Source organism: Alosa alosa, chromosome 1 (assembly GCF_017589495.1).
Source record: "Alosa alosa isolate M-15738 ecotype Scorff River chromosome 1, AALO_Geno_1.1, whole genome shotgun sequence".
Classification (NCBI taxonomy): Eukaryota; Metazoa; Chordata; class Actinopteri; order Clupeiformes; family Clupeidae; genus Alosa; species Alosa alosa.
Window position 1 is genome coordinate 19241326 of NC_063189.1, and position 143755 is coordinate 19385080.

The 143755-nt window shown below is 44.8% G+C and overlaps 6 protein-coding genes across 9 annotated transcripts in view; 2 read left to right on the forward strand and 4 right to left on the reverse strand.

Annotated features, from left to right (window-relative positions):
* Nucleotides 1-32331: 32331 nt before the first annotated feature.
* On the forward strand, nucleotides 32332-78273 carry zswim5 (zinc finger, SWIM-type containing 5). Of its 2 annotated transcripts, none has more exons than XM_048252896.1 (14): nucleotides 32332-33027; nucleotides 63136-63492; nucleotides 66053-66201; nucleotides 67030-67180; nucleotides 68515-68691; nucleotides 69139-69315; nucleotides 69897-70043; nucleotides 70680-70817; nucleotides 72904-73161; nucleotides 74308-74443; nucleotides 74807-74958; nucleotides 75155-75318; nucleotides 75495-75576; nucleotides 75988-78273. In XM_048252896.1, the coding sequence occupies exons 1-14, from the start codon at nucleotides 32529-32531 to the stop codon at nucleotides 76848-76850; spliced, it is 3450 nt and encodes a 1149-aa protein (XP_048108853.1). In that variant the 5' UTR covers nucleotides 32332-32528; the 3' UTR covers nucleotides 76851-78273. The 2 variants fall into 2 exon arrangements, with proteins under 2 accessions (XP_048108853.1, XP_048108845.1); XM_048252888.1 differs by having other exon boundaries at nucleotides 32333-33027; nucleotides 69136-69315.
* A 5129-nt stretch (nucleotides 78274-83402) lies between these two features.
* Nucleotides 83403-89205, reverse strand: urod (uroporphyrinogen decarboxylase). The gene is made up of 10 exons (XM_048247422.1): nucleotides 89038-89205; nucleotides 88032-88144; nucleotides 87772-87851; nucleotides 87521-87583; nucleotides 87030-87227; nucleotides 86367-86528; nucleotides 85443-85580; nucleotides 84760-84860; nucleotides 84479-84545; nucleotides 83403-83941 (listed from the first exon to the last, which is right to left on the reverse strand). Exons 1-10 carry the CDS (start codon nucleotides 89058-89060, stop codon nucleotides 83777-83779), a joined length of 1110 nt encoding a protein of 369 aa, XP_048103379.1. The 5' UTR covers nucleotides 89061-89205; the 3' UTR covers nucleotides 83403-83776.
* A 2081-nt stretch (nucleotides 89206-91286) lies between these two features.
* Nucleotides 91287-102283, reverse strand: lyn (LYN proto-oncogene, Src family tyrosine kinase). Of its 2 annotated transcripts, none has more exons than XM_048247410.1 (13): nucleotides 102026-102283; nucleotides 98203-98276; nucleotides 97808-97859; nucleotides 97603-97708; nucleotides 97371-97469; nucleotides 97175-97278; nucleotides 96688-96837; nucleotides 96375-96527; nucleotides 94163-94345; nucleotides 93979-94055; nucleotides 93176-93329; nucleotides 92931-93062; nucleotides 91287-92538 (listed from the first exon to the last, which is right to left on the reverse strand). In XM_048247410.1, the coding sequence occupies exons 2-13, from the start codon at nucleotides 98269-98271 to the stop codon at nucleotides 92336-92338; spliced, it is 1482 nt and encodes a 493-aa protein (XP_048103367.1). In that variant the 5' UTR covers nucleotides 98272-98276; nucleotides 102026-102283; the 3' UTR covers nucleotides 91287-92335. The 2 variants fall into 2 exon arrangements, with proteins under 2 accessions (XP_048103367.1, XP_048103357.1); XM_048247400.1 differs by having other exon boundaries at nucleotides 98143-98276.
* Nucleotides 102284-103546: 1263 nt separating this feature from the next.
* tgs1 (trimethylguanosine synthase 1) lies at nucleotides 103547-121071 on the reverse strand. Its single transcript, XM_048241784.1, is given in 14 exon segments — nucleotides 103547-103831; nucleotides 104923-105001; nucleotides 105196-105412; nucleotides 105835-105978; nucleotides 113975-114145; nucleotides 115190-115367; nucleotides 115369-115614; nucleotides 116840-117014; nucleotides 117397-117483; nucleotides 117580-117703; nucleotides 119469-120153; nucleotides 120338-120474; nucleotides 120579-120646; nucleotides 120786-121071. Coding segments are annotated over 14 exon segments (2535 nt in total). The 5' UTR covers nucleotides 120896-121071; the 3' UTR covers nucleotides 103547-103717.
* A 64-nt stretch (nucleotides 121072-121135) lies between these two features.
* Nucleotides 121136-128921, forward strand: tmem68 (transmembrane protein 68). 2 transcript variants are annotated; one of them, XR_007193406.1, is made up of 9 exons: nucleotides 121136-121252; nucleotides 121897-121961; nucleotides 124491-124891; nucleotides 125113-125280; nucleotides 125630-125823; nucleotides 125912-125972; nucleotides 126062-126198; nucleotides 126286-127493; nucleotides 128441-128921. XR_007193406.1 is itself a non-coding variant. In XM_048241776.1 (8 exons), the coding sequence occupies exons 3-8, from the start codon at nucleotides 124564-124566 to the stop codon at nucleotides 126388-126390; spliced, it is 993 nt and encodes a 330-aa protein (XP_048097733.1). In that variant the 5' UTR covers nucleotides 121136-121252; nucleotides 121897-121961; nucleotides 124491-124563; the 3' UTR covers nucleotides 126391-127802. The 2 variants fall into 2 exon arrangements, 1 of the variants encoding a protein (XP_048097733.1); XM_048241776.1 differs by lacking the exon at nucleotides 128441-128921 and having other exon boundaries at nucleotides 126286-127802.
* Nucleotides 126495-143755, reverse strand: part of xkr4 (XK related 4) — a 42385-nt gene continuing 25124 nt past the window's right edge. The window contains exons 3-4 of the mRNA XM_048244847.1: nucleotides 135515-136509; nucleotides 126495-126518 (exon numbers count right to left, since the gene is read on the reverse strand). Coding sequence (XP_048100804.1) covers nucleotides 126495-126518; nucleotides 135515-136509 — 1019 coding nt within the window. The remainder of the gene's footprint in view (nucleotides 126519-135514; nucleotides 136510-143755) is intronic.

Below are 143755 nucleotides of genomic sequence, written 5' to 3' on the forward strand. Positions count from 1 at the left end.
ACTTAAAATGTTTTAAAGGAAGCTAATGTCTCGGGTCAGTAATGGGTCAGTCCAGCCAAAGACAGATGACTTCATATTCATAGTGCATGCAGGCAACTACCTCTAGTGGAAAGTGACCCACTCAGGGTGCTGAAATGTGCATATTGTGTTTAACAGGCAGGCTAAGGCAGGCACGGAACTGAAGCGTTCCATTCTCAGAGTGTTAAAATAGGTTTTGAAGTTTTGGTTTCGTTTTTTCGAACGTATGTGCTGCTGTCATGTCCTATTAATTATAGTGGAAGCTAATTGTTGTTGTTGTAATCATACCCTCCACGAACGGAATGCTTTAATTATGTGCCTGGTGTAGCCTGCCTGCTACTTTTATCATAAGGCTACACACAGACAGGTTTTGTAGGATAGATATTGTCAACAAGGTCTTCAACAATCATTTCACTTAATTGTATTTTTCAGTTTCAATGTTTCTTTCGATGTTTCTCAGTGCCACTTTATCCCATGATGTGTTGATGACGTATTCAGTATTATAGTATTATCAGTATGCACTCTGCTCGCACCACGAGATTCATATGAGTCTGTTTTCTCCACTGCTCTTTCATCTCTGGCCCTTGGCACAGAAACTCATCAAATTTCCACCCACCACTTGACAAAACAAAAGGCTAATGTAATATATTTATTTTCCGACCCTGGCTTTATTTTCAGAGCTGTGACCAACAGGGATGAAGATCCATGTGGAGTGGCGTGTGAGTCCGGGGAGGGTCCTGCCTCAGCTCTCCTCTTTGTAATGGCCCCTCATCAGTGGACCATTTCTCTGCATTATTCAGAGCCAAACAGCCTAGGTCTCTCTCTCCCTCTCTCTTTCTTTCTTTCTTTCTCTCTCTCTCACTCTCTCTCACTCTCTCTACATGCCCACAAAAAAAAAAAACACTTCTGCACCTCGCATTGAAGCTCCACTTTGCTGAACACAAAGACAAAGGACCTGGCACACATGTGTGTCTCCCAAGTCCCTTCCAGTATTAAATATTAATCTCGGCATAATTTCTGCTGCTCCCAAAGAGGAGCGGAGAGCAGCCTCGTGGCCATCAGTGAGTTATGTGCTTGTCCCAGTGGCAAGACGTTTGTCAAAATCAATTCTTAGTCAGGCAAGAGAAACAGCCGGTGTTTAAAAGCTGCGTTTCAGCGCTGCCTGCCCCTGCTGACACACCTCTGGGCCCGAGCGCAGGCTCCAGGCTCGCTGATTCATATAGCTCCGCCTCTTCATTGTGGCCCTGGATGTGTGTGTGAGGGTGTTATTGTGTTTTATGGTCCATTGTAAGTGGAATTTTTCTTTTGAATGTTGTTTGTGTGTGTATGCCTCATCTTATCTACTGTGTTGTTGAAGGATACTCTGCAGTGATTGTGTGTTTGTTTATGTGTATGTGTGTGTGTGTGTGTGTGTGTGTGTGTGTGTGTGTGAGAGAGAGAGAGTGTGTGTTTAGATGATATCTGTTGGTCTAGTGTTGTAAATACATGATGCATATTCATGGCAGTGTTTTGATCATATGAAATGCTTTTTTTAGCGTTGTTTGTGTGTGTTTTGTGGTGTGCTGCTTGCTCAGAGGTGGTTGTTGGAGCCTGCTGCATTTACAGTCAAGCATTATTCATGTGCTGTGCAGGCCCAGGCCTGGCTGCACAAGACACAAGACATCAAAGCCCAAAGATGCACATCCAGCCCTCATCTCCCTCTCTCTCTCTCTCTCTCTCTCTCTCTCTCTCTCTCTCTCTCTCTCTCTCTCTCTCTCTCTCTCTCATAGGAGTGTGCTCCTCTCCTTTTGAATCTCTCCCCCTTTCACTTCTCATCTCTCACTTCATTGAGTGATGCCCCACCCCCTCCCTATCCAACACACACACACACACACACACACACACACACTCGGAGGGTTACCTGACACAGCAGATAAGCCTCTGAGGGCTGCAGGCCCCCACTGGGTGTGCAGTAGAAGTGAATTACAGCGGCGTTCCGCGTTATTAAACATGACACTCCGCTAAGATAATGGAGCCTTTCTTCATCCCCATTTGAAATCCTAATCTCATTTCTTTGATTAATGGGCTCTGATCTGCATATCAAGGGCCCTCACTAATTTACTCTGGCAAATCCTCTTTCATGATGCGCTTGCAAAATCATAAAGAAAAAGAAATAATGTATGGGCCTATATTTATATATCTATCCCTATGATCCTCCTTGTGCTCTTCTAACATCTTGTCAAATGATGCATTCAGAGTTAGAATGAGCCGTTGACTGTTTTGCCGATGGAGCGCATTAGAGAGGCTACTGGTCACTGTGTCGCTGATGGAGCGCATTACTGAGGCTACTGGTCACTGAGTTGCGATGGAGCGCATTACAGAGGCTACTGGTCACTGTGTCGCCGATGGAGTGCATTACGTGCCACCATGTTGTGCTCCATAGGGAGCCCAAATGTATGGTTCTGTGTGGAATTATCATATGGTTCTGTGTGGAATCGGTGTATTTCAGCAGCGTACTGTGGGGTAGTTAGCAACATATTAGTTCACTGACAGAAATTGTACAAATCATATGTTTTGTTACAGTGACAGGATTATCTGATCCGGTGTCTATTTTTCAGTAATGTTTGAAAATCGGCACTTCACCAGCAAACTTGCAAGCAGTAGTACTTTGTTTTGGGCAGTTGTGGGAAGTTTGCTTGCTAGAATAACATAAACTGGCTGGCAGACACCTTACAAATAACCTCTGATTTATTTCCTGGTTACAATAATGATATTGTTGGCATATTCTAAGCAAGAAAAGGCCAAACAAATGGCATATTTAAACACGGTAGTCCATGGCGTTCGCCACTCTAAGTAGCGCTACGGTGGTGAGCAGACACAGCATGAGACGCACAACTGACAACGGTTCGGTGTTCAGCAATGACGTTGATTCAACGCAGAACCATAAACCAGCCTTTAGCTAGACTGAGGGATTGAGAGGGTGGGGGTCGGGTCTCCACTTCCCTCCTGCCCACTCCTGTCTCTCCTGTACTCCCCTGCGGGCACACCACCCCTCCGCTCTGGTCACTCCAGCATCAGGAGCAACGTGTGACCTTTCCAGCTCAGTGGAGCCAGCCAGGCCTGGGGAGAGCTGAGGAGAGATGGAGAGAGGTGGAGAGATATGGAGAGAGGTGGAGAGAGATGGAGAGAGGTGGAGAAATATGGAGAGAGGTGGAGAGAGCCAGGGAGAGGTGGAAAAAAATGGAGAGAGATGGGGAGAGAGATAAAGAGAGGTGGAGGGAGATGGAGAGAGAGATAAAGAGAGGTGGAGAGAGATGAGGAGAGGTGGAGAGAGATGAAGAGAGGTGGAGAGAGCCAGGGAGAGGTGGAGAGAGATGGGGAGAGATGAGGAGAGAGGTGGAGAGAGATGAGGAGAGGTGGAGAGAGATGGGGAGAGGTGGAGAGAGATGGAGAGAGAGATAAAGAGAGGTGGAGAGAGAGATAAAGAGAGGTGGAGAGAGATGAGGAGAGATGAGGAGAGATGGGGAGAGATGAGGAGAGGTGGAGCGAGATGGGGAGAGGTGGAGAGAGATGGAGCTCCCCTCCATCTGATAGGCCTCCTTGCTGCAGGCCTCGTCAGTGAGATGGGGTGGGGTCGGCAGACAGGCACTATCTGGAGTTAATAAAGGTGCTCATGGATGTGTGTGTGTTTGTGTGTGTGTGTGTGTGTTTGTGTGTGTGTGTGTGTGTTTGGGTGTTTGGGTGAGAAAAGGAGACACAGACCACAGAGAGAGAGAGAGAGAGAGAGAGAGAGAGAGAGAGAGAGAGAGAGAGAGAGAGGAGGGCGGTAAGGTGGTTGTGGATGCTCTTTCTCTCCATCTTTCTCTTCCTCTCTCTCGTTAATGCGAAGGTGACTTGGAAGGAAAGTTGAAGCTGGCAGCAACATCCCACGGTGGATGCAGTGACATTAACACAGCTGCCCTGTGGAAACGCTTTAGTATTGATCAAAGGCTCTCCGAGGAGCAGCAGTGGACATCTTGTGGTTCAAGAAGAACATTTTCTAACCCTGCCAGGATTTTCCGACCCTTTTTGCCGAGGGGGAGAGAGCCCGTAAAGTAGGAGGAAACAGGGAAAGACTCATTCTTGTTTCTGTCTCTCTCTCTCGCTGCAGCTTCAGAAGTCTACCATTGATTTGTTTGGTTCTTTTTATGCAACAACAAAACAAACAAAATGGTTGACCCTCACATGGGTCCAACAGAGTGAGGCAGAGGCAAACACTTAACAATCTACACAAAGAAGACAGCAGCTGTCCAACTCTCCTCAGCATGTTACCTTGATAAGCAAGGTCTGACCTTTTCTATCTGCTGTTTAGTGTGTTGCTCTATTGTGGGGAAGAAAAGATCATCTGAAAAAGAGTTCATGGCTGCACATGATTAGTCTGCTCTCTTCTCTCTGGGATCTTCTTCTTTCAGGGAGTACTTTGTGAAACCACCGGGGAGCCAGCATGAACTGTCTTCAAATGATTGGAAAAGATATTTTGAAACAGAATTTTCCTCCCTCTTACACCGTTCCTAGTCCTCAATCTATGGCCCTTTGCCAGAGGCACAATAAGTTAATTAACCAGCTCATTTCCAGTCTACCTCAGAGGAACTTAAAAGGCAGAGATGGCTAATTTATGGGTTAATTAATAAGATGAGAGGAAGGTAAACACGCTGGGAATCAATTTTGCAACCACCGCCACAAGGTCTGCCGTTAGGAGACCTGCCACTCGAGTCCAAACAGAACATACAGTATAGACTCTCAACCCACAGCTCTGCGGATTGTTCTGGAACAAATAAAGGAGGAGGCCTAGTTGGCAGCAGCCCGAACAATGCACTTACAGCTTTGTCTGCCTGGACAATTAGGATGTGAAATGGGAGGGATCATTTGGACAGGCAAAGTAATGGTTGTCTCCATCTCTTCGCCTCCTCAGACCCAGAAATGAGCAGTTGTGTGGTTAGATGGGAAAATACTAATAGGGCTTGATGTCTCCTGCAGTCTGGACGTGCGACACGTGGCTACCTTTCTCAAAACTATTTTGTCATTAATGCTATGGTGCAGTTTCAGTTTTTGTCGTTTTCAAAATGTACACACTGTTCTGGGTTATGCAAACAATTATGGCTAAAGTGGTGAAAAAGAAGAGGGTTGAATACAAGTAGTAAGCATGTAAATGGAACATTAGCCAGCCGATCACTCTGCGGTAACTGAATGGCAAGTCGACTTTGCTTAATGCATGGCATGTGTGTCACTGAGGTGGGCATAGCAGACTGCGGCTCCTTTGTCTCCCGGCAGAGACCCTTTCCTTCGAAGAACAGCAGCCTGGCACACACACAAAAAAATTCTGATTACGATCATGCAAGCTAAATTACTTTGCAGATGGAGAAAATAACCTGGCTAAGATAATGAACGGGTGAAGCCTCAGCATGATTGGCACTCCAAGCATAAATAACCTGGAATTATCCATAATAACCATGGTAACAGCATGGTAATTGCCAGAAAGTTTTCCTGTCTTGGAAGGGGGAGAAAAGACGAAGGAGAAATTAGTCCTTGCGCAGTTAAGTCTCCATTAATTGTATGCATTGTGTGCATTTATTTATGTGACCAAAGGCCTGCAGACATTCAGTCTCAGAGGGGTCCATTCTCTTGCCCAGAATGAAAGTAATTAGCACGGGGACTTCCCCCACCCCTTAAAAGATGGAACCAGATCCTGCCATAATCCACAAAGCCACCGATAAGGCAGGATGAGGCCCAGGAAATAATGTGAAATGCCAACATTAAAAAAAATAGAAAAAACTATTCACTCCCAACAATGTGTTCTTGCTGCTGTATGGCCTCTGTGAGACTGCAGGCTCTTTTCTACTCCACAGCAGCTGTGGGAAGGATTTATGGTTCTGTTCCTCTGGTTGCTATCAGTGGAGAGGGCCAGGCGAGGGGAGTGGGTGATGATATGGGGCTAGAGAGGTGGAGCTGGTGCAATCGACTCTTTCCACACAAAGCTCCAAGATTAAATGGAAAACATTCATTCTGAAGACATTCAGTGCTGCACTATGTATTATTGGCCTTTTTTTCATTTGCTTCATGGAACACATGCATCCAAAATACATCGTACAGTAGAGGGGCTCCAGTGACTAACGCTGAGTTTTTGATCGGAACTGAACATGAGCGTTTTGGGGGGCTTTGTGCCTTCAGCGCCAGGCTCTTCTCCATGCCTGTTCTGCAGAAGGCGTAATCCTCCGATTATTAAACATATTATGCAAATGGACATTTTCAGCGGCGTCTATTCTCTCGGCAGCCTTTAGGCGACGGAGAATGTTCGGCATCCACAGAGTGGGGGCGCGCTGCAGACGGGCGGAGAGGGAAAAAGGGTGGAGTAAGGAATGAGATGAGCGTTGGGAATGGGGAAGAGGGGGTGGAGACACGGAGCGCTGGACATTAGGGGCTACGTGAGGCTCAGAATCCACAGCCATGTCCGTATGGGCAGAACTCGCTGAACAAGACAAGACCAGTCAGACTCTCCGAGAGCACTGTCAGATCAGATGAAGATTTAAGCAAAGCTTCTCATTGCTGATAGCGCTGAGATGGAAAACCAGCTCCACCCAGTAACCCCACCACCCCACCCATCCACACACACACACATCCCTGTAGGGGGACAGTGCCGGGCTTTGTTCCCCCTCTTCATTGCTCGCATTCCCAGAACAGCCAGGCCTCAGTGGCCGGCCCAATTCACAGAGGGAGGGACAGGGCCCAAATCCAGCCCCCAGGCCGCCCCTTTCACCCCCAGAGTCAGGGCCATGGCTTTGGGATTAATTTAATGAAGCAGGCTCTGGCCCAAACAATGGCAGTGGACAGAGGTGCAGCACTGCTGCGAGGTAGTACTTATCGGACTGAGTGGGCATTTGAAAGACAGGCCTCATTATATGAGAGGGTGGGCTGGGCATTATGAGAGAGGAATGCAGCATTTCTCCAACTATAGGAATATAATCAACAGTCTATAACCTAGGGTTATGGCAGCAGCAATATAGACATACAGTTAAACATCTGTATTTCTTCCCAGAGATGGTTGGAGGGACTAAAGTAGCAAAAGTAGCACACACATTATGAAAGGGTGGAGCGACCAGACCACAAAACACCTGGAAACTTTTGTGAAATCTTTTAATGCTCAAACCTTATTACTTTTGCAAACCTGATTTTAGCGATTGAATAGGATAAATGACGACAGGCTCAGTTGTACCCTAAACAGCCTATCTGCTATTTCCTGAATGAGTAGTAGGCCTAGGCTATGCCTCTGATTGGTAAGCGGCTCAGGATGCCTGAACAGTCGTCAGAGTAGGGGGGAACAGTCGTCAGAGTAGGCTACCTTCTACCACTGAAAAGGTATGGCTAATGGAGTGAAAATGAAATCTAATCGAATGAACACGTTTAAGTAGGCTACAGGTGTAGTATTTGTGGAACCAATCTGTGATTCCCTGATCACAATGATGGCAATTATATCTGATTTAGCCTAGCCTATTCACCACGAGTGAATACCAATTTCACGAATTCCAATTTTGCACAGTTGGTAGGCTAACATTATCCATAGCCTACAGTTAGCTTGCGAGTACAATGAGTTTTTAAAGTGTGCTATTAGGCCTGCTGTTACCTCCCTACCAGACACTTTCTTATGTTTAACTGCCAATGCCAATGAAAAATAAATAATTCGACCTGACGGATCATCAGACTCATTCATATCAGTGAACTGAAACACCAACAACAAACCCTGACACAGTCCCCATAGATGGATATACATTTCTTTTTTTCCTTTTAAAGAAAACAGCCAGGTTCAAGTAAGAAAGCTCAAAGGACGAGACGGACATGCTTATGCGTTAACAGTTGCCTACGGGGGTTTTCAAAGGGCAGAACTATACAGCCTATAAAAATAGTTAGCTCACCAAACTGCAACCTTCTGTGTCATCACACAATGTTACCCTTTACGAGTTGAAATGGTAACTAATTCACTGGTAGAATAAACTAGCAATAAGAGCATGCAAATAATAAGCCAATATTATACCAAATTAAATTGCTAGACTATTAGAAAGCACCTGATATGAGCTGGACATTGAGGTCAGTGATTTAATGTTAGGCCTATCTCTTGTGCATCAATACACGAATCCGGCGAAACTACTGGAAGTAAGTGGGCGCCATTACTGAGCTGTTGCTGCGTAGCATTGCGCCATTACTGAGCTGTTGCTGCGTAGCATTAACAGCCCGTGATTTACGACTGTCTCACTACTTCTTTTATAATGTCGAGTGGGAAAACATGTTCCGTTTTCAATTGTTCCAATAGCAGCAATAAAATTACCAGTTGGAACAAAAGAAAAATGTGAGATACACAAAATACCCCGGGTCGACTGCCCCTGTCTGGTAGCCTAACGTTACCATACGGTTTGCACAGATAGCAGTTAGCTGTACCTTACCCTTTCCTTTTGAAATGTGAAAATTATATAAACAATGGTCACAAATGAAAAACATGAATTAGTTTATTTAATATCCATTCATTTATTTATTGTTGCCAAATGGACAGATATTTTTATAGTTTCCTCATTAGCTAGCCTAGCTAGCATAGTTATTGCTGACGTTAGAGCTACAGTAGTTAAGTAGATATAATATCAACCTAGTCCCAATTATGTCTTTATTTCCTCATTCTCTACTCTAAGCTATTTTCATAAATAATCTGTAAGATCGCTTGTACCTTCATCTGTGACCGGAGGCCACTGTCTAACATCATCAACCCAACAAGCCATACTGCCTGGCTGTAGCTGTCATTGAGGGTGCGTTATCACATAGACAGTAAAAGGTGACAACGGAGGTTCGTTTACATGCCAGTAACAGCTCAGTAATGGCGTCGCCACAAGATGGCAGCCTCCACAGAACGCTCGTCGGATTCGTGTATTCACCTTATTCCGCGCGCAAACATGGGGGCGCTAGCTTTGCCCACATTGTCTCCGAACTTCCGATTGAGCGCTACATCCATTGCGATACATTGAGATAGCAGAGCTCTATCGAGATGATTGGCATCATATATTATGGGTCATCCTAAAGTTAGGAACGTTTATTTAGGATTTTGGTGACTTAAGACATTTCTGTTATACAGCTTTCCTATCTGAAGTTAGGAAAAACTGACTTTGGAGCGGCTGTTCTGTAAGTTAGCCTCTGTATCCTCTTCTGCCGTGTTATCCCAATGAAGCTAACTAGACGTAGCTAGCCGACCGGAAGTTGAAAGACAACATGGAATTTAAAAAAAATGGGCGGGGCTGAATAAGGTGAATAGCCTGACGTTGTCATACTCAAATTCTAGTCAGAATAGGGAGGGAAAGTAATCTCATCGCCACCTACTGGTTGCGTTCCTAGAGTTTAGCAGAGTGGATGGGATTTTGTTTTTAGAAAAAATATATCTCGGTGCACATTGGGATCTTAATTTAATGCTTTCCATATGTTAGGCACTGGGGTCAGCTCTATTGCTTCTAGTGGTCATCCCTTATTTTTAGGATCAGTTGAATTGTTGATCAACAGGGCTGAGTATTGCCACCGGCTCCGCCAGCCAGCCCCCCCCCCCACCCCCACCTAATGGTAAAAGTTATTGTGCCGTCAATATCTCCCACAACACTCGTTAGCGAAATCTAAGAGATACGTAGCAGGGTAGGCTATTAGGAAAAACTGATATTTCCCCTCCATTTTTAAAAATAATTCTGTTGAACACCGATATGCTACAAACATGTTATAAACAGCTGGGAAAGGCTGTCGCAAATCCCTCGAACAGGTGGTCAATCAGAGATTTCAAACGAACGAGGGAACAACATGTCACAATGCAACACGTTTTCCCTTGATAAAAGTGAAACCATGAGTTTTTCCACATCTCAACTTTGGCCAAAGTTTAAGAAATAATCGTTTTCAGTGATAAAACCTCGTTGAAATAATATGCATTTTTCCATATGGGGTCTTAGAAGCCATCTGTCTCCTTCTAGCCACAGCATTTTTGTTGCAAACAAAATCAACCTAAGTGTGCTCAGATGACGTGATAGACGAGGCGCTGTTGCTCACCTGCCCATCATCGTAAAGCCTGATTTGATTGCGCCGAACAGCTCTGGTTCGAGCATAGTTGTTTCACAACGGAACAATGCCAGACCGAACTTCCCGACCTCAAATGTTGTGGGCGGAGCTAAGTTCAGCTGGAACATAGGCTAGTGCATCAACCTAGCTGTTTAACTAATTTTATATAATTGCTGATGACAGTCACTCAGAGGCTATTTACTGGGGGATATGATATATTTTGGTGATAACACCTACATAACCATTTTTTAGTGTCCCTAACACCATTCAAAAATAATTAATAAAATAAATAAATGGGCTACAGTTCAAACAATCACTTTTTGTTTGACAGGAGAGTGAAGGATCACCGCACACTGGTGGGATTTCTTTGCACTAAATAAAATCAGCAAAGAAATCCCACCAGTGTACGGTGATCCTTCACTCTCCTGTCTATCAATTGATGACTGCACCTCACCAGCATCTGGAAGGCTGTGCACGGGAATTTCATCCTAATCACTTTTTGTTTGTTCGTGTAGGCCTATTCTGAAATATATTTAAACTGGGCTGAACTGCCACTTCTTGGTACGAAATCCACTGTCAGCTGCTCATTAGGGGCCAGAACCATTTTACTGGGACACGTACCCCAGTAGCCTATTGAACTGCTGTGTCCCAGACAGTCCTGAAAAAGGATTATATAGCATGTATAGATGGCCAAAATAATTAGCTTATATTATGTTAACTAGCTGAACAACACAGGTGACGACTACTGCATAATTTCATGGAGTGCTGAAATGTACTATTTGTTACCATTTCTGAACTGTGATATTCAGCAAATATGTCTTGTGGTTGTAAACTTATTGCAGAATCATCTTAACTATTCCACCTGTGTGTGCATGGTTAAAATAGTTTAGGCGATACTAGAATCACCCCTGGCTAGCTGTAGATAGCCATAGTGAACTGTTTGTGCAGTATAGTGCACAGACCCAGAGCTGCATCATGTCAGAAAACAAGGGAGTGGGCATTCCTTAAAACCATGTTTTTTGAAAGCTTTAAACCATAGCTCTCCTTGTTAAGTGCTAATGTCTCTTCTAAATATTAAAAAACTGAACTCCCAGCCTGGTCCTCTGGTTTTGGAAATTCATTCTTCCCCATGAAAATGCATCTAAACATCTCCACGTGACCTGACAATTCCATTGTCCAAGTCAGTGACAGAAAAAAGACATTCTTTCACCACAATAACCTTTGACCTCTAACAGCTACTCAACTCCAACAGTGCCAATTGACTTATTTTGCTTCAGTCTCCATGAACAGGAACTCCAAAGCAGTTCATGTTTTTATTAATACAATCTAAAGTGCTTGTGTGCTCCATAACAATAGTGCCTATATTCCTGTATGTACTGTACATGTGTGTTTACCTCTCCTCTTTGTGGGTGTGGGGGTAGACGTGTGGAGGGCCAGTCACCCCCTCCCCACACACACACACCCTGTGTTGGCCCCCAATCCAAAAGAATTGGAGCAGACATCTCAGGCGGTGCCAGCGGCCCCATGCTAATGGGCATGTGGTGGGGAGAACATCCCCCAGAGGGACACGGAGCTGCAGCAAATCACAGGGACGTGCGCACAAATATGACATCTTACCCGCTGCTGGCATCACAAATCATTCACACCAGGATGTGTGCCCATCCACACACGCACACAGATCCACACCCACACACATCCGCACCCACACAAACACACACACATACACACATGCAAACACACACAAGGACATATACACACGCGCACACACACACAAACAGCAAAACACACATGCACACACACACATGCAGACACACACAAGGATGCACACACACAATCACTCACACACACACACACACACACACACAAACACACAGATGCAGACACAAACAACAAAATCTACCCAAATGGGCTGTGACACGTAGGCCCCACCCGGCCCTTTCTCTCCTCTGCTCTCCACTGCATCCATTTTGTGCATAAAAGCAGGTGAGTCAAAATGCGTTTTGTGTGTGTGTGTGTGTGTGTGTGTGGGGGGGGGGCAGAGCTATGAGCACCATTAGGAGTGTTGCTGCTGCATGTGTGGGGTCACTAGTGGTAATACATCTTTGGGAGTGATCCTGAGCTTTCACACTGGGGTACTCAGGCCTGGTGGATGTCAGTGGCAGCCAGCTTTCATTCTGTAGGTGACTGCAGGGTGTGTGTGTGTGTGTGTGTGTGGAGGGGGGTGGGGTGCAAGGCGGCTCCCCTCCTAAGCAGAGAGGTGGGCGGGCAAACAAGTGTGATGTGGACAGGAATGAAGCGCGACAGCTCGGCTAAGGACGAAGGAAGGAGCTTATTTCATGGCTGATTTGTTTTAATATCTGGAGCAACAGCAGGAGAGTGCAGGGCAGAGAGAGAGAACACTGTGGAGAGAGAGAGAGAGAGAGAGAGAAAAGAGAGGAGGAGTTGAGGGGCTAAGAGAGGGATGAGAGCTTTGGAAAGGATGAGACTGGGGAATGGTGTGAGAATGAAGAGCTCTGGAGAGAGAGAGAGAGTTTAGAATGGATGAATGAGTGTTGGCAGGTGGTCAAGGCTGATTTGAGGAGAAAAAACAACTTGAAAACAAGGAGAGAGAAGAGATGAAAAATAGAAAAAGAAAATGAAGAGGAGGGAAGGGTAAAGCACAGTGCTCCAGGTGTCTTTGCCTTTACAAACCTTGCTTGAAAACACTGTTCTCCTTCAAACAGTTCAATATTTCAGACGTACCGGTACAGTAAAAATGGCTGCATTCAGCTCTAAAAGCACTTCTGACTGCAATTACTGTCCATTAAAATTCAAAAGTGTCCTTGTCTCTATTGGTCCCCGTTTAGCTGTGTGTGTGAGTCATCTTGCTCTTACTTTTTTTTTTTTTTTTTTTTTTTTGGGGGCTCATAGGGCCATTGAAACAGCCCTTTTTCTAAACTCCTAGTCTTTGAACAGTGTTTGGAGCAATCCGAATGAAATTCTCTTTGCCTATCCACCCTTTTTTTTTTGTTTCGCATGTAAGTGTGGCTTTTGAAAATCCATCGCAGATTCCCAAGTACCCATCCTCCTTTTTGTATGGTCGCTGGAGCGCTGAGCTTGGAGTATGTTGGGGGAGAGCCAAAGAGAGGCGTCCTTGAGCGCACTCCAACAACAAAGAGTGCTCCCGCATAATGCACTGCGTCTCTTCCCATCCAATTCGCCACTGGTGTCATTGGGCCAGCGCAGAAATTGATGGCACTATTAGCTATTTGGGCAAATGCCATACTCACCCGCGCTGCCTTCCACAGAGTGACAGCTGGTCACCATGGCACCTGCTCTGCCTCTCCAGGCCTGTCTGTCTCTGTGTGTGTGTGTGTGTGTGTGTCTGTGTGTGTTTCTGTGTTTGTATGTATATGTGTGTGTGTGTGTGTTTCTGTGTTTGTATATGTGTCTGTGTGCGTATCTGTGTCTGTGTGATGTTGCAGGCGAACCAAGCAGGCGTCAAAACCCAACTGGCGGTAAGTGTCACGGACCGGAAAGCCAAGCTCTCAATCTTTTCTGATTTCTGATGGGCCCTCAGAGTTCAGGGCCCTTGTCTCATTCCTGCGTCATCATTAGTGCCAGCCTTCCGTCACCCGTACAGATGTGCCCGTCTCTGGCTCACTGAGGGGCTTACTAGCCCCAGTTGGTGAGTCACTACAGGACAAATGGGAGGTGAAAGAGAGAGAGAGAGAGAGAGAGATAAAGAAAGAAAAGAAAGAAAGAGAGAGGGAGGGAGAGAGAGGGCGGCTTTGTGTGTGAAAGCCCCTCCCTGCCACTGACAAGCACGGAAATAATTACCTCCTTTCAATTATGGCTGAATAACTTAACTCAGGAACTTAGTGTATGATTTGTGCCGTGCTGAAAAGTCGCCTCTTCCCCTGAGGGCTGTGGAGGAGAAAATGTAATGAAAGGCATTCTGGGCGGAGGGGAAGTGTGTGTGTGTGTGTGTGTGTGTGTTGGATTTTGGAGGCACAGTGACAAGGCCCTGAGGAAGCTTGACTTATGACATCAGCATTCCTCACCCATTCAAATTGCACTTGTCAGAGTTGCTGACTGGAAGCGAGTGTCTGTGTATGTGTATGCGTGCGTGCTTGTGTGTGTGCTTGTGTGGCTGTTGGCTGTGTGTGTGTGTGTGTGTGACCATGCGTGCATGCATGCATGCAAGTGTGTGTTTATGTGTGTCGGTCTGTGTGTGTTAATATGTGTGATTGTATGCATGTCCATGTCCTCTTCTCTGAGAGGCCCTCCATTTTGTGATCCCTCTCTGTCGCTGATGCTCCAGTTAGCTAATCATCCCTGCAGCTCTCCTTTCTCACTGGTGGCATTACTCTACATTCCACATGGCTGGCACAGTCATAAACAAACTGTGAAATGCATTAGGGGCAGTCGAGATGGAGGGAGTGCCAGATTCACTTTTTGCTGTGAAGTGAATTTCTCAGATCTGGCTGCCTGGTATTATTTGGAACCGATAGCCGAGACTCTCTTAATCAACCCGAATCGAAAACTGCAGAAGAGCCATTATTCGACAATAATTCTGAGATGGGGTGTGAAAGAATGCTGAGAGGACCATGAAAATTGATGATCCCGACGTCTGAACATCCTGGTGTATGAGAGCGAGAGAGAGCGAAAGGAGGACAGGCCGGGGACTGCTAGTGGACTAGTGGACTCGATGAGGGCCCCTTGACGTGCTCATGCTGGCCTAGGGTGTTTATTGTTGAGAGAGGGGGCCATTTTTCAGTCTGGCACATGGTTTACCTCTGCACCAGGACGAGACTGGTCACTGGGGGACCCCGAGACAGAGTCGTGAGGAGGACGAGAGCCAAAGGAGCAGCTGGTTGGAGTCTGCCGGACTGACACTCAGTCTAAACCATAGCGGTGCACTTCTGACCTGCACACTGAATCATGTGCCCTGGAGATCAACAGTGTTCCCAATTACCTAAATGTCCAAACACGCTCGGAGAGACCTGGGGATGGGGCAGCAAAACAGCCATACGGAGCTGATGTGTTTTTACTGTTGCTGAGCTTTGTTTACTGTTTACTTGAGGTTGTGTGTAAACAGCAGGAGAGAGAGAGAGAGAAAGAGAGAGAGTGAGAGCGAGGCCTTATCTCTGCTAACTATAAGACCATGGTAGAGTGGCTTTAGGGGGAGACTTGCATATCATCATGAATAATCCCCTCCCCCCCCCAACCTCCCCTCCTTAATTAAGAGGGGTCAGCCTCCTCTAAACCCTCGTCCCTCCCGTGAGACTCTGGGATGTGTCAGGGTGTGTTTGTGCATGTCCCAGTTGACGTTTTCTTTTCCTTTCTGTTTTCTTAGGGAGGATCCAATCCACGGTTGCTGCCTGGTGTAGCAGACCCCCACTGCTTTCACAGGAACAGTTTGAGCAACGTCAACAGAGGATAATTATCAAAATATCAAGAGAGAGTTTAAGCTTGAGCTGATAATATTTAGGATGCTTCCGAGCAGGCAGTCTATGGCTGTGTTCCAATTCGCATACTTCTGTACTTACGATACCTAATATGAGTGCACAAGTATGCACATTGGAACACAGTCTATGTGTCACCTGGCTATTCATGTGTGAGTCCGGGCCCGTGAGAGAACAAACCAAGGTGTAGGAAGAACAACAGTGTGCTGGTCGGCGAGCTGAGCTGCGTGTGTGTACCCAGCCTCCAATTAAAATGACTGATGAGGTATGACACACCTTGCCGGCTGCGTGTTATCAGTCATTAGGGAGAGTGCAGCAGATTATGTGCACCATGACCCCATGCGGTGATGAGATGCCACTCTCCTTTCCCTCCCCTCCATTTGCTTCTCCTTCTCTTCTCTCTCCCTCTCGCTCTCCCTCTCTCCCTTCCTCTCTCTCTCTCTCTGTCTCTATTGCTCTGAAATGGTGCTCTCCTCCATCTTTACTGTTGCTGTATCTTTAGCCACTGTGCAACAAATTCCTTGCATCATTCACCAGCTGAAATGCTGTGGAAGCGACACTGCTAGCGATCACAAAAGGATATGGCCATTTCCCAGCCGTGTGTTTTTTTTTCTCTCTCTTTTCGGCTAATGGAGCTGGACTTTAGTTGCTACGTGGGCGTATGTTTCTGTAATGACCTCCCCCTGGTGTAAAACTGATACTTGGGCCGATCTGGATGCAAGCAAACCATCTGGTGGTGCTCTCAACAGACAATAGCCTCGTGTGTGTGTGTGTCTTTGCAGGCGGATGGGGGTTGACGGAGAACATTTGGCTTCTGGTGCACTGGGCCAGAACGCACACTGCTCAGTGGACAGTCCAGCCAGAGCCTAGCAACGCGCGAAAGCCTGTCCGTCCGCTTGTCCATCCGCCCGCCCGCCTGCTTGCCCACCCACCCGCGCCGCTCAGGAGAGACCAGCCCGGGCCGACTCGATTAGTGCAAGTTGGGTGATGGGAGCTGGGAGCCCTGTTAGGAGTCTCACAGCCACACCAGGACCCCGCCACTCATGAATTCTGTATGATTTACAATCATTAATTTACTGCCCCCTTTTTTTTTCCAGAGTGCTTGGGAGAGTGGAGAGGGGGCCTGTCCACTCAGGTAGAGGATAAAACCCAGATGCACTCTCCTCGGGAGCGAGCCCGCCTCAGACCGCGGGGCAGATGGAGCGGCGCCGAATAAAGGCTACAGGGAGCACGCAGATCTTCAACTGATGGAGTAGGTGGGTAAAATGTCACGGAGGGAATGAGGAGGCTTTATTTGCCACAGTGCTGTGGAGGTGTAACTCATTACGGAGGCTGGGCACAGCCTGCCATGTGTGGCACTGGAACCCCCACACGCAGTGATGCACCCTGGGACGCCGGGCTCATCAGTGTGAATGTGCCATCCTGTGGCGTGGCGCTGGTGGAGACGGCTGAAAAGCAATTAAACACGATTTCACAGTGGCACTCAGCAAGTCAGACGGGTCTTGATTTTGTTTATGGAACACTCATTAAGCTCCTCATCCAAATAAAAGGACGGACGCCACACACAATGAGAGGTGCACTCTGTCAGTCTCCTTCTGTCTCCGTCTCTCTCTCTCATGCACACACACACTTGCTTGTTTTCTCTCTCTCTCCTCATCCCTCCCTTCCTCTGGCTTTCTTCAAAAACACAACATAACAACATCAAGCACAACATAGAAAAGTAAGTGTTAAAGGTGAAAAAAAAATCTATTTAGTTAGTAAACAGTGGAAGCAGACAGGGTAAAATATATATCCCAAATATTCCTTAGGCGCAGGGCAGTGTTTTTCATTTACAAACACCTTAACAAGTTGTCAGACCCTCTAAGCAGAAGGATAAGGGTGGACTTTTTTGCTTTGAGTAAAATGTACTGGAATTGTAATTGTGTTTTCAAATTCACTGTCAGTATGGAGAAAAGCTTCCTCTTCTATCTCACAGGAGTAAAGAACTCCCGACATCTCCGCTGGTAGAAGGTCTGTACGCTGCAGTGGAGTCCAGCCTCTCTCTGCTGGTAGAGTCTGTGCGCTGCAGTGGAGTCCAGCCTCTCTCTGCTGGTAGTCTGTACGCTGCAGTGGAGTCCAGCCTCTTTGAGCTGATGTTTGAGCTCCTTGATAGTGGGAGATCAGAAAGGAAATGGGCGGAAGGGGCCATTTTAGAGTGCTGAGACGGCACCACCATTGGCATGCTCTGGTCAGGGCCATCTCCCACACCTCTACCGCCCACCTGTCAGCACCTTCATGCAAGGGCGTAGGTTTGGTCTGAGCTTTGGTGGGGCTTACTGATCCTAGCACTCACCAGCCGTCTTAAACTGACAAGTAACTGTTAAAAACAGCACTCACTGATGCACTTATTCTTACTGTACTCTAATGTTTTTAAATTGTCCTAAAATTGTTGAGAATTGCTCTAAAACTTAAACTGTTTACCATGTTGTTAGTCGCTTTGGATAAAAATGCGTCAGCCAAATGTAATGTAATGTAATGTAATGTAATGTCATCTGACAAAGTAACAAATCGATTGCCATTATGAGTGAGAAAACGATTGGAAACAATATTTTGCATTCGTGTTCTATCTCCAGCACGTCAAGCCCATAGAAATGCATTTGTTTTCACTGACTTTCACTGACTGCCATTTTCATTCATTTTAGCAAACATTTATAGCATTGCTGGTTAAAAGCATGCATTTCCTTTCCTTAGTAACCATTGTCATAGTACACAAATCTGCTAGCGACATAGCTAAACTAGCTGGTAGGTTGATTCCAACGTCCATTTAATAGTAGGCTATACACATATAGCACTGTCAACTAAAAATGTTTCTGGCATTTCTATGCCTTGAACTAGCGCATAATATTATGACTTACATGTAGGCCTACACTTAAATGTTTCTTGAAATAACTTCTGATGTCCTCCACCTTTCTTTTCTTGCCCGACATCCTCGAATCGAAAGCCAAGCAAAGATTACAGCTAAGATCTTTGCAGCCAAGTGTGCCAAAAACTTCTAATCGACAGCATAGGCTACATGGAGCTAAGCCAATCAAAAAACAGACCTGTCTCAAAGACGTAGCCTATTTTAGGTGGCGGTAGGCCTACTGAAGTGGGAAATGATTTAACCTTTTGTGTACCGCATGAGGCGCTTTTTCCCCGTTTCAACCTGAATATTGGTGGGGACATTTCAGTCATTATTTGATATTGATGTGGACACGTCCTTCGGACCCCACGCAAATCTACGCCCATGCCTTCATGGCTGGGAGCGAGACCTCAGGCCCTGGCCAGCTCAAGCTCCTCACACTAGCGCTGTGGTGACCCGTCAGACCTCCATGTCCATGCAGGGCAGCCGTGGCCTGCTGGTTAGTGCTTCAGACTTGTAACCCGAGGGTTGCCAGTTCGAACCCCGACCAGTAGAAAGCGGCTGAAGTGTCCTTGAGCAAGGCACCTAACCGCTCACTGCTCCCCGAGCGCCGCTGTTGTTGCAGGCAGCTCACTGCGCCGGGATTAGTGTGTGCTTCACCTCACTGTGTGCTGAGTGTGTTTCACTTATTCATGGTTTGGGATAGATGCAGAGACCCCTCATGGGATCAAAGGAGTATATACTTACTTATACAACTCGCGTCTCAGTCAGATTCTGTAAGCAGCAATTGGGGAGTATGTAGGGGAGGATTCGTGGACAAAGAAGATTGGGCATACACATACAATACATACATATATCCTACTTGAAGTAAACATTATGTATTGTAAATATGGGTGTATATAATACTCATTTCCCTTATAAGTAAATAGAACATATTACATGAATCAATCTTCACTACAGTCAATAACACAAAAGTGTTTATACTCCCATACTGATGTTGTGATAACAGCTATATGTAGCTGTTTAAGCACCAGACACTGAGCATGAAGACATTTACAAGTAACAACCATCTCAAATGAAATAGGAGAAATGCCAAAGCACTTGTCAGCTGTTTCTCATCTTCACACCATTATCAGGGTGGTGGAATTAGATGGTTCTCTTGGAACTTTTTTATCCCATGAGCTTAATGGATTAATAAATGCTGTTATCTATATTACTGATCTTATCACAAGCTCATCCTTTCATGGTGCTGCCCTTTTGGAACTGTCTCTATGTAATGCTCATTTCATCCTTATTTGCACATGCAAATGAGGGGAGGCTGTGGATACATCTGTCTCTGCAAATACACACGCCACAGCTATCAATGGCCCATCCACAACCCCCCCACACACACACACACACACACACAAATACACAGAGTCCTTTCAGTCCAAACCTCTAAAGGCAAATGGAGCCCAAAGGCCCTGCCTGCTGTGCGTAAAATCTCCCTCTAACTATATTAAAGGCATCCCACCAATCACACAACGTCAGGCTGAGACAGAAGAAAAAGCCATTTCCACACATGCCATTCCCAAGCCATCCAGGCTGATTACACTTCTATCTCTGTCTCTCTTGCCCTGTCTGTCTGTCCTGTCTCTTTGTATGCGTGTTCATCTGAAGTTCTTCACCTCACTCATGTTGGAAACAAAGGCCTTTTTCCTTTTTTCTGAGAAAATGTCAAGAGACACATGAAGCGTCAAAAAGGGGGGGGGGGTGGTGGAATGGCCTAAGACCCAACGTTCAAACACCACACCAAGCCAGTGTAGGGGTGAGCTCGATGAACTGACCAAGTCCCTTCATTTGCGAGGAGCAGACTGCTCTGCAGAGACAGCGCCGTGCTGTGCTGTGTGGCCATTCTGCTGCGCTGCTGTTTAAAACAGTGGGTCTTTAGCCCAGCTGCATCCTCTCGGCCCCAGAGGACACATCAGTCCCTCCAATGGTAAATACAGCATTAACACAGCCAATAAAAGCCAGTGTCCTTTAGATAACACCCATCAGTCAACTGAGATCATTCACTGGTCACTCCTCCTGTTTGTACTGCCAGCCTCTCCCGAGACCTGAGGCTCTCACCGTCAAACTGTAACAATGAACAGAGGGAGGGAATGGCTGAGAGAAAAGAGAAGGAAAGAGAGAGAGAGGGAGAGGGAAAAGAGAGAGAAGAAAAGAGAGAAGGGTAAGGGGGTTGGAGGAGGAAGGTGTGAGTGAAAAGCAGCTAAGAGCTTCTGTCACCTCTGGTGTGAACAGAAGAGAGCTGTGTGTGTGTGTGTGTGTTGGGGGTGTCTCACAGTCTGGGAATGGATTGGATGGGAGGGAGGCTCCTTCACAAATTAACCTCTCATCAAATGATCTGAGGCTGGTCTTTAGGGTTCCAAGGCGGGAAAAAGGTGAGAGAGGCGCACTTGTGAGAGAGCCGAATGTCGCATCCTCTGTGGTGCCTGAATTGTGCCAAGGCTTTAACCAATACACAAGCACCTAATTGACATCACCATCTCAATCATCACACCACCAGGCCGACAAATGTTCAGTCTGGTCTTGCCCTGGAATCCAAAACTACTTACTCAGACTTTTTCAAAAGGACCTGGTTGGAGGAAAGACAATATTTAACCACATCCCACAAACACACCCAGGAGAATTTTTTTTCTTTTTACCTCACTTTGAATGACAAAAATACACGCCCATTGTGCAAGGTGAAAGGAGTTTTTGTGGCCCAAACTGACATGCCTCCAAGGCACTGACTGTGCCAAGACATCGTAAAAACAAAAGGTTTAAGCAATTCCTTCTCTCTCTCTCTTTCTTTCTCTCTCTCTATTTTTCTCTTTCACTTGGGTGAGCTGTGCTCCTCTCTGGCACTGCCTCACTTTAATGGGTGGCTGAGCGTCGCTGATAGGCCGATGACAGGCTAGGCCCTGGGGAGAGAGAGAAAGAGAAATAGAGAGAGAGAGAAAGAGGAAGGAGAAGGTTAGAGAGAGAGAGAGACAGGGGCCTTCCTCCACTGTCTTACTGATAAGCATCGGGGCCCGCAGGTAGAGGAGCTGGCTCCTCTATCAACACAGCCATTGTTTGTCTCACCAACCGCCGCTCATAGAGAGAGCGAGAGAGAGAGAGAGAAAGAAAGAAAGACCAACTGATGCTTAAGTCAGGGGGCTCGGGCGACAAAGGCAGAGGGAGGAGGCCTCTTCACGGCCCCACATTTGGCACAGGGGGTTTCCAGCCCTATTCACTTGGCCTCCCCTGGCTTCACATGTGCCAAGGCCCCTGGAGCTTGTGTACACAGAGCAGGAGATTGACGGTGGGACTGTGATGACACAGGCTCTACCATGGAGCCTGAAGGCCTAGGCCACATTCTTAGACACTGTGTCAGGGGTGGCTTTGGATATGCAAAGCCCAAATATGGTCCGTCAGGAAGAGGTAAAGGTATGACAAATCCTAGGTGAGGTTTTGCTCAGGAGCCAAAGTGTGTGTGTGTGTGTGTGTGTGTGTATGTGGAGGGGAGGGGAGACAAACACTAACATAACCCTTATCACACACAGTACACATAGCAAAAGACAAACAGATCTGTCAGAGCAAGTGGATCAGGCTTATCTGAGACGCCGGAGTATGGAGGCACCATGGCCCGACAGCATGTGGGCTCCTGCCATCACTGGGGTGCGCTAATCCCCAGGGAGACTGCCTTGATAGGCACTTTTTCCCTTTTCTCTTGTCCCCCATCAATCTTTTTTCCAATTACCTGTCCTGTCTCCCCCAGATCCATCATAATCATTGCCATGGTAACTGGTCGAATCTACCAACAGATTCCAGATCCATTGTCTGATCCATGTTGATGGGACAATGTGGCACAAATGGGCATCCCATCAGGACAATGGCACAGATCACCAGTGCAAAACAAAGAGAGTGAGTCCTATGTATGTGTGACTCTTGCCCAAACTAATCTAATTTATTTATTTTCAATGTTTGATTAACATATGGGGCCCTAATTCCAGTGCAAAGTGTGACAACGAGCATGCTATAGCTATAGCTATTGTGTGGCGTGTGGAGGCACTGAGCTGACTCCTTAGTGTTTGTGGTAAAGGTCTTGTTAGTAAATTATATTTACAGTGTTATTTATAGTGTTAAATTGCCAATTGTGTCTTGCTTTGTTATTAAAGCAGCACTATACAACGAGCATGCTAGCAAAAAAAGATAGATACACAAAAAAAGACATATGGACAACACCGAGGGTCTTATACTGATAGAAACTTGCTAACATGCCAACTGGCATCTGTTGTCTTTTGGCAATACAGTCAGCAAGGTTGTGTGAAAGGTTTTCTTTCTTTTTTTGCTGTATCCCTCCTCAGAGCAGAAAACTGCATGGTGCAGGATGGCAGGTTGGAATGAATGACACACGTGTTTTATCTTAGGGCGGTGGTCCTCAAACGACAGCCCGCCACCTAACTTTGGGTGGCCCCCCAACACATGTCTGTGGTATAGCATCTGGCCCACACAGGAGTAAAAACTGAATGAAATAGGCCTACCTGCACACAATGTACTGTAAGATAGGACTATGCTGACTGCATCAGTACTCAAAGTATTCTAAAAGGTTATCTATTAATTGTTAATAGGCCTAACTTCTATTATATATTATATATTTCTGGGATAATTATTTCTATTTTTTATTCACTCATTCAAATGTTCATACAAAGACAGCAGAGTTTACACAGTTCTTACTAGGTGAATGAATGTTAGAATGGTGGTCATTTCAAATGTTTTTTTTCCAGCACTTCATAAAACTCTCATAGTTTGAGAACTTTAAATTTGTAGGATATTGCTCGTGCTGTGTATGCAAAGACACAGAGTTCAGAGTTCACAAATGTTGAATAAAATATACTTTTGTTAGTTAGTTAGTTTTATTAGTATTATTTCATTTGAGCTATTTCCACATTAAACTACATTTTATATTGATATGGCATGATGGCAATATAAAATAAACATAGTTAACAATGGTATTGCAATAGCCTATAATTAAATGTAATGGATTAATATTCAACTAAGGTAGACTGCTGTTGTTCACAGCACTAAGCTATCTACAGTTACTGACATACTCCGAGTCTCTGGCCCTCTCTACAACCAGGCATAGTGAGCTGGCCCTCTGCAGTGGCGCAAAAAGTGGGTATGCGCTATATGCGGCGCATAGGGTCAGATTATTATATAAATAATATATTTGATATTTTCTATATGTAGCTACTGCTGTCCGTTTCTATATCATTTCAACATTTTCTCAATGTTCTATAACATTTTAGAAGACTAACAGGCTAGAGTAGGTGCCCATCATAAGATTCCATCATAGAATTTTGACATAGAAGAGGGAGTGTGGGCGCCGTGACTGCAGGCGAGCAGATAGGCCTACGAGTAGTGAGTTGCTGTCTATGGAAAAAGATGGATACAGTAAAAAAAGAAAAAAGAAAGAGGGAAAAGGAGATGACATGTCAATGGATGCAACAGCAGTTAAACAAGTGGACGGTGAAAGGCAACAGGTAGGATTTAAAGTGATGACGTCTGTTCTTGGAGGCTTGCAAATAACAGACTAACTAGCGTTTGTTAAGCATGCCGATTGAAACATAGCCTATTCCATTCCGATAGCTGGGTGGCTACCATGCTCATACGGCACTTTTAATGGCCAACTGCAAACAGAAATGTCATGCTAGCAGCAACTCATCACATGTTTCCATATCCTAACAATGAAGGCTCCTTGTAATAACTTAATAGTGTGTTGTCAATGTGGTGCAAACATGGGCGGATTATGAACTTTCGGGCCCTTGGGCCCAGATGTATTAAGGGCCCCCCACTTATTGTCGTATATGTAGGAGGGGGGGGGTTTGGGGGTCCTCCCCCAGAAATTTTTTAATTTGTTTGATGTGATTTCCTGTATTCTGGTGCATTTTGGGGATGGTCAATACTAAATTCAATCAGATTCATAGCCTACATTGTGATTTGTTGATATTGAGGCAATGATTCCATGAAAAAGGCTTGGGCTTCAGGGCCCCCTGACCCCTTGGGCCCCTGGGCCTGGGCCCGGTAGGCCCGTGCAGTAATCCATCCCTGGGTGCAAACAAACAAGGCTAGAGTGCCTATCAGCCTTATCCATTGTGAGCAATAGCTGTCAAAAGGACGTTATGAGAACCGTTTAGACTCTCTTAAAGTGGCAATGCACCATTTATCAATATTTATCAAGTATAACATCAAGTTAAACATCAAATTGGCAGCATTTCTTTAAAAACATATTCAATAGACACTAATGCACAGTAATAGTGTAAATTATTGGCCTTTTGTTTTGCCTTTTGTTTTGTTTAGTTGTTTGTGTTTTTTTTTTTTGGGGGGGCCAATATTGTTGTTGCATACCCCTCAAAAATGGGTAGCTGCGCCCCTGGCCCTCTGAAGAAAAAATTTGGGGACCACTGTTTATCTGTCTTTCACATGACCATAAACCAGTGGTCCCCAAACTATGGCCCGCCACCTCATTTTTGATGGCCCCCCAAATCATGTCCGTGGTATATAGCATCTGGCCCGCACTGGTGTTTGTTTTGGTGCTGTTTTGCGTTTGCCATTGAAAACAGAATGAAATGTAGGCCTACCTGCAAACATGTAAGAGGCCTATGCTGACTGCATCAGTGCTTAAGGTATTCTAAAAGTTTATCAATTAATTGTTAATAACTAACTAACTTCTATTCAAGTCATATTTCTGGGACTTTCTGGGATAATTATTTCTATTTTTTATTCACTCGTTAAGTTAGAATGGTGGTCATTTCAGATGTTTTTGCCAGTACTTCATAAAACTCTCATAGTTTGAGTTATTTGAATTATTTGTAGGATATTACTTGTTCACAACATGAACTGTGTATTCAAAGACACAGAGTTCAGAGTTCACACATTTTGAATAAAATATACTTTTGGGACTCCCTGCTAATACTTTTGGGAATGCTAACGTCTTTTTATCAGTATTATTTCATTTGAGCTACATTTTACACTGATATGGCATGATGGCAACATAAACACAGCTAACAATGGTATTAAATTGCAGTAGATTAAATCGGAGCTGCCAACTCTCACACATTGAGAGTGAGATTCCTTCATTTGATTGGCTCCACACGCTCTTACACCAATCAAATGCGTGAGGGTTGTCAGCTCTGTTAAATGTAATGGAATATTCAACTAAGATAGACTGCTGTTGTTCACAGCACTAAGCTATTTATGATTACTGATATACTCCGAGTCTCTGGCCCTCTCTTAGGCCTAGTCCACACGTACCAAACCGACCTTTTTTCCCTCCGTCTTCCCTGGAATCGTATCAAGAATATTTGCGTCCAAACGGATCCATCTCAACACGACTCAACACGTTACTTCATATCCCAGGCCTATAGGTGGCACTGTTTGTTACAGAAATTGACCAAAGCTTGCGCGCTGTGTAGGCCATACAACAGACAGAGTAGGTTATGACAAAACTGGCTAGTGCAAGGAAACCAGAATTGTTTGTGTGGACTTATAGTGAACTGTCAACTGTAGTCAACTGTAAAACTAATAAACTTAATTTTTACGGTTTGTGAAGGGTGCAGTCCCGTCCTTTATTTGGCTAACGCAGGTAAAAATAATCTCCTTTACTTTCTTTGGTTGTAGGATAGTCCGCGATTCACATTCATTTTGGTTATCACCGCAAGTGCAAAGGCTAGGCGTACCCAAGTTCTAGGCTATTCCGTCGCCACATTTATAATATTGCTATAATACCTTTGTTAGTAACAGATACTTTTGCTTGCATCAAATCGCGCATTCCCATTTAGTGTGCATCTATAGGCTTAACATGAATGAACATGAATGCATTTATTTATGTTGTAAGACATGTAAAATAAATGAATGACACCGGCACTACGCACAAATTAATGTAAACTTACACCGCACTTCCCTAATAACTTAAGTTCTCTCGCGTCACTGACAGTAGCTAGAATGCATAAAAAAACACTGGGAAAAACAGTGTTCAGTCCACCAAGTCATAAGCTATCGGCGCTGCGCAGCACCAGTTGCGATATTTATCCTACGGGGTGTAATCGTAGGTAATGTCATGTATGAAAACTAGTATTGTTAGCCGTACAGGGCAGTTGAGGTGAGGCGATGACATCATTGATACGGAAGTAGGATGTGCGGTTTTGCTGTCCAAACGAATTCAAAAGGGCTATGGTTTCAGATTTTTCCACTCTGGGACCAGGTTTAAAAAAAGTGCGGTTTCGGGCAGTGCGTTTACAGGATTCGTTTGGACGCTTGGCCAAGACGAAGCAACACCTCTGTGTTTAACCCAAAAAGCGACTCCGTGTGGACGGGCCCTTGACCAGGCATAGTGAGCTGGCCCTCGGAGGAAAAAATTTGGGGACCACTGCCATAAACCATCAAAATGAATTTGAATTGGATGCCAATAGCATGATGAAAGCATAAAGTGGCTAAAATGTTGCGTAGTGTTGCTTTAAATTGGCCTTACTCAGACTTCAAACATTGCATTTTGTCCATCATTCAAATTAGGGGCGAAACTGTAAAACAGAATTACACACAATACCTTTTCAGACAGAAAATATGGTCTATTGGCAGGGTGCGATTTGTAGGGTGGGATGGTGAGGATTCCCCCCCCCCTCTGGTTTTCCTATCCCTACCTCTGCTAAATTATTTTGGAGTGTCTATTCGTACCCCTGGTACGAATAGCCCTGGCCACACAACTGGGCTATTCACACCCTGTTACATAACAACAAAAACATGTTGCTCGCGTTTCGTTTTTTCGTCAGCAGAAAGTGAAGAATTCTGAACGGTTTCAGCACTAATATCTGTTCAAATTAAACTTGAAATGGAAAAGTTGTGTTTTAATTTCATAATCTTTGTTCAGTGAACACATACAACCGTCAGTTTGTTAGCTAACAGAAATTTCGTGAATATGACGTTCAGGCCTATAAACTATAATTTTACCTGCAAACCTCAACTCCTTGTGGTAGCAGATAGTGCAAGAGCTGGCACGCGGGAGACCGGGGTTCGAATCGAAGCTGAGTGTGCATGTGTACCAACGTCTCTGGAGAAAAGGCGCGCAATTTGAAGAAGAAATCGGTTCTCAAACGGAAGTTTTGATTGCAACAATTAGCTAGTTCATGCACCAGGGTGTAAATAGCATGCAGTACTATAAACACCAGGGTACGAATAGCATCCACTTCTAACTGTACATTGATGCAAACAGCATACCTTATTCAGAGTGTCTATTACACAGCTGAGCACTCAGTTATTCACAACATGTTGCTTGTTTTTTTTTTTTTTTTAAATATATATATATTATTACATTGTGTGATCAATATGCAAGATTAAATGCACAGGGGTGCAAATAGCATACACTGATATTTGTACCAGACAAGGTACTAATAGATTGTGTGCACCGGGGTACGAATAGCATTCATTGATATTTGTACCAGACGGGGTAGGACACATTGCTGTGTGCACCGGGGTACGAATAGAATTCACTTCTTATTGCACCAGGGTACGAATAGCATACACTGCTAATTGTACCAGGGGTGCAAATAGCCATACCCTTATTTTTATCCCCGGTGGGGACAACATTTATCCCCCTCTGCCCCTCATATTGATTAATGCTACTTCATAAAAGTAAAGCGCTGCAACGTGAGAACAGTCTAGTAGGCTAGCCTACATACTAATCTGACATCAGAAACGCACTGTCACCGTCAGCACTCATGCTGCTGACACAGTGGCTGCGTGATAACTTAATTTGGCCTTGATCATGCAGGACATTTCAGAATGTCGAGTGTGTAATCCATCATAAATGGCTAGTTTCAATGGAAAAGTTAGCTGGACAAATGAAAGAAAACGAGAAGGATTCAGTGAAGCATAATAATGTTTTAGAACCTTCAAAATTAGAAAACTGATGCAACTGAGATGGAGGACAACTGCACGTAGAGTAGAACGTATGCCTATTGTCCGAAGGAACTTACATTAAATGAGGAGATATTTGCTGAATGTCACAAAAAGTGTTACAGAAATTGCTTGGCATGGCTTATTCAATGGCTCTCTACCGAAACACCTGTAGTTTGCGGAAGACGAACGAGAAAGCACTCGTTTGATAAACCAGCCAGTAGGCTAGGCCTAGTAGACAAATAACTTTTAGAAATAATCTGTACTGCAAAAACGAATGTTGGTGGGTATTTAAACTATCTAGCGGGTGTTTTAACAGCTGCAAGAAATAGAATCATGGTCTTTATGTTCTGGTTCGTAAATTATTTTCATAAAAGTTCAAGTTGCCCTATAACTTTACTCTCCAAACTCTTCACTGCACTGTAGGCAATTAACTGACAGTATGATAGACTATTTATTTTCTGTAGTCTACAATAAACACATTTATTTTTTCAACTTTTGCAATATTACGCACTTTGCTACTGAACGCAAATTGTTCAGTAGGAGAGAGAATGCACGTAGCCTACGCAGCGTGTATAGCGCAATGTGTAGGCTTTGGTTACCAACTAACACTATAGCCAATTCACTAACTTAAGACTTCAGTGCCATCATATACAACGTTTTTTTTTTACACAACAAATAGGAAAGGATGGAGACAGCAAAAGTAGTCATTTCAGATGGGGCAAGAACAAGGTGAATTTGTATGCTTGTCAAAACGTAGTCCTACCCTGCATTAGAGGAGCTGATCATCATACCAAGCACACTCGCTGTTTAAAGTCATGCACCACGGTAAACTAAAACTAAAATGTTACAAAGGTGGCAAAAATAATATAGGGTATTATTAGCCATGACATTACTAGAATCGTTCGTTCATTTTTTTTTTTTTTTTTTTTGGGGGTTACAAACTTATTCAAAATCATCCCCCCTTCTGGTTTTTACACAAATCGCACCTTGTCTATTGGTATACTATATATAACTAGTATGACTCAAGAGTCAGCTCACATTTGTTTAACAAAATGGGATAATATGACATAAACATTGAGTCAGATGAATGAAGCAAGCAACCAAGACAGAAGGATCGAAAGAAAGAAAGAGGGAGAGAAAGAGCGAGATAGAGTGCAAGATAAGGAGGTGTTTCACAGGGCACCATTAAACACCTAAAATCCTGTGTGCTGAGCTGTCAGCTTGTCATCTCTCTCTGTGCACTTGACTGGACAGCAGTACATGCTGGGTCATGACGGCTAGCAAAATGGATGCCACTCATTACTTACACTCTGCACCTGCTGTCTGCTCTTCCTGAGCAGGAAAACAAACAAACACACGCGTACATAAACACATCCTCTCTGTATTTACTTCCAAATTAATTCCATGTCAGTGTGACATTAAAAATCATGGTCAGCGGGGCGCTGTGTTGCAAGCTGCTGCAGCGGCTGTACCACATTCGGGTCCAAGCGCCCATGGGGATCTGGGTTTGAATCTGACCCACGGTCGTATCCAGATCCCACCCCTCTCTCCCACTTCAGCATGCATTGCTTTAAGTATAGTAAGTATATATATACTCTTTTGATCCCATAAGGGAAATTTGGTCTCTGCATTTATCCCAATCCGTGAATTAGTTAAACACACTCACACAGTGAACACACAGTGAGGTGAAGCACACACTAATCCCGGCGCAGTGAGCTGCCTGCAACAACAGCGGCGCTCGGGGAGCAGTGACGGGTTAAGTGCCTTGCTCAAGGGCACTTCAGCTGTGCCTACTGGTTGGGGTTCGAACCGGCAACCCTCCGGAAACAAGTCCGAAGTGCTAACCAGTAGGCCACGGCTGCCCTTAAGCCAGCGCTGTAAGCGGTTACCTAAAGATAAACACACCCTTTATCTAGTCTTGAGGTTTCAGCATTTCCCCCATTCCCAATGTTCACAGAAACACATGGCTGTTTTAGGAACTTACCACTAGGATGAGCACTGATTGAAAAACAAAATGGTCAAAATGGAGGGATCTTTAGCTCATATTTAATCAGATTGTTTAGTGTAGGCCTACCTACCAACGGTTTGCAATGGGCCTTGAGGTAGGCCTATATGTTTAGCCTACTTTTAACGTTTGGCGGGTGCGTCAGAGATTAAAAAAAAAGTGTCTGTATTATAAAGCCAGTGTGTGCAGTATGTCCACCTAAAATCTTACAGCTGAAAGGTAAGAATGAAAAGTTGCATTTTAAAAAAGAAAACATATATTTAGCCTACATACATTTCATCAGGTTCAGAGATCTTCGAAAAGAGCAAAGAATGGCCTTCTCAGCTGCGCTTGCACAGAGAACAGTCACTATGAAAAATAACTATAAAAATCTTATTTTTCCTATTTTGGTAATAATATATTGTATACTATTATAGTAATCCTATAGGAATTACTATAGTATTTTGGGACATGCTGTATTATAGTAGTTTGGGACATGCTATAGAAGTAGGCTACTATAAGACTGTACTGTAGGAAGACTGTAGAGGATGAGGGTATTAATAGACCCTTTCAACAATAAAAACAAAAACAATGCTTGAACGTTCTATTTGGTTCCCAATCTACTTCCTCTGCATTAAGATAACATTATGGCATGTTAAAACGGAAGCCTTGTGGGGCCAACTATGATGCTGATAATGGAACTCTCTTGAAAGGGTCAGTGGTTGTGACGTCATGTGCAAAGTATGAAATAGAGTTATTACAGAACATTAGGTTTACATACATGTAGAAATCTTACTAGTATCACTATAGTTCCTAATGGATTGTTCAGAGCACCACTGTTTATGTAGAAACAAATGCTTTGTCCAGGCTGAACACTATAACCCATTGTAGAAACCAATGTCCATTTGTAATTGGCCTGTACTCCATGTCCATTTCCTTTCAGCTGCAAAATAGCCCTAGCCTGACAAGCCAGACCCACATTAAAATGTAGGGTGTGGTCGGTTGTCTTTCAAATTCTCTCTGCAAATTCTCTCATTATGTTAAGCCCGCCTAACGTCTTTATACACGATTTGATTGGCCTGATAGAAGTTTAATTTTTCCAGCTCACAAGCCAACGGAGAGTTGCTAGACTAGCCCTGGCAGAAAATGTAATTCGCTGCCGCTAGGGTGCGTCTAGATTTCTAGGCTAAAATAGCCCTCCTTTTGTCTTAAAATTGTTAAATTTAAGTTCAATTTAAGATTATCTTATGTTCTTCCACTGAAGATCTTTTAGGAGAGACAGCTCACATCCTATTTCGATTTTGCTATCCTTTTGATTGTCCCCGGACTCTTTCTAAAACAATGGAAATGTTAGTCTAACTTGACGGGACTCCTAAGAGTACGGTGTGATCAAATCAGAAGTTTGTTTTGGACAACCCGAACACACTCGCCAGGCGTATGATTCCATATGCAAACCTATGCACGGTACAGTAGCTTAAATCCGTTCATGCTCCTGTTTGCTATTGTTTCTGTTTCAAAATGTGCGTTTAAACTGCAAACAATTTTCAGACAACATCATGAGAAAAATGATCCAATGCATGTTTTCAATAGAAAATAAATCTTGTAGCCTAGGCTCTACAAAATTATCTCAGGGGATGTTATAAATAACCGAAAAGTGTAGGCCTATGTAGGCCCACCACTGTTTTTGTTCCACTCCCCTATTTATCTGACCCAGTTGTCCTCATCAGCTGGTTTATAGGTTACATTACATTACATTACATTACATTTGGCTGACGCATTTTTAGCCAAAGCGACTAACAACATGGTAAGAACTAGGCCTATGTGGTAAAAAAGTTGAGTGGCAAACCTACCCACAACATTGACAGCAATAGGCTAGGTCATTGTTTTATGACGTTGAAGCCTAATTTAATATACTTGGCAATGCTTCTATTCAATCAAATTTGTCTGGGTGGAATGACACCTTTTTCTGTTGTATGGCAAACTTTTTTGTATAAGGCAGGAACGCTATCAGCGTATCCTCGTGATTGGAGAGAGCGTTTGTTATTGGCGGTGACGCAAGAAACCTACCTCCCCGCCCCTTCCCTTCTGTTGTGCGGTGCATCTGTCTGCGCGATTCTCTAGCCACCGTATCGACTTCAGTGTTTATTTGGTTGTCATGGCGGACGGACGTGGAGAATTACCGCCTCAGCCGCCGCTTCACCTATCCCTACCACCGGCCAGCAAGCGCCCTTGCTTGCGACCTGCTCCTCGTGGACCGGGTCCGGGGCCTGGGCCGGGATATTCGAACTCTCGTCTTCGCTGTCCGGAATCTCTTTTGGACTGTGCTGCTAAGGCCGTAGCGGAGAAATGGGCCTTCGAAAGGGTGGAGGAACGCTTCGAGCGGATCCCGGAGCCAGTTCAGCGCCGCATTGTATACTGGTCATTCCCGAGGAACGAAAGGGAAATTTGTATGTATTCGTCGTTTCAGTGCCGTGTTGCTGGTGAAGAGGGTCCAGCCGTGGGCTCAAACGCTTCCGTTGGGTCTGGGGCTGTCCCTGGAGGGGTTACAACCACAACAGGCAACACGGGGGCAGGGAGCACCGGAGATGGGCTCCCTTTCCGCCGGGGGATCCGGCTTTTGGAGACTGGTTGTGTGGAAAATGTCTTACAAGTCGGTAAGTGGAACGTTGGCTACAAGACTTTTATCGCACTTTTGCGGACCCCTTCTCTTTAAACTGTTCCTTCGCATGAAGTTAATACGGAGCGCTAAGGACTGAAACCCTACGCAATTGAGAAGTGAACGCATAACCCTATAAAATCTCGATTTAAACAAATGCCGTTATTATTTTCTAAGCCTACAGCATACAGCTATTAAAACCTTATTTGAATATTGACAAATAGCCTATAGGTTATTATAACGGAAGTGCTTCTAAAGCTGAATGGGGCTCCTGGATATTTTAAAATTAAAGGGCTTTCTGTGGAGTTTAGTCAATGTTTGAAGCATTGCGTCCTTTTATTTCGTGACACTTTGCCCACAGTTTACGAATAGCCTACGATTACTCTATGAGTAATTAGCCTAGGCTACACCTTAACGTTTGCTTTGCATTCCCATCGTATGAATTGATCACTCTAATCCAGCACAGGCTGCTCGCGATTGTGACATATTTCGGTGCGGAGAGAATGGGCTAATGTTAATTCCCCTGCTCGAGGGAAGAAAAAAGCAGACGTGGTGGTCAAACTAGACCGTTAATAATGCTGCATTGGTATTTTACCTCGTGTCGGTCTGAAGTTGTTTGTGAAAGCTTGAAAGTGTTTCTTGAAAAAAGGCATGCATTGGATGTCAACTGTTGGATCTCGTATTAGTTAAACCCACTGTAATCCGCTGATTCAAGTCCTATAGCTGATCTTTTGTTTATTTGCTGGTAGGATAAGACAAAGGACCCCTGTCCCCTATTTTAAATTGAATATAGAATCATGTGATGGCGCACATCATTCCGAGTTGTTTTAAGTGCACTTGTTTTGCTAGGGTTATTTTCGATTAAATTCTATTTGAGCCATCAATCTGTTTTTGGGTCGACCTCGCGGACACAATAGCTTTCCAGTTCAGATGATCCGTCTCGGTGTTCCAATTCGATCACGGTAGAATAGACTATTGGTTTTCATCAAACAAAGGAATATCCCCTATTTTATACATAATCTCTAAAACTTATACATGTTATTGTGCCTTTTTGTCCGGAAAGAGACATTTTATTTTTTTATTTTATTGATATCGAAATAGACGCAATGTGTTTCGCCGGAAGAACCCGTAGGCGACCATTCACATTGTAGCTTATTGTAAATTGCATGTTTTATGACAAACGATCTATTGTCGGATGTCTGATCTGTACATTTTGTTTTGTGAGTAACAAAACTAAAGGAAAACTAGGAAACCTAGGCTACATTCTCTGTGTATTTCTCAGCGGAAGTTGTCGCTTATCTTCCCACTGGTCTTTGGCAGCAGCATGGTCACCTAGAGGCAAGGTTGTTGTTTAAGCTCTAGTGCGATATTATTTTATCAAATATAGCTAGGATATCATTTGGACGTAGCACAGAACAACTTAATGTTTTATCCCTCCCTCCTCTCTTAAAATAACGTTCTCGGAAACCACCAAATCCCCAATAACCTGAGGTGTTAAGGGCACAGGGAAGGTAAACTCACGCCCATACAACTTATTGAGTAAGGAGGCCTTGACTCATTTGATTCTATTCCATTCCACAAAGATCCTCTGTGTTCCTTTTTTAACAGGGTCTGGGTTAGTGGAAACATGATAACTTGGCTCTAATAAAGTAACGTAGGCACTGATTTGGCAGGTTTGAAAGACCTCCTTCATGAGAGAAACCACTCCCCACTGTCCATATTAGTCAGTTCCTTTCAGTCATTTTTTACTTTAAGAAATCTGAATTGATAATTGATTGGTGAAATGTCCTCTTCAATGACCTTTAGTTGGTTACACAAGGAAAATAACTTTATTTACTTTAACCTTGCATATGTGTGTGTGTTAAAGAGAACCCAAACCCATTTATGTTGTATTATGAGAATATACAAACAGGTTTTGCTTGTTTTTAAGCTATCACACAAAGCTGAAAATCCCTAAGTAGTGGACTGGAGACTGAACGCTCCCAACACCACAGTGATAACTCGACTAGTGGTCCATCATGTAAAGCGATTGTACTAGTTGCTGGCCTCAGTGATGGTACAGAGGTCACCAGCCTCGAGCATCTCCATTTGGGTTAAATGTATTTGTCCTGGCCTGGGTAGAAATTGGTGGCTCTGGCATGAACTGCGTTGTGTCTCATTGCACTATGAAGAAGTTGGAGCTTAACTGGCCTCTCTTCGGACATTTTTCCTTCCTATCAGCAGAAACTAAAGCCTCACACTGAATCAGAGGAGACTGTTGCTTGCTCCTTCCACATGGCCTCATGTCTGGCCTCCTCTTGTTTTTGACTGCGAGTAAAGGACACCACAACAAAGGGCCAGAAACCCCTAACTCAGAATCAGCCGAGTTCACAGGGGTTCATATGCAAATCCTCAGTGGACCCAAGCTAGGGAGGTTCGTAATGTCACATTAAGACACAACAATGGATGACTTTTTAAGTGGGCCTCCATCATCATAGAAACATGTCCCCCATCCCCAGTATCTCCTGGCTCTAAATCTACTGTTTAATGTAAATCCATATGTGTGCACTGCAGGTGCTGCTGTTAGGGACTGGGTGTTGTAGTTTTTAATTAGAATGATTAATTCTGCAGTTCACTTCACCCCCCCCCCCGCTCTCCTCCTAATGCACCCCCATCCCTCAGTCTTATAAAGTCCTTGGAGAGATGGCCTGGGCTTTGAGTCAGGCTGGAGGATTATTGGGTCATGCTTTGTTAGCCAGCTGTAGAAAAAACCCCTTACTCTCAGGAAAAGGGGAGGAGAGGTGTTATATGTGTGTGTGTGTGTGTGTGTGTGTGTGTGTATATGTGTGTATTGGGGGCGGGGATTGTTAAAAGTGCAGCACCCTCCTAATAGCACAAAGCTTAAATGGCTTCCTTTTATGAAGGCTGTGCTCCTCTGTACTGGCTGGGGAGAGGAGGCAAAAGTTTCTGTGGGCTCCAGCTTTTGGGAGTCAGCCGTAAGATGATGAGAGTTGTGAGTCGCTGTCTTCAGCATGCAGTGACGTGATTCCCCCTCTCTCGGCTTGGTTTAAAACCACCATGATTCACAGAGGGTCTTTTAAAAGTTCACCACTCATCCCCAGTCAGAGACTGTTCCCATTCAGGATTGTAGATCTTGGGTTTTACATTTTTGGTGTTAAAGGGGTTGCTTTAGAGTTTACACCCTATCAAAATGTGTGTGTGGGCATGTGCTTGGGATGTGTCCCTTCTTTTTTGGCTGAAGACTATTTTTTCATTTTACAAGGTCCTTCCCACTGGATATTTTTATTCATTTATTTATTTTACTTACAAAATACTATTAACATTTTTTCCAAGTGTTCTAATTTTGGGCTGAATTACAATCTGCCCCTTAGGCGCCACTGTCTGGGGTGGTCTTGTAATTCTATACATTTGGCTGGCTGAGGGAAAATGTAGGCAGCTCTGCATTTGTGAATTACAGGCTAAGAGAATAACTTCATTTGGTAATAGCTTCTGTGACCCCTCCCCACACACCACCATCACACAATGAAGACTTATTTTTGTTGTCAACCTTGTCCTTTTCCCTCAGTGTCATACAATTCTAGATTCCCACCAGAGAGGATTCTAAGCAAAAAAAACACATATTATTGAGTAAGGAGTATTACTTGTTTAATCTGGACGTATTTAATGGCTTTGTGTCTGTGATTTTAAGCTCTTTGTGTGCTTTGAGTGGTGATGCTGTTTTGCTCTTTCTAATCGGGACATATCTCATTCAGTACCGTACAAGCACGACAAGGGACCACTAATTCTGGGCCTTCCCTCATCACCCAGACAGACAATATTTAATCAAGGTAATTAATTCTGTGCCTGCGAGTCTCAAAAGAAAATCAGTACAATTCCTTCTTCAGGATTGTTGGCGCTCTTTAGTTTTTGAAGGACACATTTGGAGTAGTATTTCAAGTCTTTATAAAAATGAATTTCAAAATGGGGGAGGGGTTATGGCTATAGTGTTAATTTCGTCAGACGAGACGAGAGGAAATATGTTCGTCAACAACCTTTTTTTTCATGACTAAGACGAGACGATGACGAGACGGCAGTAATGTCCTGAAACACTGACTAAGACTATCTTAAGATGCATTATTTTTTTGTGAAAAAAAGACGAGACTAAAATGTTTTGCATGAAATAAAAACTAAGATAAAATCTCTCTTAATTTTCATCTACAAAATGAGAAGACAGAATATCTAGCTGTTACGTTTTCAAAATATTCGAATGAGTTCATACATAACAGCTTTCCTGTAGGCTAGTCTACGTGCTGTTGCTGCAACCCTGTGGCTGCAACACGAAACTACATGGAACAAGAACACTGGAGATTTCTGCCAGAGTTAGCAAGCTAACTACCTAAACTTTATGCCACAATGCTACATACCCAGAAGTTGAAGCTTCTCTCATACAAATTAACATCCCCAGAATGTCCATACGAAAATGTTCATCATGTAATGTCAACTATTTAACTAGTTAGACTGATGATGCAAAGTTTGCTAGCAAGTAAGCTAATATGGAAAGTTAAGCTAGCAAGTTAGCTATGGCTAAGATGGAGAGTCTGTTTGGGGAATATGTTGTGTTTCTTATATATCGCCATCTAGCGAGGCGGAGTAAAACATTAATACTTTGGCCTATGACAGTGTTTCTCAAACCTTTTCAGTTTCAGGACCACTTAACTAACCCTATCTAAAAAAAAAAAAAGATACAGTTCACTTCAACTTCAACAGTAGCCTATAATTAGTCTACACAATAGGCCTACTGAACCACCTTGCTTATTGTCTTTGCACTTTGCTTATTGTGTGGATTCATACTGTATGATTTAAACTGGCATATCTTAGTTGCAGAACTGTTTTTACATACAAGTTGGTTCAATATTGCAAACAACTCATCTATATTATATTTTACCACGTCTGCTCGCGGACTACTTAGGATACCTTGCGGACCACCAGTGATCCCCGGACCACACTTTGAGAAACACTGGTCTACGAATATGACAGTGGTCCAGTCAAATCTTTTACTGTCTATGGTCAAATCCCAGCCGAGCTATAACTGTAGCTCGACTTACCTGTGCATGTAAACATACTGACTGACAAAAAATCAGAATGAGTAATTATAACAGACGAGTAGCCCTGTGGACACACAATATTGTTGGAAAATTGAGATGTGTGAAAGACTAAAATGTGTTGACTAAAACTGACTAAGACTAAGATACCTTTAGTTTTCTTTTGACTAAAACTAGACTAAAATGACGAGACTTTTAGTCAACTAAAACTTGACTAACAAAAATGATATTTGAATGACTAAATATTACAAAGACTAAAAAGGACATTTCGTCACAAGACTAAGACTAAGACTAAATTAAAATAGGTGACAAAATTAACACTATATGGCTACATAGAAAATAACTTTTAGTACATGTATGTTTTCAATATGGTGTTTTGCCTTATGGTAGACATCTTGTCTTTACTCAAAATAAAGGTGTCAAAATGATGCATAAAAATTAGATGGTACTTTTTGATAACAGTCCATTTAATTGACCACATCATGGCTCATTGTCCAGATGCTTTTGCCTCATGCCTCTCCTTTGGCTTCCATAATAGCAGTATGATTTTCCATTGTTGGGACTGGCTTGCTCCCAAACGCAGAGAAATCAATGGCAAGCTTGACCCCCCACACACACACACTCCCCCCACTCCCTCTATACTGCAGGGTGGTCTGATACCCTCTGATTGAGTTTATCAGCAATTTGCTTCTCTGAGCGGCAGCCTCAGCCTGCTTGTTTGTTTCCTTTAGTGCACCGTGGCTTTTTCAAGGCCAGCGAGTTCACTCCCCTCTCTTGTCCCTCGTCCTGGCCCGCACCCCCGCGTCACCTCTCTGAGGGCAAGGTTCCTCTCCCGGCAATGCCGGCCTCCCACGTGCTGCTCGGGCCTCTCTCCCACCGCCATGTGCGTTGCTCTCCCCTCCCACAGCCAACTCCCCAACACCTAAACATTGCAGCTGCTCGTGGCAGTGGCGTCCAGAGAGCTGACCACTCACCGAGCAGCTAAGTACACAGCTGATCTGTGGTCATACACATTGCAGGAAGAAGAGGTTGACCATGTGAGTATGTGCATGTGTGTGCGTGTGTGCATGTGTGTGTGTGTGTGTGTGAGTGAGACTTTGATGCCTTATGTAAAGTGAGAAGGTCTCTAGAGCTGTAAACCCTGAGGGACTCTGTTTGATGTGTGGAGTTGTATGTCTAGGTTTGTATATGACAAGTGAGTGTTTGTGTGTGTGTCTGTGTGTGTGTTTGTGTGTGTGTCTGTGTCTGTATGTGTTTTCTGGCTTGTGCAGGGGCCGAGGTCTGCCTCACTCCTCCTCTTTGTGTTTAGACGCTGGCTCCCCTTGCTGTGGGGTGTCATTGTCAGAGGTGCAGGGCTTGTTGAGCTGCCAGCCTTGAAAGAGCTGGCTCCCAGACATGCCTAATGGACCTCATTTGGCTGTAATTGCCTGACAAATGCAAAAGAATTCCAGAGGAAACCGAAAAGGGGAGCGAAAACGAGGCAAGGCAAATCAGCCAAGCGGGCGCACAGGAGGGGAGGGGAGGGGACACTCAGTCAGTCAGTCAGTCAGTCAGTCAGTCAGTCAGTCAGTCAGTCAGTGAGGTAAGTTTGAAATGAATAGAGTCACATAGTATATGACAAGGGTTTTGTGTCCTAGACAGTGTGAGAGAGAGAGAGAGAGTTGTGAGGGTGGGGGGAAACTAGGAAGAAAAGCATATATCCTACATGGAGCTGCAGCTTTCTGTGGGAACTAGTCATGCTGGGGACATTGCGCTTAACTGGAGGGTGTGGAGGAAACTCTGGCATCTGTATGCGGTCAGTCACCCACCCCCAGCTCCTTTCATCCAGCTGAATTTGTGCACAGGGAAGCTTTTTTGTGTGGCCATTTCGCATGGAAACTTAATTTCCCCCAGTCTGGACTACAGGGGAAGGATAATGTGTCATGGAGGTTGGGGTCAAATATCCTGCCAGAAGCCGAGAGAAAGAAGCCAGGCTCAATGGCAGTTAACGTGTTGTTAAACTCCCCCTTATGCAAATCTCACATGGGAGCTCTTCCTACTCTTTAAAGCCATTACTGTGGGTCCATGTGCCCTTTTCACTCATGCGAGACCGTTCAGTTATTGGCTGTGTATTCCCCTTTTCCCGTGCTTCATTTGTGCCCTCATCATGTTATAAGAATATCATGAAAAAAATCAAGTTATCTGATGTGATGAAAGGTTTTTATTTAATTGTGTTGACTTCAAAGCCAGTTTCACTGTTTAAATATCGAGTGTTGAATAACTACATGTGTCGTGTGCTTCTTGGTGGTTGACTTTTCCAGCCCTCCCCACATTACACTACATACGAGTTTCATTGATTAGCTACAGAAGTAGAGCTTTTAAAATCAAAATGTTATTCTCACTTTTGTCCATGCAACAACACAGGCCACACAGCGAAATAGTTATTTGGACAAACATCTAGTGTGGCTATGAAATAACAAATACACATACATGTACATCAGAGCTGTAACGTTAGTATGCTGTAGCATAACTCCTTGGCTACTTATGAAAATATTTTCCTGAGATGTGAATGATTGGCCTAGTTTTAAAGATGAGTCGGTTAGAATGAGTGAAAGAATGACCCAAGAGAGAGCGATAGGCTAACCTGTGGTGTAGAGCTGACCTTTGAACCCTTTAAATTGGATTTGCACCCAGATGGCAGTAGCTGTCTTATGAATATTTAAACAGTTGTATGTTGGTTCTAGTTGCCTTGCTAATTGACATGTAAAGGACAGGGTTCAAAGGCTTCGTCTGATTCAATTATAGGAGGTCATTAATTGGAAAGGGGGCGTCTTTCTGGGCAAAACCTGTGAGCAAGACACTTTCTCATTCAGGGAATGGTGTCAATCTAACTTGCAAGACTATTGTTTAACACAGGCACAAAGACTTGCATTACACAAAACACACACACACTGAATCACTCTCAAACATGGGGTGAGGGCTTCTGTTTTATTTCTGCTAAATTCACTCAAGAGTTGACATTTATATTTTAAAGGCTACATCTCAAACTAAAATGCCTGCATCTATTTTTTAGTCGGGAGCTTCTGAAACAATCAAACTGTCAAAACAGTCGTGTGTGTTGTTTGCCTCAAAACGGAGCCTCAGCACTGACAGCTCCGTAGTTTGTGTATTGGGCCCTCTAGACGCCATTATCACACGTATGACGGTGCTAATGCACGGTGTGTGTTTCTCATGGCTCTTGTGGAGGATATGTCCGTTTACACCTTCCTTTTCACAGCTTTCCCACTCTCACGTCCCGTGTGGGTGGAGTGAGTGGCTCTGTCATGCTTAACATGCAGCAGTCAGGCTCGGCTGCCCTGAATAAACACCCATCTCCACACGCAGTTAAATACACATCAGGAGCAACCTCAGCCAGCCTCCCTGGCCTCAGCGCCAGGGCGTCAGGGCTCTGAGAAAGGTAGCCGGAACAGGAGCTAGTGGGCTTTTAATTTAGGCCTGGAGCCCCTGAAGAACGCGCTCACGCCAGCCGGGTATGAGGTTTCAGCCGGCAGCCTCAAATTCAGAGGGGCCAAAGCTATCATTAAGACTTAAATACATTTAGTGCTGTCTGTTCAGAGCCAGTGATTTGAGCCTACTTTTTTTTTTTTTTTTTTTTTTTTTTTTTTTGAGCTCTAGTTGGAGGCTTTGAATACGCAGTTCTGTCCTTACTTTGAACACTTGTGAGACACGACCAGAGAGAATGTTTAGGAGATTAGCAATCTGCTAGCTATGCTAATGCTTTGGTCTTGCCATCAAGATCGTGTTCTCCAGAAAAGAGTGCTTATATTACCAGAAATGATCGGAGTGGTCATATAAATAAAACATTCTTGCGGGCTGTCTTTGAGTAAAGGAAAAGCCTGTGCTCGCTCAGTTTAAGAAAAGGTAACCTAATGTGGAATTTCTGTTGTTTTTCCCTGTTGTCTTGCCTGCTGTTTTACTAGTACAAAATCAGCTTTAGAAACCAGTCAGTCTCGAGTATAAAGGCACTACAAAAGAAAGGGATTTTTTAGTGTTTTTCCCTTTGATTGGCTCTGCTGGTTGTTGGCCTGGTGCAAATAGCTTTCCTTTGTAATGCAAATATACAAAAAATAATAGTGTTCATAATGTATGATTGAACATGGCCCTTACAGATGGGAACATCTCCCAATTCTGGTACATTAAGCCCCCTCTATGAAATAGCCCTCCCCACCCCCACCCTACATCGCCTCTCTATGTCAGTCATTAGTACCATGTGGAGGAAAAAAAGAGCGATTGGCACACTGAATAATGTAAGCTCACCTAATGAGCTAGCCTCCTAGAGCTAAGCTAGCATTGAAACTAGCGTAGAATGACAAGGAATGCTTCTTACTTAATGTTGGATATTTGTGGCATTAAATATTGAAAGCCCTTCCTAGTCTAGTCTTTGCTCTAGTGCTATAAGCATTGAAGGCTTGCTTTTCAGACCACCTCTGTGGAATAGGTGAGCAATCTCTCTCTCTCTCTCTCTCTCTCTCTCTCTCTCTCTCTCTCTCTGTGTCTCTCTCTCTCTGTGTCTCATAGCCATTCCCTCTCTTTTGCCCAACGGCTCCCTTTTTCAATATTGCCTAATGATTGGCCTGGGTTTCCCTGCAGTGGCTGCTCTGATATGGCCCATTAGGCACTTGCCTTTCTGACAGCTGAAGGAACAGATGACTGCAGGAGAAAGGGTTGGAGGAGGAGAGAGAGAGGCTGTTTGTGTGATGGTGTTGGATTGGGGGTTGGGGTTGGGCCAAGTGAACTAAAAGCCAAATATGAAAGGCAAAGTAATCCAACCCGTCAAGTCCGGTCTCCAAACACACACTTGTGGGCATGAACCCACACGCACACACACACACAGACTATGAGTGTGTTTGAGAGGTCTCATTAGTCTTGTAGACCTTGCTGACTGTGGGGCTGACAGGGGTACACGTCAGAGCAGCAGTAGACAGGCAAACATGCATCGAGGGGGGTGCCCCCTGGCCCCCACCCACCCACTGCACCCCCCATTCCACTCCATGCCCCTTCCCCCAAACACACCCCTCCACATGATTAATGTGGGCAAGAGCCGCAGGGCTGCGTCTGGGACCCCCTAACCCTCATACTACGCACACATGCGCGCACACACGCACACACGGCTTAAACCCCTGCATTCCAGCTCTACCCCTCCTTAAATTCCTGTTTTTGTTTTTAATTATTGTACTTCTAAAGAAGGAACGCGAAGAGCCAGCCCGCAGGATCTGTGAGTGCTCTGTGTGAACCAGGAATTTGACTCTCAGCTCCGTTCAGCAAAACCTACAGCTCAGTTCACATAATGGGGTTTTGAGCTCTGCCGGACCCCCAAATGTGCTGCTCTGCACATAATGGGTCTGGTAAGCAAAATGTCAGCACAGGCAGTCTGCAGCCCTGTGGCAAAAACACCTTCACCTTTTCAAGAACTCTCGTCTTCTCCAGCATTTTTTTCTTTAACAAAAAAAAAGAAAAGCAAACCTCAAGGAGCTTAGGGCCAGGTGATGGTTTGTGTCTCTCTCTCTCACACACACACACACACACACCTGAGTCGTGGCTGGCCCAAGCACACAAAAGTCATGTGTGGTGCAGCGTGGAGAACAACACACTGAATAGCCGGGGACTCTCCAGGGCCCAGGGAGAGTATGGACAGGGGGGACAGGGAGAGAATGCGTGCTGTTGAATGGCTGATTGTGGCTCCTGTCATGCTGTAATGGGATCAGGGTGAACCTCCAGCCCCGGAGCAGTGCAGGCGGAAGGGGGCAGGACGGGCCAGCTATTGTTGGGCTTGCAGGGGGAGCGGAGCCCCCCAGCAGGAGAAAGCCACTGGAGGCCTTAGACACACACACACACACACACACACACACACACACACCCCAACATGGGAGGGAGTGGTTATCTGAGGCCCATCAAGGTCCCTAAAGCAAACAGAGGGCAGCTCTACTACCAGGAGGGAAGAAACAGAGAAACAGTGATCTTTTTATCAGCAGGCTACCTGTTCAAGGTTTGACTGATTACAGTGTAACTGTAAGTTACAGATAGGCCACATGTCAATCAGGCTTAGAGTGAGGGCAGCTCACCTGTAATGAAAACATAGTTGTAGGCTTAATGGTGTTAGGATTTTAATATTAAAGTGTGTGTGTGTGTGTGTGTGTGTGTGTGTGTGTGCCGCGTGTGTGCGTGTGTGTGTGGTTAATAAAATACTCTCAAGGGGAATTTCCCATGGCTTGTCCAAGGGCACACATGCGACCCCCACAGGAGTGCCCCCCCCCCCCATCCCATCCCTCTGCCCCCAAAGCCCTGATCAGGCTCCCCCTCTCCTTCCTACTCGCACTTGATTTTAAATTCAAATTTTCAGAGTTTAATTTCTCCTCTGTTGGCTGTGAACACTAAGCACTTTTTCTGCTGCGGCAGCAAGATGAGCCTGTGTGGCGTCTGAAAGGATAAATCAGTATTGAACGTGCTCAGCCTTATCTGTGGAATACAAGACATACACCCAGCAACAATGGCTTTGAAGCACAACAGATGAAATCCACAATTAAATAGTAGGCCTATCTGATCTCTCTCTCCCTTTCTCTGTCTCCTTCTCTGTCTCTCTCACTGGAAAAAAGAAACTTTTTCACTTTTCACATAATGGGGTTTGTCTTTGCTTAATAAGTTGGTGCTCCTAGGGTAGGAGATTAGTCACATTTTCTGTAGAGGGCAAATGCTATGTCTCGTATGCAAATTGAAGCGAGTTTCTGTACATCTTTTGTTACTCTTAAGCAAATGTAGTGAAAAGGACCTTGATGGCTTCAAATGGTGTTGACTATTTACCTGCATACTGATTAGCTCACACAAACAGCACAGTAGCTCACACAAACACTACACCAGCTCTGACTGACTATTTTCTCTCTCTGCCTCATAGTGTTGCTGTAACACCATACAGATATTGTGGCTTTTGTTTGCCTCCTCCTCCCCCCACCCCCAAGACATCCAATCTGGATGTTGCTGCATTGAAGTAGAGCCAGGTACACAATTTATTTTCATCAGCAGTAAATGGTGGACCATTGTGACCGTGACAGGAAAGCACAAAGGGCCGCTAATGAAAGGCAATGGCTGCAGTCCGCTCCTCATCACTGCCAGCTAGCGAGCCACCCAGCCCTGAAAACAGGTGTCCACTCGCTCACACAACCCACCCGCCCGGCCGGCCGCCTCGCGCAGGCTTCATTTAGAGAGTGATTTAAGGGAATATTCATGACCCAGCCACCTTTCATCCGGCCCTCTTCTCTACTGTTTTTGCATCTGTTCATTTTGCGGTAGGAGTGTGAGGAGTGTAAAGAGGATCAGAGAGAGCGAGAGAGAGAAAGAGAGAGATGGGGGTGAAGGGGAAGGGTATGGAGGGAGAACTGTGGAGGGAAGAGAGAGAGAGAGAGAGAGAACGTCAGCAGGGTAAATCAGTGCATGATTGAAGAGGCCTTTCTGGGATAATTCAGTTTGATTGGAGTCTCAGTCTCTCATTGCCATTCCCGGCCCAACAGGGAGACGGCCCTTAATCACGCTCATCTGGCCGCTCACGCCGCCCCGCCACCGCCGCTGCTCTCCTCTCTCTCTTCTCACTCTGCCACTCTCAGGGCTCTGTCTCAGGAGCACTAACATGGACACACCATGGCCAGAGACCATGAACGAGAGAACAGGGGAAGACACAGCGTAGATAGCGCTGTTAGATGAGAGTCATGAAGAAACTCAAACTGGTATCGGCCTGGATAGGTTTAGAGCAAAAATCTGCTGGCCACTGGTCACTTGCTCTTGACCTATGTGGAGAAAATTATTGCAGAGCTTTGGCCTTCAGGATTTGCTTGTACTGAGTTGATGTTTCACTTGAGCGGTGACATAAACCTGGCGGCTCATGTTTACAGATAGGAGGTCTTTGGTGCTGTGCTCAGGGGCATGCAGAGGTAGTTCCACCAGTCGGCAGGTATTGTGGCTCGTAATGGTGGTTCAACATTCGGCCGCTCAGTCCGCGGCCACCGGGGCGGACGTGTGGTCAAAGACCATGCTTGGCTCACCTGAGTCTCCCTGTGCTTGTATAAATTGTGGTGGGTTGTGGTCATCCTGTGTCCCATGTGAATAGAGCATGCGAACACTGTTTATCTCTCAGTACTATCGTGAAAGGAAGTGCTCTACCTATCAACAGAGCCTATCTGTCTGGCTTTTTGTGAAGCTATGGTAAGATTCCATCAGGCAGCTTTTTCACAGATGAATGTGAGCGGGCTCTCACAATGCCATTTGAGAATGGAGGTCGTGACGTGCTTTGAAAGCTGGAAAAGTCAGACCTCTATACTTATCCCACAGAAAAGCTCTATGCTGGGAACCCCCTAAGGGAGGTCAGTCATTCCAGGCTACAGGGCTTTGTGGAGTGCTGGACCATGTCATCAGGTCCTTGCCGTGCCCTGTCCACAGACGGGAACAGAAAGGACTTGGAATGCATGAAAGTTAAGCAGCTCTAAACTCACCTTGTCTCTCTTCAGTGGGGGTGGGGTATTTCCACTTCCTTGATAAAGGAGAATGGCCCTTTTGGTCACCTTGTGCGTGATCATGGGGAATCTTTCACCTGGAGACTTGTAGAGTTACTGTTTTATTATTAGACTGTTCTTTTTACTCCTAAAGAATAGAGGCCTATATATATATAAAGCCAAGGGAAGTAATGTATCTTTCCTTTCTCTAACTTCCTTAGTCTGTCTATTAACTCATAATATGATGCTCATGCATCTCCTGTTACATCACTGGACACATGTCTGGCATTTGCCATTTTGGGGCTTTCCTTCCTTTCTTCTCCCCCCTCCTCTCTCTCTCTCTCTCTCTCTCTCTCTCTCTCTCTCTCTCTCTCTCTCTCTCTCTCTCTCTCTCTCTCTCTCTCTCTCTCTCTTCCCTTCTCTGTGTCTGTCTGTCTCTTGTCCTCCCTCCCTCAGGTGCTAGAGCCTCTTCTGGCGCTGTCCAATTCAAATGGTCCACATGTGTCATAAACACACCATGTCTTTGAAGTAAATAGATCTCCACAATGGAAGTCTGCCTCTCAATTTCCCCCAGCTGAAAACCTAGAAGCCTCTTTGTGTTGCAGGCAGGCTTTATGCCTGAAACTTCAAAGCCTGCTGTCTAGTCTCGGCCGAGGAGGATTGGATTGCTATTATAGGCCTCAACTGAAAGTGGTTTAAAATGTAATAATGGATAGGCAACTCTTGGCCAACTTGAAGAGTGGAACTCTTTGACTGTTTTTATTGTCATTGTCTGGGACTGATTTGGATTCTCCCCTTGTGTGTGTGTGTGTGTGTGTGTGTGTGAGTGAGAGGCTGCATTTCACATCTCCACACATGGTTAAATCGAGTTCAGGATGTGGGTGTTTTGTAAGTGAACAAATATGTTTCTCTATGAACCATTAGCCTTATTCTGAGATTTATGGTTTTCATTAGATTGTGCTCTTTGGGGGGGAGCCCTCAGTTATGGTGAGTCTTAACTCTTACAAGTCTGAGAACATACTCTGAGTGTTTCAAAGTATGACTACTTAAAAAATAAACACTCATCCTAAGATGGTACCAGACAGTTCTGTTGGTGTGTCTGTGGCTGGCGTAGATGGATGCTTCTTCGCTTGTTTGCCGTTTTGTTGATGAATGAGTCCTCCATTCTCAGCTCCATTAGTGACAATAGGATTGCCAGGGCCCTCATCTCTCCTCACACCCCACAATTAATATCCCTCCACCCAATAGGATTGCCAGGGCCCCCATCTCTCCTCACACCCCACAATTAATATCCCTCCACTCTTGGCCTCCATGCAGGCCTGCATTATTAATGAGGCCTCTCCCAATTAAGATGGATGAGGCTGCTCTTGAGGGTATTTGTTCAGGTAAGATCTCTGCTTAGCATATCTGATGGATCTGCCTTGCGTGCACTACACTGATTAAAACCTTCCCACATCCCTGGGGCAACTTTAAAGGGGAAAACTGCACATATTACACCCTTGCACATGGCTAAGATGTGGATGCGAGGTGCCACTACCCCCACACACAACTCCCACCCACGCTGGCTCCCTTCTGTCGAAGCTAACTGGCTTTTCATTAATTCATTTATTATTAGGCCCCTATGTAACAGGATTAGCCTCCTGCACACTGAAGATGCACAGTGCTGAGCGAAGCCAAGTGAAGCTCCTGGAGACAATGGGCGAGTGGTGTGGGGATTTGAGATGGGGGTGACTAAATGAGGCCAGGCAAGGAGGCTCAAAAGCTGGCTTGGGCTCACGGAGGGATGGGGGAAGGAGGAGGGGGGGTGAGGGCGGGGCTCTAGGACTTCCTTGCAGCGCTGCCATCCAGATGAGATCTGGGTTGTTAAGGAGGGAGAGGAACAGAGCCTGCTGCCTTCGTCTTCCTCTGTCTTTTACAAGATGCGTCGTGAGGCCCTGTCCTCACCCCCGTCCACGTGCTCATTGGCTTCCGACAGAGTCGCATACTGCTCGTGATGATGGGTCAGGTCAGTGAGCGCGAGCACCGTGCGAACGCACCGCCCGATGTGCTATATTTGGGCATGGCCGGGGGAGCGGTCTCGCTCTGTGAACTGGATGTTTCCGGGCCTTCAGAAAGGTGCCGCAACGCAAGTGTACGCTCAAGGACACAACACGCAGCGCCGATTCATGTTCACGATCAGGGGGTCCAGAGTCCATTGGGGTGGTCATTACTCAAGCCCTGTCCGGAAAGAGACCGATAGAGACTAATGATCTGTGGGGTGCACCAGAGCAGAGCTTTACACTTTGTTCCGCTCGCATAAAATGGTTTAACAGCTAGCCCAATGGGCCCCAGCCAGTGTGTTGGTAGATCCGTGTGCGTCTTTGCAGTGTTTTTTTTTTTTATTATTATTATTGTTTTGTTGGCTGTGGCCCAATGTGAGTGAATGAGTGAACAACAGCATCCCTTATCTAGTACTGTGTAACTGAGTCATGTGGGGGGTAACTCTTTAACTGTTCTGTTTAGTTGTATAGTGCTGCAGTGGAGGGAATTCTCTTTTGAATGTTATTATATGTCCACATAGCACCCGTGACTATGAATAACGTTGATACTTTGGCACCATTGTGGCATTTTTGAGTGTTTGGGTGTGGTTTAGTTTTGATCCCCAGTGGTTGTGCAACACTTCAAATGTATAGGTTAGCTTGAGATGGAAGCCTTCAAGACAGAGATGATTCCACTTCAATGGAATTTCCTCAGGGCAGTCAGGAACACTGTTAAAATGGCAGTTGAAGCGATTTGCTTATCTTCCTCCGTATGAGCGAGGATTTGACTATGCAGGAACCACTCAAGTCAGATAAAGTTGTGTGTGTGTGCACAACCCAACAGTTAGATCTCTGTCTCTCAGTCTCTCTCCCTCCATTGATCACGTTAGTTTGACCGCTCTCTCTCCCTGCTCCCACTCTCCTCACCTTTCCGGACGTTTCTCTCCCTGATTCTCCCTTCTGTGTTTGCCGCTCGCTCTGCTCCTGGTGTTCTGTAGATGGAACGCTCTCGTCGGCTCTACCCCAACCCTCTGGAGAAGGCCGGCTTGCACCTTCAGCTCCTCTGTGATAATTGAATTGCCCTCACTCTTGGAAACAAGTCAGACTAGCTGGCCACCTCTCCTCCCTTCTCCTACACTTCTCCTCCCTTCTCCTCCCTTCTCCTACACTTCTCCTTTTCTCTCTGCTCTCTTTCTTTTTTCACACTTTTTTTCCCCCTCGGTCACCCCCCTGCACTCCTGTATTGTAATACTGGATCTTGGCTCAGTGCCCAGTCTTCTCCATTGATGTCTTCCTCCCTCCCTCTCTCTCTCCCTCTCTCTCTCCCTCCCTCTCTCCCTCCCTCTCTGTGAAGTCCACACACTTCTCTCTCTGTTACTGTGGTAAGGGAGGCAGTGGGCCCATGGAATTCAAGTACGCATTCCATTGGACAGACACCCCTCCTCCTTGCATAGGCCATGTCTCTCTTGCTCACACACACACACACACACACACACACACACAGTGTCTGTGTGTCATGCCAGTTGTGTGTAAGTCATTATGTTTGGCACGTGGCCCTGGGTAGGGGGGTGTCCAACCATCCTGCTCCCTGCCTGACTGTTTGGCACTCAATTTCCTCTGTCTCAAGATCCATGCTTCGAACTAACTCTCCCTCCCTCTCCCTCCCTCTGTACTCTCTCTCTCCCTCCCTCCCTCTGTACTCTCTCTTTCTCCCTCTCTCACTCCCTCCCTCTGTACTCTCTCTTTTCTCATCCTCTTTTTTGCTGTCCAGTGAACGGATGAGACTTTTCTGCACTTTGGCATCACATTAAAAGACGAACATTTTTTCGTTCATGTTTTTTTTACATCCTTTTCTTTTCCTTTTAATTTCATTCCAGACTTCCACATGCAGCTACAGCCTTGTGCTTCTTTTTTCTCTTCTCTTTCCGTGAAACTAACCCCCCTCTTTCTGTGTAGGAGAGAGAGAGAGAGAGAGAGAGAGATCTAATCCAGTCCGCTGTATGTCTGTGATCTTCCGTTTCACAGAGTTCTCACCCTGCCTCCACATGATCCATCTCGGGCCGAATCAGTTTTTAGCCGGCACCTGCTGGCTGTTCTTCACCGAATCAATATCAGTTGCTATTCTCAGTGCCTCCTTCTTCGGTTTACCTGTATAGCCGATCTTTCACCGGCTCTGAGAACTAGCCAGACCTACGTCACATAACCTAAGCCCTGCTGATGCCTCCAGCTTTTAGCTGTGTGTGTGTGTGTGTGTGTGTGTGTGTGTGTGGCGCTTGGGTCTGCTCTTCTCATATACTGTAACCTCAGACCCTGTGAGTTGGTCGGGGACGGTGGACATTGCTGAGTGGGGCGTGCATGTCTCCAGTCTCACAGCGTTTGGCTTCTCTTGCAGGAGGGAGATGTGTTTCTTAGGGTGTTTGTCTAGTAAGTGGCGTCTGTATGGATGTGGTTCTTCACTCACTCACTCACTCAGTGTGGGGAGAGCTGGCAAGACAAATTCTCACCAGACCTCTGCTTGTCTCTCCTTATTCCTTATTCCCTTTATAGGCCCACACCCACCTCCACACCCACCTCCACACCCACACCCACACCCACCTCCACCTCCACACCCACACCCAGGCCTCTGCCCTCTCTTCTGGCTCAGGCCTTGTTTTGCACTAGTTTGGGTTTCTCCCCATTTCTTATTCTCTCTCTCTCCCCTGAGTACTCCATCTCTCCATTGTGCTACCAGTGGAGGTGGCTTCAGCCCCATAGGCCTGCCACGTGGTGTGTGTCAGAGCCATCGCTGCTGTGGGTACTGTTGCCAACAGGAGTCGGGTGCAGCTGGCACAGGCATGCTCATGCTTTTGGGTGTGTGTGTGGGGGATGGTGTGTGTGTGTGTGCGCTGCAGACACCCCTCAAAGCCCAGCACACTGCGCACATTATTGCCATTGTGCTGCTGTTGCACTTGAGGTGTTGTCAGGTCTGTTGCCATGAACTTTGATCCAGGTTTTCCACCATTTTTTTGCATCACTCTTCATTGCAAAAGATGAAAGACACAGAATTAAACGGAACTTTCCGTTTCATTTATGTGATAAGCACCTCCATTGGGTTTAGGCTTTTTCTTTGCTATCTTAAAGGAGCTTCATTATGCGAAAACTCTGTGCTTGGAGCTGGTTGGCCGCTGCCTCGTCGGCCGGCGATTCCCCTCAGGTGGCCTTCTCCATCAGGGTTGGGGGCCATGCCATGAATATTCATACGGCTTTCCAGTGCTACCAGGGGCATTTCTTAAATGTGCATAATTTTCCTTTTAAGTGCCGTCACTGATGACCTTTTCTCCTCACTCCAGAAGTCCACAACAGAAGGACCGTACTTAGCAATCAAGCTGCCTTTGTGAGACAGGCCAAGACAGTGGAAAACCTCCTCCAAAGCCGGGAGCCAAAGGCCATTTCAAAAGCACTTCTATCAATATCATCCCTTTGGAGAGGGTTCGGCCTCTTGCACCAGGCTGTATGGAAGTGTGTGTGTGTGTGTGTGTGCGCTTAAATGACATGAAGAGAAAGAGAGTACAGTTTCCATGCAGCTAAGAGATTAGTCTTTCCACACAAGAGGTGCTTTGCATCCACGGCCCCATGTGTGCCTGGTCTATACGTGTATGTGTGGCACTATAGCTTCCATCATTGTTGCTCAAGCCTCTGCTTCTCTCCTCAGCCCTGCTCTATCCCTCCATTGTCTTCTGTGTTGGCTCTGTCAATACAAGCAGCTAGCCGTGATGAGTGCTGAATGCACACACACATCCCCCTCTGCATCTCTGTACTAACACCCCAATGACACACAGTCTCTGTCTGCCGCCAACCACCAACCACTGGACATGTTCTGATGCGTTGCCTCCCTTCTCTTCTGAACACCCTCTGTTTCCCTCAGGTGTGTCTGGAAAATGGTGGTGGAAAGAACACCTTTTTTAAAAAAAAAAATAAGGATTAAAAATGGAATTCGAAGTAGCTTCTAATCAAATCATTTATGTATTTTATCTCTCGTTTGAGGGTGTTTTCTTCTTTGGCCAGTTTTATTGTTTTGCTTGCATCAACAGTGCCTTTTTCTTTAGTCCGCCTTGATTCTTTGAATGAATGGGAAAAAAAAACTATTGAGTTTGCTGGCCTTGTGTGTCCCTCTCAGCATGCCGTAGAGTGGTTGTCATTGGTGAACTGCTCTTTTGAGAGCTTCAGGGCCATTTGGATGAATGGTAGTCTGGGAGTGGGCCTTTTCTTCCCAGAGCCCTGCTAAAGTGCATTGTGTTGTATTGTTTACTGAGCATTTCCTATTATTCTGTATGCAAGCTCATGTGTCAACACGGGGCTCAGTGCATCCACAGTTTTAGCTTGTTTTTTTTTTATCTCTTATTCCAAGGATTACAAAAAACTTTATTTTTTGCTAAGACTTATCAGTCCTTCCAGATGCATTTACCTAGCTTAACTTTTACTGTTGTCTTTGTACATGACCGATGAAGCCAGCAGAGTGTTCTGTTGAAAGAGGGGCTTAGTGTGTGTGTGTGTGTGTGTGTGTGTGTGTGTGTGTGTGTGTGTCCAGTGTTCACCTCATCATGAAATGGCTGTATTGAGCGTTAAGGACGATGCTTGTCGACCATCTGCACAGAAACATTCAGGCAGCATTGTTTTCCTTGCTCTGGGTTTGCTATCTGCTACTTAGCAGGACAGAGAGATAGAGAGTAAGGAAAAGAGAGAGAGAGAGAGACTGAATTCATGCAGGAGAAATGCTTCATTGATTATTACACTCCTGTGTTGCTGTGCTCTGCTGGGTAGGTTTTGCATGCAGGATCAGGTTATATTTAATTTGTGGGAGGGGCACCAGCTATTCAAAGCATGTCATGACAGCAGAGAGCCTTGCTGCCTGCCCTATGCAGAAATCAGCACTCCGCTTCACCCCTGGCCTCCGCTATGCTGTGGCTCATTTGTGCAGCTAGTTTCAGCTCCAGCCCACCTACCACCACCCTTGCTCTGGCTGTGTCCCATCTCCTCTGTGCCCCCCCTCTCTCTCTCTCTCTCGCGCTCTCTCTCTCTCTCTCTCTCTCTGTCCCTCTCCCCCTGGCTTCTTCCAGCAGCAGCGGCGGTGGCGGCGGTCACTCCGGCCCCTGCCTCCAAGCTGACGCCTACTAACTGCTGTTCACTCTTTGTGGGCAACAATAGCCAGGCCAGGCCCCTGCCTGAGGCCTAGACAGCCGCACTGGAGAACAAAGGGGGCCTGTGAACGGCCAGCCCAGTGGGCAGCCAGAGAGAGAGAGAGGGGGTGGGGGGTTGGAGGGAGAGAGAGAGATAGAGAGGGAGAAGCAAAGCAGGTCAGGCTAAGATTAAGGCACTGGAGAAGGGGGTTAGCCTAGCAGCTGAAGCTAGGCTAATGGGTATGGGCCATGTCCAGTCCATGGATGAGGTGTTTGGGTTGGGATGGATGAGGTGCTTGGGTCGGGTGGGTGTAGGGGTGGAAGCGAGTGCTAAGACAATGGACGAGTATTTTTGGAATAGGAGGTGTAATGATGCGGTGTGTGTGTGTGTGTGTGGGGGTGGCATTGTTAAGACAGAAGGAGGAGGAGTGGAGGTAATTAGAGATGCCACCATTGGCGCTTCATCTGATTTTCGTCTCCCTCGCGCACCTTCAGGCCTTTTCTCTTCATCATCATGCATGCAAGACTGGAGCTGAGTGTGTGTGTGTGTTGGCTTGGGTCTTTTGTGCTCACCCCCACCCCACCTCACCCCATTATGGGCTGTTTTATTGTTCTAGTCCATATGCCATGCCTGGTTTGATAGACATTTGAAGGGGGGAAAAAGCAGTCATTGGGAGCTGCATGGGCTGAAGGTGCTGCAGATCAGATTGGCTGTTGTTAGCCTAGCATCTTGGCTGGAGATGAGAAGACAATGAGGAGTTTACAGTTTCCATGGTGTGGAGGAGGAAATGGCAGGGAGGCAACACGACCGGGAGCAGCCGCAAAGCACATATTGACTTTTCTTAACCTTGTGCCAGTGTGTTTCAAGTACACAGGCTAGTTTGTTTGAGTTCTCTTTTTTTTCATCTATCTACTTTCTTTCTTTCTTTCTTTCTTTCTTTGAAAAGCCAGGGCAAAACAGAGATAGAGAGCGCCTACTAGCTCAAAGGAATAGCTGAGTGTTGGTACGCTCCACAGATGAAGTGGTAGCTGCAGATCTGTCATGCACAAGTTCAAATGGAAAAGTGTCCCCATCTGGGTAAGACCAAGCATGTCTCTCTCATGCTAGTCCCTCCCTCCCTTTCTCTCTCCCTCTTCCTCCCTCTCTCCCTCTATTCCAGTCTTCACACGCTGATTGAGCTTTGTTTCGTTTTGTTTAATGTGACTCAGGAAATATAAGCTTCTTAAAATGCACTTATCTAGTGGCACAGACCGTGCCTCCAGAACAAACGAACGGAGCTTAATGGAGGCATTGTGTCCCTTGGACGGCTCCTTGTCAAACGCAGGCAAGCAGATGGTTTGTACATGCCCGCATATTAAGTAGAATCTTTCACATGTCTGAGGAGGCGGCCGGCGAAAGGCCAAAGAATACCACAGACATTTGGAGTGGCATGCGATGAGTGATGTGCCATAAGGCCACGCGCTCCGAGCTGGTGACGGCGTCAAAATGTTTGGCACGTCGTGTTGTGAGGCTGTCTTTTCCGGCATTATCTGCGGCCAGGGGAGGGGATAAATACTGGCCACTGACCTTTTGAAGCACGTCACGTTCTCTTAGCCAGTCCAGTTTGCCTGATAGCTAGTGTTGTTGGCAAAGAGGGCGTCGAGGGGGAGAGCCAACGGCCGGCCCGTGCAGAGCCTCGGAGCTCTGCAGGCCTCGGTCAGGACTCCTCACAGACACGTCTGTCCTTTCAAATGAGCCACGCTGGAATGCTTACATTCCATACATACAGCACACTGCTTGCTACAGTAAGCCTCCTCTACATACTTGCTGCACACTGCCCCCCCCCCACATACACAGCACATTGTCTTCAGGATCTTCTCCAACACACATCCTCTACATACTTACAGCACACTGCCCCCACCTACACACTACACACACACACACACACACAGTCACTGCTCCACTCCCCTCCCGCCCACACACACATCTTCACTGTCATCACTCACATGCTGTTGCAAGCAGAGTACTGTATGTAATGTAAGTCCCTGCCTCCCCCTACCCCCCAATACACAGCACATTATTTCATCAGGAAGCTTCTCCAACACACATCCCCAACATACTTACAGCACACTGCCCCCAATACACAGCACATTGTCTCATGAGGAAGCTTCTCCAACACACATATTGCACACTGCCCTCTCCCCACATACACAGCACACTATCCCATCTCCCCTGTCATCCCCCCAACACACACACCAAGACCCCTGGCAGTTGGGTTAGCCCCTTGAGCCGTGGATCTGCCCAAGGTTTCTTCCTTGGTAAGGGAGTTTTTCCTTGCCCCTGTTGCTCTTGGGTGCTCCTTGTTGGCGCCCCCACCCAATCCCAATCCTCCCCCACCTTTTTATGCAGCCCTTGCCACTTAATCTACTAAACCCCCATTAATGCACAAATAGGCTGACACCAGACATAATTTCACTGCATTTCTTACTTTCCAGTAACTATATGCATGTGACGATAAACTTCCTTGTATCCATGTATCCTTGCTGATCCTCATTACTACTGGTTCAGTAGACTGCCCAGGAGCAGGAAGTGAGCATGGCTCTTCACAAAACAAACTATGGAGTGTGCTATTGTTCCCAGCGCTTTGTACTGTATATAGCACAAATTGGAGTAGGCCGAGGTGTGGTGTGGAGCAGAGCGGCCCTGGGATACGCTGCCCCATTGCATGCTGGGTAAGGGGAGAGAAAGGAATATTTACAACCGCCTCTGCTTTTTCAGTGCTCCTTTCTTCCCCTCCAAGGACAAGACCCAAGACCTTGGTGCATCAGAAACATCAGAATCTAACAATGAAAGGAAATCCCACCCACAGCATCCCCCCAACACACAAACACACACACACACACACACACACACACACACCCCATTCCCTCACTCTGTCCCTAGCACAGCGTTTCAAGTGTCTCTGCTTTTATCAGGAGCTCCACATCTGTGTCAGTCCAAAATGGAGTTTTGTTTTTACACCCCCTCCATCCTCCCTCCTTCCTTCAGAGTGGTCTGTTCCCTTTCCTGCGCTCTCCTGATGGAGCTGGACTGATCCCAGAGGCCCCCGAGCTCCGAGGGGCCAGATTGCGTATGCTCCCCCTGCACTGTCAGGCTCTTTTGCCCAGATGCGATGTGATTACGCCTGCTATTCATTTGCCTCTCCTCTGTTCCCCCCACACACACACACACACACACACACACACACACACACAGCTCATGGTCGACTAAAGGGAAGGGAGGGGTGAACTGAAATGAAGGAAGAAAGAGAAAGAAAGAAGGCAGAAAAGGCCTGATGCATCCTCTTTTTTCCATGTGAGATTTCCATACGAGTCCATCCCTGTTTGGGTGAGGGGCATGAAGGTGCTGTGATGGTGGTGATGGCAGCAGCGGGGTAGTTTACAGGGAAAAGGGAGATGATTGAACCCACTCACCCCTCCTCCCACCACTCCACCCCTCTCTCCCCACTCCACTTCTTCATAGTTCACCACATCAGAAATCAATTGGAAGTGATCATGACAAATGACTCCCTGAACGAATGGGCGAACAGGCGAGCAAGTGAACAGGCGAGGAGGGGGAGGGGGGGGGTGGGGTGGGGGGGCTCGGGGGCATTGGAGACAAATCACAAATGAGTCAATCAGAGCTCCATTCTTTATCACGCCGTGCCGGCCTCTGCTCCGGCACCCCACACTTTTTTATTTGTTGTTCATCGCGTGCTGGCGTGCATGCGCATTGCCTTCTGCATATGCATGTCTGCAGTGTGCAGATAGAAAAGAGGGGGTATGAACGGGGTGTTAACCGTATTGGTGCCGGGACAGATGGAAGATGGGGAGTTCGAGAGAGGGAGGGGCAAGGAATGGAAAAGGGGGGGCAGGGCTTCTAGTGTCTGAAGCCGCTGCTCTATCAGCTCCTCCATGGCTGATTAGAGGCTAATGTTTAAGGGCAGGGAGGGAGCTGCGCTCTAATTGGCTGCATCGGCACCCGGATGGGTGGAGCTGAGCAGCAGCAGCAGCAGCAGCAGCAGCAGATGGTGCCGTTGTAGGGAAGGAGGGAGGGAGCAAATGAATGAATAAAGGAGAGACGGAGGGGTGTGCGCTCTCCTCCTCTCTTTTCTCGTTTTCCGCACCTCTCTGCTCCCCTTGTCTTCCTCCCTGTCCACCTTCGGCATGGACCCCCTTTCTCGCTTCTCTTGTCTGTCTTAGCAGGCACCACTACATACCTCGCCTCGCCTCTCCTCCTAGCCCAGCCCAGCCCAGCCCGGTCCAGACAGATGGCCAGAGGGGTCTGGCGGGCCTGGCCTGCTCGGCGTAAAACGACTGCTGCCCAAGCCTCCAGCTCCAAGCTCCTGGCTGAGCTTGAGAATTAGTCTGCAGCAGGCCCTCGGATTAATTATGATACACGCATGCAAGCACACACGCAGACTCCCACAGCCCTGCTACATCTGCTTAAGTGCTGTGGCATCCCCATCATCCCCCCAGACCCAACCCCAGCCCCCCTCTCCTTGGCTGGGCTTCCCCCATATGTTGGCCTGCACCAGAATCTCACTGCAGCCTGGCTGGGGATGTGAGACTGATGAACTCCATTAGATGGTAATGCTCGCTGGGTGGAGGAGAGGACTCCTGAGGCCCCCTAGGGCCTGTCATATGGTTCGTCCAGAGCACACAGCCCACAGACAGACGACTAATGCTTGTGGAGGTGTGGATGGGGTGGTGCTCTATCTCTACCACGTCCACAACTAGTGCCTGGATGTGCTAGTGTTAATCGTGCCAATCATACTGGACAGGAGTTGTCTGTCTATCATAACCAGCACGTTTGTTTATTTCATTTTGCATCACGTGCATGCATGTGTGTGCTTTTGTTCTCTAATTAGTTTAATGATTGTGTCTCATGATCTCTGACGTTGTTGGATGTAGATATGGCGCCGTCATTAAGACTGACTGGTACGCGGAGCAGGAAACTGTAGGCAGCAGCAGTGCGATGCATGTGAGTCTCATGTTCCAAACCAGTTTTTCCTGCGCCATGCTGGAATCCTGCGCCATGCTGGAAAAGCCATGTATATATTAAACACAGATGCCAGGCCTTATCACAGCGGCCATGTGTACATTAAACAAACCAGCCAAGCATGGGACCCAGCTTCTGCTGGATCAACGTGTGTGTGTGTGTGTGTGTGTGTGTGTGTGTGTGTGTGTGTGTGTGTGTGTGTGTGTGTGTGTGTGTGTGTGTGTGTGTGCTCATTCTTGCTTCAATGCAGACGCCATTCGGGTTGCTTTGAGGAAACAGTCAAGCAGCAGAGGAACTGGGCACATAAAGTGTGTGTCTGTGTGTGTTTTGTAAGTGACCCACATTGAGCTGGACAGCATCATTATTTCCCCTTGCTGACGTGGCGTGTCACATTGTGAGCGACACAGCCCTTCCATCTGCCTTCAGCCCCCCTCCCCCAAAACACTGCTTTGGGGGCGCCCTTTAACCCCCCGCCCCCTCCCGTCCAAGCGAGTGGCTCTGTGTGGTTAGGCTGAAAAGAGCATCAGCACAGAGGGGACGGAGGCCTCATTCAGCTCCATATCCTCCCCAACAAAAGAGCACGCTGAGGGGATGACTGAGGACGGACAACGGCACCGGAGACGACCAAGAGGAGGAGGAGGAGGAAGGAGGAGAGGGGGATGGGGATGGCAGAGGGCACTGGTGAAAGGCGAGCAGGGCTCTTCACGTCCATCAGCAGCAGCTGCCCCTCCCTCCTTCCTTCCCTCTTTCTCTTCAGCTCCCTCTCTTTTTTTCTGTCATTTGAGCTGATGGGGACCCTGGGTCCTCCTCAATAACCCCGCCAGCAGGCCCTGTCACACACACTGTCAGACTGAGAGAGAGAGAGAGAGAGAGAGAGAGGGAGAGAGAAAGAAAGAGACTGGCTTGTTCTCCATACCTGTCAGCTGAAATGTAGTTCTTAGCATATATGCATTCATATTGTGAAGGTCAACGATGCAGATTAGACTCAAGGTTAGGTGTGTGTGTACAGTGTGTGTGTACAGTGTGTGTGTACAGTGTGTGTGTACTGTGTGTGTGCGCATGCCATGTGCACATGGTCACTGGTGCGGTGTACATTGTGCACAGCTGACTAATCACACAGCTGAATATTTGCATTGCAGTCCCCGCGCCGGTGTCAGTGCACTCATGCATATTCAGCAGCAGCAGCAGCAGCAGCTGTGTGAAGCTCCGCTCTCCTTGTGACTTTCCCTCAAACTTTTCTGTCTTGGGTTCATAGCCCCATTCCCTCCCCTCCTGCCATGTCCACGATGTGTCCAATCACGTTGTGTGAACACACAACCTCACAGGGCTCCTCCCAGTGCACAGTGCAGCGTTACAGTTAATTTCCACAGGCTTGTGTAACACTGATATGAGGAGGAACCTTCTAGAAGCTTTTCAAATAACATGATCGGCTCAGTGTGTGGTGTCACTTTAGCCACGTGGTTAACAATTGCTAAGGGATACTAAGTAAAGTGATGTCCTGTAGCGAGGCAGAAACAGTCAGACGCCCCAGCCCCCAGCTTCAGCCCGGCTCATTGTTGCGGCAGCATCACTGTAAGTGGGGTATCGTTGTTCACTGGGTGGTAAGCCAGGCTGCGCTGCACACAAAGGCCCCTGCTGAGTCGCACGGCCTCCCAGAGTTCAGCACGGCTCCAGTTGCAACATCATCTCTCTCTCTCTCTCTCTCTCTCTCTCTCACTCTGCTGACTGGCCTCCACTCACGCCCTGTGAGTCATCCTAGCTGAGCCATGCTCCAGAATCAAAACTCAGTAAGGCAGTGATAAGAGCATGGGATGTCTCCAAAAGTAGCTTTGTTTTCCCTCGCCATGCCCCTAGCCTGTGCTAACCTAGCGACCCTATGCTCTGCCATATCTCTAGCCTGTGCTAACCTAGCGACCCAATGCTCTGCCATGCCCCTAGCCTGTGCTAACCTAGCGACCCTATGCTCTGCCATATCTCTAGCCTGTGCTAACCTAGCGACCCTATGCTCTGCCATGTCCCTAGCCTGTGTCAACCTAGCGACCCTTTTGAAAGAGAATGCTCTGCCATGGGAAATCAGTGGGCAGCAGGGTAGCAGGGTTTCTCAGTTCTCATAAAGAACTGTATGCTAACATTCCCATTACAGAACAACCTTCCCCATTTGTAGCTAGCTTATCCCTGTTATCATGAAAGCGCGGTTGTCAGTGGCGCCTCTGTGATTCTCCTGGCAAGGTTAGCTCTCTTTGTGCTGCAGCACTACCCATGAAAGAGCTGCACAAGGGCACTTTGCACAGAATGTGTGTACCCTATTATGTAGTCCCTTTTCCACATCTCAAAAGAGGCGAGGGGGTTTGTGTGGCTGTGAGATTAGACCCTCTCCTGCAGGAAAGGCAGAGCGGCTCCGCACTCGCGTCATCCAGGAGGACGGAGCTTACACCCCGCAGCTGGGCCTCTCCTCTCCTTCTCTCCTCTCCAAGCTTCTGCCCCACTGTTTTATGGATTCCTGGTTAATCATTATTATTAAAAAAAACATGCACGTTTTTTAACTGTATTTTTTGTTTTTGTTGTTGTAGCACATTTCCTGTTTTGTGGTGGTGGGGGAGGAGGAATAAGAGAAAGAACTCAAATAAAAAGTTGAGCGGAGCCTGCGAGTGGTGGAAAGCCCCAGTCATTTCCCTCTCTCTCTCTCTCCTCTGGCTGCATCCTGTCTTTGAAGTGAGCGCCATTTGGGCCCTGAGTCATGTGCGGCGCGTTGAGGTAGCTCTCGCGCTCCCCTCCTCTGTCCTTTATCAAAATGAAAACAGACATGGCCGTAAACTCCCCTTAATCAGATGGCTCTGTGCTTTTGGCACAGCCTGAAAGGCCTTGGCAGTAAATTGGACGTTGGATTTCTTTTCGGAGCAAAATCTGGGGAGGGGGTGACTGAGGAGGAGGAGGAGGAGGGGGGGAGTAAAGGGAGGAGGAGGAGAACGAGAGGAGGGAGGGAGGGGGGAGCTGCTTAGAAGAACTCGTCTGGAAAAGCCTTTTGTGGGATTTGGCGAGGCAACAGCCGGCTTTACCCATGCTTATTAGGCACCTCTGCCGCCATAGAAATTCTCATGTCTGTGTGTGAGTGTGTGTGCGCTTGCTCATGTGTGTCTTGTGTGCATGTCTCTGTGCTGTATTGTGTTGTGAGTGCACACAAGCATACACATTATCAGCTTGGTGCGGCCCTTGCTCATCTCTGAAAGAGACTACTGGCATTGTTATGACCCGCGCTGCTACGTGAAGAGTGACCAGGCCTAGACGAGAGCTTCTCACTTGAGACGAGCTCCATGTGTGCCACGGCGTGTCCTGACACCGCGCCACGTCACCCTACCTCGCCTCGCTCTATTATTCCCCCACACTGATTCACCCACGATCACGCTCTCGCTCGCCATGCCCTCACACAATGGGCACAGGCCATGAGCAAGGGATACACAAAAGAAACTTATTTTGCCATTTCTTGATCTCCCCAGTCCCCTCTTTTTCTGGTGTTCTTTCACTGCTCTTTGTTGCTATGGTTAAAGAGTGATAGAATAATCCTTAAGCCCCTCCCCTGTGCCCCCCGTCATCTCTCTCTGGCGCCCATCATGACTGATTTAGTAGCGAGCCTCTCGGCTGGGTAAACTGGCCTCACACTGCCCCCCTTCCCATCATGCATCGCTCTAACCCCTCACCCTGCGCTCATGCCGGTCGGTGCTGCCTCCTCTCTAGTTACACAGAGTTCACTGAGCAGCGCCCCCTTGGGAGCCCACAGTGGTAGTGCAGTGTGTGTGTGTGTGTGTGTGTGTGTGTGTGTGTGTGTGTGTGTGGCCACTGGGTTTTCCCCAAAGGCTGATTTGCAGCAGTGCCATACTGCAAGACAAAGACAGGGGGTCAGAAGGGAGGCCTGCGGGGAAAACGGTGTCCGCTTCCCTCAAGTGTGTGTGTGTGTGTGTGTGTGTGTGTGTGTGTGTGTGTGTGTTCATCTACACACACACACACAGAAGGGCCAGAGTTCCTAAGGGAAAAGGATAAGTCTTGTGGGGGTTGTAGATGAATAGGTCAGATTACTTAATTCCTTGACAGCACAAGCTCCACCCTGGGCCTCCTGTGTGGCCTCCTGTATGGCTGCCATCACCCTGGCCCTTACCTGCAGAATGCAGCCCTTTGGATTAGTGTATGTCATCTCCTGGAGTCTGCTGAATCCCAAATGCATTGTCTACCTCTCCCTGGCCCTCGAGCCATGAGGTTTCCACCCCCCAGAGCAGGTGTCTTCAGTTCACTAACCTCTATCTTTCTTTTCCCTCTCTCTCAGGTTTCCACCTCAGCGGCACGGTCACCGAACCAGCCACGGCGACAGAGCCCGAGGTCACCCACCGCGTGGCCATCAGCTTCGACCGCTGCAAGATCACCTCGGTGACGTGTGGCTGCGGCAACCGCGACATCTTCTACTGCGCGCACGTGGTGGCACTCTCGCTCTACCGCATCCGCAAGCCCGAGCAGGTCAAGCTGCGGCTGCCCATTTCCGAGACGCTCTTCCAGATGAACCGCGACCAGCTGCAGAAGCTGGTCCAGTACCTCATCACCGCGCACCACACCGAGGTGCTGCCCACCGCCCAGAAGCTGGCCGACGAGATCCTCTCGTCCAACTCCCAGATCAACCAAGTGCACGGTAAGGGCCCACAGCAAGCAGGTGGGGAAAATGTGGGGATGGGGAGTGCGACTGGTCGTACTGGACAATCGGCCTGTCCATATAGACTGTCATAAGTGGACTGTGTGGGAGAAGGCTTCAGGTGTTTTGTTATTTTTCTCCTCTATGTCCTGTGCTCAAGTATTGATGGGAAAATCAGCCCAGTTGTGACAAGCAATGCTCCAGGGATTTGAGACAGGCTTTCCCGTGGGACTTCTTTACTCGCCCAATGCATTTTTCTCATGAGCTAAAATGTGCCAACGTTGCATTTTGCAAACATATCTGCAACAGGAACATGTACTAACCAGTTGAGGTTCCCTAGTCCGCTTTGTTGTGCTGAGTTTGCTTTGTTTTTCGTTTGGCCTTGACCTTTGACTTGCCCAGCCGTGTGCTCAGCTTCGTCTGTTGTTTTGCTTCAAGCTTCCAGGAGGCTTCAAACACTTCAGACTCTCTGTAGTTTGTTTTCCCATTTCCACAACATGAAAGCTAAAGAGGGCAGCACGGAGAGGCTGATAGGAGGGAGAGGTGGGTGGACCGATGAAGAGCCCGGCCTTCCTGGTTCATTCCACACTTCCAGCTCTCATTCCATTGTGTTGAAGGAGTGAGAGGAACCCTGCTCACCTCTCTCTCTCTCTTTTTTTCTCTCTCCCTCGCTCTCGTTTTCTCTCTTTCTTTCTCTCTCCCTCTCCCGCTGTCTCTCTCTTCCTCTCTTTCCTGCCCTCTCTCTCTCTCTCTCTCTCTCTCTCTCTCTCCCCAAATATTTCAGGGTGGCCACTCCAACATGGAAGTTCCCCTCATTAGAGGTGTCTCACCAGGGGGTTGAGCCTTAATTATGGAATTTCAATGATGAGACCTGGGCCCAGTGAAGCCGTGGTTGTCTGAATGAGTTCATCAAAGAGAGGCGAAGGAGCTACCTTTAGAAGGCCCTCCCACCTATGGCTGCGTCTGATCTCCTGATCGGGTCCGTGGGCGTTTCGGTCACTTGCTCTATCGCGGCACATTAAAAAACAGAGCAGGCATGTAATGACCTCCGCTGTTGTATGTTTTAATAATGGAGCCACAATGGTGCTCTTTTATGCAAGGCGTTAATGAGGAATGGCCCAACCAGAAGCAGAGGCATGTGACATCGTCCGTCATGGATTCCGTTGTGGGCTTTAGGCTGCCGGCGCATGTGAGAGGAAATGGTTTCCTACACGTGGAGGTTACAGTGTGTAATTACGCGCCGTGGCTTCTCTGTTCCAGCCATAGCAGTGCTGGCCACGCTGCACCGGGCTGTGGTCTCATGTAGCCAGCTGTGTACACACACACACACACACACACACACACACACACATACACATACACACACACACACTCTCAAACACACATGCATACACAAACACACATACACACACTCTCAAACACACATGCATACACAAACACACATACATGCACTCACAAAAACACATGCATACACAAACACGAGCACACACACACACACACTCATAAACACACACGCATACACAAACATACACAGGCTCTTGTATCATAAGAGAAAGATGATCTTAAGCCACATAATTTGGGTCCTATCCTATTAAGATATTATCTGTGCTGCATCCTCTTATCACAAACAAAATGACCGATAGAGCCCAAGGACAGAGCGATGACGACACGTCGCTCTTGGCAGACCTCCACGCAAATAGGACTATGTTAATGCCATAGCCTAGCTCTTAGCATACCTGCACGCAAATAGGACTGTGCTAGTGATGCCTGCACGCAAATAGGACTATGCTAGTGACGTAGCCTAGCTCTTAGCATACCTGCACGCAAATTAGGACTATCATAGTGACATAGCCTAGCGGGACTGCGAGTGCACAGGCTGGGGATAGTTGACATCCAGTGTTGGAGCTTTTACAAACGGTGCCTCTCTTCTCCTTTAATAAGCTCTTGGGCAATGTGTGTAGTCCGTATATATGGGGGTTGAAGAGGATATTCCAAAGTGCTAGAAAGTTCTCCTCGTTCTGTGAGAGCTTTAACCTAAAGAGGATTGGGTGGGTGTGCGCTGAACATGTGGTAAGACCCATCCTGCCTTAATGCACTCATCCCTAAAGAATTATAGCACATAACGTCCAGAGATCGGAGGGGAAGTGGTGTGATGAGATGGACCCTCTGCACAGCCTCCACCACTCCGGGCCGCCTTTGCTTTAGACCGTAATAGAGGACTGTGGGAGTTGAGCTGAGTAGTACACAACTACCCCCCAGCCCACCCCACCCCCACACTCCCATTGCTGCACAAACACTCACCAATATATATATAGAACCCTGCAGCTTGCTTGTTTATATGCAGCACTGTATGGGTGTTTAAATTGTTTACTTTTCACTCTCAAAGGCAAACGTGTAGGTGTGCGAGTTGTCGGAATGCTTCTTATATCATGTTGTTCAAAACAGGCAATCTGAGTTACAGCGTGTCTGAATATTTTTTTATAAAGGTTTTTATTTTCTTTTATTATTATTTTATATACAGTATATTTATTTGACGTGTGTTTTATTTGTGTTTGTGCAGGTGCGCCGGACCCCACGGCTGGGGCCAGTATTGACGATGATAACTGCTGGCACCTAGACGAGGAGCAGGTCAGGGAACAGGTCAAACAGTTCCTGTCCCAGGGAGGCTACTATGGCTCCGGCAAACAGCTCAACTCCATGTTTGCCAAGGTTGGTGTTTCTCTGTCTCTGTGTGTGTGTGTGTGTGTGAGAGAGAAAGAGAAGTGTATGTTTTGGCAAATTCCTTTTTTTCTTTTTTTATATAAGAATTTATATAATTATTCGTGAATACATCTATGTTTGAGCATGGCTATCTTACTGTGTTTGTTCAAGAAGTTTGTACAATGTCAAGTTGCACGTGCGTGTGCGTGTGCGTGCACACTGTACTGCACTGCACACATGTCAAAGAAATGCTCAATACCAAAGGTTCCATCCTGATGAATTATGAGACCATGCAGTCCTGGGAGGCCCATTTAAATCAATGTGTTTTAATTAAATGTCACGCCGCCTCTCATTTTCTATCTCCAGCGTGACGGCCAGCTTTCAGCGCCTCCCATATCTTCATCTTCTGCATAGGAAATTCCAGCCGGCTGCTCCTCTCCTCCTCTTCCTTTGTGTGTGTGTGTGTATGTATATATATATATATATATATATATATATGCATGCATTGGCCGCGCTCTTTGCCTTGGTGCCTAATTGCAGTCTAAAGTATTGTAATCTGGCTATGATGGTATTAGATCATTAGTTCTGCTGGCTGAGTCTGCATTGGGCCTCTAGATTAGCCTGTCACTGCTCTCGCCTTGCCCCAGGAGAATGATGAATAGTGACACCCTAGCCTTCATCCCACTTGTTCAGTTGCTATATTACCTTGCACTGTGAAAGCTCAGATGTGTGTGTGTGTGTGTGTGTGTGTGTGTGTGCCAAATCCCCAGCCCTTTGTTTGGATCTGTAAATGCAGGAAGGTCTGTTTTTGAAGCCTGTGTGTGTATTTGTGTCCAGGTGCGGGAGATGCTGCGGATGCGCGACTCTAACGGTGCTCGCATGTTGACCCTGATCACCGAGCAGTTCATGGCTGACCCTCGTCTGTCGCTATGGAGACAGCAGGGCACAGGGATGACGGACAAGTGTCGGCAGCTCTGGGACGAGCTGGGTGAGTTAACAGTAGCACCATGGGAAACTGTCTGTCCAACAAATAGCCAACAAGAAAAGGTTTTGAACGAATACGTGTGAAAGTGCAAAATGTGTCTTCATATTCGTCAGCCATCAATGTCCATCCATTTCATGGCCATAATGTGGTCTGGTGTTCAGGTTAATCGCCTCATTCCAGGACTCTAAGCACTGTCTAATTGAACCGGGGGGATATTATCACCACTACCTGGAACTGTGCAGCGGTTCAATAGCTTTGGCCTTGTGCACACGTTTAGTGTGGGAGCTTTGCTGGTGTCTGGGCTGGACTGGATGGGTAATCTCCCAGCAGTGGACGTGGCCTAACCTCCTGAACCCCCTCAGTGATGGCAGCCATCGGGGGCCCCAGCGGACCGCGCTGCGCTGGGAGAAAGGGCCCGGAACCGGCATGAAAGGGCCCCCAGATCAATGGGCTTTTCAAGCTCGTCGCTATTGATCCGGGGGCCATTTAAAGCAGTCGATGGGAGCGCATCCTTGGGAGGCTCGTTTGAAAGCTAAGCCTTCGGCTGCCTCTCTGGTCAGCTCCGCCGAGACCAAACCTCGGTGTGAGCGGCCGACTGAGCAGGCACTCCATCATCACCGGCATTAGCTTTCATTTGCCCAGGAAGGGACGCTCCTCTCCTAGCAGCAGTCTACTGAAAACAAGCCACAGTCAGCTGTAGTCGAAGCAATCCCAGCTTGCTGATTGGTTGAAGTTGTGAGACCCCCTGCCACATTGATTAGCCCTACAGCCAATGAGTGTTGCTCCACTGGACTGGATGTGACAGAGCGAGAGAGAGCGAGAGAGAGGGAGAGAACACCGGCCGGACCATCTGTTACCTAGCTACAGAGATGTGCGGAGCGCCACTGCCAGTTATACAAGGCTGCGTGAGCCAAGCAGCACCTGCCAAATCTCACTCTCTGCCCAAATGCACTCTGTTTGGGAAGCACTGACGTCATGGCCACGAGCCTGGTCAGTGTCAGCCGCGCTGGTCAACATGTGCACGTCAGAGAGGGGGGCCAGTCCAAGAAATAATAACACTTTTATTGCCACACTTCAAGTAGACCAACATATATAGCCTCAATGAATCTGTTAAGGTTTATTTAATTAAAACCTTGATGCTTCTCAGCCCACTTGAGAAGTAGTAGTTTATTGTTGGGCAAAGATATGAATGTAGTCCTCCCACTTGAACAAAAGTGTTCTATTTCAGCCTCTTCCGCGGACACTTGGTTGTTATGATGATGTTTGGTTGTTAAGACGATTGATTGTTATGATGATATGATGTGTATGTGTACTAACCACACGTGTCGTCCGCCCAGGTGCATTGTGGGTGTGCATCGTGCTGAACCCCCATTGCAAGAGCGAGGAGAAGGGCGGCTGGCTCAAGCAGCTGAAGAAGTGGAGCGACATGGACATCTGCCCTCTGGAGGATGGCAACTACGGCAGCGAGCTGCCCAACATCACCAACGCCCTGCCGCAGAGCAACCTGGCCCAAGGTCAGCTCCGCATCCACACCCTCACGCTTAAACCCTCAATCCCCACGTAACTCTGTTAGCGGGCCACAGGCTCAGCAGATGGGCGCAGTGCTGTTTTTTTTAAACACCCAACGCACTGTGTCTCTTCCCTTCCCTTAACATCTCTATCGTACTCCCAACCCTGACCAGAGTCTTGGCCTGCGGTTGACCTCACTGCAGCATACGCTAAACCCTCTTCCTCTATAAAGATCTCAATCCCATTGCCTTCACCCAAATACCAGAGCCAGGTTCAAAGACGATCAATGGTTGACTTAATGCTCTTCCAATCCTCAGTGCAGTCTGAAGGAGATCTTTTTACGATTTGTTCACCTGCCAGACTGAACTCTCTCTCTCTCTCTCTCTGTCTCTCTCTCTCTCTCTCTCTCTCTGTCTCTCTCTCTCTCTCTCCATCTTTCTCTCCCTCAGTAGACTCTTTGGGGCGGCCACGGCGTACAGTTTTCACTCGGGCCATCGAAGCGTGCGACCTGCACTGGCAGGACAGTCACCTGCAGCGCATCATCAGCAGTGACTTCTACATGTCTCCGGCCTACCAGAGAGAGGGCGAGAGCTTGCTCTTCAACCCCCAGGGCCTGCCACTCTGGCTGGGTAAGACCTGCACTCTCACTCCACCATGCGCATGCCCAAATGTACATAATAATAATGAAATAATAATAATAATAATAAGCAATAAACACTTAGAATGACTACGGATTCCAGTTGGGGAAAGTTGGAGGAGTACAGGGGGATGGATGTAAGCCTTATCCATGGCTGGCTACGTCATACGCATGTCATTGGCACTTTGCAAACGATATAAAAAGGCGTTTACCTGGGAGAGGATTGCGTAGCGAGGAGCTAAAGCTCACTAGGGCCGTGCTTAGTGCTCAGACGGAGAGACCACTGCTCCATAATGGCATGGATGATTTGACTGGAAAGGAGATGCCATGCTTGTGATGAAGCACAGTTGACTGTTTGACTTCACTAGAAGGCAGCATCTCCTTCCCAGAAAGGGTCTCCCCATAATTAGCCATAAGCCTTTAAATTCCTCCAAGAGCTTAAATGGAGGCCTTGCACCACATTTGCATAATGTTAAGCTTGCTGGGGAAGATTTAGGCTAGGGCCAGATTAAATACAGAAGGATGGAGTTGTTTGGGTGGCTGTGATCGTCATCAGCCGCGGTTCTGTTCCAGATCATGTGCCGACCGCCTGCGCACGAGTGGACGCTCTACGTTCTCATGGTTACCCACGGGAAGCCCTGCGCCTGGCCGTGGCCATCATCAACACCTTGCGGCTACAGCAGCATCGACAGCTGGACATTTACAAGCACCAGAAAAAAGGTAACACACACACACACTCACACATGCACTCACACATATATACACACACACACACACACACACACACACACACACACACACCACTTACCACATAAGTCTTATCTAAGCAAAGTGGCATAAAACCTATAACCACCATGTTCCCACAATGGCCTCATTGTTGGGCAGTCCAAAGCCAAAGAAACTGGCCTTATCTGCGCTGTAACAAGAGCCCTTTTCTAGTGCAACTGCAGCGCTGCATTCTTTTGATGTCTCTGGGAGTGGATGAGGAGCCGTGGCAGGTTGTGCGTAATTACTTTAGGGTTTGTGGAATGCAGTCGTGTGGCATGCTAAGGGCATTGTGTGTTTCCAACTGCACTGGAATCTGATTTATCTCAGGACTGCCTTCCACTGGAAACAAACACGGGACTGTGGCTGGCCAATGTCGCTCAGTGCCCTGTTCTCATTGTGGAGATTGTGTTTAGGAGAGTTATAAAGGTTCTTTCTTTCTTTCTTTCTTTCTTTCTTTCTTTCTTTCTTTCTTTCTTTCTTTCTTTCTTTCTTTCTTTCTTTCTTTCTTTCTTTCTTTCTTTCTTTCTTTCTTTCTTTCTTTCTTTCTTTCTTTCTTTCTTTCTTTCTTTCTTTCCTTTTCACCTACAGAGCTCCTCCAGAGAGGAATGACCACAACTACAAATCTTGAGGGGTGGGTCGGCCATCCCTTGGACCCCATTGGCTGCCTTTTTGCCACTCTCACAGAGACCTGTCGAGTGGAGGATGACAACGCCATGGATACAGGAGGTAGAGTATAGACACCAACCTCCCTGCACATTCCCATTTGATTTGAGAAAACGCTGCCGTTATACACTGCAATACACTGCTTGTTGGCACACAAGCTATCTGGCGCCTCTCTGTTAACACACACATTTATTTGCTCATAACGCACAGTACACTGACCGTTTAAAGGCAGCCCTACCTGTGTTAACTCTATAAAGGCACATTAGCAGAAAGCTAGCATGGCGCTCAGAAAGTCATTCAGGCCGTGGCAATGAGGTGCCCCTCCGCTCCGTCCACACAAAAGGGCCCAGTGGCAGAGCAGTGGAAAGAGCACGGAGGCAGGAGGGGAGGGTGGGGGGGTACTATTGAAGTGGAAAAGGTCGGGCTGCACCCACAGGGGTGTAAATGTATAAAATCAATCGGCCTTTGCATTCCATGTGTCCCCTCGACAGCCAGGCCAAATAAGGAGATGGGCATTGTAGCGCTATTGTGAAGAGCCCACAGGGAGGCCTTTGTGCACAGGGACAATACGAGCGAGTGGTACAATGAATTGGGTTTCAGTGTGTGTGTGTGTGTGTGTGTGTGTGTGTGTGTGTGTGTGTGTGTGTGTGTGTGTGTGCGTGGCTGTAACCGAGTGCGAAAGAGATGGGACAGATAGGGTGTGTGTGTATGTGTTTTATGTCTCTTCTGTTTGGTTTATGCCTGGACGTTGTTTTTGTGAGTGAGAGTGGTTCAGCTTCTTTCTTTGACCCTGACACAGCTGGGAACAGCTGGTGTGCTGAGGGGATTGTTGTGGGTGGGCACATAGAGTTTCTCATCCAATGGCAGGGTCCTGAGGTCACAGCACAAAAGAGAGAACAGCCAGTCACAGCAACCAGATGATGGCACCCAACACAGCAGGGGAGAGCAGCACCAACAGCAATAACAACATCAACAACATGAACATGAACATAGCTTCCCACGTGTCCCAGTTCAGGCAGAGAGACACAGAGAGAGACGAAACGGGAAACAGAGGACGCCGTGTGTGTGTGTGTGTGTGTGTGTGTGTAAGGAATTCTGCGGCCTGTTTGGAGACTGGCCTGTCACAGAATAACTCTGATCCAAATCGATCTGGCATGAAGAGCGGCCGGCTCTGTTGCCTTGCAGATGGTCCAGAACGCTGCAGTGCATCAAAAGGACTCGTTACACCATTGATCATCGAGGTCCACTGGCTACTTGTAGCTGCTCTCATCCCTACAAAGGGATCTCCAGTTCTGCACCCACTTGCTTGAACGCTCTCATAAAGGCATATGCTACCACTGCGCTCCTCCGAAGAGAGACCTAAGCTGGCAGTGGAGACAGATCCGCCCCGCCCAATGTTGTTGTTGTTGCTGCTGTGCTTGTTGTTGTTGTGTGTATTTTTCGATCTTTCATCTGCTGATGGGGTGGTTGTGATTGGGCTTAACCCCCGCCCCCGCCTGTAATAAACAGGATTGGCGCGAGGGGATCAGTTGCCTGGGGATTTGGTGTGCTCAGTGCGTGCCACGGGCCACAGATGGTTCTGTTTTTGTCTGCCTCTTTCTGGTTGTTTCCGTCCGTTTCTCCTCATGCTCCTGGCCTGTTCCTCAGGATGGAGCGCAATTCAAAGACACCTCTAGCCAGTCGGGAGGTCCTACTCTTGGACTTCATAGTAATGGATGCCAGTCTCCATGGACACCCAGAGTGGCTCTCAGTGTTCAGGCCCAGTTTAATGACATCATTCAGTAGATAAGCATCCGTGGGAAGCCCTGCGGGGATGTACCTTTGCCTCATAAATATACAGAGCCAATGAACACACTGACGCTTTTCTTTGACTGTCTCCCTCTCACCTGCCTTCTCTCTCACCCTCTCCTAACAAGGCCAATGCACAAATGAACCAGTTCACTCCCAAACAACATCATTTACTCTGTCCAAACTGCAGATCAATTGTAATGCCACTGAGTTATTTGATTGTTTGTTTGTGTGAATATGCCTGTGTTGTGTGTGTGTGTGTGTGTGTGTGTGTGTGTGTGTGTGTGTGTGTGTGTGTATATCTGTCTGTGTATATATGTGTGTGTGTGTGTGACCGTTTCCTCTGTCTTTGCCTTGGCAGACTCTGGCGAGCCCAAGCCGCCGGTGTACCAGCACGTGTCAGTGTGGGGCTGCCCGGACGGCAGCGAGTCGTACCTGGCGCTGGCGCTGGAGGTGGCACTGATGGGCATGGGACAGCAGCGGCTGATGCCCGAGGGCCTCTACGCCCAGGACAAGGTGTGCCGCAACGAGGAGCAGATCATCGCCAAGCTGCAGGAGCTGGTGCTGGACGAGCTGCTGGTGCAGACGCTGCGCAAGCAGGCCATCCTGCTACTGGAAGGTACGCACGTCAGCCGGACGCTCGCTCACCTCGACTCGGTCACAGAGTTACTTGAGGAGAGGCCTCCACCTGGTGTGGACTTTTACTGACCACCTCTCTAGTGGGACAGTGTGGTGTGGGTTCCTCCCGGTCAGTCTGCCTGTGGAACCCTGATGCTTGGCATGCTTTTGTCTTTACTCCCTCTGTACTCTGCCGCGTTGTGGGGTTGTGTTGTGTTCCACTTGCATTCCTCCATCCCACTTATTCTTCCTCTTTCATTCATTCATTCTTCTGCCGCCCTCCTCACTCTGTTCCTTCTCCTGTTTAACCCTCCCACCCTCCTCCTTCCTACTTCCCATCCACAATATTGCTGAGTCTCTCTTTCTCTGTGTGTCTGTGTGTCTGTGTGTGTCTGTGTGTGTCTGTGTGTGTCTGTGTGTGTCTGTGTGTGTGTGTGTGTGATGGATGTGAGACATACTCTGGCCTCCCCATTGCCCTAACCCCACCCCATGCTCAACCCCAGCCCACCCACTAACTGGGCTCTCTCTCTCTCTCTCTCTCTCTCTCTCTCTCTCCCTCTCCCCCTCTCTTTGTCTGTCACTCACTGTGCTGTTGTTGTGCTTCCCAAACTTCCCAAACATCTGTCTCTCTTCTGGGGAGGCTGTTCTATTTTGATGTGAAAGCCCCATTGGAGGCCCTGGCCTGTGTCCTCTCCTCTCTCTCAAGCAGCTATTATGGGCTCAGTTCTTTACTGCCATGTGAGGGTCATTTGGAGTCCTCTCGGCTCCACTAGAACAGTTTGTCTCTCTCTGTCTCTCTCTCTCTCTCACATTCTCTATCTCTCTGACTGTCTGTCTCTATCTCTCTTCCTCTCTCTTTCTCTCTCTCATTCTTGACTCTATTGGATCAGGCTGTGGAATCACACTTTTTTCAGAGTGGATGTGTCATGAGACTTTGGGCTTGTGTTTTCACTTCCATCCAATCAATCGATTAAAAGTAATTTTGAAGAGTCTTTGATCCACTTTATATAATACTATACACAAACATTGTTTATGCATTTAATGCAGTATTCAGGGAAGGTGAATTGAATGGTGAGAAGGTTGAAACCTACTTGAGTGGTACTCATGTTCATTCTCTCTCTCTCTCTGTGTGTGTGTGTGTGTTCAGGTGGTCCTTTCAGTGGCATGGGCGAGGTCATCCACCGGGAGAGTGTGCCCATGCACACCTTTGCCAAATACCTGTTCACCGCTCTCCTGCCCCACGATGCGGACCTGGCCTATAAAGTGGGCCTGCGCGCTATGAGGTGAGTCCCACTCTCTGTCCTCTCCCTCTGATCAGAGGGGAATATTTTGCTGTGTGTTTATGGGACTGAGTGTACGGCCCTGTGTTCCCGACTCTGTGGGAATCTTTCTGATGCCTTTCTGCATTGGAGGGAAGGGTCTGTTGGATCTGCCTGCATGTGGCCAAACATGACATGCTGTCTGTATATGTATAATATATATTATGTGTGTGTGGGGGTGTGTGTGTTTGTGTGAGTGAGGGGTGTTGTATTTATGGGTTTGGTCCTTTCAGACTAACAATCTGGTTTTGCAGTAGAGAGGGCTATTGGGTAATTGTGAGAAGGAGACTGATGTGTGTGTGTGTGTGTGCTTGTGTGTACGTGCAGGCTGCCTGTGTTGGAGTCCTCAGCTCCATCAGGCGATGTCGGTCACCATGGCATCTCTATTGTGCCTAGTCGCTACCCTCGTTGGTTCACCCTTGGACACCTGGAGTCTCAACAGTGTGAAGTGGCCTCCACCATGCTCACTGCAGCAAAAGGTAAACACACACACAACATTTCACATTTCACAAGCTCACACATTGCAGTCTTTCAGCTTTGATCTTTGACTCTGACTTGCTGGGGTGTTATTCATACTAGTATTGGCACAAGGCACTGTAGTGCAGTAGGTTGTGTTCTGTGTGTGGTGTTTTCCCTCTTGACCCTTGGTGTGTGTGTGTGTGTGTGTGTGTCCAGGTGACATGCTGCGGCTGCGGACGGTACTCGAGGCGATTCAGAAGAACATCCACTCCCCATCCCTCATCTTCAAACTGGCCCAGGACGCCTTCAAGATCGCCACGCCAGCCGACAGCCCTCCAGACATCACCCTCCTCAACGTGGCCTTAGAGCTCGGCCTCCAGGTGGGGTGACCGCTCCTTCTACCCCCCGCACCCCCATCCATCCCCAGTGCTAATGTCAGTGCTAACGCTAGCTCTCTGCCCCCCCTGGTGTTTATGTCTACCTGTGTGAATGCTAATGCTAATGCTAGCTCTAATGGTCTGTTGTGTTTCGGTTCTGCGTGTGTGTGTGTTTGTAGGTGATGAGGATGACCCTGTCCACGCTGAACTGGAGACGCAGAGAGATGGTGCGCTGGCTGGTCACCTGTGCCACGGAAGTCGGTCAGTATCTGTCACAGTTCACTTCAGTAAACCTTTGCACTTTGCATTGATCAACCTATGAATCACTTTCCTACAACAAACCATATTTGGCCTCCAGAGAGAGATGTGTGTTAGGATTCAGGCTAGTGTCCTGAGTATACTCACAGCTTCTCCACACTCAGGTCTCTCTTCCTGGGCCTCTCATAACATTCCAAAGTAATGAGTGACCCCTTGTTGCCCTAAAGGCTGGACTAGATGTGGACAAAGTGAAATAGAATTAGTGAGGGGCTGTGTTTGGTTGAAACCACATCATGTAATAGGTGCTAATAATAGAGCTCCTCCCAGTGGTGTCAGATGCAGGACACATTGCGGCTGTTAGAAATCGCTTTTGTTGTGCTCATGGTGTTCCCCTCTCTCTCTGTCTCTGGTCAGGCCTGCGTGCACTGGTCAGCATCCTGCAGGGCTGGTACACGCTCTTCACTCCGACCGAGGCCACCAGCATCGTGGCGGCCACCGTCATGTCGCACAACACGGTGCTGCGGCTGAGCCTGGACTACCCGCAACGCGAGGAGCTGGCCAGTTGTGCCCGCACGCTGGCGCTGCAGTGTGCCATGAAGGACCCGCAGAACTGCGCGCTGTCAGCACTCACGCTCTGTGAGAAGGACCACGTGGCCTTCGAGACGGCCTACCAGATCGTCATCGACGCCGCGTCCACCGGCATGACCTACTCGCAGCTGTTCACCATCGCGCGCTACATGGAGCACCGCGGCTACCCGCTGCGCGCCTTCAAGCTGGCCTCGCTGGCCATGGCGCACCTCAACCTGGCGTACAACCAGGACACGCACCCGGCCATCAACGACGTGCTGTGGGCGTGCGCCCTCAGCCACTCGCTGGGCAAGAACGAGCTGGCCACCATCATCCCACTGGTGGTCAAGAGCGTGCACTGCGCCACCGTGCTCTCGGACATCCTGCGGCGGTGCACCATGACTGCGCCGGGCCTGGCCGGCATCCCTGGCCGCCGCAACTCGGGCAAGCTCATGTCGACGGACAAGGCGCCGCTGCGGCAGCTGCTGGACGCCACCATCAGCGCATACATCAACACCACGCACTCGCGCCTCACGCACATCAGCCCGCGCCACTACGGCGAGTTCATCGAGTTCCTCAGCAAGGCGCGCGAGACCTTCCTCCTGGCGCAGGACGGACACATCCAGTTCGCCCAGTTCATAGACAACCTCAAGCAGATCTACAAGGGCAAGAAGAAGCTCATGCTGCTGGTGCGCGAACGCTTCGGCTGAGGGGAAGGGCTTTCATAAGGAACTGGGTTTTTGGCATTGTTGTTGTTGTTGTCATTGTTATTGTCATTTATTTAAATCCATTTATCTTTTCTCTTATCTTGTTTTGTCATTTTTGGTGAATTTCTTTTTTTTTAGATTTTATCCGTTTTGATTTTTAATTTGTTTTGTGAATTGTGTGCGTTTGTGTACGTGTGCGTGAGATTTTGAGTGTGCGTGTGTGTGTGAGAGAGAGTAATCGCTCTTCATTAAGTTATTCTACCAGGTAGAACCTGTGGAAGATAAGTGGAAACACAAAAGAATGGAGGAGTATTTTTTGCTTAATTTAGTAAGAAAAGCATATTGTGGTTTGAACAAAAGTAAAAGTGGCACATAAAGATAAAACCAAATGATAACGTGGGGCATACTTTGAGCCAGGGGAATCTCTCCCTAGACGGGGTCAGGGGATGTGTGTTTCATTTTTCTTTTCTGCAGAAGCTTGAATACTCAGAAAATACAAAATGCAGATTGTCATTCCTTCAATCAACCACTCACTTATGCCAGTGTTAATACCTCGACCGTATTCCAAGACTCAGCTTTAATTTGTCTGTGTGAAAGAGGAGTCTTCTCGCAGTAAGGAGGACTGGAGCGGGTGATGGGGGAAGGGGCATTCCATAAACGCTCAGCGCCCAGATACCCCTCAGATGGCGCCCCCTGCTTTTGATTAGCCTCAGCTAAGCTACCCAAGCATATATCTTCATATGGGCTTAAGTCACATCTCCCTTGCAAGAAGCAACAGCTATTTTTGTACTACACAGAGGTGAACAAAATGGCAGATAGTCAGAGTTAATGGTGAAGTTAGGCCCATTCCTCAATCTGCACATATACTCCAGATATGTGAAGGCTGGGGGGGGGGGGGATGAGGGAGTGAAGTTTGGTTTAGTGGACTACCAGCTATTGGTCTTGCATTCAGTTGACCTTCACATGTGGGGGAGAAGGGAGGAGTTCTATTTCTGCTTTTTTCACCTCATGCTACTTGTGTTCCACTGTTGTAAGGACATCTGGGAGAGGAGCAAGAACAAGGAGCAAGGGGGTGTGTGCACAAGCACGTCTTAACCTTGTGATTGAGTAGCCACCCAAAGCCTTGTTTATCAGATTTCACCTTGCATTTACGGCTAAGCAAACAGGAAACATGCTTGGATTTGAGTGTCATCAGTGGCAGTGAATTTGGTCTTCAAGTCCTTTACTCTAGCTCAATCAACAGGCTTTGCTCCTGTGGTCAGTAAAAAAAAAATCCCACTTCATTGTCACACATACAAAAATAATTGACTGAAGACGCAGTGTCTTGGAAATTTGACCCAATTGGCAAACTTTTTTTTTTTTGTTTGTGATTATTTTCTGGGGGGGGTGGGGTTAATGATTGTGTTCTATCTTCCACATTCCATGATGGCCCCCCCCCATAAAGTGCCCCAGTGTGAACACTTAGAGCGCACTCGACAGTGTGAACACTTAGAGCGCGCTCGACAGCATGCAGCTGAAGGAACGTGGGAGGAGTGGAGTCAGAATAAAGAAAGGAAAAGAAAAGAAACAAAAGAAAAGGTTAAACGTGAAGAGAGATGCTCAACTCCGTTCTCAGGGAATCACTTAAAGAAACAAAACGTAGTAGCAGAAGCATTTAAGATATTGTAAATATGAAAGTGTCAATTCAAGAAAATTGTAAAGTTATAATTATTTATGATGACTGTATTTTTTTTTTTTTTTTTTTTTTTCCGGTTGGTTTTGTGTTTTGTTTTTTTTTTTCAGATACTTGAATTTTTTGTGGGCTGGGAATGTGACAACAGCAAGAGGAGAGAGGAAAGACTTTTAAAATTTCTCAGGTGCTCCTGTGTACTTTTGATTTGATTTGTTATCATTTGTATCTGTTTTGCAACATGTTTTGCAAGAGATTGAAGATGGGAGGACGATTGAGAAAACATGAACAGACTATGCAGACCACGTAATGGTACCCCTCTCCCTGACACACACTCACACATAGTAGTCACTTGAGTGGTTCCCAGCCCAACTGAAAGACTGGGATGTTTATTTTTCCCAAATGTTTGACAGACACAGACAGACAAATAGATACAGCCGGTTCCCAGCTAACAAGTATCTGCATGTTGTGCGAACCGCAGCTGGCCTTTGCCTTCAATAGATTGACACACAAGTTCTTCAAACTTTAAGCCTTATTGTATTCTCTCAAAGCACCAAAGTGTGTTTTTAAGACTGTAGCGATGGAGAAACATCGCCTTTGGCCCCATGTTGGCCCGCCATCGCCCTTCCCTGTGGTGAGATGCGTTAAAAAAAATTCTTCCCAACTCGATGGTCGATGCTTAGCAAAGGAAAAGAGGGGGTTGATTTTTTGATTTTATTGCCTCTTTTGTAGGGGCAAGGAGAGGTTACTCTGGAGTGAACCACTAAGTAGACTCAGACCGAGCCTCCTCTCAACCTCTTTTAAGGACTCACCTTTGACTAGACATGCCCAAGTCATCCTTTGTCTTTCTTTCTTAGTTCTGCTTTGGGTTTTAGTACTTGTTTGGTTTGGTTATGTTAACCTCTTCTAGTTCTTCCCATGAATAGCTACCCTCCTGACAGGCTAGCAGTGTGCAGCCTCTTCCATCGGACCTGTAATAAGCATCATTTGCCACCATCACCACCCAATCTCACCTGCAAGTGGGAGAATGACCTGAGCAGACCAAGGGATTACTTGCCTTTTTTCACTAAGCATTACTGCAGGATGAGCTAGTGTTGCCTGTTATATACAAAAAAAAACTTTTTTTTTTGTCTCGTAGTGGAATTAGACGGTCCTATGCCATTGCAAATAAAACGAAAAACAACAAAAAAATAAATGAAAAAACCTCCTTTGGCTTTCCTCAGTCCCTACTCCCATACTCTGAGTGTCTCTATGTGTTAACTGTACCAGTGTTTAAACCCGTCCCTAGACTTTTTAGAAGGAAAGCATAATAATCGCTGGTAGAGATTGTTCACTAGTTCATCTACTGTTTCAATTTTGTTTTGTTTTTAATTTTATTATTTTTTTACTGTTTATTTAAGGGAAAGTGTTTGTCGCCTCTTTGTGCTACTGAATTGTAAGAAAAAAAGGTATCCAGTATTTGTTGCCACAAAAGTATAGTTCAACAACACTTTTTGTTTGTGCAACCTCTTGAGCTAATGTCTATAAACAAAAATTTATTACTATTTATGTAATGCTACTACCATTTTATATGATTTGTGTTGGAATTTCAGTGCTTTTCTATGAATAAAGTGTGAAACACGTCATTGCCTTCCAGATGAAAGTAATTTTCAACTTCAGATTTTTAATAGTTTTACTTATAAAAAATAAGTCTTTTACATACATCTAGTTCTAGGTCATTTATGAATTGACAACACTGAGTTTCTGTCAGGATCCTTTCTGTGAGGATCTTTGCTTCCTCAAAGCTTTCGATAAGAAGCAGATGCTATCAATCTTAACAAGGGAAATTCTTCCTCTGTGTTTGACCCATCCATGATTAGAGAACACACATTTTTCCTACAGTTCAGGGTACGAACCAGCCACCCTTCACCAGTCTGGTTTCCTAACCAGTAAGCCACGGCTGCTCCAATCACTCTGTCAAGAGATTCTCCCGACACTCCATCACCTCACATAATAATACACTTTCTTTTCTAGTACAACAAGCTATTAAAGTAACATGTTCTCATTTCTCAGAGCAAAATGGCTGCTCCACAGCAGAGGGGCCGTTCACAATGGCAGCCCCAGACAGTGGGAGCAGATGGGAGAGTAGCTGGTGCTTTAGGAAACCACATCATTTGCTGAGTAGACTCAGTTTAGCAGCTATTCCTTCCCCCCCCCCATCACGTCTGTTCTGAGGGGGTGGAGGCCATCTCTCTAACACACCGAGAGATGTAGATGGAGGGGGTGGGGGGAGGGCGCGTGAACGAGCAGTTGGTTGAGTGAGCATGTGTGAGCCGGCTGATGATGGCTGGCATCTGCTGGAGTGTGACTGGTGTAGTGTAGCAGCTCTGCTAGTGAGGAGGAGAAAGTGTGCTTCCCACCACAGTGGGGTGATAGAACTGCAGTGACATGAGGCAAGAGACAGTGGAGTAATTGGCTTTCGCACCTTGCTCTATGTCTATAGCAGCTGTCAGATGGAGAGTAGAGGACTAGTGGGGGAGGTGTATGGCATGGCGCAGTCAAAAGATATAAGGTGTGCGTGTGTAGTGCAGCAGATTGTTGACCCTGGCTCTCCAACATCAGCTGACAGATTCTCATCTTGCACGCTGGAGTCCTCTCAAACCCATGGGCTAAGGGATGCCTCGATGCCCCCCCCCCCCACCCCGAGGTCCCTCACCCTGCTGTCTTCTGCTCCCTCACACCCTCACGCCTACCTTGGCCAAGCTCAGCCCAGCTCCCCCCCCTGAAGCAGGCATGGCAGGCGCGCTGCCTGGGCTGTCAGATCTGCCGCTCTACTGGGAGCTCATTTGAGGAGCTTTGTTCTGCCACGGTGGCTCCCCGAGCAGGCCGGTGTAATTGGGAAGGTAGAGCGGGGCTGAGTGCAGAGAGGATAGGTGAACAGCGGAGCACAGGACGCCGGCAAGGCTTTGAAGAGTGGGGGGCAGGGTGTTGATGCACTGCCTACTCTAGTAAAGCATACAGTGAAGTAAGTGAACCTGGAGAGATCAGTTCTATATATTCTCTTTTTTTTTGGACAGTGAAATTCTCAAGATTAACACGAACAACACTGATAATGACTGGGGCAATCTGCAGGAGATCTATTTTAAGTGACTAAAAAATAACTATGTGACTTCAAAGACACGTCTGTCATATACTGTATATGAGAAGTCTTGATTGCAGAAGGTTGATCTCTTCAATCCTTTAATGGAATCAGATGCCTCCTATCTGTATGGCTGAAATAAGGACAGCTTGTTGGAAAGATGTTATTTCATTTCGTGTCTGCAGGTGTTCACTTGCTGTATCATCTCTAAAAAAAAACAGATATCCAAATATCCACACATAGATGGTGTCATCTGACTGGTGCAAGCTGGGCTTATCTGTACTCCAGCTCAGCACAGGGTGCCAGTTATTCCTTTGACGCATTTTTAGTATTATCATTTTTTTCTTTTCTTTCTTAGATCCATTAACTCCTAATGTAAGTCCTGGGTCTGGCTGGGGCTCTCCTCCATCAGAGCCTGTTAGTATTTCCAATCAATCACGGGCCGAGGCCCTCCTCGTCCACTCCCATCTGATAGAGCGCTGATGATGCCCGCGCCTGACAAATGATGTACAGCCGGCTGTCTTGGCCAGCAGATTGGATTTTCAGGGCTGGTGATCTGCTGAAAGATTGAGCTTGAACCCCCTTCTCATGTACACACACACACACACCTTATTTTAAGGAGGCCTTGGGGAATTCAGGGCTTATTTCTTTCTTCTCTCCGTGTAGATTCATTGTTGCAATTAAAAATAATGCCCCACAGACCCTTGAGGTAGCACAGTGCGTAGCGCTCTAAGAACGCGTGAGGCCCCAGCCCCCGCCCCCAACCCTTCATCAGCGCAGCTGTGGGCCCCGAGCAGGCAAACAGGCCCAGATTGACAGAGGCTTATGGGTAGGAGGGGGAGAACGCCACACTAATCAGCAAATTGATTACAGCATTTTCTTTCCAGAGGCTTACAGCGTCTCCCTCAGCACAGTGGACACACCAGCCCGACCCTGAAGGGTGACCACGGAGTCCTGCGCCTAGACAAATTAGAGAGAGAGGAACGACTGCAGAGAGAGAGAACGGAGATAGAGGGGGCAGAGAAAGATAGAGAGAGAGAAAGACAGAAACACTGATAGAGGAGAGATTAAAAGAGAGAAAGAGAAAGACAGGCAGAAAGGAGAGGGGGGGGGGCTTTGATGTTGCCTGCTCACTGCTTTTTGGTCAGTCCTTTAAAAAAGACATGGGGACTATAGGACAATAACACAGCCAGGAGAATAACAATTAAAGCGAGTAGTCACCTCGAATATGTCCCAAAATACCAGGTTAAAGAGGGACTGAACCACGCTCTCTCCGGAATTAAAATGTTGGTGTTCCAAGTGTTTAAAGGACTGCTACTAGAAAACTCAAACCAATCAACAGCAGAGGGCTTTAAGTAGGCCTAAAACCAGCCCACTGGTCAACTACCACCATCTCTAATTCCACGTCATGAGTGTTTGTGTGGAATTATGAAATCCCTACTAGAAAGAGAAAAAATACAAAAACAACTGGATTTTGAGATTTATTTATCTAGGATGCTTAATGCCTTGGGGAAAAACACCAGTTGGGATTAATATCTCTGAATTCCTCTGAAGGAAAGGCAGAAATGGGAATAATCATTCTGTGATGAATAATCAAAATGTCATCATAAAGCATGTTATAAAGCTCTTTAATCATTAAGCTTTCATTCTCATTTCAAAATAGTTTTTTTTCGGCCTTTTTCCTCAACACACAAAATCCCGATAAGGAATGAAGATTACAGCTTATCTTCATCAATCAATTTTCTACTCTAAATCAAACAGACATCCATAAAATAACAGCTCTTTATTTGCAATTAGAAATCATCCAGCATTATATACACACAAACACACATGATCACATATCTTAGTGCCGTAACATATTCATAGTTAATAGTCAAACAAAAGTCATAGTCAAACAATGAACCATTGAAAAACAATGCATTTCCGACCTCCTGTTAAACAGTTCTTATCCTCCTCTTCTCGGCTCACAGCCATGGCACAAAATGCTGATTACATATTATGGCTGTCAAGCTAGACTAGCATTTAGCATGCTAGCCTTGGGTATCTCTACACTATATAGCCTGGTATGGAGCTGTCGTGTGAACTCATTGACCTTGTGACTGACTGACTGTGAAGGGTATTGGTTGGACTGTAGGCAGGCGTTCACTTGAGTTTGAGGAGCTGGCGGGAGTGGCTGTGGACAGCGTCCACGAAGGCGCCCACGCTCTCCGGGTCCATGTCAGGGTAGAGTCCGTGGCCCAGGTTGGCGATATAGCCTCGCGTGCCGAACCCTTCCAGCATCTTCCTCACGATCTCCGCTATGCGCTCCTGGGATACAGAGGAGACCGTTTAGCCTGACTCATGACGGCACCAGCACAGCAGTGCGATCACATTCAGATGGGTCATGAAACCCCAGCGTCCTGTTCTCATTAGAGGTAACCCACAAAAGCTTCATGAGGAGAAGACTATGATGACTGCCATGTTGGCCTGCCAGTGTATAGTATAAATGTCTAGACTTATGAGTAAGCACAGGGAACAAAACCCGAGACATCTGCCACAACGAGCGGCAACTGTAATGTTTTAGTGGTGAGACATTACACAATTGGCCACTAGGGGCCTACCAACTTCCAGGAATCCAGTATTCAAATCCCTATAACTTTGACATGGGGTGATTCAAACTGCAGTCATGAGAGGATGGATCTGATTCAGAGGGCCTTCTGCCCTTTCCCCAGGACAGGAAAATAAATCAGCTGCTCTGATTATGTACCCCATGTTTTTGACTCACGGTGCTCATTACTTCTTAACACTGTGCTAGAATAATCCAGATGTTGTCGCATTTTCCACGGTGACAACACTACTCCTTACCTTGGAGGCGTAGAGGGCGCAGGGGTCCATGTTGCCTTGGAGACTCACTTTACCGTCAGTCCTCACCCTGTGCACAGAGAGACAGGAAATGGCCATGAGCTGAAGCTGCCGCCCAGCGCAGACACAATGAGAAACAATGAGGCAGCGATGGAGTGTGTTCATCACTGCCCCAAGGGGAGAATGAGCCCATCGCTCACCGCCAGACGCCGGCCCAGGAGTCCGAGAGAGGCCACATCCATTACAGTTAGGAATCATGGGGGGAGGGGGTTGGTGGATCTTACCGTGCTGATCGAGGGTCAATGGTCCAATCCAGACCCACAACCTCGTAATGAGACACGGATAGATCCTCTAAGGCGTAATGTCCATCCTTCGCAAACACAATCTAAAGCGGGTGGAGACGTGACAGAGTGAGCAAATAGGCGTAGGTTTGGGGAAAAGGTCTGCAGTGACAGCACACCAAAAACAACCTCTTATCAAAGAACTGGGTGAGAGAGTCTATTTCTGATTATATTATGCCACATAGAGAATGGAGACAGTGGGGCCATAAATGAAGCCAACAGCAAAGCAAATGTTTGACTGCATGACTGAGCAAATGTGCTGTGGAGAGATAATTGTTGCCAAGACAATTATGTAAAACTTTTCACACAAACAGTATGCATGTACTGCCATCTGCTGGTAGGAAATAAAATGACTAAGTTCTGCTTGTCCTTTTAGGCTAATAAAGTGTCTGATTTAGCCCCCATAATTTTCGACAACCTCATTTCACTGTTACTTTTACCGGTATGAAAGCCACAAAATTGGTCAGACATTGTGCTCCAGACACGGAACACATGCGCAGCACAGCATTGTGGGACTCGCTGTCCTTCTTCACACTTTTTGTCATTCGTAAAATAGATCTAGAATAGAATAGAAAAGTCGTTACTCAGTTTTTATAGGTAAACACTTTGACCATGACATGTCCTACCATGGGCACTTTCTCCAGGCCAGAGTCCTGCAGGTGCTCCTTCACCCTCTTGGAGATGTCTCGGAGATACGGCAGGGCAAACTCCCCAAACTCCACTGGCCCCAGGCAACCCGCATGGGACTCAAACACCTGCAACGCCTAAAGCCATGCACAACACAATGCTTAGGAATCGGGCTGGTGACAAGCTGGTTAGAATACATCAAATAGCTCTCAAACATGTATTAAATTGTTTAAATCTTAAGCACAGTCATATCTAAACTCTCCACAACCTAGATAATGTAATTAAGTCTTAAAAACATGTCATGATATTAAAATGTGTAGACACAGCACTGGCATTATCAATAATGGTCATAATGGCTACTAACATAATGATTTGGTGGCATGACACATATTAGCATGTTAGATATGCACTATAACTGTCAACAACTATGACAATTCCCCAAAATGCAACACTGTAATATTATTGAAGATCTTTGTGAATTATGGAAGAGTATGGCAGGTGCCATGACACATTTCTGACCACTGGCATATTGTTCCAATGACTGGGGCCTGCTCTACTCGACCCTTCAATCACAAGCCGGTGTCTCTGGTGCCTCATGAATCTGGTGTTAGAGAGCTCGTTCCCCAACGTCCCTCTACTACCTGAGGTGCGTTCAAGTTTAACAGAGGCAAAGGTTCGTGTCCAACGTGCTTGTTTGAACAGATACATTTGAACGATTTTGTGTAAACATTCCATGTTACTGTTAACTCTCCGCCCAACTCCCAAAATGTTTGCAGAGAACTACCTCTTGAAATTGTTTGCGAGTTTTTGCAAACATTCTCGGAAAAACTCAAGGCAAACAGAAAACTGTTTGCAAATTTGATTTGTTTGCACATTTTTGGTGTTGGATAGGTCCACCTGTTCCTCATCCTCCATCCGCTTACCTGTGCCCCTGCAGCCACCTGTCCCACCAGGTACTCCACGATGACGTCCGTAAGCTGCTTGAGGAGCCGATGGCTGGCCTCGGGGTGGCGGTAGAGCCAGCGCTTGGCTTTGGAGTGGGTGGTGGAGCCTCCGCCCTCAATCATGTACGCCATCAGGGTCCACTGCGCAGGCATAAACACACAGAGGCGCAGCACGTGGACGCATATCAATTGAATTGCTCTCCGATTCAGACCCTCAGGCTTTTAGGTTTAGTTCCAACAAGGTCAGCTCCTCAAACAGAGTTTCCAAACTCAGCTACGACAACTACTATTGCTGCTTAAATACTCAACACCTGCACCATATACCTCCACTGTTGCCCTTTAACAGCACTACTCCAAACTCAGCTACTGCACTCCTGCTTTATACTCTATAGCCTGTATCATTGCTTTATACTCTATAGCCTGTATCACAGTTTTTGATTCAATCGCTCTAACTGTATCTGAGCGAGATATGGACAATATAGGCTTAGTTCGTTATATTTCATTCTGTTCATTGTCTTTTCTCAGTGTCTTGTTGGGAATAGCCAACTAATAAATAAAATGAATAAATGTCATTATGAAATGGTCCAAAGTGACATGTTGTCTGATGTCTGTAAATGTAGGATGGTGAGATTGGAGACTTACCGGAGCTCCAGTGAAGCCGATGAGTGGTACCTTGCCCTCCAGGCGGTGGCGCGTGAGTGTGATGGCCTTGAAGACGTAGCCGAGCTCCGCTGGCACGTCCACCTTGCTCCTCAGTGTTTGGAGGTCGTCCGGCTCTTTCAGGGGATCTGGGAAGGTAGGTCCTTTGCCTGGGACCATCTGAACATCCATACCCAGGGCCTGGAAGCATCCATGTGAAAACACACACACACACACACACACACACACACACACACACACACACACACACACACACACACACACACACACACACAAACAGGAAAGTCAGTTAGACACATATGGTACACATTGTAAATTGCGAGTGTCTAGTTTTGTTGTGCACCCATTCAGGAAAACGTGTTAAACTTGTGAGGCACTGGGTAATGTGTGTCACTCACAGCTTTGAGCCCAGTGCATGCTCAACTGGTTAACAATGACTAATAGGGGGGTCAGATGACTCCATCGTTCCTTACCTGGGGAATAACTAGGATGTCAGAGAAAATGATGGCAGCATCAAATGGGAAACGTCTGAGAGGCTGAAAGCAGAAAACAGGTATTAGATCAAACAGGTATTACGTTCATTAAACTACAGACAAACAGGCAACCATTTGGAGCCCATGAATCTTGTGTTTAGGGTGGCTTGCTGTATCAACTAAGTCAAAGAGCATCAAACAAAATCCTGTCAAGTCCCACAGTGAAATAATTAATTTAATGCTGTCTTTACCTGCAGTGTGAGCTCACAGCAAGCCTCAGGTGAACGGCATGTCTCAAAGAAGTCTTTTCCAGCCCGAGACTCCCTAAACTCTGCACCGTGAGGAAATAAAGTAGCACACGCATGATGATGCATTCTGATCCACTGTTTTGCCAACACAATTCCTACAGGCCTAACTGCTATCGTGATGATGACGTGATTTCAAATCCTGACACTAGTCCAGCTGCTAGCTAGACTTCATTTGACAAATGAGAGGAACCCGCTGGCCTTACCTGGTAAGTAACGGCCAGCTTGCCTCATGCACCAGACAGGGACATGCTCAATCTCCTCACCACGCGTGGCACGCAGAAATGTGTCATTCTTCAATTCAGGAAAATCTTTGGGTCTGTGGAAGAAACCATATTAAACACTTCAACGTTAAATTCAAACAAGATGTGGTGGTGGCAACATCAACTGAGACCAGAGCCCTTCCTTCCTGGGATGACTGCCTTTAGTTATTTCTGTTAAAATGAAATTACCCCTCCCTTTTCTTTATCAAGGCAGTCCTCTTGTTGTTGGCTGCGAGTGAACATCAAAGATAAGCTTGCTGGTAGTGTCCTACAACAGACTAACGGCTCACCCTGCTTCTGTAGTTTGAGTTCAAGATAATAAGGCAGTTATGATAGCTATATGACAAATGAGCATCACATCCATGTAACAAATTAGTTGGATAGCACTTCAGATTAATATCCCATGCTGTGATACATGTTAATATATATAGCCTAATATGTAACATTAGATGCATCACAGGGTTGATTATTAATCTGTTACTACTATTCTTAGGCTACTGTTACTACTAGGTCGACGTCACTGTAAACTTGCTAGTTTATGCACTGCTGTAAATGCGATGAAACAACGATCTTTCATTCATCATTGAACTGTTGATCGGGATGAAACTGTAATCCTTCAATTATGCTATTGTAAGAGGAAACAACGCAGCGTTACCTAAATGACTTGTTTCACAACATTGATAGCTGCTACCTTTTGCTAGCAAGCTGACTAGCATGTCAAAATCAAAAATTACTTCCTAGCTCCGTGACGTATTCTAGCTATCGTAAATTATCCTAAAACGACAAACCATCAACGGTCTAATGACACAAGTTGTCACAAGTGTTTGCCATTCTAAATGCTAAATGTTTCTAGGTATATGTGGTAGCCTACACAATGTTTTCAATTCACTAACAAGCTATACAACGTTACCTGTGCAGTTTCATGAAATGGACACAGAAAAGAACTCACAGAATATGATTATTCATGACCATTGGGAACTGGTTGTAATGTCCACACAGAATTGCCAATGTTCCAAAGTGAAGGCACCTTCCTGCTGCCTTTTCGCAACTTGAATGGGCATAAGGATGTACCTATCCTCTCACGACATTAACCTCTCCGGGCGCGGCCATCTTCGAAAGCTCACATGACACGAATTGAATAAGAGGGCGGGGTTTTAAAAAACATTTTGTTCTCTGTCTAGCGCCAGGCCTTTTGCAGGCCTTAGTCAACCACTAGGCTACAATATCTAGCTCATGAAATTGATGACAGACAGACAGACTGCCTTGACTGAGGGAAATTAGATGGGCCTACTACCACTATATCAGGGCATTATGCATTTGCATATTATTACAAGCTGTCTTCAGATGGTTGAAACCTTTGCCCCTCTCACACAGTGTGTAATACAGAGCTACCAACAAAAAAACCTTGGAGAGATTTGGTGGGGCCAACCAACATTTTGCCACGTAGGCTACACAGCTGTTTTGTTTGGCTCATTCAGCATCATTACAGTACAGCAAAAATTAAAAGATAAAAAAATACCATTTCATAGCCTATGTGGTTCTCAGTGTTGCGACCAGTGTTGAGTTAGTTAGGGTAGCCTAGCCTACCAAAGGGATCTACAAGGACCACTGAAATTCTAAAGATGAACCACTGATTTACATAAGTTGTAAGCCTTACCAAACAAAATAAATAGAAACATGTTTTGTTGAACCCGCGTTCCTCTGATGTTCTGTATCCTGGGGTCCGGGGGACATGCTTCCCCGCAAGAAAATGTTGTATATTTTAACATTTTTAAAAATGTTAAAATGGAGTTTTGAAACACAATTCAGAGGTTAGGCTTGCTTTTATCTATGGATGGTATTATGCTGTAGCCTAAGCCATAGTTATGATGATACTGCAATAAGTTCCCAACCACTTGCCAACAATTTCACTTCAGATATGGTCAAATAAAGTATACATTTCAGTACTCCATGAAATTATGCAGAAGTGGTCAGTGGTGTTGTTCAGCTAGTTAATCTAAGATAGTTATCTTGGTGATTGTAATGGCCATCTATGCTAAATCTTCCTTTTTCAGGACAGTTTGGGCTACTCATATCTGGGAAAGTATGATTTTTCTTCATATTTTTGCATTAATGTCACTAGGAATATATATTCATATCTGTGTAAGTGGGATTGTCTGGAATCTGGCAATGGGCAATTCCATGGAAAATGGACTTTTTGTCACATCCATAACGCCAGTGAAATGCCTTGGCATTTGTATGATGTGATAACATCATTTTTTGTGCATTTTTTTCATTTACATTCTTCAGCCAAAAATAGCAAATGCTCAAATTTCATGTAATCATTCACATCATACCATACCATCACATTTTATTGGCGTTATGGATGTTACAAAAAAAATAATTTTCCATGGAATTGCCCCAATATAAGAGCCATGATGGTGGGATAGTCTATGGCTAAGCAACCTACAAAAATGAATGTAGGCTACTGACATAAATAGTTTACATTAGAATAAATAGAAGACATGCCGGGGGAAAAGAGGAAGTCTGGTCACCTGACTGGGTTGACCCCAGAGCCCGTCTACGCCTTATTAGACATTCTCTGGTTGACCCCAGAGCCCATCTACGCCTTATTAGACATTCTCTGGTTGACACTTCAGCGTGTGAAATCGCCCTGGTAATGGTGACATCATTGGTGGGGCCAACCAAAATTTTGCCACGTACACAGCTGTTTTGTTTGGCTCATTCAGCATCATTACAGTACAGCAAAAAATAAATGATAAAATAAATATATACCATTTCATAGCCTATGTGGTTCTCAGTGTTGGGACCAGGGTCCCAGAGTTAACTTAACGTTAGGCTAGCCTAGCCTACCAAAGGGATCTACAAGGACCACTGAAATTCTAAAGAATGAGAACCACTGATTATGAGAACATATTTTTTGAGAACAAAGAGTCCAGAAACAGTGTTCCGTAAGCAACAGCTCAGACTCTAAGACTGTTAATAATTTCAGAATCTGAAATTACTTTTGTGTACAGATTTCTTAGCCTTTGGAGCAATATAGGAATTAATGTCTATGATGTTAGATTTCTTGGTGGTTTACATTTTTTTATTAATTTCCAGAGTTGTCAAAACATAAAACAAATATAGTTTAGTAAAAAGTCAGCTTAGACAAAAACAAAACAAAACAGGACCTAAGATCTTAAATCAGACCAGTAATCTAGGCTATGCTCTTTAATCTGTACAATAGTTTAACATAACATGAAATCATTAGTTATACAATAGTATACAATGTACCGACACATATTCAGCAATAAGACACTGATTCTACAGATACAAATGACATGTGTACAAAGTGCTATTGATTCAATGATGAAACAAGAGTAAAAAGAAAGGAATAAAAGCCTATTAACTTTCTTGATTAAGACCAACTCATACTTATGTATAGTTTAATTTTCTTAATGCCATGTTTCAGTTGACAGCTAGTTTGTAAATTCAGTAGGATACATGGTTATCTGAAGGAGACCCAGACACACCTGGCAGTCCCTGCACCAGGTATTCTGGTTGGAAATGTATAGGATGTCACTGATTAAATTATTAAAATACAGTTTGCACATCAGTCAGCAAATTAACTAGTTTTAATCAATCAGTGTTGAGTATTCTTTTTATAGAAAGCAAGTCTGTTAGGTCTTTATTTCACTACTTCACTTTATTTCACTATACACAATTCTGCAATGGCCCCTTAACTCTGCATACAGCATTTGTAGAACTAAAGCTACCATTCACAGTTTTAGGGTGATTTACAAATATGTTGTCATTAGACAACTCTTATTCCTACCTGTTATAAAAAAAAAATGTAGCTAATAAATCTGACGCTGTATATTCTGATAGCTGCTTTGTTCTAGACCAAGATGACAATGTCATTGATCCACAGAGAGTCAACAGAGATGTTTGAGAGATGGGTTCAAGGTTGGTCTGAAAAAAGGCATTATTTCTCCGTATTGTCCTGAGGGCTTCAACATGACCACATATACTGTACAAGCTCGAGAAAAAAAAAAAAAAAAAGATATCTTCAATTTGAAGTACAACAGACAATACATCAAAGCTTGCCTTTTTTTTTTTTTTTTTTAAAAAGCAAGCAAGTTGTATTGGCACCCATAAAGCTCTGAACACCTATCACGTCCAGGTCATGTTTGTTCATTTCATTTCAGTCTGGGTGGATCATTTTTGCCCTGGCGGCCCCTGTGATGCCCGCCATGATGCCCCTCTCAGGGCTGCTGCTGGTACTGTCCCTCCGTCGCTGTGTAGAAGTCATCCAGGACACTCTGCATGTAGTCAAAGGTGGGCCTGTCATCAGGCTTGTCCTTCCAACAGCTTGTCATGATCTCGTAGAGCTCACCCGGGCAGTTCTCGGGTTTGGGCATGCGGTAACCTCTCTGGACAGACGTCATGACTTCTCCATTACTCATGCCTGTGAATAGGAGGATGTGAAAGAATTGCTACACTAAATACACAGAAGTAATATGGGGCTGGCACACCCTAGTATCTTTCCTTTCCTGAGAAGTCGATACCAAAAATAAAAACACCACCTCTAAGTGGATAAAACCATTTACCAGCAGGTGGTGATATTTCTCTGTCTAGAATTCTCAGCACTGCAATCTTTTAAACAGTTCATATAAAACATGATTCAACACAGAAACATATATAAACATACAAGTAGTCAATATTGATATTACTCCAAGTCATTTTCAAAGAAAATTCAAGGCTAATCTACCACCATATCCTACCAATGTCTCAAATACAATATAGTCAATCTGGAAAACACACAATGAATACTATTCATATGTTCTTAAATCGCATTACCTGGGTAAGGGATCTTTCCAAAAGTGATGATTTCATAGAGGAGGACGCCGAATGACCACATGTCAGACTTGATTGTGAAGGAGCCATAGTTAATGGCCTCAGGGGCCGTCCACTTAATCGGGAACTTGGCTCCTGACGGAAGGAGAAAATCCTCTTTGTGTCAAAGGCCTCTCTAACTGGCATTTACATAATATACATGTGAAAGCAGAAAGGGGAAAGGGGGCCCTAATATGTAGGGATCATACCTTCTCTGGCAGTATACTGGTCATCCTCAATAACTCTAGCCAGACCGAAATCAGCGATTTTACAGAGCAGGCTTTCCGAAACTAACACGTTAGCAGCCCTCAGATCCCGATGGATGTAGTTTTTCTTCTCAATGTAAGCCATGCCCTCAGCTATCTGTAGGAAACAGGACCAGCCTCAGTGTCACATGTACCCTTACACTCACTTCATAATACAATGTTCACACTTAATTGGTGAGATACAAATTTGAACATACTCCCAATGTCAGCTACCATCCCATATAAACTAAGTCCCTTAAAACTTAGAGATACATTGTTGCGAAAGATAAAAGGATGATTCTCCTTTCATTTTCAATTTCTTAGGTGTGCGTATATCCTCTTTCTGCCCATTTATTTAAAATGGCTGTTTTACAGGAACACAGTACTTAGTATTATATATAAAAAATAGATATAATGTAAACTTGACATATCGAACGATATTAGTATATTAACTTTTAACCTTTTGAAGATATGGCTACTGAGAAAGAAGAAAGAAGTATAATATTTTTTTTAAATTTAGAAACTGTAAATATCTGTAAATATCTACCCCCTTCTTACCAAGGACCAAAGGAAAGTAAGGTTATACAATAAAATACATAATATGTAAAGCAGAATTGCTTGCATGACTGACTTTATTGCTCAACTTTGTTGGTTTTAATAGACAATTTTTGGTTCCTCTTTCTATTCCACCAGTGGAAAAAATGACAACTGCACTTTTTTCATATAAAAATAGACTGTGAGATAAACAAGAAAGAGACATTTTTTACCTGAGCAGAGAAGTCTATTAGCTTAGGGAGCTGTAATCTGCAGCCGGTATCACTTTTTAAGAAATCCAAAAGGCTCCCTTAAAATAGAGTAAAAGGAAATATAAAACATGAACAAATTTGCACTAAATGAATGGGCCTTCAAAACCCCATGAATTTTCATGCAGCATAAAAGAGTTTCAATTACCATTGGCCATGTACTCAGTGATGATGTAGATGGGCTCGATCTTGGTGACCACAGCGTAGAGGCGCACCAGTCGGTCATGCTGTAGAGTCTTCATCAGGTTGGCTTCCTCAAGGAAGGCCTCAACAGACATGGTGCCTGGCTTCAAAGTCTTCACAGCAACTTTGGTGCTGTTGTTATAATATGCTGCAAGTACAAAAGCAGCTCAGCAGCAGATCCCAGGTTCACAGTTTTATCTTTCAACTTGCTCCTGAGTTAAATTCTAAATGATCTTATCGTAGCAACAGCAGAATTTGATTTGACTTTCAGCACACTTGCACTCTCTGCTGTGAGCAGGAGCGAAAAGTAGAGTAAAGTAGAGCATCCAGGTGGTCTGAACACTAGCCGTTGGCTGGCGGGTCAGGGGTGTCACAATAAGGGAATTTCCTTCATGGCATATTGATGACGAGACATTAATACACACACACACACACACACACTTCAGCTCAGGTTGGGAAAGCAGAAAGCTATGTGAGAACTGAGAAGTGACAACTATAGCGGCGGGCCAGAACAGCTGCCATGGTGACAGACTGGAGACGTGGAGACTGAGAGCACGGTTCATTTGCGGCATTAAGACAAGGCCTTGTCAACAGAGCCACAAACCCAACACAGACTCTCAAATCTTTCTTTGTACTTTCAATTGCTACCTCTTTAGTGGTTACTGTTGAGTTTGAGTTCACAGGTTCTGAGACACAGAGTTTTACCAACTTCAGAGCAAACGATAAATACTCTGCTTCAAAATGTCAAAGAGGAACACCGTGGGCAAGCACCTCCATTTTAACATTAACTTTAAATGCTTTTTTTGCTTGTGTTACGATCTTAAGTGCAACAATCCCACAAAATGTATAACAGATCCATGGGCAAATTGTCAAGGAAGTTGATGTACAAGGGAGCTGAAGGAAAATGCACACTAGTCCACCCAGTCCATGTTACACGCTAATCCACCCAGTGGGATATGCTAATAGTCCAAGATAAGGCCTCTCTGTTTGTACTGAGGATGGTCTGAATGTGAAAATGGTTTGCCCTTCACTGCATAATAAACTGCATCTTTTTTTTTTATATATTAAAAGTGTACTATTCTCTGCATTGACATCTGATTATGTGTGAGTTATTCCTGGTTTGACTCAAACCGGGAAGGGCACATTTCATTTTATTGTATCCAGTAGTGTTTTATATCAATGCCGTAGATTTAGACATCTAACTTTTTTGACCACAGAAATGCATCTTTCAGATCTCACACTGTTGGCATGCATTAGGGAGTCAGTCCAGGAATTTTGGACATCATGTTTCTAAAATCAAACGGCTCAAACGGAAATGTGATATGATTTAGGATTTGCGGGCAGTGCCGCTCTGTGAGGGAAACTGAAATTAAATTGAGGGAGGTTCAACTGTGCAGTGCACAATGCTTACTCTGCACTAACATTAATGATATGAAACCCAGAAGGAGATGTCTGTCTCACCAAAGCCAGAGAGGTATTTTCCAAGCATGTCCAGATATGATTTCGCTTCTTTTTTTTTTACCGGGATTTCTGTTAGGCAACACAGATTGGGTCTATTAAACAGTGGAGAGGAAGGGCCACTGGTGAGACATAACAGGCGAGCCAGCCAGGGGCTCGCTGGAAGGAAATGTTTACTGTCGAGTGAAGTCTCTCGGTGGCTACTCTGCTCTCAGCCACTCGAGCCGTCCTCTAATGTCAGTGGGGTCAGGGGAAGCTGAAGGAAACAGCCTGAATGTGTGGGGCCTCCCACTGCATTTGTATATTTGCAAAAATGCCTGACAGCTTCCTGCAATTCATCAGTCTTTGCCAGAACACAGGCTAGTGTGAAGAGGAGCAAAGTCTCATGCAAATCTGGCCTCAGATGCTGCAACATTTCCTCCACCGATCTGGTGGATAACGCCCATGGGCATAAGTGCTATCAATCCGCATCATAATGTGCTCATTGATGCTGGCAAATCCTAACTGTAGCAGGAAGGGACAGCATTTGAATACAGCTGTCTGTCTGCTCCATAGTGTGTGAGTTCAAAGCATGCGGGTGAGAACGTGTGGTCTGGCCAGTCAACATGGCCTTTTAAATCACTTTACACTTGCCCACACAAGATTTGCAGACACATGAATCAAGGAAAGGGAATTGGGAATTGAGGCTCGTCTTAAAGGTCAATGATTTCCTTTCTTACCCATCCACACCTCTCCAAACTGGCCAGCTCCGAGTTTCTTCACCATCTTGATGGACTCTTTGGAGATTTCCCACGCATCTTTATCCCATGGCTTCTGAGCTTTGGGCTTATCACAGGACTTCTCTAGTTTACGACACAGGCCGTCTGGTTGCTCTGCAAAGGCACATTAGTCAGTGATTTTCAAAACTACCAATACAATACATTTACCACAGTAGTGATTAATCTGTAGTTATCTTCAAGTAGCTTGCTAAGCCGTGATGAAAATATGTACAGTATAGTATCTGGGTCAGCATTTGTTGCATATTAATCTTACTGTGATAATGTTTGATCATGCTGCTGATATCTGGGAAGGTGATTTTCGGAGAGATATAATATCCTCCATTATCCAGGCTGCGGATCTTGTAGTGTTTGACTGCATCCATGCCCTGGCTGTCAACATCTCTGATGGAGAGCGAATAACTTCCTGTCAAGAAGGAAGTGAGATGCAAACAATCAATCATTTACGGGAATCTAGATACTAATCAAGGTTATTTACTTAAATAAGTAGATAGCCCATTATTAAGATATTATATCAAACCATGATAACACCATTCTACCATAAGCACTGTTATTACACACATGGAGTTTTGTGTACTTTGACCCCTCTATCTTCTATCACCAACCTCAAACCGCATCATACAGTATGTCATTAACTGGCACATAAAAGAAAAGCCACACTGGGCGGAATCCCCATTTCACTTGGACTGTTCCAGATTCAGAATTGTATAAAGGTCTCTGAGGCTGAGTTGCACGCCACCTACCCTTTGAGGTTTCACTCTCACGGATGAGGTAAGCTCCTGGTTTGTTTGCTGGTGCCAAAAGTTGCCTTTCTGCATCCTTCCTGGTTATATCCTTAAAGAACCATCTTTTGAAAAGAAAAATAAATAAATAAAATGAATAAAGGGCACAACCTGGTAACAACAGTGGCAAAGGGCAAGCAGCAAGTTACACACTTACTCTTCCATTTCCATGGTGTCTGCTTGGGCCACATAATTGGAAGGAATGAAGCCCTCTTTTCTGGTGGTGAGAGAGCAGGCTTTCCACCATTCTCCATGCCTACAAACACAGACCGTGGCGCCCCCATCATTTAGCCATCATATGGTCTCATAAAACCTTAACTGAATTGTTTTGCCTAATTAGGGAACGCTACAGTAGCATATTAATGTAGCTGCACGCAGTGTGTACTCACTCCTCCAGAACTCGCATTTTCTCTCCCTTTTTGAATCCCAAGTCATCGGCATGTATAGCCTCATACGGGTACAAGGCTATGACGATTTTATCCCTCTCCTTCTTTTCTGTTGGGGTTAAGACATACGTGTTATGCGCATGTAATGTGACACAGCCCTGCTCATGAATGAGGAAATCATGTGACAAATCTAAAATGAAAAACCAACCTTCCATCTGGAAAACCTGACCAGGTAGCAACCCGGAGGGAGCAGAATCATTCTGTGGGGCAAAAGAGAAGTATTTAGATGTGACACAGATCCAAGGGAATCTAGCATAGTTGTGGACAGTGCAAAACCCAGTATTCTATAAAGACATTCTATATAAAAGCCAGTAGTCTATACAGAAGCCAGTATACAGATACGTGTTACAGATGAGCACATTAGAACACACCAGACCAACATGCAAACATGAACTAATCGCTGGTCAAATGTAGTGCATGCAGCCTAAGAAACATATCTGTGTATGTGTGCTGATTTTGGCCTTCTCCTGACTCACTACTTACTATAGTATGTGGCTTACTGGAGGTGGGATCTCTCACATATACAGTTTGGTCAGTACGTACTGGCTGTTGTGTTTTATCGAGCATGCCACCATTCTGGCCCTCGGTCAGCTTGGATTTTTTACAACCCATGATTCCTGTTGGGAGAGACACAAAACATACCAAACATATTCAATTGCAGCAACCAGACCAGATGTAGGATGCTCTCCTAAAGCCTATATGGCACACAGGCAGGACCATGCATCTCAAACTCTAGGTCATGATGACGCTCAGCTCAGTGAATTATATTAACATACAGCATATAGGATGTATTGGCATTTGGTTACATTGGCTCCATCTGGCTACTGCTGACAGTTAAGTTTTCAGAGAGTCAGTGCAACTAGTCTACCAGGCCAGCCTCCAACAGTTCCAAAACACCTCATGGCAGGTCCAACCGACATTTTGATGATTTCACCTGCAGTTGGTTGTTTAGACTTCATTTTGTTTGGTCATCAACATCGACCTGCACTGACTTCACTCCAGCGCCCCACACTGCCGACAGCATACAGTAATGGAACACATTTCAGCAATTCCTGTATCGCACACATGACTGCGCTGAGGAATATGCTGACAAATTGTTGTGAAAAACACCATTGACAGTTTTATTGAATTGAATATTGTAGTAGTGATCGTACTAACTCCCGGAAGAATCTTAACTCCCAGAAGAAGGCATGTAGCCGAAACGCATTGGCGTTTTTTAGAAGGTTAACTTGACCAAGCTATAATAATAAAGGCTTTTTAACTTTTTCAATAGAGAGTGCCTTTGAGTTTTTTGATTATTGGCATTTAGTTTCCCATCCAAAGAGCACCTCTGATTTAACCAAACCAGGAAGCGCTCCTCTACCCCCCCTTTTTTGTTGATGTCTTCTTTATTGTTCGCGATCAGGGTTCACAATCAAAGTCCTCATCATTGCAGGATAAATCAACACTTATCTTAAAAGGTGATCAGCTGGTACCATCTGTGCTGTCATATGAGGTGACTATGTGTCCAGATAGGTCCAGGGGAAATAAATTAATCTAAATGAAAGTATTGTAGTATATTACTTGGGCCTTCCCAGCCAGGATAAGCAATGATAGAACATCTAAACATCCATTAGAAAGTCAATACTTGACACTCATTCTGAGGTTGTTGAATTCTATTGTCTGGTTAAAAAAACATTACATCTCCAAAAAGTGAGAGGAAGTTAGAGAATTGTTGTTTTTGAACATTTTAAGCAGTGAGCTTATTTTAGTGAACATATTGTTTGGAGGTAGAGTTACGTGCAGAATAATAGCAGTGTGTTTTAAAGCTCAAAATCCTTAGAATAGTTGTTAATTCCATAATAGCAATGCTTTGGGAACACTGCACATTCAATTTCAAATCAAAACATGACCAAAACTGATCAAGTTTGTATTATACCTCTACAGAATGTGAAGAAAAGGTAATGTTTACCGTATAAACTGAAAAATGTCTCAAGATTTTGCTTTACTTTGAATCACTGCACTAATTTCTAGTTGCATTACCATTATTTTTGAGAATTGCTTCACATCTGTGTTGCATGGACACTGCTATTTTTTTGAACAGCCTAACATTCCTTTTTCTTCACTTTCTGTAAAGGTATAACAAAACTTGGTCATGTTTTGATTTGAAATTGAATGTGCAGTGTTCCCAATGCATTGATAACTGTATATTTGATGTATTATTTTACCAAGAAAAATATAGCAGATGTAGCAGTCAACAGAAGATGTATTTACTGAGAGTGCAGTGCAAATTTTTGCATGTTACTCGATGACTGAATAAACTCTCTTCTCTCTAAACTCTCTTTTCTACTGTGTTCAGTTATATCTCTACAGGATTAATTCGGCAAATGGGCATGATGTCTGTGTTCACTCTCTAACAGGCCTGTAACAGCTTCTTCAGCTGGATCGTGTGTATTTTTTGGGACTGTAACAGCCCCAGACCCCACTACCTGGGCTGAGCTAAAGACAGACGAAACATGGCGAAGTATATGATTTAACACAAACAGTGGTGCATTGGACACTGTTGTTCGCACAAGCACTCTGAGAAGATGTTTACTTTCTTTTCTAAACTTATTCCGAGCCTGATTAAGTCAATGTAAATATCGGTTTTATTTTATTTTCAACTGTTCACTCTTATCTTTGTCATTAGGTGCATAGGCTATACTCACTGCCTTCTGTATACATGTCAATGTTGATAGGGAAGCACTTCTGACACACCCAAACAAGACAAAACCACCTCACAAAATCTGTTGCACATTGTTGCACACAAAATTGCGATCAAACGTGTTGTTCAAACTAAATGGTAGCAAAACGTTTTGGTTTTAAACATGCCCCCTGGTAGGCCGTAAACACTGTGGACGAAAGCTGTAGGCCTACTCCCAAAGTATCCTCTGGTCAACAAAACTCTACAAAGCACACCCCCTGGTGTTGCAGGTTAGCTGATCTCAACATTCTGTTTTCCTATTGATCTTGGTGGGTGATTTTAATGAGTGGAAGCTTGTGACTATATAATTTCCTCATACTCATGGGGAAATGTTTAACAGTTCACCCTTCTGGACAATCAAGAGGCAAAGGTTTATAACACTTCCTGGTAGGACTATAATCAACAATCTCTCTCTCAAACACACACAAACAGAAGGGCCAGTCTAATTGCTCTTAACTTCTTCATAACTAACAATAACTAACATGCTATAAAGCTTTTCATTTTTATGTACATATCTTCTTTGGAGGTCCCCTATTCCTGGCGTCTGTAAATAGCAAGATAAACCTACAATTAAGCATCAGTGTGCAGGGAACTGAGAAGAGAAATCATTTTTCACTTGCACAGGGCTACTTTAAGAGACGATTAACTGTTGGATCACACCGTTTGTATTTTTAGATGAAACTCAGGGAAGCAGAGGCTAGGCAATGGCCTCTTTAGAAAAAGGATGTGTGTGTGAGAGTGTATGTGTGTGTGTGACTGTGGCTGCACACTTCCTCCTTTGACCAGCCTGAAGTCTTAACCCACACAGGAAGCTGCGGAGCAGAGGCCACACAGAATGAGTGTGACAGTGCAATGGTCTGCAGGCAACAGGCAGACACGCAAGTCGCCATCAAACCTTGCAGCGTAGCCATACTCATGGACTCATAGCCAAATACTCAAGCAGGCGATGTTGAAGACATGAAAATGTTTGGATTGTTGCTTTAAGACTAAGATGAGATTGATGCCCTAAGGGGGAATAGGCCTAAGTATTAAACCACTAACAGAGAAGTTATTTCAGGTATTGGACTTGTAGGCCTATAGGCTATTAAAATATCTAGTGTTGGCCTAGTGAAAACATTGGGCTACAGTAGACTAAGATTAAGTGACAGTGAATACAGTTCATGTCAAGGTGACAGGTCACATCTGACACTGTATTGATTGATAGGTGATGTACTATCTGACTCTTACACAGAAGCTATGTAAGAGGCTAACAGATTGAGTTTCCTCTCAGAACTGTCTGTAGACGTGTTTAGCAACTATTTCGAGTATTGGCCAGTAATGGTAAACTTGTTACCCAAGGTGACAATTCGCTCGAAATGCAAAACGTTGAGAAGGCTATACTTAGGCTACTGTGGAGATGTGTAATTTTAAATGAAATTGGATAGGCTACAACAAATGTTATCCGACTGTAAACCTATGTGCTTTGATACGCAAACGTTATTGACATGAACATGGCATTCTCGACAAAACTATTGATTTTAGCCGGTATTGATTTTACACAATATGAGGAACTTGGGCGATGTTGCACGAAACTTCAAAAATATCCCAACTTTTAGAATACTTTCAGAAGAGTCCAAAAAAGTTATATCAACAGAGGTCACCTACCTGTTAGGTATCAGCCTGCCCTGTCGCGTGAAGTTAAAGCGAATAGTTGTCAGGATAATTCCCGTTACAACCTTCTCACCCTCATTTGTCTGTTGTTGCTTCACCTAAGCAGCAGAATGAGGAACCAGTCTCTTTTGGCAGGACTGATGTTCTCTCGGTTCAGCCACTACTTCCTGGTACAGTGTTCAATGCGTCTAACATTTTATTTGCATAATGCGGCGCTCGTACGGTTGGAGGTGTGTAGGTCATCCAAGAGAGAATGGCTGTTCTTTGCCTGGAAAATGAGGCAATGGCCGTTGTGTGGGAAGGACCGCAGGCTCAACAGGATGGGATATACCATCATGTAGCCGAGGATACAAATCATTAAATAAAAATGTTTACAGAACTGCTGTCTACTGACGACAGTCACTGTACAGATTTATGACTGCACACTCCCCAAAAATAATCTTGTGGGTTAACAAGGAAGTCTGCTGTGGTACAAAACATTTGATGTTTTTCTCGATTGCTAAAACACTAAAACCCATTGGCTGAAGAAAATTCTCAGTTGCCTGAACTCATTTAGCTAATTGTTCAGTCTGTTGTCAATACCTCAAACCATTTCACACGTAAAACACAATTTGCAGATCTCACTTACACTTTTCAGTAACACATTCTCAAAACACATTCTGCACTCTAATGCACATGTCATCATACTAAACACAAGTGTCAACAATTAAATACAAATATAAAGCAGACATTAACACAACCACTCAAAATTGATTTTGCTTGTTTCAAATGATGTGACACAACCAATATAAGCCTGTTCAGAGAGCAAACAGGTTGTTGAGGGTGGGAATGAGAAAGTCTGACAATGAATAAAAGAAACTATGTGAGAGGACGAGAACAAGTGTGTGTAAGGTGGGGGATGAGGAGGAAGAACATAGCAAAGGAGTAATTTCTGATCAATTTTGAGGTTCTATATCAATGTCTTTCATCAAAAGACAATGATGGAAAAATTACACAAAACAAAGATTAAAATTGTATTTCTCCCTATATGTTTTGAACAATGTGTTTTCTATTTTTTGGCGTATTGTTTACTGACTGCTTGATAGTGTATATCATTTTTTTTTTCACTTTGTTTGTGATTTGAGAGCAGTGTTTGGTTTTGAGCACTGGTAAATCTGTTTTAAGGCAAAAGTTTCATTTTGCAAGAGGAAGTTTTGTAAATAGTGCTTAAAGAGGAGGTTTTGTGTTTAATGTTTTAAGAAAATGGAGCAAGGTTTCAGATATTGTGTTTTAGCAATTGAGAAAAACTGTAAATATACTGGAAGACCCTGGGCAGGAATTAACACTGGGTTAAACTGAATTGTAATCTAATTACAATACATCCACAGTATGGTGGCCATGCATAGCTAGGCCCAAGAGATAGCAACGGATGTGATGTATGGATAACCTAATAGTAGGATTTAGTCTATGCCCATTAGAGGTAACAGGGGTAAGCCTAAAGAGTCCCTCCTAGATTCAATGTAGCGACAACAAACATTTGCAAGTTCAATTTTAATAAAAAAAACAGTGATATGAAGTACAAATTCAATTTAGAAAAAAACTGACAATAAAATAAATAAAAAATGACAGGTACTTTTTGTACACCAAGAGTTTAAAATGAACACTGACAAAACAGCATGATTGGACAGATTAACTGTTAAATAGACACTAAGAGTCTGATTTGATTAAATTACCAAAGTAGGCTGTTATAGTTTTTAGTTTGTTGTTGAGAAAGTTCTGTTCTACCTCCACTCTTCCACCAGGACCAGCAAGAGAGGCAATCTGAAAAAAAAAAAAGGTAGTATACCAGGTCATGCTCTCTTTGCACCTACCAACAAGAGTTCAACTCAAACTGACTATTTCTCTGTACCCGCAGAATGCATATGACTAGCAGTCTTGCATCATTAGTGCAAGCAAGCAAGCTACTTGAACACCAGACAGAAGCACGAAGTAACTGTGCAACTTGGATCATGAAGTGCAATCATATGTCAATAACACAAGACCAAAGCTGGCAAGTCCAAAAATACATTATTACATTGCCTAAAGACACCTAAAATAAAATCAAAGTATTTTTGAGAGGTGTGTGTGAAATGGTTCAGATTGAAGTCTCTTATCAAACATTAACAAGGACCTTATTTTCACTGGCTACACTCTGCAGACACAGGTGGCCTGCAGACCACACCGATGGCCTACATATAGACCAGCCGCAAAAGTCAGCTGACCAAACCATGGAGCATGAAATGACATGCATTCGCAGGAACACACACACACACACACACACACACACACGTGAGGGAAAGGCTTAATCACTTGTTTAACCTTTTTCACTTGTTAAGGGGCACACACCCAATCTTTGGTTTGATTTGAATTGAGGACTTAACTGTAAGGTTTTAACTCTAAGGAAACAGCTCAAACATGTTCCAAAAGCTTAAACATGGTATTTTATCTAGTAACAATTTAACTACCAATGTAACCAATTACCAATGTGTACCAATGTAACCAAACACAAGGCACTTTTTTGACAACAAAAGAAAACCTCCATGTTGATGAATGAGGCATCTGAGCCACTATTAATCTGATGTAGTTAGTCATCTAAAACAATGTGGCATGGGTATGGATCTACCCCATGCCTCTCTAGCAGCTCTGCTGCAGAGTTGGGATTCTGCTCATCTGAGAACAGGAGCACAAATAGCCCCAGGCCTCACCACTCATAGTGAAAAACACTAAATACTGGACCAGGAAGTCCCCATGTGCACAACAAAACACACAACGAACACACACACACACACACACACACAGCCAGACTATGAGTAACAGTATGTGTTCTGGAGAATCACAGGTATTATTCAAAAGAGAGAAAATGTGTTTCTTACTTGCTCCATGTCTGCATTCCGAGGGAGAAAATACACTATATTCTCACATATCAACTTTGACAACCTGAAAATTTCAAATGTAGAGCTAGTTAAGGAAAACAAAAAAAGAAAGGGATGCTCAATCAACAAAAAGAGCATCAATGAAAAGAAAAGCTTCTGTTACTGAAACTGTTGACATGAAACGGGGGAAGAACATCCACCTGACAAAATTCAAACCTAAAACCCCTGACGAGAGGAGTGAAACATGGCCAGGACAGCCAAACTAAAGGATATCCATCAGGCGTCATCATGGTCCTGATGTCGAAGACGTCTGCACTCAAGTACTCGGGCCCTCCCCACGGGGGACTGAGGAAGACCACGTCAGCCCGAAGCCTAGGGGCCAGCTGCAGGAAGTCTCCGTGCAGGAACTCGATGCGGTCATCCACCCCGTACACCTGCGCATTGTGCCGTGCCAGAGCCAGTCGGCCTGCATCAATGTCAATGGCTATCACTGAGAGAGAGAGAGAGAGAGAGAGAGAGAGAGAGAGAGAGAGAGAGAGAGAAAGAGAGTAAGAGAGAGAAAGAGAGTAAGAGAGTGAGTGAGTGAGTGAGTGAGTGAGTGAGTGAATGATTGAGAGAGAAATGGATCCAAACAGACAGTTACACAGAGACTACTTGGATCTAACAATACTGTGCCAATTGTATTTATCTGCTTGAGGCCAAACATGTGATATGCAAGATATGCAAAGGGACCAGTTCTTAGACACTGTACTGGTCCTACAATACCTGTTATTATGGAGATTTCTTTTTCAAAGCACACTGCAGAGTGTCTTCATTTTTATTTGACACGAATATCCTCAACCCTAAAACTATGAATAGATGAGACTAGACCGGCACACTGGTTTATCTTACGGCAACGAGGATGAATCTTACCTCTTTTTCCAGTGAGGGCAAACTGAATGGCATTGCCTCCAACCCCACAGAACGCATCCACAATCAGCTCACACTGAAAGCTGGTTTGGACCCTCAGAGCGATGTGCTCAGCGATCCGCTCTGGAGTCACAGAGAACCAGCCCTCTGTCAGGGGAGAGAAACATTTTCAGCAGAAGCCTCCTGGCCAACACACTCACACTGGATGATTCCCACAGCATGACACGTCTCTGTCGACAAGAGTGCTCAGCTGCTGCAGACCTCTGTCCACATGCCTTTGGGGGACAAACCGTTTCTGAAGTAATATATTGGCAGGTTGAAAAGTGCTTGGGGAATTGTGAACTGAAAAGCATATAATGGCCACAAGGGGGCAGTGCACCTTTGCGATCCCATTTGCCACAGAGCTACCAACGCAATGACCTCATCTATTTGACACTTTCCCCCGCCTCCTCCTCCCCAGTCATCGCACACTGTACAGTGCGTCAGTGTCTTGAGACAGTGAGGACTGCCACCAGTGGCGTCTGGACTCATTTTATCCCATTCATGTCTACTTACAGATGACACCATTCAAATCTGTTTGGATTTATTACATTTAGAAATGCCATTTTTGCCATATACGGTAAATGAATGCTGTGCTATTTATGCTAAAACATTAATTAACAACCTTAAAAATGAACGATTCCCCCTAGTTAAGCACTTCCTCAAGCCAGAACATTTCAGCCAAGTGTGCGGTGATGCATGTCTTTTTTTTCCAGCTCAGTTTTTACACTGACACTTCTTTTCCCTTCTCTTTCGGAGGTTTAATAGACCATATCTTCCTCTCCTCCGTGGGCCTCACCACCATCTGCTTTAGGCTACACTAGCCCCTTTTCCTTTTTTTATGCCTCTTGTATTACCTTCTCCGTGGAGAATAAAACACCTGCCCAAGCAATGCTCACTGGGCCAGAGCAGGCTTCAAAATATGGAGTAATTCAGCTCGGAGTTTGACTGTACCGCCATTCCATCCTGCACAGCGCCAACGCCTAGATGATACCTGGAGGAATATCATCAGTGTTCATCCTTGTGAAAAATCACACACCTAGAAATAAAACTCCATCGCCGCCCTGTGAATTTCACTCTCCATAAATATGCAGATGAGTAGATGTGGTAATAGATTACTGTCAAACTTGGTTTATTACAGTGAGGGTCGGCTGTGTTCAAATCCTACTGCTGGAGATCTGACGTGATATTCTGTGATCAGAATGCTGAATTGGAGCACTCATTTCTAACCGTACAGCTATTTACATTCTTCAAAATGTAGAGTTGGATAAAAAGTAGGAACCAAAGCGAACAGTGACAGTTCATAGCAATTCATCTATGAGAATAGATTGCCCATATAAAATCACACAGGAAATATTTGCTTGCTGCAAAGCTTGTGAGGAGATCAGAGAGGTTAACCCTGAATAGCCAAAAATATGACAAGCTGAAGCGTGGTTGAGTGCGGCCAGTTGAGATACACCGCTGTTGTGTCACAGATACTGCAGTGTAGAGCCGAGCTCATCACAAAAGCCCTATACCACTATACAGGTGGGTCGTGGAAAAGTTCACCCCCCTAATTTAGTTCAAAAAGTGGATCTTTCATATATTGTAGATTCATTAGATACAGTGAAATATTTGAAGAAGAGTGGAGAGGCACAGAATCTATGTTGCTTGAAGTCCAGTTTGATGTTTCCAGTCAGTGATGATTCGGGTGCCATGTCATTGGCTGGTGTGGGTCCACTGTATTTTATTTCAGAGTTAATGCAGCCTTCTACAGATTATTTAGAGGGCATGCTAGAAAAGCCTTTGCATTATCTAATTACAAATGTAAATGGCAGAAGTCACTGAACACTACAATGACTTTGGTCTATTGTCAGATTAAATTAAAATTGTGCTCTTTGGTAAATAAAACACTCCAGGTGGGTTTGACTTTCATAGAAGAATAACTATGCTGAAAAGAACCCAATGCCTAATGGTCATTATGGTGGATGGTCTGTGATATTGTGGGGCTATTTTTATTCCAAAGGCCCAGGGATCCTTATTAAGGTGCATGGTATTATGAAGTCCAAGACGAACTTAAACATATACTTAAAAATCTGTCAATCTCTGCCAAGACACTAAAAGTGGCTCATGCTTGGATCATTCTGCAGGTCAATGAATCAAAACACATGTCCAGATCAAAAAGAAATGGACAACAGAATACAAAATCAAGCTTCTGCCATTGCCATCTCAGTCCTCCATGGAAAACAGTGGGGTGAGTCAAAGAGAAGAATGCACAAGTGAGGACCTGGACAAGATTTTGCAAAGAGGTATAGGCTCAAATTCCTTGCTTTGTGTTTTATGAGATGTCATAGGAGAAGATTAAGAGCTGATTTATTGGCAAAGGGAGGCTTAACAAAGTATTAAATGCAAGGGTGCCAGTGGTGAGAGTTTGCCCTAATTTTTTTCATTATGACCCTAACATAAATTGCCAAAAGATGATGTTTTATACCCCCTTTCACTGATTTTACTAAGAACAAGTATATTTTTACAGTTGTTTAATGTGTAAGAAACAAACAAATATGAGACTTTGCTTAAGGTGCAGTTTGTTTGACATTCCACCCGGCTCACAGCTGTGATGACACTTGTGATTATTTTTTATTTTAATCAAAAAACTATGTACTAAGTCAATATGTTGTTCCATTTTCATAATCCATTTAGTATCTTAACTCTCCAGCCTTTGTACTTGCCATGTAGCAAAATAGACTTTAAATATCACAAGGTAATATTCCTGATGGGGCATGAACGACCCTTAGCCCCATGATATTACTGCACTCCACGCAGTCTGTTTCTTAATTTTACTGACTTTAATCTCAGCAGGTCTCATGGTTATAAAATGGCTGTTTAAAGCTGCCCATGCACCATGGCCAGTAGTGCTCAGAAATTAAAGTGGGTGCCTTCTCTCATTATAGTGCTGCTGCTACTCTATGGGAGAAAACAGCAGTGCAAGGGTAGTGTGTGTGTGTGTGTGTGTGTGTGTGTGTGTGTGTGTGTGTGTGTGTGTGTGTGTGTGTGTGGGGGCAGCATCCTTGGACCATGAAAACGAGTAGCATCTATGTTGGTATGAATAAGTGAGTGGTTGTGAAGGCTCAGATCTCTCTTTTTCAAACAGAATTTCAAACGCTCTGAAAATGACTGACTTCTATGCTGCGCGAGACAGAGAAAGCATATAAATTGCATTAGTCATAACATGGGGAAGAATCCACACAGAACTGCTTTTCTTTTGTGGGAAATTTGGGTTTTCATTGTATTTCTCTGCAACTAGATTATGACACTACTGACTACAAACTACATACATCACTCACCAATTTGTTTCAGAGGTAAAAAACAAATAAAGAATGAATGTATAACGAATACAGGAATGTTAAGAGTTGAAAACGTTTCCCCATAGTGAGAGGCTTCATGAAGTGAAATGAAGGAGTGAGTGTGGAGACCAGGCTAACAAAGATAGGTCCTACAAGGTCAAAGCTGCAAATTTACAGAGTTACTGTTGGATATCAACCAAGACTGCTCAGTTATCTGACAATAAAAAAGTGCCGTACACTCAGTTTTATTGTGTGAATTGGATGGGCCAACAAAACCTAGCCAAAAATAACCACAGGGAAACCATTTGCTCTAGGGCTGAAAGATTAATCGGAATCAACTCAAAAATAGATCTTGAATGCAATTAGCAAATTGCAAAGGCTTCAATTAATGCAGTGCAGCTAGCGACTCCGACCCAATGGGTAATAATGTGACATGTTTTTTTTGTTGTTGTTGTTGTCCTTGTGTGACAGACAGAAGTTCATAAGTCAGGGGCACCGTGATCCACATGTGAGATAATCAGATCTTAAAGTGTCATTTGGAAGTAATTTGTATATTTTAATTTTCATCCTTAGATTAGTAAATAGAGTCGTTCATATTTCAATATTATCTTAATTGGTAATGTTTCATCACGTTTTAAAATGTATTATATAGTAAATCTTGAACCGAAGCTTGACTTGTATCACAAATCAATTTGCAATCGCAATATCAACCATAAAAATCGCAATGTGATATTTTCCTTAAATCATTCAGTCCTATTTTGCTCCATATTTTTTTTTATTTTGGCACCACTTCACTGTCTCCCATAAGCATGAAGCCTACTGTTAGCCCCTAAGGCCTCTCTGGATTTTATGGTTCACATTATTTCATCCAAATTGCTGTTATTATTTGTTTTAACTTGCTAAATGTGCATTGGGTGTTATTTTGTTTCATTGTCAATAAAAAGACTTCTTGTCTATGATCTTGATGTGGATTATTAAATGACATCACATAACCATCTTGGCCCAGTATAGATAAACGTCATGCAGGCCTAAGAGGTGAATTTAAACTTCAAACACCAGAGAACAGCACCACAGAGACAAGAACATGACCTCCACTCTGGAGGTCACTAAACACCTTCACTGTAGCACAGAAGAGAAGAGAAGCAAAAACACTCAAAACAAAATCTTCCAGAGAGAAGAAGCTGACTCCAGCAGGAATGTACAGCAAGGCCAGAGGAGCGAGTTTTTGTTCGTTCGTTCACTCACGTCAGCACTATAGCCCCCACAGACAAGATGACAGGGCCAGCTCTTCTAACAGGCCTGCCAAGTAGCCAGCCAGCCATCTTCACTCAGACCCGACCAAACACCACATGCTTCACTCTGACAGAAACATTATATTGGGCAACCCACGTTTCGCCACTCACAGGTGGTGCCATTTACATACACCTTGACTTACCCTTCAGAGCTTTGTTCACAGATACGTCGTTTTGGTCCAAAAATAAAAAATAAAAACGTATGCCTGACTAGCGGAGAGGATTCTGGACAGACTTTGTCAGCAATGTTTATTTTACATTTTTCTTTCTGCTATCTAAAACTTCATCAGTAATGTCAACCCTGTCAGAGAAATAACACCTACATGACCATGCAGAAAATGTCCATCTAGCACTGTTGGACCACAGGCTAAGAAAGAAATGGGATAGACGAACGACTACAATAAACTGTAAGGTGAGTTCATATTCTACCTTTATTATTAAGTCAACTGCACTACAAAGTAGGGTTGGGCGATATATATCGTCTGCGATAATATCGTGATTGTTGTTTTAACGATGTGCAAATTTACATTATCGAGTATTTAAATTACTTATGGGGAAAAAAACACTCAAAATCATGCATTGAAACCCCATACATTCACTAAATCCAGGAGGTGTATGCAAGAGAAGCCCCGTTGCAGCAGAGCAAGTGTCACATGATCGCTAGTGGGTCCACGTTGTCACACGCAGGCCTAATGTTTATTTTGTGTAGCGAGATCCAGACGTAATCTACTTGGGATTTTGTGCAGCTACTTCTGTTCACGTAGCATTAATGAGACAGTCACATTTTTTCCTACATGGTATTATATGGAGAGAAAACATTTGCCTTTGAGTATTTTAATAGTCAGTTGTAAACAAAGAACTCTTCTCATGTAACCCTTTTGTAAATGGACTGAAGTTCGCTCTAAATATCTACGTGTATATAAGTATGAGTATATATACTTTTTTGATCCTGTGAGGGAAATTCTGTCTCTGCATTTATCCCAATCCGTGAATTAGTGAAACACACACAGCACACAGTGTACACACAGTGAGGTGAAGCACACACTAATCCCGGTGTTACATGGCAACTGGCTCCCGTGTTAACTGGCTGGCGAACCACGAATAAGTTGACCTGATTGCTTGGTAATCAGACGTCTATCAACTTGCGCCACGAGCCAGCTGACGGCACTCACAGAAATTGACTTCAGTTGTATGATTAAAAGAAGTCAGCTAACGTTATGATAATTGTAACAAGTTAACATAGCTGTTCATGTTATCTGGCTACCATGTTATCATGCAACCGTTGCCCAAGCCATTTAGTAGGCCTTCAAAGTATCATGGTTAAGTTTTACAAACGTTTCACTGAGGTTAGGCTGTGGCCGCCCCTACCTGAAGTGTCTGTAGAGCAAATAAATCAGCAAATAAATCAAATAAAAATGTGTATCCTTGTGTTGTGTAGCCTATCCTTTTGTCCAGCCTATTCTTTTAAGAATTCAGTTCATGAAACACAGGCATTGAAACCCACACTGCAATGGGCAGGAGAAGTCTATAACGTGTCCATATTTTACACAAAATTTGCGCACAGGGAGAGTCAAAACTCTAAGGGTTATAGGCTATTAACGTTAATGTTGCCGACATGTAAACATGGGTTTGATATTTTATTTCCCAATTCACACATTCATGCTTCTCCTGTGGCGCAACAGGTTAATGCTTATATAGCCTATTGCTTTTTCACGCAGTCGACATGGGTTCAATCCTCCCCACTACACGTTTTTTTTTTTATTATTATTTATTTATTTTTAGACCAGCAACGCTTCCTCAATTTAGGCTACAGATACTAGGTGGCCACAGAGAGCCTGACCAGCAGTCAGTGAAATGTTTGAAAACTTAACCATGATACTTTGAAAACCTATTGGCTTAGGCAACTGCTGTAGCAAGACAACACCATCAGCCATGCATGTTAACTTGCTACAATCATCAGCTGACTTCTTCAAATTGTATAGACTAAGTCAAATAAATTTCACTATGACTTATCAGCTGGTTCGCGGGCTAAAGCGTGATGATGAATGGTTATCATGTAGCTTAAGTGGTTTCATTTAGGAAGCAGGTTCGATACCCACGAAGTTATTATTAGGCTATTTGTATTTATGTTTTTGGTGGCATATTCATGGTCCAGTGCATGTAACGTACTACAGACAATTTTGACATTTAAATATGTCATGCATATTTGTATTTGTTCGTCTCCAGTTTCCATCAGAAAGTGACAAATATGCAAGCGGCCACATCTGTCAAAGAAACGTCACCAACGCAGCCAGTTAACATGGGTGCCAGTTGCCATGTAACACCGGCGCAGTGAGCTGCCTGCATCAACAGCGGCGCTCGGGGAGCAGTGAGGGGTTAGGTGCCTTGCTCAAGGGCACTTCAGCCGTGCCTACTGGTCAGGGTTCGAACAACCCTCCGCTTACAGGTCTGAAGTGCTAACCAGAAGGCCACGGCTGCCCCAAATCGATTGTATCGATTATGCTAACCGTTAGCCATAAGCTAACGCATTAGTTTCTATTCTGTAACTTGGAATGCTAGCCTACATGATTTCTCTTAAACAAAACATCGAAGGAAATAACTTAGATGTACTCTGTTGGTCTGCTTAGTTTTACAGTGAATCCTAAGTAAAGGTTTTTGAAAGGAACTTCAGCTTCAGCTTTTCTCTTGGGAAACTGTTAGGCCTAGTCATCTTCTTTAATGTAGCTGGCTAGAACATGTCATTCCCACACACACAAGTGGGCAAAATTGGAAATGTGTCAGAGTGACAATGCATTGGTTAATTTGGTTAAAAAGTCACAGGATAGGTTATTGGTTATTATTGTATTGATGCTATTCATAAATAATGAGCTGTAAAGTAATTCAGACTTCTACAATTTTTTTTAAAGGATAGACTAATTATCGTTATCGTCAAAATCAAAAAATATCGAGATATTATTTTTTGTCTATATCGCCCACCCCTACTACAAAGCTTTCCATTCAAGCACAACCAGTGTTGGCATGACAATTTCCAAACTGCATTTACAGTGCTGAGGGAACCCCTCATTAGACTTGCTAATGTACGCAGATCAAAATAACTCCACAGGAGATGAGCGCAGTTTGTGAAGGAATGCACACTCAGAGGGGCAGACGAGAGAGAGAGATCACAAATATAAAAAGAGGAGCTGCACACTCTTTAATGCTTTTTATTCGTGACCGACGTTTCGGCAAGCCCGATGAAGGCTGTTGTCAAAGAATTAAGAGTTTGCGGCTATTCTTTATTTATAACAGCTTGGTGTAACATCTTACTGTGAACAAGGTGGTCACACAGGCTTTAAGTTGACAGCATAAACATTAGCGGAGTGCTCCACCAAAACGATCGACCCATATTTTCATAATATAATCTTTTAGAGGCCAGGTTAGCTCCTGAGGTAGCTGATGCCAGTAAGCAAGGACAGGGTTAGTGAAATGCCAGGGCTGGAGACAACTTACCGTGGTCCAGCTTGATGCCCTCATCAAACCTGGAGAAGAGCCGGTAGCGCTGGGCCCAGTACTTGGCTAGCTCTGGTTCTGCCGCTATCTCAGGAGGCATATCAGCGTCTGGCCGTCTCTTCCTCACCTTCCTCTTCTTCTTTTTATTAGGCCTCACCGTGCTACTGTCTTCTATGGAAAAGAAGTGCATGGTGATGAAAAATTAGTAAACAATAAATAAATCAATTCAAAAACTCAAAAATACAGAGCAATACATTTACAGGGTACCCCCAAGGAATGAAATTTAATACCAACTTTGCACCAATTTTTTTTCTACAGGCCAAAGTGAACAGGCTACAACTAGGGTAGTCTACTTTGGTAGCACTGTGTGTGTGTGTGTGTGTGTGTGTGTGTGTGTGTGCGAAGACAATTTATGAGCCTGAATTATCAGGCATTTTTGAAGATGTCCTTATGAACACTTATTAGCATAGCCTAGTAGAGTAAGCATGATAAGATATGCATTTTTGTTGGAACAAATCACAGACGGTAACAAATAAACTTGCTTGAGACAGACACATTACAAATGCAAGCCTAAGTCTAGTCTACCCTATTTTATTTGATAAAGTTGACCTGAATTATTTTAACCTGCAGCCTAGGCTACTTGCAGATTGTCCTAGTTAGTTTGTTTAACTAACCATGTTGTGGGAATAGTGTTCACATTACATGTTAAACTGTGCCCTGTAGGAAGGAATACTGAGGCTATTTTGAACCTGCACTTGCACACTCTTTCACTTTAATGACGTGAATGGGGGATGAGAACCGTGAACATAAGTTTCAAAATAAAAGCAATAGTTTGTTTATTTTCTCAAGAGATACATATTTTCCCTATGGGATCTACAATATCATGGTCTCTACAGAAATTCATTGACGTTACGGTATCCATTAATTCCACCAAAGGAATAACGCCTTGTGAATGAAATTCCATACTTTTTGGCAATATTAAATGTAAGACTTTTTCAATACTTTTAAGATGTACAGATTTATGTGTGCATGCCTCCTTTGAAGACTCCATGAGATGTAAGTGTCACTGAATGGGAGGCACTGTTTACTACCACTGGGAGCAGCTGTAGGCAGAATCCCTCCAGAAACCCTGTGAACTCTCAGTGGTATGCCCAGCTCATCCAGGCCTTTCCAAGCTCTTAAACAGGATAATATGAAGAGTAGGAGGAAACTTACCAGCACCACCAGCACCACAAGTGCCTCCATCTTCATCACTGTTGGCAGCAGGATCAGGGAGCAGGTAGTCTGGGATGTCCAGGCTGTAGACCTCTCTTGTGGGCCGGGTGTTCCCATGCCTCTGCCTCCTACCTTCATCCCCCCTCCTCCTCCTCCTCCTCCTCCTCCGCCGCCACCTCCTCCTCGTCATCCTCGTCCTGTTCTGGCTCACTGAAGTTCTGAAAGGTCTTGTGAAGATGTGGGTCAGAGTGGCTGTCTTCCAGACATGAGCTAGGGGCATCGTGCTGCTCTTCCCCCGGATGCAGAGCCAGAGGGGTGCAGGGTACAGGAGGCTGCTGGAGCTCCTCAGGTGGAGCTGCAGGAGCGGAGGCCACGCTGTGCTCTTCTACAGTTTCACTCTGAACTAGTTTTAAGAAGTTCTGAACCTGAAGCACAATTTGAAGGAGGCCAGAGGTGGGAGAGAGAGAGAGAGAGAGAGAGAGAGAGAGAGAGAGAGAGAGAGAGAGAGAGAGAGAGAGAGAAGGGTGAGATGGAGAGAGAGAGAGAGAGAGGAGGGTGAGAGAGAGATGGAGAGATGCATTATTCTCACAAAAAAGCTTGAAAATGAAAATCAGATGGTATTATAAGACTGTTCACGTTTCTAAAAGAAACTATATGTTAGCAATCTGAGGAAACTTTCTAACACCAGAAGATTGATCGGATACCCATATTTTTTGCCAGATGAATTGAAGTACGTCTTGCTGGAATGAATTGGCAAGAATATGCCATTTCTACACAGCCCACATTTGATTCCTTTACTTGAGCTATGTAGAATCACACCTTTCATATTTATTTATTTATTTATTTATTAAAGCTTCATCACAAAGTCCAAGTTAAACACCTCACAAATACGAATAGCATGCAAATAAGATCAACATCACATAACTGCCCCCAGAAAACAACCTCTCAGAATATTAGAATAGAATCCATTAATCCTCAGCTTTCACTAGACATAAGGGGACCATTTTATTCTTTTCCTCACTCCTCCAAGGTAAATAATGTTCTTAAAGACTTCAGGTAACTGGCTTTACATTCTGACAGCTCTCACCAATGTCACCAAGATGTTTTGAGAAACTGAATGTTTCAAGAACTCTAGACACTATTTTAACATGCCCTAACTGAATCATCCAATCCCACCATCACCACAACATTCACTGTTGATTATTTTGCTTGTACACCACATGCTTAAATGTCACTGGGATTTGGAAACTATGTGAGTCTCCCTATTAGGTGGAACAGTGGAGCAGATGTCGTGTGTCACGCTGTGCGATGGATGATGAGAGAGCTGTCATGTGAGCAGAGAAAGAGTCCCTTTGCAGTTTGTTCTTCGCTCCCACACCACTGACCATTCACTAGGCCTGGCGCACGCACGCACGCACGCACACACACACACACACACAGAGATTAACGTCTCTGACACCACCAAACCCCTTCGCCCGCTTAACGTCTTGCTCACTTTCACACACCGATAAAGTGTAAAGCTCAATACAGACAGCACAATGGAGAAACTAAACATTTACTCCCTAAATGAAAACACAACAAATGTTAGTCAAATCCAAATTCGCAAATCAGCCTGACTGTGCACAGTTCAGTACACAACTTACAACTTACTTTACTCAAGGTCCTGCTCTTGGAGACTGGGCAGGCTTCGCCGGCCTCGGAGAAGACGACGTGTTTATTGACCTTACAGGCGGCCTTCCTCCTCCTGGGGCGCTTCCCGCTGCCCTCCGCTCTCTGGCCCCCCAGGCCCCCGGGGCCCTGTTTGAACTTCAGCACGCTCTCAAACCTGACGCACACACAGGGACACAGACAAACAGAACTCACACACAGGGACACAGACAAACCTAACTAGAAGGGGGCAGTAGAGGGGGCAGTAGAGGGTCCAGTAGAGGGGGGAAATAGAGGGTCCAGTAGAGGGGGCAGTAGGGGGGCAGTAGAGGGGGCAGTAGAAGGTACAGTGGGGGAGGGGGGGGGGGCAGTAGAGGGTACAGTAGAGAGGGCAGTAGAGGGGGGCAATAGAAGGTACAGTGGGGGGCAGTAGAGGGTCCAGTAGAGGGGGGCAGTAGAAGGTACAGTAGGGGGCAGTAGAGGGAGGAAATAGAGGGTGCAGTAGATGGGGGCAGGAGAGGGAAGGGGCAGTGGGTTGCTCTGGTGCTGGTGGGGCTTACCTGTGCTCCGTGCTGCGTTTCAGGCCCAGCACGTCCCAGGCCTCCTTGGATGTCATGGGGGGACTCTCCTCTGCGTCCAGCTCGTGGCTGTGGGAGGACAGCCATCAGTTTATCAGTGGGAGCGTGCGCACACACACATGCACACACACACACACACTCTTGAATGCTCTCCAGCAAACCCACCTCCTCTTCAGTTTGGCAGTTTTGCTCTCTGGAGGGTCTTGGTCATCTCCATTATCTCCATGTGGTGATGTTGCCACCCGCAGTGCTGGGTTGGTAGGCAAATGACTCGAGTGTCCTTGGTGGTCTGTAAAACGTAAAACCACAGTGTGTTCTAATGGAATAAAAGGAAAATGTGTGGAACAGGTTGTGTACTGCTAAGTGTCAGGTTTCACAAAAAAAAGAATATTTCTTACCCATTCATGAAGTTGCTGTCTTTTGTCTTATACACACAGGCTCACACACACAGTCAGTCTCTCTCTCTCTCTCTCTCTCACACACACACTCTCACACACACTCTCTCACACACACACACACACACATTAAAAATACATGGACCTGTGCCACATATCTCTCGTTCAAAGGCAGACATTGTTTGATATAGAGCATAAACTATGCTGACAGAACCCAGCTTGACTGAGGGAAAAAGCCACCCTCTTGGGGGATGAAAACAGCGTAAGAACAGAGGTATCTGAATGTTACTTGATCGCTCACAACCAGGTAATTCTGCACCTGTCACTGGAGGCTCCTGATTATAGAATTCCTATGACTCCTACTCCACGAGGAGACTCCAAATACAACTATCACAACTGATTGAACATTAAAGGATGTAATTGTATTCATTTACATAATTCTCCTCCTCTATATAAATAATTCAGATGTGATTCCCAGCAAAGATACTGTAAAAATCTGCTCTATTATTTTTTATCAAAAGAAAAAAAGAAAAGGCGATAGTCTGGACATTACTCAGAGTATGTGCAATGAGCATTAATAATTGCACAAGTACTGATGGACACTATGAATGCAAAAGCATTTGACAATTGCATATCCAAGTATGATGACTCCTGCCAATGATGTAGCAAAAAATAAACAAATACCTCATGTTGTCCTGGGTTTTTCACTCTTCTAACTTAAATGGTCGTAAATAAGGCCATGGCCCAGAGACTTGTATGTTTTTGATTACCAATCCCCATCAGCCTGAAGAGCCCAGTGAGGACATACGTCTAAATAGGACACTAGGCACACCAGACACATATGGCGTACTGTGGTATACTGTGGTATACTGTGGTATTGAATTCAGTAGAGGAGATGACAACAGTCATCAAATCCAATCCACCTCCAATGAGAATGCTGAATAGGCCATTCTGAAGAACAGTGTCATTCAGAAAGAACAAGTTATTAGCCTAACTTCAATGCAAACTTTTCTACCAAACACTCGACCTCTTCATTGATTTAATCATTGGTATATTACTGGTATGTTCTGTCATATTAACTATTTCAACTCTGGAGTTAGATCGGATTTGGATTTGAATACAAGCAGCCAACAAACTTAAAACTATCTAACAAATGCTGTGCGATGTGCAAACTGATGCATTTTAATTTGGCCATGCGCTGCGCTGCTCTGCTCTGGACACGGCTACATGTTCATGGATGTTCTGACCTTGAGCACAGACCCGAGGAGCTTGGCTACAACACAGGATGCCAATGGCAGGCACATTAGCTCTTTTACATCACCTCAACACAATCAAAAGGAATCTGATGTTAAACCTACTAGCTATATCAGAGAACAAAACTTTTGCATACCTCTCAGGTGCACTGAAGAAAGCCAAAGGTCGACGAACATTGAAAAACTTCCACACACTGTTTGTTTTGTCTTGCAAAGTTAAATAAACCTGACAAAGGTTGGTGGACTGGAATGTTAAATAATAGCCTACATTTAACATTGCCAGTGAAACAGAGAGTGCGTGGGAGTTTTCACAGCTCAAATCTAGCCGTCAACTATACAGCTTTATTTCTGTTTTGTTTCCTCTCAAGGAGGCATTTGCAGAGGAAGACACCGTATCTGGACTCACCTGCTGAGGGGGGACGGCCACTGCCTGATACAGACTGGCTGCTGTCATCACCCCTGTCCTTAGCACACTTGTATCCTGAGGGCGCTCCATCCTGTCCGACACCTCCGCCAGCCTCATTGGCCTGTAAGCTCAGCCCTCCAACCAGCTGAGTCACATCTCCCATCCCTACAGATCCCTGCTCTAAACCACTGCTGCTGGTGTCCCCAGTGCCCTGGGCGGGAGGGTCCGGCCCTTCCGTGGCACCCTCTGCTGCTGCCTGCTCTCCATCCAGTGGAGGATCATTGGCATGAGGCGCAGTGCTGCTGTGGGCGTCCTCCTCCACAGACCATCCTTGAGAGGCCCAGTAGCAGAACTGTTCCCAGTAGTAGAGGTAGGTCTGGCTGGTGTGCAGCTCCCACTCCTCCCTTGTGTCGGGGCAGTCCCAGGGCCCCACCGCTGGGGAGGGATCGCAGTCTGGGTGGTTCTCCAACCAGCTCTGCCAGAGCAGGCCCTCGCCCTGCTGAGCCCAGTACTTCTCCCACCCTTCCTGCTTCACTGGGCACTCAGAAGTGTCTTCCAGAGTAGCACAGGTTTCAATGGGACCCACAACACAGAGTTTGTCGTCCTCAGGCTCAGAGTCAGTTTCAGAGAGCACTTCTGGTTGGCTGGCCTTTGTCTTCCAAACATGTTTTCTCCCCTGAAAATGCTGCAAGATGTTCAAACAAATTCACCTCAGCAGACTCAAATTATAAACATTTGCAATAGAGCAATATACATGAATGAAAATGCAATTACATGAAATAGCCAAAGTAATTACAGAAAAGTGTGTCAATCAACATTCAGAAAAAGGACTAACTGAAAGAAAAGACATCAAAGTCTTGGAAACATACTGATCCTTTCTTGGCAGAAGAAGTGCCAAACTCAACTGGAAGCCCCATTCTTGCCATAAGTTTGCTCTCTTCGTCCAGGTCATCATTTTCTAACAAGTGGTCATGGTCTGATGATTCTTCATAATAATCCTGGGACACTGGAGGAATCACAATGGAGAAAGTATTAGTCTGATTATGCATGCACACTACACAACATGACCACACGGCTTGGAAAAGATATATAAGTGCGCGGCGCATATACCTTCAAGTGCATCATCAATCAGGTTTTCGTTGAGAGACTTGAAATCTGAACGGTACAATTCCCGATCACTGAAAGCAGACAGAGTCAACAACATTAACCGCTGCGCTTACAATACAGTAGTGATTAGGAGTAGCCTACTGTGGATAGCAATATTAAACAATGTTTCCATCTTTTTTGCATGTACAGAAAGTAAATCAACTCACTCACCATACAAACGCTCTTGAACATAAACAATGTATAAACTTGAGCTCCTCTGAATCGTGGTAGAAAAAGATGTCAGCCACAGGCACTACATTCCATTTTCTACAGTAAATCATGCTGCAACACCAGTGAGTCTAACTAGAAGTTGCTAACTTGACGAGCTAAACAGTCATAACGTTGATACCCTGTATTCACATAAATACCATTCAGATAACAAACCACGTATGGTCATCACCAACTTAAGCAAATAAACATCCAGTCTACTCTCTGGTCTACACTAACCATGTTGCCCTCACATGAAGCAGCATTATGAGACGGAAGTTGCTTCCTGCCATAAATGCGGCTGTTTCCTGTTTGTGTCACATGCATAGAGTGCCGGTGAATAAACCAGGGAAATTGAAGAAAATTGCAGTCAACGTAAACGTTCGCTGTCTAATAATAAACGGAAAACGACTTCGCCACGACAGCAATATGTATGTACATTCTCTTCACAGACAGTCATATTTACGTGTTGCTCTCACTGTCGGATAGATCTGGACTATATTAGTATAGCGTTAACTTTAGCTTCTGTAAAAAGGTTGCCATAGCTATGTAACGTTTACATTACTGTATGTTATGATGGCTAACTTTGAATACTGCTTTCAGTGGTTTTGGTCACTGTTGCCTAGCGTTAGCAGTAGTGACCGGTATCGTTAACTTACATAGCCTAGCTCAAACACGAAATGGGTTTGCTAGCTTGCTATGTAATTCTAGGTCACTTACAACACACCACCACCACTACCACCCACCACCCAAGAAACATACACAAAGCTATCTGCAGGCTGTCGACAAACTGTCTAGATGTTGCTGGCATTCCGTTTTTGTTTTCTTGTTTCACAAACGTTATGTTTAACAATCTAGCAAGCTTACAAACTGGCTAGCAAATCAACGTTAGCCACCATACCTGACATCTAACGTTACATACGCTTTGGTGTGATTTTGCATACATCAGTGGACCAGTCTAGTTTATAATGTTGTGGCTGCTTCCCATTTCTCTGAAATATACTCAGACCTTTTGCAACGCTATCCTTTGGAATTAAACAGTAACGTTAATGTTATCATCCCGTCTGTCTTTCAGGGTTAACATTAAAGTGTGAGATTCATGGGCATGTATTGTTCAGCAATACTGTCACTCGGGAAAAGGTATGGAAACCAGCTGTTAACTCTTTTGATTGCACATGTTCATTAATTTACATTTAGATTTGTCAAAAGGCACACACAGTTAATGTGGTATCTAGGCTACTTGAACTCTGGTTTGTGGTCTTTGTGGCCACTCACCCTAGGAATCGTGACGTGGTGCAAATGCAAAATAAGTTGGCAAGACACTACGGAGCCCCTAAGGGGACATGAGCAAAAAATATAAAGTTTACTTTCATGTGCTCACGCGAAACGTTGTGCGCACGCAAAACTTTAATGTGCGCATGTTTAATTTTGTTTTGCTTATGTCCCCTTGGGGGCTCCGTACTTATTGGACAAGTTATAAAGCCAATAGTATTGTGGTAGTAGAAAACCCATCTGTGGGGTGTGTTACATGATTGCTGTGGTCCATCCTCAGGGCTTTATATAAGCCCTCTTGGGGTCAACCCAAATGTGAATATGCAAGTTTGAAAACTGAATTTTTTTGGTTGCAAAAGTGGAGAGGGTTGCATTGATAATATATAATTAATTTGCATTGATAATGATTAATTTTAGACTATATGTAGCTTATAATTATTTGAATATTAGTAGAGCCCGACCGATAAATCGTGGTGCTGATATTGTGTGCCGATATTAGCTATTTGCGATCTTTCGGTATCAACGTTTATAACGGCCGATTAAGTAATGGAAAACCAGACACTGATCCTCATTTTGGCTCATTTTTCAGAGTTCCCCTTTTAAACACAAATTATGACTATCAACTGGTCTTTGCAGTGTATTTCTGAGCAGAACCGCTGGCATGAAGCTGAAAAAAATAAGCGTCCTTTCTATTCTTTAGCTGGGTCATGGTTGCAGCACGGTTCGAGCCGTGCCTCAGACGTGGTTATGGCGGAGGCACTGTGGCTGCTGTAACCTGTTAACATGGGTACCGAAATGAAAACCAACATGTAACTGAGCCGTTTCACAGATGCAATGTGTTCAAGCCTTAAGTCATATGAATGTATGGAAGTTATCTTACATTATGTGATTTTCCTTTCCAATCACACTGTTAAATGCTGTTAATGCTGTTAAAGGTGTGTAAAAAAATAAAGGTGTGTTTTTCACAGATAAGAAGAAAGACCTGACACTATTATTCATAACAATTATTTCATAATTTATTGTATAAATAATAATAATAATAATAATCATAACAATACATTTTATTTAGAGTGCCTTTCATGTCACCCAAGGTCACTTCACAATTAAACAAAAAACAAAAAGGTTGTTAAAATAAAATTAAAAGTCAGTCAGTCAGTCAGTCCATAAGCCATCTTGAAGAGATATGTTTTAAGTCTGTTTTTGAAGTCAGTAATTGAGTCACAGTGTCTAATGTAGTCTGGCAGTGAATTCCACAGCTTGGGGGCGATGTAGCTGAAAGCCCTCTCTCCCAGGGTGCTGAGGTTCACACTAGGTACATGCTGTAGGCCTGCTGAGGAGGATCTCAGTGAGCGGGCAGGGGTGTAGACTTCTAGGAGGTCAGTGAGGTAGGTGGGGGTATAATTGTGTAGGGCCTTGTATGCCAGGAGTAGGACTTTGAAATGTATTCTGTAGGCAACTGGAAGTCAGTGCAGTTGCATCAGTAATGGTGTTACATGACTAGTTGATTTGGAGCCTATAATAATCCTTGCTGCAGAATTCTGAATCAGTTGGAGCCGATGGAGTAGCTTATTAGGGATTCCGGACAAGATGGAATTACAGTAGTCAAGGCGGGATGTCACATACGCATTTACAAGGACTTCTGCACTCTGCTGGGTGAGTGCTGGGCGAAGCCGTGCAATGTTCCTTAGATGGAAAAAGGCACTTTGAAACATACTGTTTATGTGTGCACTAAATGAAAGTGTATTGTCTAGTATGACACCAAGGCTCTTGACCTGGTTGGAGCAAGGGATGGTGCTGCCATCTACACAAAGGGTGAAAGGTTCCATCTTAGCGAGATCTGATTTGGAGCCAACCACTAGCAGCTCAGTCTTACTGCTATTCATGGCATAGTTTTATGTCATCCACAAGTTGTCATGGAGGCAGGCAGTAATTGCAGCTGGCGGAAGAGTGGCAGTGGGTTTTGTAGATGAGTAGTGTCATCTGGGTGTCATCACGGTGTTGATAAGAGCCTTTCATTTGTATACCAGATAGAACTTTTCAATATGCTAAATATTAGAGTACATTTTTAAATTGTGTTTGTGAAAAATGAATATCGGCTCATTTGTCGTTTATCTGTTTTTGAAATCCTCAAAATATCAAAATCAATATCAGTCTTCAAAATCGGTCGGGCTCTAAATATTAGTGAAAGCTAAGCATAATTTTAATTAACTAGGATAATACAAAATATTTGCCTATCATGTAGGCTATTTTTGTTCTGTTTTTAAGTACCATGAATTGAATACCAGTAAATTGGTATTTGAAATTCAGTCTTTGCTGTCTCTGATTTGATTCCATTGCCTAACATACAGTCTGCGGAAGACACACCTTACCTCACCTTACCTCATTGTGAAATTTCAGGTCTGCCCGGCAGCAGATGGTCATCTTGCTCAGCCCAGCAGTGTTCATCGGGAGCGGCTAACCGTGAAGCAGCATGTCCAATGGGAACGAGTCCTGTATGTTAGGGAATGGCTCCTCCGGCTTCATGTCATGCTTGATTCTACTCTGGGAAGAGTGGGTCGGTGTGGGACACCTGGAGGACTACCTCAGCTACCTAGAGTACCTGCTGTGGGTGTTCACACCCCTGGCCATCGTCTTCATCCTGCCCTTCCTCATCGTGATCTTGCTGTATCTCTCCATACTCTTCCTGCATGTGTATAAGCACAAGAACCAGCTGCGGGAGGCCTATTCCAACAACCTGTGGGATGGCGCAAGGAAAACCTTGGCAACTCTCTGGGATGGTCACGGAGCCATATGGCATGGTGTGTGCGTGCGTGCGTGTGTCTGTGTGTGATGATGATGATGATGATGACATGTAATACACCATAGATAGATACTGTATTGATCCAAGGGGAAATTCAAGACATACACAAGCCCATAATTGTCAACAGAATAGAGATGTTAATAAATTGGTGAGCTTCCCTATACATTTCTGAATTACTGATAAGCTAATTGTTGGCATCTGTGTCTTTGATCACTTTAGGTTATGAGATCCATGGGTTAGAGAAGATCCCAGATGAAGGAGCTGCCCTTATAGTCTACTACCATGGGGCTATTCCCATTGATTATTACTACTTTCTGGCAAATGTTATCATTCAGAAGGGACGCACCTGTCATTCCGTGGCAGATCACTTCCTGTTCAAGGTTCCTGGTAAGTACTGTATGTCTGTCGTCTTTTAGGGGTATTGGTGATGAAAACCCTGTATACCTATGTGGTCCTCAAAATAGGATTGACCACTACTGTTGTTTTCGTTACCATACTAACTAATATAAGTTATTTAGTGATGTAGAAATAGAACGGTAGTTGTAATGATCTGATGTGCAAAACTGCCCATTTCATTTAAAGGCTGCATCATAAACAGAATACGAATGAGGCCAGTTCAAGTGGAGGAGGAGAACAACCCATCTATACAATTTTTCCCTATGCAAATATTTCCACACTCTAGTCATAGCTATGGCCTCTCTAGTTTGTTTGCCAGTGTGTGTGTGTGTGTCTGCAGGCTTCAAGCTGCTGCTGGAGGTGTTCAGTGTGATCCACGGGCCGCAGGAGGAGTGTGTGAAGGCCCTGCGCAGTGGCCACCTGCTGGGCATCTCTCCCGGCGGCGTGCGGGAGGCACTCTTCAGCGACGAGACCTACCCGCTGCTCTGGGGCAAGCGCAAGGGCTTTGCTCAAGTGGCCATCGACTCCCAAGTGGTAGGGGAGGCTCCCCATCTCCCATTTTTGATTTCTGTAAAATCTGTATTTTTGCTTATCCTTCACACTCTGTGTTTTCTCTCTGCAGCCAGTAATTCCTATGTTTACACAGAATGTTCGAGAAGGATTTCGCTCTCTTGGAACATTAAGTGAGTAGATTTTCTTGCGGTCATCCACATTTGTCTAGATGTACTAGAATGATAATGATAATGATTTGTCTTTTTATTGTTTGTTTCAGAATGTTTCAGATGGTTGTATGAAAGATTTCGCTTCCTGGCTCCTGTGTACGGAGGTTTCCCAGTCAAATTCCGTACTTTTCTCGGTGATCCCATTCCATACGATCCCAAACTTAACGCGGCAGAGTTGGCAGAGAAGGTGAGTTATTTTCTTAGTTTGTATGAATTAAACTGAATCATAATTTGCTTCCCTTTCATAATTATTTGGACATATATCTCTTTGCAGGTGCACGAAGCTGTTCAAGCACTTATAGATCAACACCAAAAAATCCCGGGTAATATTCTTCGAGCTCTTCTAGAGCGTTTCCACAGACGACCGAAAGAAGCCTAGTCACTTCCAATGTATCAGGTCACTTCCTGTGTATCAGGTCATTGTTAATTCAGCACTACAAGTGGACGTTGGCACTAAGGATTGATGTATGTTACTGATATGGCTCAGCAGCACCAACTGGTAGTTGTCTGTGACACAAAGCCACATTTATAATAAGATGTGTCTATAGAGAATCAAGATGACTGCTCAACTAGTAATAAGTGTGTGTGTGTGTGTGTGTGTGTGTGTGTGTGTGTGTGTGTGTGTGTGTGTGTGTGTGTGTGTGTCATCATTTGGAGATTGGTCTTTAATTTATTTGCACAATTTGCTTTGTTTAAAGGACCACTGCCAAATTAGTTGATTTTGTGAAAAGCCTTATGTTTATTTTATAAATGTTCAACTTAAAAAGAGGTCAGTGTTTTTTTTTTAATAGATCTGTGTGAATAACTGAATTGGTGAAAAATGGAACTATAACCGTATTAGTGTGAAATGTATTTGTAAAACACAGTGTGTTGAATCAAGTTGTTATTTAAATTCATGTTGACTTGATTTGCCCCTCCACCAAAAAAAGTATGATGTAATAAATTCACAATTTTATTTCTATCAGAGGGCACTCAATCTCAATGTTTAAAAAATGAATAAATGTATATTTCACAGAGAATCAGTTGTATGATCAAGTTTGCATGTGATCTATTTGTAAATCATCAGTTATATAACAAATATCTTATTTTTTTTCTTTATTTGACTTACACCACACCTGTAAATGGCATCATGTAGAAATGATAGGGACATATCTATTTTTATCAATCACTGTATTTGACTGCACTACAGTGGTAAAGTGTTTAACTATCATGGTTTATGCTCTGAGACCCCTATGTCTCCTCTAATGCTAATCAATAATGATGCAAGTACAGTAATATTACAGCTTTGTTGTGAAAATGTACATTCCTAATTAACAAGTCTATTTTAATGAGGGGAAATATGGTAATTGTAATGGATATGATCAAGGTGTGTTTCTTTTTTGAATTTAGAGCCTAATCCCTTTCTTTGCTCACAATCTATTGTGAGCTGCCCAGAAACAGAACAGCAGAAGGTGGACAGTTTAAAGGACCACCTTTAGCCAGGTGATTTTAATATGTTTTGGTCTCTTGTCAGGTGATTTTAATATGTTTTGGTCTCGTCAGAAGCATGCAGCCTCACAGGAGCATGGCAAGTTTGTGATTTTATGATTACTACATGTGACTCGGAAGCACACATTCATTACACTGTGTAAATGTTCACACTTTAATATACATATCACAGAAGAAATTGTGTGTGTGACGAAAACCTGGTGTTGGCCCTTTTGAATCTTTGCTATTTACTGAAAACCTCAGTGCATTAACAGTAAATCAAGAAATGTTGAATTTAAAACAATTAAAACATATTTTTATAAATCTTTTGAGTGTGTTGTCTCTAACTACTACTAATAATGTACCGTAATGTGTGTCATTATATGGCTGCATAAAAGACATGCTGCCCATTACATGAGTTAAAGTTTTATCTTTTTTGAAAATAATGTGCTAAACTGTTGAAGTACTCCTGCACTTGTTCAAATGTAGCCCGTAGGTCACCAGTCAGAATTGATTCATATCCCCCTCTGTGCAGAGATGCAAAGCAGAGAAAGGGCAGTGGGTGGTGGAGGCATGCATAGACTGTATGGGATGGGGCAAGGCAACTGGACTGCAAAGCTCATTTTAGTACATGTTAACTAGACAACATTGTCTGTCTCTGCATTACACAGCTGTCAACCTGACACCGTCACATTTCTAGCGCCAGATATAAATGGTATAGACCCAACCACAGAATAGCAACCTAACCTTATAACACCAAACATTTAGTCGGTCCTAAAATAAGATGGTTACATTATACAAGGGTCTGAATGTTGTAAAAGTGTTTTGCCATTTATTTAGCTAATTGTAGTTGATTGTTGATTAAAAAGATATCCAGACGTTGACATTTTATTTTTTATTACATTTTACATTATGTGTGTGTGTTATTGAAATGCTCAATTGATAAGGTCTTCCTTGTTTAGTTACTAGTGCCTGAGGTGTGGAGTCCCAGCTGGTGACCTGTCCCCCAAACTACTCTTCTTTCTGCTCCATGGCACCAGCACAAAACTCTACATGAGGTGTGCAGTATGCTTACACCACATAGTAGCATTCCTCTGCAGGAACATGGCACGGCATTCACAGAGCCTTTCCAAGGTTACAGCGGGTAACCTCAATGAACTTGGCAGAGGAGTCTGAGAAAATGACCACAGTGTACTTTATTCAATGAATTTTGGTACTTTGTGTTGCATTAGAATCAAATAAAAATTTACAAAAATCCCAATATATACAAAAATGTCATGTTCTTTTTGATTTTACTCATTTAATTTACAATAAAATCTGATTAACATATTTTAATGCATTTGAAGCACTTCAGACTTCCATCACACAATGCAACTTACTCGAAGGACCGATAATAAACAGTTTTTTATATTTTAGTTTTTTTTTTCATCTTTTAGTACATCACATACACCACACTATTTTAATCTGTTTTACATCATATGTAACTGCCATCTTGTGGCACTGACCTCTAGTCAATAGACACCCTTCACAATCAGGACTCAGAGAGGAATGTTCTTTTTTTAACGTGTACATTTGCATACATTTATTTACAGTTAAATAGCCATTTTCAAATTGTCATTGTGAGTTTCATTGCAACTGAAAATACCAAGTACATCTGTACATTATGCTATTACTGTAGATCAAAAGGTACAGAAAACCATCACTTCCAAATTCATCGATTACTGTGCTTTTACTAATGCAGTGGTCAGACTGGCACAGCCATCAGTAAACCATAATGTGATATGGAAATTAATACAAAAAAAAGACAATGTAGCAATGAAGACTGTGGGATATTACTCATGAGAGAGAACATTATCATTATTGTTATATCTAAAATAAAAATAAATTTAGTTTATAAATTATCTGAATGAATAAGAATGTACCAACACAGCATATGCCTCGTTCTGCTTTCACTGTGAATAGTGGATGGCTCTATCTTTAGACACATGACAGTAGGCTACTGTTAGTGACCAATGCCAAAATGTGACTAAAAGCTCAAATGGGTTGATAATAAGTTTCTGTGTAGTCATAGCTTTTCAAATTGTCATGATCCTAGGGGACATAGCCATAGCATAAGCACAGTAAATAACATTGATGGACAAAGCAAGAATGGACTACGATCAGGGAAGTCATTGTCACACTTTTTTTACTCTAAACCTACATGCCTCCTACAGGAATATCATACAGTGCCTCTAAATCAGACAAGTGCAGACACATTTCTTAAGGCAAACAAAACTCAGACAAGCAGCTCACATGGTCACAATGTGATTGAATGCTCTTCTCCTGATAACAAAGTGGTTTTGTTTCAGTGAGATGATCTCTCGTTTAGATCTGTTTCACTGATGATGGTCATAAAAATAGGACACCACTGCATGCGTGAAGTCTTTACCGTGTACTCTCCATTGAAGTATACTCTCCATCACAGAAGAGAGATATGCTATGATCACTCTAACAAACACAGTCATTTGAAGGTGAACAGTATTCGGATGAACAAACCATACTGAGGTAGGTATATGCAAAACAATTGCACCGGAATGAAAATGATTTAAAAAACGAAACCATGAAACATGCCCAAAATATAACACCGGAGAGTAACATAAAGAGGATTTGAAGGCATGAACGTTGACTGAACCAACTGTATTTCTCCATTTCTGTGATTTCTTGACATTTTGAAATAGTGGTTGCATTTTGAAAAGGTCGTCCAGTCTGCTATCAGGGTGCTTTATCATTTCTTTCCACAGAGCTAAAAGCAGCAGCCTTACCATAGGCTCACATGAATGTGCTTACAAAGTCCTGTGACTGATGTTGCATCAATGTATGATTTATAATGAGTGAATAGGAAATCTTGAGCTTGACTGTGAGCACATACTCTCATCTACACTTGTGCACATTTAACCATCCAACCAGAGATATATATTCCACTACATGAATTCAAAAAGCTGACATCATAGCATCGGTTGAAAAAGGCTGAATTCACAGAACACTGAATGCACTGCATAACAACGGACTGGAAACAAAAGCCCAGGCTATCCCTTGCCTTGGCACGATGACCCAGAGTCCAGTAGGAGCAGCAGAAACATGTGAGGCGGCCTTCACAGGACGACACTGGAAATGAAATCTCAGTGCATTATGTATGAGACGCTGGGCTTGGAGAAGCAATGTCACGACCATGGTAATGACATTCAGAGGCAGAGCCAGAACACACTGGTGCCAAAGCTCAACCTTGCAGCACAAATACACCACTGGCAAGAGCAATAGAAAAAAGAACATTCTTATGTGGAATTATGTGACTAATTATCATGGGGTTTTTCAACATGATGAGTGAGGAAAATCTTGCTGAATATCTAATGATAAATAAATGTGTGACATAAATTGTTTAGAATTTCCACTGTTCTAATTGTGCCATATGCTACAAATGAATGAATGTAACCCAATATTTATCATACGGCCAGTTATAGTCCATAACAATCTATGATGAATTTGGAATAACTACAACCAGCATTCTGTTTTCAGGGTTCTCTTCCTCTGTGCTGCACACCTGGACAATTTAGTGTGGTAACCTTAACTAATTAGACAAGACGAGACGAAACAATCTGACGCAAAAACACCATAATCCAAATATGCAGTGAAGGCAAGATTATTCCTACTTGGGTCTAAAACACTAACCACAATCTGCAGCACCACCTGAGCCCTGAACTGCCACTGGTTCAGGGGCTAGTGGGTGATCCCTGTAAACTGATGCTTTCACACCGACTGCCCCAACACACCATCCTCCCCAGCTCTGATGGTTGCGCCACATTATTTAAGAGACCACAGTCCACAGAAATAAAGCAGTGAGCACCAGAAAAAAAGGAATTGAAAAATGACTGATATTGATTTATTTCTCTAGGATTTGGTCGATCTGATTGAAGTGTTGTCATTCTGTATCTTGGGTGGCTAGATGAATCTGACAGATCTGGACAATGGTGTGATGGTTGTGGATGTGAGAACATGAAAAAAGACTTTATCAAAAACTATTTATTTTGATTAGTAAAACGAAAGTGGAGTAGTAAAAACGAAGTAAAATAGTTAAGGTCTTTTTTCTTTTTAAACTCATTAATTGCACAATGTACATCTATTTAAATGAATGTATTTTGTACAGTTCAATGATATCAAATGGTGAAAAACTGAAAATGCCTATGAAAAAGCAAAGGATTTGAATGAACAGTGAAGTAAATGTTGGTTGCAGACTTCAGTAACATCTGTCCGATCAATCTCTAAACCATGTGATGGTGATAGAATCCACAGACCACAACAGGCACATCTAGCTGCTTTATACAGTACCAGTTAACCCCCACCCCTCCCCGTACACACACACACACACACACACACTTTCACTTTGTAAAGGTTTCAGTACAAGTACAACTGCAGGACATTTGTGGGATCACTGTCCACTAATTTATATTATGCCACCAATATTGTGCTTCATCTTTTTTTGTCCTTTCTCTTTTGTGTTTTCATTCTTCACACACATAGTAAAACGCAACTAACTTGTAGACTGGTCAGACAGTTGCCAGTGATTTGTGAAATGGGGACGGGCTATATGTAGGTCTGAATAATGTACCCAGAGGAGGATCCGTACTGTTGAAGTGTGTAGGGCTACTGCTGAACATTTGGATTAAGAAATGTAGTTGCAAATTAAACAAAAGAAAGGACTCAATACTCACTAAAACAGACCTTTGCATGTGCTCTCTTTCTCTCTCACTCTCTCTCACACACACACGCACACGCACACACGCACATGCATAATCATGTGCACCAAGAGTAACCAAAGTCAAATATCAAGGACAGACAACACTACACGTTTTTATCAGGGAGAGACACAGCCGCTGCACCTGACACCGCAGTTAAGCGTAGTGAAGTGTGCTGCAGCTTAGTTTGCTATCCGAGCTGGTCACCTCGGACTCGGGATGGCCGTCCAGTCGTCTGCCTGCCTGTGATTAACTGTGTCCACATCCTCTCCTACCATTAGTCCATCTGAGAGTGCATGTGTGTATGTGTGTGTGTGTGTGTGTGTGTGTGTGTGTGTGTGTGTGTGTGTGTGTGTGTGTGTGTGTGTGAGTGTGTGTTTGTTATGGTCCAGACCGGCAGACATACCCGATCATCAGATGGCAGCCGTGGGCTTGGCCTGGACTGGGAGCTGCCTGTGAGTGTGTTGGTTAGTTGGTTGGTTGGTTGGGTTGAGTTGAGTTCTTGGCGTGTCGCCGTCCCCCATGCGACATTAAGACGAGGTGTCTCTCCTTATGCCTCTCCCCCACCCACAAGCCACCTCCTCGTGCTCCAAGTAAGTTTAATTTCCCCATCTTTATTTTTTTTTCTTTTATTGTTGTGGCTTGATATGAGGTGGGAAACCGCCACAACCTTTCACAGGTCTGGTTGCTTGCTTGCTTGCTTGTTTGTTTGTTTACTTTGTACAGGATTCAAGTAGAAATTCCGCCCTGCCTTTGTTCGTATGTACAGTGCCGTCCACGGCAGGCGCGCCACACAGTAGGAGTCCACTTGGGTCCAGTGGGGAGACTGAGAGCATTTGGCACTGGAATGAGGTTGCTGATGACGCACTGATGGGCTCAGTTTGCCAGTCACATGACAGGACGACTCATTCACATTCACCAGTAGTCACACGTACACAAACACAAACACACACACACATGCACACACACACACACACGCTGATGCACACTCACACACACACTGTACCAAGAACATAAAATGTTTGGTCCTCTGTTCCCTCCAAACAACAGCTGGCCATAGTTCATAGTAACACTCTGTTTGTGGTATGCATGTTGGTAGGTGCATACAGAACGAATGATGAGGGAAAAGGCCTGTGTGTGTTTGTCTATGTGTATGTGAGTATTCTGTGTATTATGCTACATTCCAGAAAACCTCGGAAGTCAGATATTTCCTCGTTGGAAACTCCCAATTTTATCCCAGACAAACTTGTAGGTCAAAAACTCTGACCTCCTACAGGGAAACTCAGGGAGACAATTTACCTAGATAGATAGATAGATAGATATAGATAGATAGATAATAGATAGATAGATACTATATATATTGATCCCCAAGGGAAATTCAAGACCTCGACTTTATACTCGACTTTATAATTCGGGAAGTCCAACCTCCGACCTCCGAGTTGTCTGGACTGCAGCATTAATGCATCTATGTGTGTGTGGAGAACATGAGCATGAGCATGAGCATGCATGGAAAGTTCAAACCCAAATGGTTTGGGGAGAATCTGAGAATGGAACTGGAGCCTGTTTAGCATAGTTAAAATGGACACTGTGTTAGTTAGTTAGTTTTCTCCTGCTTTGGAAATGATAGTGAAATGGTAAATAGCTGTACAACTAACACTTTTCTACTGTGGAAAGTAGTTGCTGTTTACAACACTGAGGATGATAGTGGTTTTTTTTCTGTATCCAGCCTTAATGGCCATTTAGAAAAGAAGATATTCCTGACCAGTAAAAAATATACTAAAGAAAAGTAGAAACTAAGTGTACAGATACACACACATAGACAGAAAGACACACACACACACACACACACACACACACACACACACAACACAAACACACACACACATGCACACACACACACCCGCTGATGCACACTCACACACACACTGTACCAAGAACATAAAATGTTTGGTCCTCTGTTCCCCCCAAACAACAGCTGGCCATAGTTCATAGTAACACTCTGTTTGTGGTATGCATGTTGGTAGGTGCATACAGAACGAATGATGAGGGAAAAGGCCTGTGTGTGTTTGTCTATGTGTATGTGAGTATTCTGTGTATTATGCTACATTCCAGAAAACCTCGGAAGTCAGATATTTCCTCGTTGGAAACTCCCAATTTTATCCCAGACAAACTTGTAGGTCAAAAACTCTGACCTCCTACAGGGAAACTCAGGGAGACAATTTACCTAGATAGATAGATAGATAGATAGATAGATAGATAGATAGATACTATATTGATCCCCAAGGGGAAATTCAAGACCTCGACTTTATACTCGACTTTATAGTCGGAAGTCCAACCTCCGACCTCCGAGTTGTCTGGACTGCAGCATTAATGCATCTATGTGTGTGAGCATGAGCATGAGCATGAGCATGCATGGAAAGTTGAGCCCAAATGGTTTGGGGGAGAATCTGAGAATGGAACTGGAGCCTGTTTAGCATAGTTAAAATGGACACTGTGTTAGTTAGTTAGTTTTCTCCTGCTTTGGAAATGATAGTGAAATGGTAAATAGCTGTACAACTAACACTTTCTACTGTGGAAAGTAGTTGCTGTTTACAACACTGAGGATGATAGTGGTTTTTCTGTATCAGCGCAATGGCCATTTAGAAAAGAAGATATTCCCTGACCAGTAAAAATACTAAAGAAAAGTAGAAACTAAGTGTACAGATACACACACATAGACAGAAAGACACACACACACACACACACACACACACACACACACACACACACACACACACACACAACACACACAGACACCCCCCATACATACACACACACACACACACACAGACACACACACACACACACACACACACACACACACACACACACACACACACACACACACACACACACACACACACACACACACACACACACACACACACATCAATCAAGTAAACCAAACAAACAAAAGATCTCTGCTTAGAAAATATTGTTTTTTAAACGAATAAGTTCTGCCCATTGTTTGCGTTTTTTCCCTCTGTTTCTATGTTCCCTCCATGACAATCAACATCATGGATGAACACTGGTGACCTGTATTGGGAAAAGCTAGTACCTTTTATTGCCACAGTCCTGCTGTAAAATCCCAGTGTGTTTCATCCTAACTGTAATCCTATGGAGGGGTGAAGGTCGGGGCTGGGGGTCAGTGTTGGGAGACACAGCCTCAGAAAGGGTCAGTGGAGAGAGAGAGAGAGAGAGAGAGAGCGAGAACAGAGAGAGGCGTGCAAGGAGAGGGGGGAGCGTGGTCTCGTACTCCAGCCTCTCCTGCACCATTGTGTCGTCCTTGTACTGGAGCCGTGGGGGCACGGGGGAGCAGTCCACAGCCAGGATGGCCTTACGTATGCTGCGGTCCAGCACGTGCCGCTCCCACGCCGGGTAGCGGTTGCGGCACAGGTCTATTTTGATGACCGTCTCCTCGATGCGGGGCGCACGCGACGAGGGCGTGGATGGGGCCGTGGGCCGCACCTGGAACACGGGCACGCAACCGTCACGCTCGCTGTACTTGGCGTCCCTGTCACCAGCCAGCAGGGCCTGACCGCCTCCTCCTCCTCCGCCGCTGATGCCGCCGCGGTTGGAGCGCAGCGAGTTGGTGGCGCCCTCGGTGGACAGTGTGGAGAAGGCGCCCACGCCGACGGGGTCGTCCAGGCCCAGGCTGGCCGAGCGTCCAAAGCGCGGGCCGTTGGGGTGGAAGAAGGCATAGTACATGAGCATGAAGACCACGCCGGTCAGGAAGCTGGAGAAGATGACACAGAGCGCGGGCACGGCGAAGGCGTCGGTGCTGGCCGGCAGCCGGTAGAGGTACCAGAGCGTGCTGAGCGCCGTGTTCTCCAGCAGGATGACCAGGTAGTAGATGAGCAGGCGGCAGCGCGTGCGGCCCTCCTTCACGTTGAACCAGCTGAAGATGTAGATGATGCCCACCACCATGTCGAAGACGATCTCCTCCCACTTGGTGATGCAGAACTCCGTCTCGCAGTGGACGATCCAGAAGGTCATGATGCACCAGTGGAGCACGATGAAGATGCCGAAGTAGAGCTGGAACACGGAGGCGAACAGGGCGAAGGTCACTACGCGCGCCGCGATGGTGAAGAAGTGCCAGCAGAACTGGATGATGACCGCCAGGTAGCTGATGGGCTTCTTGTCGTCACGTGAGTCGCGCAGAGCCTTCTGGTAGGAGGCCAGGGCCCAGGCCAGGGATACCAGGGAGGCGGCCGCCGTCATGCCTGCACAGAAAACAGGTGGATTTAGTCATTTAGCACACACTCCTATCCAAGGCTTACAGATGGTATACTGTAGATTGTTATTGGAAGCCAATGTGTATGTTTCCCAGGAGTCAAAATAACAACTGCAGAGTTGGTAGTCAAGCCACAAGATAAGCCCTCATATTTTAAGATCCCAGCTGACTCTGTTGTCATCTTCGTTGTTGTGGTTTCATATCTTACCCTTTTGATTCTACTAACACGTTCATTGTTTTTATTCTTTGCATTGTTTGGTCACTGTCCCTCTACTTTGTGTGTTTTGTAATGTTATTCCAGCCTGTATGTATGCATAACCTATAGCCTTTATTACCCAGCATGTATGTATGCATAACCTATAGCCTTTAGGCTAATAGAAAAGAGCAGTGCATGCAACTGTAAGTCATGGTCCCTGCCTGCTGCATGGGTTCCATTCAGGCCACATGATAATTAAGATGAGCTCCTTTAATCCCTTTACTCCTAGTGGTCTTCAGGTGCTGAGTCACCAAACACCAGAGAGTAGTCACTGTGGTTTGAAACGCAAATGGAGCTCAAGTATCATATCTTAGAAGAGTAACCTCAATAGCCTGCACGTTTGTGTAGTTTGGTTGTCGTTTGCTGGCTGCCATGGTTACTACTACATGCAGGCGCTGATGACTGAAGGATGGCTCTGGAGCAGGGAGTGAGTAAGCGAGCCATTTTTCTGGTCTAGCACGGGAGGAGGTGGCACAGATTACTCCCAGCAGCAGTCACCCGTTCCCACTTCCACAGGAAAGACATGTTTAATATTGACAACGTTTAGTCCTCTCACTACATAACAGTCTGATCCAGACATTACTACCGGTCAGACACTGTGCAATTTCTGCCCAATTTAAGCCACTATTCTGCCTGCCCCAACAAAATTTAGAACTGGGAAAAATTCCAGTTTGATTGGCTATTCATTGTATGTCGTGTAGTTTGAGTGAGCTCATGAAACCAAATTAGAAGTTATAACAATCACCGTTCTTGCATCCGATCGCTCCAGCTCTCGGGTTGACATGTTTGGCATAACAGAACGTTTGGTCAGCTGTCGTGCAGTGTGAGCAGTAAAGGCGTGCCATGTGAGCACAGCCACAGTGACCATCTGAAACCACGTCTTAGGTTACGCGACTGAGAGAAACTGGACAGTGCCTGTCAGGCTTAAAAGACAGACAGACAGACAAAACGGAGGCTCTTGAACTACTCATTTAAGCAATATGAACTAAATGATCATCCAATTAGCTAGTGATAGGGCTGATGACACTTTCCATTTCATGCACCTCATAGATCATCACAAACAGGAAGACATCTTTCCACTGCAATTATGCTTTGCTGTTGGTGGTGTTGTGTTAATCAGTTGCAATAGTGTAAGAGTTTCCTTAATGAGAAGAAAATCCACAAGGTGAGATAAACAGGCCATGGGGTAACCTTTTAAATTCTAACAGAGACTATGCTTGTTTTGACTATGCTAAAAACTGTTTGACTTCATTCAGTATATTCTATGAAGGTAGCATGTAACATTGATAGAGACCTTGGTGTGATCCTGACACCCCTTAAACATTCAATTATTCCCCCACCAAAGTAGCTTTGTCTCTGGAGTTTGATGTGTTTGTAATGTCGGCTACTCTGAATGTGGCAGGATAACACAGCGGACCGTAGGGAAGTCAATGGTCTCCAAGTCTATCTTCATTTACAGGTACTGCCTTTCTCCTGCCCTTTCAACATCAGAGACTATTACAGTCACCTACAGGCCTTATCACACTTAAACATATGGGTAACTCTCACACTTTCTAATTACTATGACTTCAAAGCTCACTACGAACAGGTTTTGGAAGAAATTCTCTCTCTCTCTCTCTCTCTCTCTCTCTCTCTCTCTCTCTATCGCTCACTCTCTCTCTCTCTCTCACTCACTGTCCTTGCTTCTGTTTTGTGCTGCTGTTCTGTCAGAGTATTTTCCTCTTTTTCTCTTTCTGTGACTTCTATTTTTTTTTCCTGCACTCTCTTCTCTCTCTTCTTTCTGTGCGTCTTATCTCTGCCCCCCTTTGTCTCTCTCCTGACAGCCTCCTTGCCTCTGTGTTCAGGACACTAAGCCTGCAGCACTGACTAGCTCATAGGAGATGACATGAAATCAGTCTTGATTATTGTCTGAGGGGCTGCCACCACTGAATTGAGTTGAAATCAGTACACTTCAGATAAAGATGACATTCTGCCTCCCTACCTCTACAGTTATGTACCTGCATGTCCGTGACATGAATGTTAACCAACATGCATATAATCCATATTAAAGATTATATGTGTGCATATGTTTGTATGATTGTGCGATGACTTGCATCTTTCCCACACACAAAGACGTAGCATGCAAGTATAGTAGTATGCATTGCATGCATGCAAGGATAGTATGCATTTGTGTTTGTTTCTGCCAGTGATCTGTGTATGTATTTAAATCACTTAGATTAAATTCAGCCGATTAGGCAGAGGATGGTGATGAGGGGGTTTAATGACTGCTTTGTGGAGTAGGATAATTAACTGGCCCAGGCAGGCTGCAATTGTTATTTCAGCCGCTGCTTTGCCCATGGCTCCATCCAGTCCTCTGCTGCACACCCCCTGTCAACATGACAACGAGCCCATCTCCCCTCCTCGCTCACTGTTTCAGTGCCCCCATACGTGCACTGTCCAGAGGAGACAGCCACCCAGGGAACCTGCTCTCTCTCACTCTCCCCTCTCCTTCTCCTTTTCCCTCTCACCCCCTACCCCTCTTTTGTGTGTGTGTGTGTGTGTGTGTGTGTGTGTGTGTGTGTGTGTGTGTGATACACAGCCGATGATGTCATTCCCATACTGCTCAGAGAGGCTGCAGAAATTCAGGGGAAGGGAGGGGGTCGGGGAGAGCACAGAAGGAAGGGGGGGGGCAAAGAAAAGGGGGAGAGAGAGAAAGAAAGAGGTAGAGGGAGAGGAGAGAGAGAGAAACAGACAGAGAAATGGAGACAGAGAGAGAGAGAGGGATAGAGAGTGAGAAAAGGAGGGAGAGAGAGGGGAAGGAGTGAGCAGACTGACAGGGAGAAAGAAAACAGAGTGAGAGGAAGAGAGACAGAGAGACAGAAAAAGAGAGAGAGAGACAGGGAGTGAGAGTAAGAGAGAGGGAGTAAGAGAGGAAGGAGCGAGCAGTGACAGGGAATAGGAAAACAGAGTGAGAAGAAGAAAGAGAGAGAGAAAGAGGAGAGCTGGAGAGAGAGAGAGAGAGAGAGAGGAGTACAGGTGGCAGAGGAAGAGAGGGGTGGTAGAGTTACAGAACACTCCAGCTCCTGTCTCTCCTTTTGTGACACTGTGGTATGTCCAGCTGTCCGCGGGGGACACCTGTCTGGTTAGAGGCCTGAGCTACCGGTTAGCTGACGGCTCAGTGCACAGGGACATGCGCCACGGCTGCTGCTGTACTGCGGCAGTTCTGCGCCCCCGTTGCTAATGCAGCCCGGCCCACGGGCCTCTCACCTGGGGGATGCAGCCGTAACGAGTCCTCCTGCAGGACACAGAGCCCAATGTCCACTAGAGAGCGGTCTGGAGGAGAGAACTCCGTCAGAGTCGGCTACACTGCGCAGACGTGTAGAGGCTGGTGACTGTAAGATGTCAGGGATGTTTCGGGGAACAGCGTTAGGGGAAATCTACTCTTTGACGCTCACTGACATACCTGAACATCTTAAGCAAGTGTGTGAAATCCCTTGGGTTTGACTCTTGGCTTCTTGAGTTTGAGGGACTCTGTGACTTCAAAGGCCGAATCATGACATCAATCGCTTCGGCTCTGGTGTCTGATGTCCACTGATGGCTCATTTGATCTCCTGTGACGTCATGGCCTTGAGTGAACCACAGTTTTTTTTATTTTTTACTCTCCCAAACACCTGACTTTTCAAATTGGAATTGCTCCTCTCCTCCATGTGCCGATCCCAGAAGGAACAGGTCCTTTTTTTCCCCCCTCAATTTGCAGCGGCTGTATTTGACAGAAATGGGAATTAATGAAGCATCTCATGTCGGGCCAATTAAAGTCCCTTTGAGGGGCCATTTGACAAACGGAGACAGATCAAAGCTAAGTTACTAATGAGACGTTAAGTGCTGCAGGTAGGGGGTGATGAACGAGTGTCAGAAACAAGCTGGAGTTGACTGAAGCCGTGCTCCCCTGGACAGTAGAACCTAACTACCAACAGGCAACCACAAGGCTGTGAGCAAGGAAAAGCAGCACAGCTCTACGCTGACGATCTGAGTATATGTCTGGAGATCTTTAACAGAACTAAAATGACAACCATGTGCATTCTTTCTTGGCGCATAAAAGAGAAAGATGGAAGATTGGGATCTTGGAATAATTTCTGGAATCTACCCATATAAACACGGTGGACAAAGCTTATTAGATATCCCATAAGTAACATAAACTCTTTTCATGAAAAAATGCACACAACTGACAGACAGAATTGTGTCTATCCTAATTAGGCCTGCTTTAAAATATGATTACTGAGATAAACACCTAATTATCCACAGTGATTACAGATCATTTACGTTGTAATTCATTATCAATTTGCAGGAATAAATATAGAAGCTAATTTCATTTAGCAGGCTAAAACTTAGTGCAGCTCGATACGTGTAATAACAGTGATCATTCTTGTGTGAATGATCTTCACAGCACTCTGGGTTTTCACTCAATAACATTACTCAGTGTGGGACTGTTTTATTCATCCCCACAGCCTTTTGCATCAAGCACTCTGTATGTTTGGGCACGGGTAGTTTTGTTTTTTTGGACGGAGAGAGAGGAGGGGGGGCTGCTGGAGGAAACAGTCTGGCTGAGAAATAGCCCACTTACAAGTGATGGTAGTGGGCTTCTGGTGGAGCAGTTTTACTCCTGGCAAAGAGAGAGAGAGAGAGATGGAGAAGAGACAGAGATGGAGGAGGAGAGAGAGAGAGACAGAAGAGTGAGAGATGGAAGAGAGAAAGAGACATGGAGGAGAGAGAGAGAGGCTCTGTTCCAAACGGAAAAAAACTGCTGCCTTTTAAGATATCTAACTGGGAAGCGAGGCAGCAAGTGTGATTCGAAACCGAAAAAACTATTTTTGCTGCCTTCTAAGATGTCTTAGAATTATCGAATAATGGTCGTTTTTGAAGGCAGCATCAATGCTCACTTCATGCTCCCTACTATCCACAATCCTTTGCAGCAACGTCTGAAACAGCTGTCAAAAGTAAACAAAGATGGCGGATGACATCGATAATGGCTGCTGAATCTGTTGAAATGTGATTTGTGTGACATCGTAACATCATACCGTAGTGTTAACCAAAGATTCTAGAGTGCTACACTCATTCAAAGATGCATTTAAACCAATGTCTAGTGAGACAGCTCTCTATTTAGAGAGGGAGGCAGCAGGCAGCTGTCTTCCGTTTCGGATGGAGCCATAGAGACAGAGAGAGGCGGAGGATTGATAAGGTCCAACTGACTGTCAGTGTGCTATAGCCACAGTAACTATGGCAACCTCGGCTGCTAAGAGGAGAAAGAGAGCTCAAGGAAAGGAGAGTGTAGAAGAGAGGGAAGGACAAAGGAGGGTAGGAAAGACTTTAACCTGACAATTTAGCTGTTGCTGTCAATTCTGCTATTATTTTTCACTGGTGTTTTTCAATAGTGTCCTGGAGTATGTCCAAGAAAGATAAGAGATACTTAATTTATCTATTAGCATGTTCTAATTCTATTAGCTGTATAAATCCTCATAGAACCCAAATTCCAAAAAACTTGGGACGCTTTGTAAAATGTGAATAAAAAAGAATGCTATAATTTACAAATAATATCAACACTATATTTAATTATGAATAGTTCAAAGACAACATATCATTTGATGAAGGAGAAAAATTTTAGCATAACGTTGTCATACTCAAAATTCTAGTCAGAATTTGAGTCTGATAGGCTACTGCTCCATTGGGATGTGATTATGAGCTGTGTTTCAACCAATAGAGGGGGTGAATCCCATAGGAAGAGCACCCGAACCATTCTTTTTCTCCACAATTGCCTTAACATTGTTTTCTGATTGTTTTTTTTTATCATTATTATTAAGTTATTGCACTGTTAATATCTTCTACAACAGACGCGATGGCGAAATCTAAATGTCTACCTTCTAGCAACAGCGTTTTTGTTAGGAAGAACCGAGATGAATGAAACACTCAACGTAATTAGACATAATTTACAAAGACATCATACCATCATACTGAAAGCTAATATTTTGTCACTAGCTCTCTACATCTGTCCTCTGTCAAACACAGTTGCATTTGACTATTTCATGGAAAATATTAGCACATTTTGAATTTGATGCCAGCAATACGTCTCAACAAATTTGGGACACGGGCAACTAAAGGCTGGAAAAGTTGTGTAGGCATAATTATAAAGACAACAAAATGAGGAACATTTCACAACTAAAAGGTGAACTAAAAAGAGCATCCCAGAGAGACTGAGGCTATATCTAGCCTACACTAGGACGCATCAGTTTTGATTTCAAAAAATCCAATTCATGTCCACAAACACTGTATCAGTTTGGAAGTAGATACAATACAATACTCCATTGATACGATGGGCTTACATGCCCACCAAGTTTTGTGCAGCCCAGTCTTTCAGTGTCCCGGGAATCGTTAAAAAATAATAAAAATAATAATAAATTAAAAAAACTCCGGAAGAAAAAAAACTCACACAGACTAAACCTAGAGTTGAGCTCATAAGATTGATTTTTATTCCTCTTTTTAGTCATGGGTTCATAAACTTATGAGCTCAGCTGTATATGACCGCCGCTTTGTTAGCGCATAATAATAATACAAGTCAAAGACCACTCCAGCCATTTCTTTTCAATGCCTGCCATTCAATGCACTTTTGCTGACTCCCACATTATACAAACATCTCAGCATTTCGTCTACTAACAATCACAACGTAGCATGAGGTCAAAATTGGTTCTTTTTTAAGTTCCTGTAACTTGGCACTTGAACTTGGACATTGTACAATGACAGTTAGTCAGTTAATTGGTACTTGGTGGCCCTCACAAAAAGAAATCCAGAGCCCATAGCCAACCCCCCATTCCCTTCACCCTCTCTACTTAATGTCCATTGTGAAATTGTTGGTCCTCGGTTTTTGAACCTTTGTATCTTCAAAACTGTATGCAGCCCTGGTTGCCTCGGCGACCATTAGGGTTTTTGATAATGTCAAAATTGGCATCAT

Excerpts from the sequence above, each read along its gene's own strand:
- zswim5 (XM_048252888.1), top strand. The coding sequence starts at position 32,529 with ATGGCGGACGGACGTGGAGAATTACCGCCTCAGCCGCCGCTTCACCTA. Across the intron at positions 63,493-66,052 it reads CCAGATCAACCAAGTGCACG|GTGCGCCGGACCCCACGGCT; the intron begins GTAAGGGCCCAC and ends GTGTTTGTGCAG. Across the intron at positions 68,692-69,135 it reads GCAGAGCAACCTGGCCCAAG|TAGACTCTTTGGGGCGGCCA; the intron begins GTCAGCTCCGCA and ends TCTCTCCCTCAG.
- urod (XM_048247422.1), bottom strand. The coding sequence starts at position 89,060 with ATGGTCATGAATAATCATATTCT. Across the intron at positions 88,145-89,037 it reads GTCATGAATAATCATATTCT|ACCCAAAGATTTTCCTGAAT; the intron begins GTGAGTTCTTTT and ends TTTCTTCCACAG. Across the intron at positions 84,546-84,759 it reads ATTGACCCTCGATCAGCACG|GGTGAGGACTGACGGTAAAG; the intron begins GTAAGATCCACC and ends CTCTGTGCACAG.
- tmem68 (XM_048241776.1), top strand. The coding sequence starts at position 124,564 with ATGTCCAATGGGAACGAGTCCTGTATGTTAGGGAATGGCTCCTCCGGC. Across the intron at positions 124,892-125,112 it reads TCACGGAGCCATATGGCATG|GTTATGAGATCCATGGGTTA; the intron begins GTGTGTGCGTGC and ends TGATCACTTTAG. Across the intron at positions 125,281-125,629 it reads CTTCCTGTTCAAGGTTCCTG|GCTTCAAGCTGCTGCTGGAG; the intron begins GTAAGTACTGTA and ends GTGTGTCTGCAG.
- lyn (XM_048247400.1), bottom strand. The coding sequence starts at position 98,271 with ATGGGTTGTAAAAAATCCAAGCTGACCGAGGGCCAGAATGGTGGCATG. Across the intron at positions 96,838-97,174 it reads TGAGAGTGAAACCTCAAAGG|GAAGTTATTCGCTCTCCATC; the intron begins GTAGGTGGCGTG and ends CCTTCTTGACAG. Across the intron at positions 94,346-96,374 it reads GTTTGGAGAGGTGTGGATGG|CATATTATAACAACAGCACC; the intron begins GTAAGAAAGGAA and ends TTGTACTTGCAG.